Here is a 144,179-nt window from a genome sequence, read left to right as displayed (position 1 = left end):
GCTGCTGCTGCTGCTGCTGAAGGCTGGGGCTAAGCCTGGGCTGCTGCTGCTGCTGGGGGCTGGGGCTAAGCCTGGGCTGCTGCTGCTGAAGGCTGGGGCTAAGCCTGGGCTGCTGCTGCTGCTGCTGCTGGGGGCTGGGGCTAGCCCTGGGCTGCTGATGCTGCTGCTGAAGGCTGGGGCTATACCTGGGCTGCTGCTGAAGGCTGGGGCTATGCCTGGGCTGCTGCTGAAGGCTGGGGCTATGCCTGGGCTGCTGCTGAAGGCTGGGGCTAAGCCTGGGCTGCTGATGCTGCTGCTGCTGGGGGCTGGGGCTAAGCCTGGGCTGCTGATGCTGCTGCTGCTGGGGGCTGGGGCTAAGCCTGGGCTGCTGATGCTGCTGCTGAAGGCTGGGGCTAAGCCTGGGCTGCTGCTGCTGCTGCTGCTGCTGGGGCTGGGGCTAAGCCTGGGCTGCTGATGCTGCTGCTGAAGGCTGGGGCTATACCTGGGCTGCTGCTGAAGGCTGGGGCTATGCCTGGGCTGCTGCTGAAGGCTGGGGCTATGCCTGGGCTGCTGCTGAAGGCTGGGGCTAAGCCTGGGCTGCTGCTGCTGCTGCTGGGGGCTGGGGCTAAGCCTGGGCTGCTGTTGCTGCTGCTGCTGCTGCTGCTGCTGGGGGCTGGGGCTAAGCCTCGGCTGCTGCTCCTGACTGTACTACTGTTGAATTCATAAAATATCATGATTACTAATTCTAAACATGGATTTCAATATCATTTTTATTATTTGTCAAAATGACCTCAACATACCCCGTGAAAAAGTCTCTCAAGGTCCGCTTCATTGTCAAAATTATGTTCATAGGGCGTCTGAATAAATAGACACAATCAGTTTGGGTAATCAAACAACTACAGTATGAGTCTACCAGCAAATATGGTAGTCTCACTGACTCAAATACTTGAATGAATAAATCAAACATGAGCTATGGTATTATAAAGAATTATGCTACACTAGGAAACTGGCAGTGAACATATGTGATGTGTTGCATAACTAGCCAAGCGTCTTAAACCAGTTTACAAAAGCATCCATCCACACTGCTATACACCTTTCATCATTTGTCCTGAAGTAGGCTACCTCACTACCTGTCCATGGGAGTAGTTAACAGAAATCCCAACCCACAGAAACTAATTTCACAACCCAGGTATTTCAATTATTTTTTTTGGTGATCTATGCCTTTACAAATAAATCACATTGAATTTAAGAATCCATTGTTGATTAACAGTTTGAAAGTGAGCCTAGCATAAGATGGTTCCTAATTGTCAAATACGGTAAGTGATGCTCTCCTAACTTTAGAGGTCAGACAGGGCACCCTGACTGAAATGTTTCCCATTCAGTATTCCCATTGACAAATTATTTTAAACTGTCTTATCCCTTTCATTACATTACTCACCACAGCAAAGGATCTCTGCACTGTCCCTGTATCCTGCATCTGTCGCTGACTTACAAATTAGAACCTAGATGTCAGGAGAGGTGGTGGAGTGATAATTATTTAGTGAGCAGTATCTATTCTTTCATGTTTATAATCAGAACAACTTAAACTGAATGTAAATACCAGTATTGAATTGAAGTACAACTGACTGTAAAGTAACAGTCTATGAAACTGGAAATTCACCCAGAGCCAGAGAGTAAAATATCAGTGTTATGATCCAGTTTATAAATGAAATATCCAGAAGAGAAATTGTCTAGGGGAGCACACATCAAACCATGAGACTGGCAGCCAAGAACAGACCTGGTATAAAGTTAATCAAACGAAAACTAACCACCTCCTAATTTTCTCACTATTTGCTGTGTTTCCCATAGGTTTTCAGAAGGCTATGGCTACGGCGGTGGCGGTGGCAGTCTTTCTGTGAGAGACTGCGGCGGAATGACTTGATTAGCTAACGTTAACTTAGCATTAGCTCATTTATGTTTAGCTAATGAGGAGGGCGGTTAATCAAATGAAAACTACTCGCCCTCCTCATCTTTTCACAATTTACTAACGTAGCATTAGCTATGTAGAGACTTCATCACAGAAACAAAAAGGTGAAAAATACAGACATTTAGTTTAAGTAAATTAACAAAGTTAACATTTTGCTGTGACAGTTACTTCTCCCATCTTCTGTGCGTCAGCAGCACCGTGTGTGCGTGCTTGCCTGCCTGCACTTGCGCGGTATGCGAGAAGATGCCGGTAGCAGTGAAAACATGGACTGGAGTTTCATTGGTTCAGGTTTTATCTCAATAAACGAGTGGAACGGATTCAGTAATGAAGCTCTGGCACAGCGCTCTGAAAACAGCGCTGAGTGAACAGGCTGATGTATTGATGGGGATCCAAATGAATGATTTTAAAAAGTCATATAATGGTAGTTACATCCATGATTACAATGAAACACTGAAGCAGAGGGAGCTCAGCTGCTGCTGGCTGTACTGACGAGGTGAGGAGGCGGAGCTGAGCTCCGGAGGGCTCCGGCCCAATTTAATCTCTGGACGTAATGTATAGCCTCTCATCCACCAACAAAATTGTTGTCTCCAACTCAAAGCTAAAATTGAATGTGCATTTTTTAATGTCCATTACAGCAAGCTACCTAGCCAGTCACAAGTGAAGTAAGACAGCTGTTGTAGTGGACACGGGCAGTCTTGTGTACATTAAACAGAGTTTACAGTTTGTGTTAGGATTTCTTAAAAGAACACACGGCCAGAGACAGGACACAGCCATGAGTTTGGGAAATGCTTCCTTAATTAGAGGATGGGATTTTGTGAAACTGAAGACAATTGGACAAGGTGCGTAGACCAATGGTAACAGCCAAGGACAAATGGTTTTGACTGTGCGTCATGAGGAGGGCTTTTGAACAACCCACTATATTCAGAGTTCAAGGTTAAGAGTTTGGACACAACAAGCTTGTTTAAAAAATGATTATTCTTTTTTTTTGCTTTTTATCATTTAATTGTAGGCCATTTTTGTTCTAGCATGACTATGAACTGCCCCAGACACAAACTCATTATCACTTTTTGCCAAAGGAACAAGGCGATGTCACTTTGGTGCAGTGTTAAATCACTTGAATGTCAAGAATATCATGTAATTGCCTTCTCAGGTTGAAAATATTACCTCACAAGGTTTCCTTTCTCTCAGTGCCGAAGGGAAATAATGTGTAGGAGCTAACCTGACACATTAGGTATATATAGCGACATTCATTATACCACCTAACCCAATTTGTCACAAGTGACCACAACCATGTGATGTTCTGCTTCAGACCTTTAGCATGTGTTTCAGCAGAGTGAGCAGTGAGATGGTTAACTACAACAGGGATTCTCATGTCCTACCACTTATGTTCCCAAAGGGACAATTAGAAAAGGTTTTAATGTTTCACACCAGCATGGTGCAAGAATAGAGAAGACATAGAGCATATGTTCATTATAATTGTGTGACATTGGATAGTGGTGGCACTTTCAGTCCTTCATGTTGGTATATACAAACACATATACAAACACATTTTCTGCTCCTGTCAATGAATGAACCAAGTCCAAAGGAACCAAACTGTTGTGGACCTTTCCGTCTTGTGAAACATGTAAGATTATGAAAAAAGTATTTTTTATTGTGCCGCAGAAAACGACTGAGCCCAGCATGCCAAAATCCCATGTTGTTGGGATTCATCAAAGAGAGCAGCGAGCAGCTTTTCCCTGCTGTACAATCATGAGACATGACCTGCGGGACATTTTTGTTTGCTCTGCCAGACCTGAATGCAATGTGACAGGCTGGATCAAAGACAGGCCCAGTTTTAATTCTTGCACAAGCTGCGATGACTTGTATGACTAATAATAACAGAAGTCTGACAAATGGCTGATGGAGAGTTGGTGAAGAAAGTATAATAAGCTAAGTTCATGCAGAAACTTTTAAAACTTTGATTTATTGATAGTGATCACCTGAAACAAACCGACAGGGCCTGGGAATCTATATGCTATCTAAAGGAGACTCAAGCAAAATCTCTGTGGCATAATTAATATTTGGTTCATCTGTTGTCAAAAATAGCTCAAGCAACACACTCTACATTTGTCAGTTAATATATGAAGAGAGTCTCGTGGCACTCTCCGCAGTGTACCCTGCAGGTCGATTCACCCCCATAGTTTGTAGGATTAAACGAAAGCCCGTTAAAGTCTGTTTTAAACGCACACAGCATTTTGTCCTTATATTTATATGCCTCTGTCTCAGAGTAAACAAGTCCTTCAATAAGCCGCCGTAATGAGCTCTTCTCTGTATTCTTTTATTTTCTTTCGAATGTTGCTAGCCGCTACAATTAATTTATCCCGGCACAGCGTTTATGAGAAGAGATGACTACAGACTCCAGCATTTATCATGTGCTTTCCCTCAGTGCCCCCCCAGTTATAGGTCCCTGTTAGATTTATAGATCTGATATCTGTAACATCGCAGTCCCCGAGGTCCTGCTGTTTTCTACGCTAGTGATTAATCGGCAGGTTAGCCATTTTGTGTGTGCGTCGAGGGCGTTGTTGCGTTTGAGGTGTACCTCAAACTTGGGCGCTTTTGTCGAAGGGACAACAATTGTGCACTGCAGCATCTCCTGGATAATTATAACCATTTATAAACAGTCCAGGTTTCCTCTCGGCCATGCAGTTTATGAGATCCCAGGCTACATCTGCAAGACAATTAGCATCTTAAACACAGACGCTCTGAATGTGTGAGGCTGCTTTAGCTCCTGTCAATGTCTTAGCATTGTTATGGGATAAATAATGGAGCAGGGGATTTAATTTTGCAATATCATCCATTTAAATTCAATTTAGTAATCCTGGTAGTGAGCGTCACAATATCAAGCTTGACGAGTCTAACCTGAAATACCCACTTCATACCTGCAATGAAACACTGAATTTTAATAGCATTTGGCAGTTTTTTCTTGTTTGTTTTTTTCTGAAAACCTCTCGGGAAAGAAGTCTGATAATCTGGATTAGAGGAAAATCATTTTTGACTTGTTTGTTCGGTTGTTTCATTTTCTCCACGCGCAACAAAAAAAAAAAAAAAAAAAAAGGAGAGAGAACTTTGAAACTTTCTCTATTACATTTGACTGTGACTGCAAGTAAATCGTACATAATATCCTTGTAATATTAATGCTAGGAGTAATCATTAAATCAAGCCAAACCACAGTGTATTAAAAATTAAGCGTGTCTGACCTTTAATTTCCTATTGTAGCCTATCCTTAATCATCTCTCCAATAGATGAGTGTGTGTCTGCAGCAACCGCCGGGGATTGTTATTACTTAGTAATTAGTTTTGTACCTCAGCGGGACACACATTACTGAGCAGAAGGCAAATGCTCTTATAAGTTGTCCCGCTCCCACTGTCGCATTCGCCCGGCATGCATCCAGTCAAGGAGCGAGCTGATGATAGATGATGAGTTAAACCTCTGCATCATCTACAGGAGGTCATGAATCATGAGTGACGGCTGTATCAAGAACAAAAGAAAAGAAAAGGACATAGAGTGCTTGCTTTTATCCATTTAGAGTGAATGAGTTTACCTTCACATGATAGGATGAACAGTGTAAGTGCTGTACATATTTGAATGCCCTGGCGATGGCAGTGCAGTGGCTGGGGACTCCTCATAATTATGCTCCATTTGGATTTGGATTAAGAGCAACAGACTTTGAGATCCTCAGGGCCCGTGGCGTCTTTTAACCATTCTGACCAGCCGGACCGCCCCAGGGAAGAAGAGAATCGTAATAAAAAGTCATGCTTATCCAGCATGGATGGTTTAAGGATCCTGGCCGATGTCTGCTCGCGGGGAATGGAAATAGGATGAATGGGACTCAGGCTGGCCAAGCAGAGACCCGTCTCCAACCGCAACATCACGGATCAAGACTGTTTTCCAGGCCGACAGTGGGGCGACGACAGGTGGATTCTGTGCTTAAGTCATTTATTTATTTATTTATTTATTTATGTTGTTTATTTCGGGCATGTCAATTCATAAACATCACATTTCATCATTGTTCAAATAATACAATACACATGGCCGAAAGGGAAAAGCGGGAGAAGCCAAAGCTTTTCAAGTCCCGCCCCCATTACCCACAGGATAAAATCTTCATCCTGATCTTTTCTTGTCTTTTGCATTTTACATTTTCTTTTCTTTTTTTTTTTCTTTTTTTTTTTTTTTTCTTTTCTTTTTTTTTTTTTTACCTAACAACTTCTTTTGTTATGACCTTTGATAACCTAAGTTATCTCACATTGTTGATACACATTATAACAACATCCTTATTATCGTTTGGGTACAGAATGGTATTCGTTATGCTCACATGCCGTCTCAACACAGTGTCTGCACAGTGTCTGTTGATTCGTGCCTCTGACCTTTATCAACCCTCCTGTATTGATCTGTACTGATCAACGATTGAATGTACATACTTTTTCTTGAAGCCACTTAGTGTTGCTGATTTTTTGACATCATCTTCTAGCACATTCCATTGTTTAACACCTTTGACCGATAAAGAAAAAGTAATTAACGCTTGGTGCTCAAACACAGTCAAGGAGAATGGACAGTGTTTGCCTACTGTCAAACTTTTCATGTAAAGATGCCAGCCATATCGTCATCATCATTACCCTGCTGTTTACAATTACCCTGATCCCCAAAAACAAACAAAAAACAATAATTTTGAAGCAGGGTGTATTCAGTGTCCACCTTTCTTTCTGGAAGCGTATGCAACATGAGTGCATTGTTAAACAGATAATGCAGCGATTGCACATTTCAATTTTATTTCAGAAAAGTTGCCCTTGCAATGCAGAAACAGAATCTGTAATGATACGACTATATTTATTTTTATTTTTTTTCAAGAAGATGACAGACTTACCTCTGTCAAATGTGCTGCTGATATTTGAACGTTACCCTGATAACACAGGTTATCCTCCTCTTCTTCTGTGCCTGTAAACAAGTGTGAAGCTGCTGCCGGACCACAGTGATGGGAGGCTTATTGGAATCTGGGCAAGAGCTGCTTCAGCTCTGCTTTAATCAACACTTCCCCAAACAGGAAATCTGGATGAATGAAATAGTACGAACCCGCACCACTGTCTGGAGCTCCTTCACTGAATTAACTGTGAAATTGAACTGGAAAAGCAAAGGTCAGCCGAGGCTGCACTTGCTCGGACTGTGCCCACAGCTCTGAATCTTGTTTTGAGGCAGTATGGAAATATACTGATGACAAAGGATTTAAGAGAGAGAGCACAAAATAAATTAGATGTCTTCAAGTCAGCCTTTGAGAATGTGAAGGCGTGGACTTTTGAGGAAAAGAGTTAGATGTGTGTGAGGAAGGAGAAAAAAAACAGCGTAGCATTATTTAAGTATGCACAAGGAATTTTTTAAATTGCATTCAAGCCAGCACAATTTGAACGTTTGTAATGATCGAAGCTGCACATGCTCACTTTTAGCAGTCTGAATCTCCTGCATGCAGTCCTGATCAAGTGGACCACCACAGAAAACGAAGCAGTTTTTGGTTCAGTGTTCTTTAAATACTCTATGCAATCATCGTTATTAAGTCAATCAGGCCTCCTATTGAAATGTCACAGTGGCCCTGTTAGCTGCATGTTAACTTTCATTTCCAATGTACAATTTTCTGTACCAGTCCATAATGATTGCTATTCAGGACACTTAACAGCAATCAGAATCAGAATTACTTCATTGGTCCCCGAAGGGAGAAATGTCCCACTTGCTAAAAAAGAAACATCACAGTATAGAGACCGTATAAGAAAAAAGGACTATGAGTGAAAAAAAGGGAAATGGATATGTACACAAAATGTGAATTTAACTATAACTTTTATATCAGACATCTTTACATACATATACAGAAATAGAAATATGTAAATGTATAATAGTTTGGATGATATTGGGACTGATGGAATAGGTAAAATTAAAATTATTATGGCATGAAATAATTAAAGTATAAATGATACAGTGGGGAGAAAAATGTAAGTGGTCAATAAGAAATATCATTAAAAAAAACAACAATTTATGACCCCTCAGACTCATTCACAATTTTCAGGGCTACGCTGCAGATCTCCACTGACCCTGGAACTGTCCCTGGTCTGTAGGGCCAAATGTGGCCCAGTTCATCCAGACAGCTGCTGGATGTGAGCTTAAACTTTTCCTCTCGCTTGTAAAATCCTCTGCGGTGCGCCATCAGAGTTACAGTGCCGACGTGGAGACAGCCGACAGGGTCAGTCACAGGGGGGATGTGAACTCATACGACTCATATTTTACCCACTGACAGTCTGCAGCCCCAAGTGCCTTCACTTTCTCTCAAATTTGTCTCACCCTGTTACGTTCGTCTTCTTAATTAATGTTTGATGACGCGCTTTCTTATTTTGTATTGTGTATTCCTTATGTAAACTTCAACCGCCTTTGTGCAGAAATGCGCTAAATAGATAAACAAACTCTGCTTGCGTTGCCTTTTGAAGCTGTCCCATGAATCTTTGTGGCATAAACTCATGGTGTGCTCGCTGTGACTCAGGGGTTTTAAAGGCAGGTTTTGTAGACTCATTATCTCATATATTAGGCCAAAAACAGAAGTGTTGCTCCAGCGTTTCCAGATCATAGTGTTATTCCTGGCAGGATGGAGAAGCAGCACGTTGTGGCGTACTGCTGCAAGTGTAAGTAAATAGCATTTGAAAAGAAAAACAGCGCTTAAAAATAATGATACATACTGTTTGCATGTTTGGTCAGGGAGGAGCCTCCATTGTGAGTAGTGAATGCAGTAGTATGTGAGACATTTTGAAATGTAGGCGGGCAGTATGTCAGATCCAGTGTCTTCACATGAGCGGTTTTTAATGTGGTTGAGAGAAAATTGCATAATGTAACACCAACAAATCAGAGCAGAACGGAAAGTTGTACAATAGACTCAACCATCTATTGTTGTAATATGCCCACCGTCTTGGCTTCTGTTTAAAAAATGTAGTTCAAATAACAATACGTTTTGAGGAACACTGTGTTTTTTCCTCCATCTAGCAGTTTTCCACAAAACCATAAATACAATTATGAGACAAGAAAGTGAGGCTGACTCATCATTGTGTGAAATGCATTGTACTTATCAATTTTTCTAAAGAGGTTTGCATCTAGAAAAAATATAATCTTATCCTACGACCAATGTTTAATTAATCAAGCCAGACCAGAAACCCCTTCTTCCTGTTCATAGTGTGTCTGCATGCTGTAACTAGGCTGCTGGTTTTTGAGTGGACCTCCTGACTGACACAGATTAGGCATCGGACCCCCATTTGGTGATGGGTGGAATAAAAGTCAAAATCGATCATTCCCCTTTTTGCAGGGGGCCTCCTGGAATCCCCTCATGGTCCCGCTGCGGGTCCCTGGACCTCACATTTAGAACCACTGGTTTAGAGTACAGGCATTTTTTTTTTTTATTTATTTCAAGCACTGCTGTCAGCCATGTATAACCCACTGTATGCATTTTGGTATTTAGGCAACAATGCATCACAGTTTTGAATAAGTGGATAATAATGATTTTACAGTTGCGTTGAAATTAAAGAGGGAGATTAATTTGCTTTACTTGCTCGTCTCTCACCAAACATATCAACATCATCTGTTGAGATCATGTTTCAAGAAGTGGTCGAAAGACCATAACTGCCAATAATCAGTGATTTTTGCTTATGACTTGATATGTTTAAAAAGACTGACTATCCCCATTGACACAAGAGACATTTCAACAAGTTGTAAGAGTAAGTCCGATTTTTACCGTCATAATCAATATGTAGCTCATAATGCGATGTCTTGCTTCTCTCTTTCTGTTGAGTTTGGCTACAATCCTCCTATTGCATGCTGATCAGCACACTAGGCATAATGAACCTCATTTGTATCGGGATTATTCCTGGATCTGATTACCAGTGCAATTTCGGTTCTTGTTTTTGCATATCCACCTGCTTAGACCAGCACTCACTGCAAGTGCAAGAGCAACAAACAGTTTTCTTGGCTTGTGCGGTGCACACAGCAACGTCTGCTGCATCAAAACAAAAACCCTTTCTGTTGACTTTGACAGACGTTCATCTAGTCCAGATTTTAATGCATTTTAGAGTACATTTTAAATGCGTTTAAGGTCTGTATTGAATTTTAAAAAATGGGTAAAACTTACCAATGATCAGTCTTTCACAACTCAGTCGGATGTTTAAGGTAATTACCTCTTAGTCAGTTAAGTGTCTGCAGTCGTCATACATCAGCGGGAATAATGTGTGTTCCATCTGCAGTCTCTAATTTGAGGGATGTGCTTTGTACACGCAGGTCAAAGAACCAAAGTGCCTCAATTTAATCATTTAATCTTCAAAAACGGCAACAGGATGTAATAGACTTAGGTACACGACCTTCTCTTCTATTCATACTGAAATGGAAAACTCTTCTACACAGACTCAATGTTATATTAATATTAAATTAACATTCAGAGACATCCAAGGCATTCTTTATTCAAGCAGAAGACACAAACTCATGGAACTAACCACGCATTTATCACACAGTCATCGTGAGCAAATGAAAACAAATACGGCGAACCAAATGCAGCCAGTGCAATCATTTGTAATAATCAACTCAAAACAGAAACACATTTGTTGGAGCACATGTTACTTGTTAATTTACTATAATTGTAGGCAAAGAGCTCAGATTGCCACAAGCGCTGTCCAGGGTGCCGATTCTGGAGCTGTCCAGGCTATTATTTGCATTGGCAAACTGGAATCCTGCTGGCGGGGACGGATTGGTTTTGAAGACTGAAGGCAGAACTGATACACAGTGGTGTGTTTTCAGCACCAGGGTCCTATTCAGCAACATTACCGACATCACTGTCTTCTAAAATATCTAAATTCCCGTCAGCGGCTAATGGTTTGCTCAGTGTCAATTAAATAGTAAATCCGGCTTTAAAATGGGCATCACATACCCTTCGGATCATATTTGGGGTGCTGTATATTTGTGCCTTTCAGAATCTGTTCCCTCCTCGGCAGCGGCTTCTTACCCCGGCTCATTAGCAACTGTCTGCTGCTTTTAAAGGGGATGAGAGGAGCCTCTGTGATTGCTCATTAGCGATCGTGGGGAATTGTGCCATGCTGTATATCGCTAAGTCAAACAGTCAGCCCTGCTGAAATCACTTTTTCCAGGGTGGGCAGAGTTTCTTCATGTGAAAATGTATCTTCCAGTTTCTGCACACGCCTCCAGGGTCTCAGCTCAGTCTTTGCATGGGGCTGCCAAATCACTTCGACACTAAGAACACACACTGTGTTGTGACACCATTTCACCTGGATTATGTCAAGAGACGTATGATTTTGAGAGGGCGAAAATGTGCACACTTTACTGCATGTAGGTTGGTTAAATTAGAAACTCTGAGTTGCGTGTAGGCGAGAATGTGAATGCATTAATCAGTGGAGCATACAAGTATTGAAGCCTGAACAATACAACAATTTTGGGACCAATGCAGCTATCAGTATCAGGGAATAAAGATGAGCATATATCATATACAAAGTGTCTGATACATCTGTTATAGGCTGATATTGGCTGATAATTTCTGAAAAACCAATAGCCCTAACTATCATATTGTCTTTTCCTGAACTGAATAAGGGGTTTATCAAAATGGATGGTTAACATTGAAGTGTTTTATTTGTTGCTGCAGACTGTTCAGCGCACACTGCAGAAAGTTAAATTACCTTCATAAATAAGGTTTTTTTTATGTGATGTTAATGAATAGAAGTGGGCTGAACCAATGGGCTCACATCTCTTTGTTAAAGTAAAGTGTTGAATGGTTAGATCATCCCAGGTCACATTAAATTATGAATAGCTGAATTATTTTGTGGAAAACTTCCACAAAGTGCTTAAAATACTTCTTCTTTTTTATCTTGTTGGTTAAAGTGAGAATCTTTGAAGATTTCCATGTAAATAAATATATGTTAAGTCACTATCTATCTATCTGTCTATCTATCTATCTATCTACATTCATACACTGATGGCAGCGGCTGCCATGCAAGGTGCCAACCAGTTGTTTGGTGTTCAGTGTCTTGTCCAAGGACACTTCGACATAAAGACCAGGGGGACCCAAACAGAGACCGTCCGATAACACGACACTGGCTCTAACCCTGAGCCACAGCTGCCCACCAGAGAACACAATGGAGTGGCGTGTCCCCTCAGAGTTGCCGTAGGACAGAGTTGTTGTTGTTGGGAGATGAAATGAAATAAGCATGTTGTTGCTCAGTGCACTCGCATTACGTCTCCATGTCCCGTTTATTATTGTTATTAAACTTATCAAACCAGCTCAGTTAGTAGAACCCAAGACACTCGGTTATGTGTGTGGCATCAGTGTTTATTTTCCCTGTTTCTCTCAGTCAAGCCATTTTTACAGACTTAGCTTGGCTTCCTTGGGTAGTCGGACCAATGTTGTTGTATGCATAAGAGGCTGAACAAAGCTAAGTCACGGACATGTGGTGTGGAGACGTGGCACAGGGATATACAGTGGTGGTAACGGGAGATAGATAGATTTAATATCTGTTGAATGCTATATTTAATTTCTGTTTCATAAGTGAATACTGACACCGTCTCATGAACAGTTATATACAATGATGAATGAAAGCACCTGTAGTGAACAGTAGTAACTTGACACTTTACAAACAAGTCTGCAGATTGATCTACGCGCACACAGCCAGAGGGTCCAATATTGAGAATGCAAAAATGAGACTGTATGAAATTGTGCAAGTCTTCCCGCACCAGCCGAGTTGTTATGATAGCACAGACTCCCGTTCTAATTTGACCTCAGGTCAGCCATTTTCATAGCGATTTATTTTTATGACAGTTTCACTTGCAACAGCACTTTTCTTACTTTAAATGTCATCTACAACTACACGTTTGCACTCTGGCTGATCAGACCTCTGTTCAGTTTCTGGGCAGGCAGGGCCACTCAGGGAACTTCATGGGGTGGTCAGACTAATGATTAAGGTCGGATTTGTAGCACACTAGCAGGGACAACGAAGCTGTGAGGAGAAAAGGGAGGAGGTGTGAATTGCAACCTGTACACGAATGCCTGCCTGACATTGAATCAGCAAAAAGTAAGTGAGATAGCCTGTGTGGATGCACCGTGGGTGATAATGGCCAAATATTCCTCCTAGAATATACATGCTACTAATTTGTTTAGCCAGTCAAGGAGGTTTTATCACAGTGTTGGAGGTGGAGCCCTGTTCATTCCTCTGAAAGATGCTCAGTGCTGTTTTGAAGCCAAAAAAGCTTGACTTCCTGGCTCAAAACAATGTATCCCCCGTTTTACAGAGGTTTCTTGCACAATGGCTCTATTGTTGCTATCTCTTCTTTTACAACTGTTTCCGGCACATTCATGTGTCGTGAAACATGTCACGTCAGTGATGTGCAATGTAGCGCCTCAAATAAAATCTAAGTGGGTCAATATGCATTTTTTAGCCAGTATGCCCACTTTTGAATACATCTATGTAGACCTGTTAATTTGAGTGGAAAAGCGGCATATAATTGTTGCATCACATATATAAGGTCAATTTTAATTCTAACAGTATCTACATAAGAAATTTTGATATTTTAACCCCAACCATGATGTTTTTCTTAACCCAACTAAGTAGTTTTATTGCCAAATTCCAACAAAACTAAAGTCCAGTCCTGTATTTGAATGTATTAGGGTATGTCTATCAGGCCATGATGTTTTGTGAAATTATGCTAAAGTGTACTTAACTGTCATGGTAATTGACAAATATTATATAATGAGATTAATAATAATAATGAAATACTCTATACTGCGATATACCCCCAACAACTGTTTTCAGAATTTGTTTCAAATGTTGTACAATTATAAGTGGTGCACGTAGGTGTTTGCTATTACAATTGTCCAATGGAGCTCTGCACACCAACAGAAAAAACCCCAAAACAAAAGAAAGAAAAAGAATACAAATACAAGTAAGAAATTAGTTCTTCTTTCAATGGATTTTAAACAAGTTTAATCTTCAATACTACAAGTAGAATCTGCATTATAAGAGTGGAACTTGTCAGTGAACCTTTAGCAGATACAGTCAGAATCACTCAGATTTTTGTCAACGTGTAATTACTCTTCAGTACTGTATGAACTTATATCCTAGAGGAAAAGGTTTGAAGGGCTTTAACAATAAAAGCTATAAGCCTGACTGATTGTGATATTAACAAGACATCATCACTGTTAAGACCAGAATATTACCCATGCTTGTTTTACGTGATACTTACCATGATGTTAGTCAAGTGTTACTGTATTACCATTTTGTTAACGAGCCCTCTTGTTAGTAAAGCAACTTGCGTCATTCAGAAGAGTGGTGCATATGAGACATGTTGTTCCCTCACCACATGAGTCATCCCTATATACAAAATGTATAACCAGAACTTATATGAACTTCTGCGTCCAAATATTTTTTTTATTTTTTTTTGCTCTGAAGCAGAACTTTATCATAGTCTAGTGCACAATTGGCAGGACTTTAAATATAGCTTGCTACGTAGGTCTCTGTGGCTGCGACCGGTAAAAGAAAAAGAAAATAAATGCATATCAGCGGCACCACAGCGGCAGATTGCATCTGCAGAGGACCTCGTGATTTAAAAAGAGAGAATCGAGATTGTATTGTTTTTATTTGATAAACCAAATTGAGTTGTTTACCCATGTGTGATAGTCTTTGAAGGGTAAAAACATATTTCTACCATAAATTACAAAGAGTCACATTATGCCTCACCGTGCAATGTGACAAGGTATGCAGCTTAGAAAAATATCATTCAAGCTCGGCATTTAAATAACACACGGTCAATAAAACAGCCACAAACACCCGGAAATAATCACATCTACCTCAGTGGCTTTTGTAATTGCTTTCGAGAGGAGTGAACCTACAGTGCCCATAGGCGGCAGTTCAGTTGCAGTTGTATATCTCTCCGACGCTCAAATGACCTTGGGATACAATTCAATCTGCAATTCAATCTCTTCCTCTGGTTTTTGAACTTCAATTAGACTTAAGGCACACAGGCGCAAACTAAATGTGACTGGCTGGAGAAGAAAAAGAAGAATCCAATCTAAAACGGCCTTCTGTGCCTCATGAACACGTGACATGTTTTCTCTTCCTTTGGCTTTGTGTCTTGTCACCGACACTTGGCTCAACCCGTAATCAATTACATACCGCGACGCATTAACAGGCGCGTTCCCCGGCATGTAAATGATGTGTGAGGACTTGAATTTTCAGGTACAACAACTCTACTGACAATGCAGATTCTCTCGTGATACAATGTTTGCTGTAAAATAACGAGGAGTGATCTGGGGAGTGGTTACTCTAGCCGTACACGATTATTCCTCTGAGCTTCTTGCCAGGTAACTTAATGAGATATTGAGACCACAGTGAAGACCTCGGCATATGCCTGCCACTTCTGTTTAGGGATTCAATCGGTTTCCAATAGGGGAAGGTCTCAACTTCAGCTCCGTACGAGATTTTCAGGAACAGTTAGCCGAACTTAACACGAAAAAAAAATCATACATTTCTGTACATAGAGTAAGAACATCTGTATTAGGTTTTTATATTATATAACATTATATGTGTGTATTGATGTCCAAAGAATAATCTGTCAAATAGGTAATAGCCACATAAAAAGCAACAAAACTTAACATAATTATTATGAAGTCATAATTATTACAACAACAATGTGACAGAGATACAGGTCAATATCTCTCCAAAAAAATGTAGGCTTGTAATGAAAGATACCCCTGTTAGGGTGAAAGCTTTCCAGAACAAGATCTGATGAGCAAAAAGAAAGATCCTGTCTAATTACTGCAAATAAAATCCCTACCTCTCAGACACAGTCCCCAATAAAACATAATACTGTGAAGTCATTCTTGAGAACTTCAACTTGTTAATGAAAAAGGTTCAGAACACTTGGATGTATCACTCCTAAACATTGATTGAAGTTTGAATGAGGAGAATTGGGATACACATTACGAGTGAGACACTCGTATAGTGCACACCATGTAGTGCCAGACCACTTCTGTAGACCACTTCCTAAATAAAGTGTACCAGACACTTATGTTTATGTCAGATTCCTTTTGGATATTGGAATCTAAAAAATAGATGTTTACCTATCCTCAGTCATGTTGTGTGATCCTCAGTCACGTTGTGTGATTCTCAGGTTAAATGTAATACAATCTAAAAGGGGACCGTCTGTCTGTGACAGTCTGAGTACATCATAACGTTTGGCCTTGGTTGCCCTGGAGACAAAAGGGGCATCAGGACAGCGGCCCTAATCAGTCATCCGTAGGAGACAGGGAGGTGAACCAGCTCTGAAAGAGGCAAGCCTTAATGAAAATTGTTTCATGCACCCATATATTATTTTATTCTAAATACATTGTAGGGGAAAATATTTAGCTCAAATCATCAAGATCTGTGATGTTGATAAGAGTTTGATAGCTATAATAGTGCATTCCTCATTATTTATTTGTTAAATCATTTTTCTAAAGTAATCATTTGCAAAAGACTTTCAATTTTTGAGTGGGAATGGAAATATATTTGCTACTAACCTGAATGAAACCTGACCCTGACATACAGCACAGTGTGTTCTGGCTCCGCAAGAAACCCACAAAGATAAACAGGAGGAGTCTTTAAAACCACATTATATAGACTGATAACAGAGACACGATCCCTCAGACAATAAAATGTCCTCCAAACGATTGATGATATATCTTTATAAATGGAAATTCTTTATAGCAATAGTCATCGCTCAGAGAAATCAGCAAATAAAAAATGTAAAAAATAAACAGAAAAAAAAAATATCAGGCAAAGACAGGAGGAACGTCAGCACTGTTTCTCATTCTGTGGAGTAGCTTCTTAATTGAAAAAAAAAAAAAATGAAAAGCACTGTAAAATAAGGAGGGGAAAAAAATGTATTAGCAATAGAAAAGAAAAAATCCAACACTTTTTTTTTGTCTATATCTCGGTTTTCATTTCAGTTCTGTTAAATTGTGTTGCTATAACTCCAATGAGCAAGAAAAAATGCCGGAGGTGTATTCTGGGACATTCTCATAGCTCGTCTCTGGGGCACTGGTGAGAGGACAGCACTGTATGAATGTACTGTGTGCATCTGGGCCCAGTCAGGAGTCCTCTTCACCATCCCCTGCATGATGAAGATTAAGATGAGCGGGAAATGAACCTCATCTCTCAGTGTGATTAATGTCCACCAAGTGTAATTAAAGACTTTTAGTTAATTCCCCTGTCCCAGCTCCTCGCTAACCATTTTTAATCATTTCCTCCCGTTGGCTCTCTGTAATTGAATGTCTTCATTACATGGACTACAGCAGTTGGATTTAATGTATATGTATAGTTATGTAAGAAGTTATATCTTCAGCTGCTCACATTTACTTTTCAGAATTAACAATAATAAAAACACTGTAAGAAATCTAACATTTTTTTCCCCCCAAATGCTACACATACAGCATCTCTGATAAAGTGACCACACATTTGAAGTGGTATTCTGACAAGCTCTCCTGAAATCGAACTTTCGAGCCCTGTCACCAACATTTTGGCATTGCACTTTTCTGCACCGACTGCTCCCTTAGATTTATACAGTATTCTAATATAATATGATCGTATCCTGACATAAGCAATTGAACCATCTGGACAGCATTGTCACAATATATAATGCTAACATGCTAAACTAAGATTGTTGACATGGCAAACATTAAAGCAAAATTCTCGCCAAAATGCAACCTAGGGTTTTTTTTTTTTTTGTGAATGTACCCGAGTCAAACCTTCATGTAAAAGCATAATTACCATGTAATGACCTCAGAGCTTCCACAGCATTTTCCTTCATCGACTGTGAACTGTCTACTCATGTTCACATGGTTGGACAGCTCAGTGACATCGCATGTCAACAGCCATGTGGTGGTAGTGCATTAGAGCTGTTTGGTTGTACGGTAACAACACGTCTGTAGCTGGAATTGAAGCAGGTGCCAACAGTCTTAATCCAGCCTAAAAATACAGACTATGTTCCACATAGGCTACCCAAGTGGTAACAACAGCATGGTCGTGCCCTTTATGTACTCTACGAAACAAAGGACAAAAGATTAGTTTCTTTTTTTTTCTTATTTTGCTACAAGGGCTGTTCAGGTTATCATGAACATACTTAGAGTTATGTCTAATTAAGACCACTGAACTGTCTTAACTGTGTTTTTGAGGACATCTTTTCTGTCGTGGCAAATATCAAATCAACATGAAAAAATCAAAAACACGCTGAACTTTGCCAGTATTGAAAGCCATTCAACTTTTCTAACTGCATGTTTTCAGCGGTTTGAACAACTAACCCTGTATGAATGCATTTCCTCTCAAGGACTGTCATTATTGCCTCTTATTCTTTTTGCTTTTCAAAACCAACATGTTTATGCGGTATATGAGGCATTATCTCATTCGAAAGACAGAAGTTTCCTTATACAGTTGTTGTTGTTGAAACACTTTTCATTGTTGAATATCAGTCAATGACAATGTTTTCACGTCCACCGCAGACAGATTATCATCCATTTTAACTCTGGCTCAGAGGCCTGTCTTATCCTGGACTATACCTGCACAGACTTGTCCTCAACTCCTCCAATTGTTAATACGAATTTAATATTTCATGATCAACACTTCATAGCCCCGCAGCTCTCTCATTAGGAGGACTGCTCCTGAGTACCGGTGAGAAGCAGAACAACCAATCAGCACTGGCTACCTTTTCTCCAACTGGGCAAATTACCACATGAAAAGTATTAGGCCCAAGTTAATTACATTCAGCTCACAGCTGTAAGGCCTCTCTGCGACAGTCACGAAAGTAATGGCCAGGAGGTCTTTTTTTTTTTCTCTTAGACTTCAACTGCATTATTGCACAGGGTGTTGAGATTGACTCTTTGTCTGCTATTGAATCATTTAATTGACATATCAGTCTACTTGGTATGCAGCTCCCTACAGTTTCTGCGTGACAAATCCTTGCTCTTTCTGCAAATCACGTTGTTTTATTTATTTAAATGTCTTTAATTTGTTTTCATTTTCTCTACAAAAATCAAGGTAGAATGCAATTATAGTGTTTTGCTCAGTTCAACCTCTTAGAAATCTGTTGCAGTGACAAACACATTTGCATCAAATCTCACCAGGAACATGTTTATCACCGGTAACAGTGTTTATCACAGGCGCACACCGTCGTATCTCGCAGTCTCTAAGCGTTTTCTCCAGGATGACTAATTCCCCAGTTTATTTCACCTGTCAAACCACTGGCATTACCATTATGTTGGATTAGTTTCACCCAACTTTCTGTTGTCGTCTGACAAAAAAGTAAATCTTGTGTAAGCTGTGCATGCAGGTCTCAGAGACAGTTGACTAATTAAAGTGAAATGGGGCAGATAATGGCTTTTAAAAACATTTCAGCCATTTAATGAGCTTATTATTTACTATGAAAAGGGAACACGTCACCACCACCCCACCTCCACCACCAGCGAGAGCTGCCACCCACTCTAATTCCGTCCTGCTGTGCTGTGACTTGCCATCCATAAATTTCAATGACTAAAGAAATATTATCACAACTAATGAAATAATGCTTAGCCCACTCTAACACCCAGAGGTCCCCTCTGGGCAAATTGTCTTAAGTCATTCTAGGAAGATGGTAATTAAAAGACAAACTACAGCTCGGATAAAATGATCATTTACAGAGCCTCCGCAGAATGCAAATTAAATTTGAAAAAAAAGGAACTTATTCCAGTTTTATGATGGTGTCAGGCCTTTCATATGGCATTGATGTTTTTCTTTTTTTTTTTTTCCATTAGGCTTTGAAATGATGTACCACTGTGGGGTCAGTCATGCATTGGCTTATTGGTTCTAAAGGTCCTCTGTAGCCCGTCTGTGCTGAGGCACTCCTTATTTAAATTCAAGGTGAGGATGTCAGTGATGTTGATTTAATGAATTATGTCTGTGCGCTGCATCAGTACAACAGTAAATTAACCCCTTTATTTTGACCTTCTGGTCAATAATTTGTTTTCATTGCACATTAGGTAATCACATTCCTTTTTCCTTTGCAATCCAGCCTGATCTGTATGTCAGGTGATCACAAAAAGAAAGCATAAGAACTGACAATGAAAAATATTCTGCTGCAGTCGTGATAGCCCAGACCCTTAAATCTTTCTTTTTCAATGTCTTAAATCGAGCAGTTTACAGATAACTGGAGGAGAATACCATATGTCCTCGCTAATGAGAAGGTTCAGGTCATTGTGAATGCAGCTAGCTAAACCTCAGAGATTGGGGCTGCTTGGAGATTTTTTCCAGGTGATTTATGAACTGAAAAGTGCCAATTAGCACAGGACAAACCGGTAACATTATAGACGATGGGAGCAGAGGTTGCAACAGTGAACTTGACTGTTGATGGCTCCATCGATCAAGAAAGGATTTCAGTCTCAGAATGAATTATGCCATCACCGTGTTTGCCACCAGAGCGTGGGAGAACTGGGTCAACTGGATGACTGAGTGTGTGTTGCACTGGGCTGTGTTTTGAAGCTTTTGATAGGTCGAAGCAGATCACTGTCATGGTTGTGTACCATCTTGGTTTTGATCTCTGACTTCAAAATGACAAGAGAAGCAGAGAGTCAGACATAATGCACAATCAATCCGTCCCCCTGTGACAGTAGAAGAAAGTTGCAGTTGAGCAGAAACAAAGGGCTGTACACAGGCTTTATATATAGCTGCTTTATCTGTGTGGTGTTGCCTGAGGGAAGAAAAAAAAAAAAAATCGGAAAATTAGATGTCTTCATGAGTGCCAGCCAACACAACCTGACCTTGTCACTTTGAGAGCAAACCAGCAACCGAGTCTGGAGGTGTCGCCCACTGACAGCCTTACCACAGATTAAACTTTCCCACTTATTGTTTTCTAACACCCACCCTCTGCTGACCACCTTTCAGCTCCCATAACCCCCAAACACCCACTCCTCCTCATTTGAATTTATCATCTGGTACTTATTTCATATTTTCTCCTGTTTTCACTGACACATACAACAAATAATGTCTGCTTTGGAGCAATTAATGCTGCTATGTTGCTCCCCTTCTTTGCTATGCACATTGTGTATGAATACCTAAAGGTCAGCGGAGGCATTTACGGGCCCGTTGCTCCATTACTCATTCCAAGTGTGTAGTTTGACACTTGTGTCCCTCGTGGGGTCCCCTTGGAGTCATTTTTCCCTCCAAAGAGATGCATGGATGCAAACCTGCAGCAGGGCAGGACTTTTACTACAATCCAAGTGCCTCCATTATAGGAAGTCAGCGGTGTTTTCTTGTGCGCCTGTTGATGCAATTTGTCATGAAGAGTTGCATCTTGTGAGGGCAGATGGCAGGTGGTGTTGATCAAGTTGGCAGCGAAGATCTGGGTCTGTGCTTCTCTATTTAGTTCACAGACGGGTGGCCACTGACACTTACATTTTACGACAGATACAAAATGAGCACTTGAATCAAGGATACAAGAGTCACTTCATTAAAGGATAAAGGAAAAGGTTTCTTTTTACTGTCAGCAAATCCAGAGAAAAGACTAAAACCAGCGCAGTGTTACTCTGTCCCTGACCACCTTTCTAGTTTCCCCACCCTTGGCTCCCAACCTCAAAGCGGTTTTGTTACTGCAAGGACATAGAACTGCAATTTTATTTTGGTTAGTTTGGTTTTGGATAGCACGGATTAATAAAGTCATAGTGAAGAGAGGCATTTCATCAGAAAACAGATCATCCGAGAGGAAATGTACAAATTACACATTTTGCTGTGAAATTTGGATTTCTTTAATGGACCCAGTGCAACAGTGTGGGTCATTCTCATGTTTTTAATGTGCTTTTTTTAAACAATGGAGGTCCATGACACAGCGGAATAAGCTCTTTGGCTACACGGACAATAGCTGTTATTTCACCAGATTTACCTTTTAAAATGGGTAACACAGCTGACTTATCTGAACTACATATTGAATTGCCAAACTGTTACTCAACTGAGTCTTGTTTTAATGTGCCCAGTGCCCCCGTAACTCTGAGTCTGGACCCCCCTGTGGCCCCCCTGACAGGGAGTCTGCATCAATAATACAATGACAGATTTCTTGCAATGATTTTGTTTTGAAGGGAAAGGCTGAAATAAGGTGTCTCGGCAGTTTACTACCCAATCAAAATTGATGAAATTGTAAACATTGTTTTGTCTGAATGAGGGATTTATCTTTTTTTCCCGGGTTGTATGTGCCCCCTAACAAAAAAGCCGGCCCCGACCTGGCCCCCCTATTAAAACTGGTCTAGAACCGCCACTGGGTCTGGTTAGGTTTTAGGCAAAAACCTACTTGGTTAGGATTAGTGAAAGATCATATTTTGGTTTAACTGGTTCTGTTGCCACAAACATAGCTGGAAATTGTCCTGATGTCCCATCAGAAATATTGCCATTTGTTGTCACTAACATAGCTGGAAAATGTAAATGAATATCGACAGGATTCATACTTATTCACCATCTCAAAGAGCAATGTCTGACTTGGTTGACAGATTGCCATCTCCTTGTGAGCTCATTTAGTATTTACACTGACATTTAGGGCATTAAGCAAAGTCTTTTATCTGCATTTGTTACAAGGAAGAAACCACAACATATCACTGTTGATAAAGTATAAAAAGAAAAAAAAGAACATTTTTAAGCCCTCATCTAAGCATGGTAGCTTCTATTTATCAAGTTTACATGTATGCATGTCGTGTGAATTTAAATCATACATTCGGTTACCAACTTACATTAAACATTAATGAAGGTATAAGATCCCACAGAGTAGAGAATATGTTGTGTTGCAATGGGCTGCTTGGTATTCGTCAAAAAGTGGGGTTGCTGTGAGCAACATGTTCTTTCCAGTGTTTGGTGTTAGAATGGTGGCATGGTAATTCCTCTTCATTTGCGCTGCATAAATTACATTTTCACTGTGACAGCAGAGCTCGCCCTGCACTGCAGCCCATAGCCAGCCTAACAATTAATTTAATATCTGAGAACGCAACTCATTTGTTTGGTTGTGAGGGAATTGAATTCCTAATGAAACGGCTCCTCTCGAGAAGAACTCTCTGAATTATGCCACTGTATATTTGTGGGTTCCTGCTGTTTTTTTTCCAGATGAAATGGGCCTACCTGCAGGACCAGGTGATAATCATTTGGGCTGAAGTACAGTTTTAATAGCACAACCTAAGAGATGTTTATTTACTGCAATTAGGTGACAACAATGATAAACAACAGACATTCATCCACAGAGCTGTACACATGATGATTAATGTTGCCAGGCGGAACAGCAACTATGCAAATAAGCAATTGTAGAGGGATTACATGAATCCATCATTCTATATGCCATACACTGTCAACACAATAGATAACAAATCCATGAGGAGTCAGTGAAGGACAAGAGGTAGAGATTGCCTTGTTTGTGTCTCTGCACAAGTGGGATCAGGGATGTCATCCACACAGCAAAGCTGCTGGAATCACAGCCCAGAGGTGACAGATGAAAGACAGTCCCATCCAATTCCACCCAAGGCCAACTCCCTCCACCACGGCAAAGAAAGAGTTGGTCTTGAGTTGCTTTGACTGAGAACTACAGTCATTTTTGCTTGAGATGAGGACTCCAATTTAATTAGCCTTGGTTAAAACCACCTAATTTAGACCGAAGAATAAAGTTGTAAAGAGTAAACCACAATTAAAGGCATTTTTGTCAGTATTTCTTTAGCAGAATGGCGCTTGCAAGGCCCTTGGGAGCGCTGAAGCACTTGTGGTAAGGAGTTTTGTTTCTAACAGCACATCACCCTGATCGCTCACTGTTGTATGACACAATATGGCCCCTTTGCTTTTAACTATTTGTTTCCATTTGTCTGGCATTGTTTTGTCACCTTGAGCACCAACCAGGGGATGCTATTCTTCAGATTTTGTATAGATGAACATAATAATGGTGAAGTCCATGCCGAGCAAGGAGAATGAGGCTCCAAGACACAATCCATTGGAGACAAGAATATGGTTAATACCCTCACCTTGTCCACGATTATTAAAGCACTTTCTAAACGAGGTTACAAAGTGCCTCGCAGGAACTGAAAACACAGCAGATGACAAACTGCTGATATAAGTTAAAAAACGTTACATGGCAAGAGAACAAATAGGACCCAGTAACTTGCTTAATGATTCACAAATTGCTTTTTCTGTAAAAGAAGGTTTTAAGAGAGGATTTTGAAAGTATCAGATTACAGGTCAGGATCAAGGAGACAATCAGTTTATGTGTGCTGTACACATACATGACTATTTTCCTAAAAGGGAATGACAGTGATGACACCCAGTGCATTTCTGAAAAGTTGAAAGATCTTCTACTGGAGGCACCTGAGAGGCAGACGTGGGGATAGCACTTGTTTTTTATGTAACTGCATGCATCTGCATATGCTCTCTCCTCATTGGGAGCCCTTAAAAAAAGGCATTGACGCACCGGGAGAAGACAGGGCCCCGAAGCTTCATTGCTACCTTGCTGTGAAACATGCCCTTATAAAAGACAAATGAAGTCAGTAAATTGCCAGTGCCGTCCCACACGACTACACTTGCAGCCTGTTCTGGCTCCCAACATGCCGAATATGGCAGTCTGGCCATTGGCCCCGCACTTCTAAGTTTAAGGTTGCGTCCAGATTCCATACTATGCACTACATACGAAATATGTGCACTATCATTCAACATGCTTTTGAGTTAAATAACCAGTATGCATCTTTTCAGACGCACTGCTTAGCGCGGAAGTTACTCACTTCCTGAGAGCCTCTTGCCGGTTGGATTGGAAACACGTAGCCGTGGTAACCCGTGTCAACCTCACCTCTACCAGCAATCTGCAATAATACTCTTGAAAAACATGTTTTATTTGGCTTTTACTTAAGTATAAGGTTTCACTTATGATGCCACACTGTTGTGGTTGTAATGTTAACTGAGTTAACTAAGGAGCTAACGTTAATTAAACGGCTACTGTTAGAAACTTAAACTGAAGCGTTATAAAGTTAGACGTTACACCAGAGCTGCATACGTCGCTGTACGCCATTGTCTGTTGCGTTGTTGTTGTCGTCACTGCTGCATTGTATTGTGGGACATTTATGCCAGCGTAGTGTCCAGTGCTTGCATGCTTGATATTTACCGGAAATAGAATGCACCTCACGTACTATTGGGTTCATACTAAGGTTTCAGACAAACTACAAAATCTCACATACTGTTTTAGCATACTCAATAGCATGTTAGTATGGAATTTCGGATGCAGCCTGACTCTATAGGCACCCCCCCCCCCCCACTTAGTGCAGTAGTGTAAGGAACAAGAGCAGTCCCAGTTGGGGGGTGGTTCAATGGGACATACACTGGGCTCACTCTCTGAAGACTGGAGTTTACATCCTGTTTGTGACCAAGGGTGATTGGATATTAAATTGTGTTTTTATGAGTAAGGAAATTGCCTTGACGTGGATGCTAACACTTTATGTGGTGCGTATTGATGCACACCTGAAAAATCGTAGCGCTCATCCCAAAGCTGTAAGAGTTAAAAATGCACAAGAGAAAGCTGGAAGACAACAACAAAGAACTGGAGTTCTGATCTGCAGTTTTGATCATGCTGAGTTGAAGCTTTCATGCTGTATATAGGCCAACTCTGTAAACACATGCTTTCGCTGTTGTAGCAAATAAACACTAGATTGAGAGCCTCGGTTTTGTTGCATAAGTGTTTCAGACACTTGACAGGTGTCCTGTGTGTCGCCTTTGGTGTTTAAATATCACTGCATTAACCTTTTTCATTAAGATAAACAGTCAAACAAATGCTAGCAGCCCCTCTGTGGCTCTGTTGTAAACACTCGACTGCTGTGCAAGAGCTGCTGGAGCCATTAGCCTCCCAGTCAGATCTATCTTCAGCCATCAAGGGACCAGCAGACACTCGCTGTCAGAGGCCAGAGCAAAATTGATCCATTGTAATTGCATCCTGTGTGAAGTTAATGACTTTTTAAGGCAAAGTGGCCGCCGTTGTTCCGTTTTCTGACAAATGTATGTAAATGACCTCGACATGCACATATGCTAATTGGTGGGTGAGACAGCTGTCTACATGGACGAGCTCAATATCCATACATGTCTGAAATTAGGCTGTGGCCTGTAAGTGTAGAGGTGAACAGACCATGCTGCATATGCAAAATTCCGTCATGGCATTGTGTTTGGGTGTGGTCCAATGTACTGTGATTACATTTATTTTATTCATGTTTGTGATCTTTGTACTTTCCTTGATTGCGAAAAACAGCAAACGAGACTGCCATCTATGATCATTCAGCTGAAAAACATGGATATCATACATCTGCATTCATGCAGCACAGCAATAAGAACCCTTAACCCCAACCTTTATATGCAGCCCCCCCAAAACAAAGTGTGCTGCATGTCCGCATCAGTTATGTTAGATAAAAACAATCTGTTCTGCCTGGCTGCAGTTCATACCAAGCAATGTGATCAACTTTAGGACTGGGAGTTGAATAATTTCCTGTCTTTAACTGTAGATATATCTTGAATATGTGCTTTAATATAGTCTTTGAAGCATTCTGCCAATTCACCACATTTAACTCAAAGCTGTCAAGGGATATATGCTAAAATGTGATTTTCACAATGGCTGTAGCTGTCAGATGAGTTCATAATAAAGTCTGGATTCATTTAATTTAAGTCTTGTTGTGGAGGGATGCTTCCTGCATTTAACACTATTAATTCTGCCCTAGCTACTACCACAGTAGCTATGCTTTTTTTTTTTTTTTTTTTTTTTTGACTGTCCAGCCTAATGGTTATGTACTGGCTTAAAAATAATGACCAGTAATGTTCACCTATGATCTTAAAAATGCAGTTAGCAAAAATCGAAAGAAAACAAAGCAGGATTTTTCTGTTCATGCATTCTGTATAATCCAGGGTCACTCTTAATAATAACCATCTTTAATGAATACTAAATTAATAAATGTTCACAAAGCATTTAATTGTCTGTTAAATAAATTTGCCATTTATCAATTATTGTTATAATAAAGTGTTACCTACAAAAACAGAGTTGTATTTGTGTCAGCTTCATGGAAACATTCAACACCATCTGTTATATGTTGTGTTATTTCATGTATGTTGATGTGCAAAAGTGTGCAAAATATCACCTTCGCTCATTTCCTGGTCCTCTGTAGTCGGATCCCTGCCAACTCCATTTGACCAAAACAGCAATTATGAATTATGTATTAGTCAGTGTGAAGCTTAATACAATACCTTTGTAACATGCAGCATGCGGACACATGCTAATGTGAAACACCGAGACGAGTGCGTGTGACTTTCTTCATGATAAGGCAAGATTTTAGCATTTAAGTGGCGTTCCAGATTAGCTAGAGGTCGTCTTTGAAGGTGTCTGAGAAAATGTCATCAGTCATTAGGACACAGTCCATGAAACACAATGCTCCATTTCAGCTGGAGTGTTTCCTTCAGGGAATCACAAGGATCGTTCAAGTTGACTGGATCCAGCAGACAACAGTAAATTGTTTGCCCAGAGAAATGAATCGGCAGGAGCGGGATGTTCTTTAGGCCTTTGACTGAGAGAAATGTCACCAAAACGCTGCGTCCTCTGATTTGGAAGGTGGAATTAGACAGCCTCACAGACATGAGACTTCGCTGAAGGCTTTCGAATTCCACAGTTAGTAGGTCGAAGTCATGGACTGTTTGCTAATAAAAAATTATGCAGCACATGGAAGGCCAGATGCAAGCCTCGGAGACATTAATTTTAAAACTGATAGTCTTTGAAGAAGAAATAGCTTGATGTTCAAGTCTTTAAAATAATCTCATTTTCATAGTCACCCTGGCCTTGACTCCCTGCTTGGCACAAATACATTTACTTTAGGAACCCTCTGGACATGAAAAAGTTGTGAAACCACATTTGTGAAGTTCTTTTAGAGGACACGGTCTTTGATTTTCAGAAAAAAAAAGGATTGTATTCTGAATATTACAGTACACTGAGGTCTGTTAGAATTTTGAATTATAACAAATCTCAGACTCCATCAAAACAAAATTGTGTGAATCTACAATATCTATGTTCTTTTTTTTTCTGTTTTCTACACATTTAATGTCTCAGAAAGGGTTGGGTTTTAAATAGCTCCTCATTGCCAAAACAGATTTTAAGGGAATTTGGTGTTCATCCAGTTTGTCCTTCTAGAGATTTGTCTAATTGCACCTGTGCTCTGGTTGTTGGAACACTATTTTTCCTCCTGGTTAAAATGTATGCGTGCCCATGTTAGCAACCTCCAGGGTCCGAGTGTTATATTAGTGCCATCTCAGTTCTTCCAGGTCCAGTCTCTGCCAAGGTCACTTGGCCTGAGCTGCCTGACGGCTCCCAGTCAGCCAGGCCAGATGGTCCCCTCTGCACACATTACCTTTTGCTGATACCACTCTGAAGGTGAGGACATCACAAGTGACATTCAAGTGCCAAGTATTCTGAGTTTTAGCTGTCAGTGGTAGTTGTGGAACACTGAAACAACTGCGACCAATGCTGGTTTTCCATCAGCAAACTGAGCTGCACTTATTTGCTTCTCCATCGTCAGTTTAATTGCGCTGAGCAAGAGCGGACACAGAGCCACGCTGGTGATGGACCTGCTCCAGAGCCGGGTCAAGCTGCGGCCGCCCCTTCAGGCAGGCTGCGGTGACGTCTCACAACTGCAGCCAATCCATGACAAGCATCCTTCTCCTCCTAAAATCGATGCTGAACTTGTGTCTGTCCGGGAAACCTGAGAGAAAGGCCACTTAAAAGTCAGTGTGTTCAGCTCTCGGTACTTTTGTAGCTTCTAACTGGATCCCTTTAGTTTCTCTCGTTCTGTTTGTAAATTCAAACATCTGCTGTGTTTGACTGTTTCATCGTGTTCACTTCCAGCTGTTTCAGGAGTCGTGTTTGGTTATCGCTGCTGAAAACACAATGTTTCCTGTGATGCTGCTTCGTTATAAAAGCTTTTAAATGACAGGGGGCTTTTATTCTGAAGAAGTTGAAAGGAAATGAAACGTGTTTGTAAAGGAATTAGCGGAGCCACTTTGTTAGCGGTGATTCTTTGATAGTACCGCAGGGATTGGGACAAGTTTTAGCTTCAAGACGCACTTTCAAGCAGGCAGCCCAGTGGTGGTGGAAATGCAGAACCCCGGCAGCGGCGAGCAAACAGAGTAGAGCCAGGCCGGCAGATGGAAAAAATGGCACAAAAGCAATGAAAAGGATGGGTGTTTTTACTGGCTACTAAGCCCCTAAAATATCCATTCTTGATGCTTGAAGCTTCACTAAATGAGCATTTTGAGGAACTCTTGACAAAATAATCACATATGTCTGCTGTAAACTGAAGGCTAATTATGACTCAGCAATGCAAGACATCTCTTAGGAGAATTGTGCTACTTTATGTTTTGCTGCTGAACAATCGCTTACTTGGTCTAAAGTGGTCCAGCGAGGCATTTTCAGTCCTATGGTGGAATCATTTTTCAATGATTATAATCTTCTTGTCTAAAAAAGTTCATATCAGGCATTGTGCTGCACTGCTTTATTTGGGATTGTCTTTGTCTAAACCTCACAACTGTTCATGCTTTTAACTTAGACATTTCTCAGTAACCTTGCTTTGAAAATATCAAATTTGCAGTACACTGCATACAACATACACAAGACGGTGCAGTTTTGTAGACGTGTCAGAGCAGCTGGTTGTACAAATGCAACCTCCTACAGCTGGCATCGGAGGTATCACGGATAGTGACATTTGGCTGAGTCACAAGCTCCGACCCATGTGTTCAGCTAAGCCTTTGACAGAGATGCTAACATCCCTGCGTCTGGGCTGCTCATGATGTGTGTGCTACTCCAGCCTCAGATTTACAGCAACTGTGGCTGTGCGCCCAGGCAGGTGAGGACTGAAATCGTTATTCACTCTGAATTACTGAATTAAACAGGCCTATTGTTCATTTGATGTCTCACACTCAGGAAAAAAAAATAAAAAAATATATCGAGATAGAAGATGTAACCAATCATCTAAGAATGGAACAAAAAAAAAGGGAAAATTCAAGTCACATCTGACTAATTACATCGAGGAGCAGACCCAGATTAACATCTAAAAGACGATGACGACAGTTTCAGCTAACTGTGTTGGTCTTGTTAAACTGAAAAAGCTACTCAGAAATACTGCATGCACTACTGAATCACAATGAATGACACAATAATGCCATTAAAGGGGACCCGGCCCTCGATGTCTGGGCACCTCTGCTGTGGAACTTCCTGCCTTGGAGACTCAGCTCGGCAAACTTAGTGTCCCCTTTTTAAATTTCTCTTTTTTTTATCTTTTCATTTGACCAAAACAAGCATGCACTCCAAATTAAGCAAGAACGAGCATTCGTAATCGGCCTCCAGGCACATACCAGTGTTTTGTGATCTGACCTTTACTGGTGGGATGATTTAATGTGGCAGTGCCTTTTAAAACACAACACCATTACTTAAATAAAACTGAACTGGTCAGACACAATTCTAATTAATATTTTGTCTTGATAGATCACATGACAACCTGTATGTGAAAGAATGTGCTCTCAGTACCATCATCGTCCAGCGGTGCAGTTCTCATCGGCTTTAGCGTCTTTCGGCTCACTGTTTTTGGTTGTCGTGCTTGCATCTTTGTCGATCTTGTTTATTCTCTTCACTCTCATCATGTTTGGCCAAAGAAAGTACTGTTTCTAGCAACAACAGCAACAAAAAAAGAAAAGCCCTGATAAAGCCATATTGTACTCGTCCTAACCGGAACAAAGTTGCAGACGAAGCAAGATGAGCTGATAGTGGATAGTGGAAGATTTACCAAACTAAACAACCACATTTTTCTCAGGTGTTGGTAAAGACCAAAACACCATTCATCAAACGGCCAGAAACAGAGCTCCAAATGAATGCTAATGATGCTCTGTAAAAACTGGATGCCAGAATCAGCATCTTTCCTGTTAACTAGCTCAGCACGTCAACTTTAAAGACGATGATGTCTTTGTGATTATGTCCTGCTGTTCCCCAAGTTATTGCAGTTACAGTTATTCCTAAACATCTTAAAGTGAAATTACTATACAATAAATCTGACGCTTTCACCTACATATATCATATCGATATCTTATCTTTATTTTTCTTTCATTGATTTTCAGTTTTTTACTTTTGTCCTTTTTACTTACGTTTTAAAATGCACTTATGACAAATCAACACATCCCCTGTTATGTTTACTACTCCTCATGCTCATGTCACCAAGTATGAGATATTTAAGTGTACAAAGCCAAAATGTGCAAAAAAAAAAAGCAAAAGCTTTATCTGAATCTGTGAAAAACAAGGACATGGTAATGGGGCTTAGGTCGCGGGGTGTCGTCTTAGGTCTCAGCTCATTATGTCTTGATCTCTGAAAGCTATATGCTGTCGTACTCGGAAAACGAAGCCTCCAGTGCGCTGTCTTTAATCGACCATTCTCTATGTCTGCTCTGTCTTTCTCTGCCGCTTTGGTCAAGAAAAGAGATGGGATGTGCTTTTGAAAGTCATATAATTACCACGGAGTAATCAGCCCATTTAACATTCGTCTTTCTTTTGTCCAACATGTACAAAAGGCTTAAGGATGGCTAATTGGGCAAGAGGACTTGGTGAAGACTTAGGAAGAAAAGTGGCTTTCAACATAGGAAGATATGAAGGGGCTTACGTCCTGTACTGAGTAATTTTCTGATAACATTGAGACCACTCTTTTAGTTTTTGGAGAAAGGCTGCAGAAAGGAAAACCTGGCTGAGCGCAGCTTGCAGCCACCGCGCCGCTTTGTGAGGAAAGACTGCCTGCAGCCCCAGATAAAATGACGGGAGGTGACAAATTCATAACGGCTTTGTGTTCATACAATTCAGAGGGATTCTGGGGTTGGCCGGGAATAAGGTGACACGGCTGACAGGGATTTCATCTGGCTGAACCTGCCACACACTGCAGCAAGGAGACAATCCTCGACAAGATGCGTCTTGGAAAGTCAAACAGTGAAGATTCTTTTCTTTTTTTTCCTTTTGTCCACTGACTCAACCGAAGATAATTCACGCAGCATGGTGAATGCTTAAAAGAGTTATTAGAAACAAGAGCCGGATAAAGTACATGACAAGCTCAATATGTCACCAGTGAAACCATCACTGAATGTCACTGAAAATTACAGAGGTACAGCGGTATATCAAACAGCAGACATTTTTCCAAACGATGCACAGTAACAAGCATGTCATTTTAAGCTGTAATTTGCAGGTTACTGGTTACTGTAAATTGATACTGAATAAAATATACAATTTCAGTGACTCTTCAAATTCTGTAAATGGTATAAAAGACAAATACATACTAAAAACATAAACATTTCTATTAAACCTACACCTTTTTCAATTTTTTAGACGATGAGCAGCAGCTGCGTAACATTCTGTGTTAGGATGACTGCACTGCCACAACTCCTGGCTTCAGTTGGGAGCAGGACCTCAGTCCAGAAGCCAGTTTAAACAAGCCAACCACACACATAAAAGGAATCCAACATTTACAAGTCACTGTGCTGAAATGGGGACACTTTTCAAGCAGAGTTTTGCTTGAATCAAAAAGGGCTTATCAAATCAAACACTGATAGAGAAACTATACATATCCAGACTGCAAAGGTTGTCAAAATGTAGTTTGTAGCCAATTCTTCTCCATCTTAAGCCTGAACAAAATAAACCCAAATGAAACTGAGGAAGCTTGCTATTTTTTTTTTACTTTTTTATTTTTGTTATCCAACAATAAATTTATATATATATATATATATATATATATATATATATATATATATATATATATATATATATATATAAATGTATATATATATATATATATATATATTCCACCACTGGAACTATGTTGTAATGGAATTAATTGCAGCTGACCATCTATAGTATTCTTCTTGAACCAACAGAAGTGGAAGTGGCCAATTGTATACTGGAAATGAGCTGCTCTGTGTACAGAGAACTCTCAGGTTAGGTTTTTGTCTTTCTACCCGATACTCATCGGCTGCATAAAATGAATTGACTTTATCCTTTGGTTTGTGGACGGGCCTCAAGGTTTGCATTTGGGTCGTCACTCTTGGTTTGTTGGAGCCAGAAGTGACGATATTTGGATCAGTGTGTTAAGCTTTGGAGGAGCGAGGGGTGGATCTGACCGAGATTTACAACAAGATAGCCACGCCCCAAAGCATTACCTGCTTGGTCGTCTTTTTTACTCTAAATGGGACCACCATTTGAAAAAAAAAAAATTTACATCATGTTGAATTAAAGAAGACTTGGAAATACAAATTAGGACTCTAAACCCATTAGGAAAATGATTACTGAGGTAGTATATCAAGTGAGAAGTAGAGTCATTTTTCTCATAAGCTTCCATAAAATTCACCTTCTTTGTTCCTACTTTTAAACCAGTGGATTTGCCCCCTGTTGGCCTTTAGAAAGACAGCAGATTGATGGTTCTTCTGCACTGACTGAATGAAGATCATGGAATCGTATTTGAATTCAGAAATTTGAGATTTAAACAAACTGCTGTGGATGCTGCCATGTTCACACCCGCATGCTTTCGGTTTATTCCGGGTGAATGTGAGCCTTATTAGTGTGTGTCCTCACTTTCTTTAAAGCTCCTCTTCCATCACTCACTGCACCTGCCAGCATCACTTTTGATGATGCCAACAAAGAAACATTTCCAACTGCCAGCCATTGTGCAGCTTCCTGGAATATATGCTTTGAAGATTTAAAAACAAAAAAGGAAAAAAAAAAAACACATTCTCCTCTCCTCAGCCCCTAACGCCGCCATCTCCAGACTTACAGTGAGCCCTACCATGAGCCGCTCCTACCCACATGCATATTCATTCCATCATACGGGTTTGTGTTTGAGCCAGAATGATTCATCATAGAGGGGATGTGAGGGGTAGGTGGTGATGGTGGGGGAGCAGTGGACATCCATCTTCGGCAGCGAACATGAGAATTTTTGTAAACGCGTCTCATCATCCGTTACTGTTCGTAAGTAAGATTCTGTTACATTCAGCTGCAAGTAAACACATCTATCCACCTGGCATCTGTCCCGTGTGAGGACAGGAGAAACTTTACAATGCACGTTCCCTTTCAGAAGACCTCAACAATGGGTTCACCTGATGTGCCTGTGTTGAATCATCACATAAGAAGGGTTTTAACACTTTGAGTATGCAAAAACCCCTTCTAATGCACAAAACTCTAAGTGGACATAGAAATACAAAACCCATGTTTAAAAAAGTAAGGGAGGAAAAAATATGAATAAGGATTTGTGGAAGTCAAAAGCAAGATACTAAATAAGATTACCTAGAATATTTAAGAATAGACATTTGTTCTTTGAACCGTTCTTAACCGTTCTTAACTGGCTTTCATCATATTTAACTGGTAGACATTTCACTGTTTCCATTGGCAACTTTAAATCTGATACAGTGGATATTCCTTACGGAGTCCCTCATGGGTCAATTCTCGGTCCACTACTGCTTAATTTGTACATGTTCCCGCTTGGTTCCATCATTCAGCAATACAATATTTCATATCATACCTATGCTGACGACACACAGTTATACATATCTGTCCCTGCAAACGACCATAGCCCAGTAAATGAACTCATCCAAGGCAGCACTGATATTAAACAGTGGATCGCTGAACATTTTTTACAGCTAAATGAGAACACAACAGAGCTTTGAGGCACCAAATTCACCCTTTATTAATCCCCCTGCCTGTAAAACCTAGTGAACATGTAAATAACTTAGGTGTGATTCTAGATCCTGATCTTATCTTTCATAAACACATATCTAATATCTCCAAGACTTCCTTTTATCATCTAAGGATTATTTCTAAAGTTAGACCCTTCCTGCCACAATCAGATGCTGAAAAACGGGTTCATGCTTTTATTTCTAATAGACTTGACTACTGTAATGCACTTTTTGCTGGACTGTCAAAACAGGTCTTAAATAAACTCCAGCTAATTCAAAATGCACATCACTCCTATTTTAACTTCTCTTCACTGGCTCCCAGTTAAACAAAGAATTTATTTTAAAATACTTCTAATTGTTTTTAAATCTATGAATGGTCTAGCTCCCCCGTACATTGCTGACATGCTCACTGAATACACACCTGACAGATCCCTTAGGTCATCAAATAAAAGTCTCCTTAATATACCTAGGATCAATTCTTAATCAGCTTATGGTGCCTTCAGTCATTATTGTCCCACTCTCTGGAATTCTCTACCACATGAACTAAGGTCTGCTACTACTGTGTCATCTTTTATAAGCAATCTCAAAACAACACAAGCTTTTTGCTAGTTTTAAAGAATGTATTTATTGTTTGCTATGTTCTTACATTTTTTGTGTTCTTGAATGATCTTTCCAATTGTTATGCTTTTATCTTGAAGCACGTTGAGTCTACGCATGATGTATGAAATGTGCTATATAAATAAAGTTGACTTGACTTGACTTCAAAGATGCAGCTAAGAAACACTCGGACACGGACGTATAGGTAATTTCTGACCTAATGGTTTGCATTGCAAGGGTTGTTAGACAAAAAACAAACAAATTCAAAGGTAAAGAAGGATACATTTCAATAATTTGTTATGATCAAAGTTGACTGAGGAAGACAATACCAAATGATGAAATCAAAACCCACGCAGGTCAGTTTCGTGCTGTCTTTCGTAGCCTTTCCCGTCTGTTTCTTTGCGCTCCCTGTCTGCCTGATTTTCCCTCCACACCTGCACCGCATCTCTTTTGTTTTCCCTGCCGTGTTCCTGCTGTTATTCCAGCCTGTTCACTCCATCCTCTCACCTGTTTCTCTGCTTCTCTTCACCTGCAGATCATCCCCTCGTTAGTTTAGTCCGTATTTAATCAGGTCTTTGGTTCATCTGTTGAGTCTCCCCGATTGTGCCTGTTACGTCTGTTTCCTTGATCCTGAATTAAAAAGTAACACTTTCTTTTATCTTCCTTCCTGCCATCTCCTGCATTTGAGTCCACCTTATTGGCTCCAGTGTGACAGATGTAATGATACTAATCACGACTGTAACATCCATATTACATAAAGTGGCAGATAAAAAAAATATGGAACCCCTGTAATCAAGCAATGCAATATCCTGCGCTAATTAACAAAATACAGTTAATTATTTTGATTAGAATCCATTATGCCAGATGTTGTAAAACTCAAATTTCTGTTAAATACATCCAGTTTAAATAGCTTCTATCTCATATCTAATGTATTTTTAATGGGCTGTGCCATATAACTTCATGTATGATTGCCAAATAATTACAAGATTAAAAATTAAAATCAAGTCTGTTTCTCATATTGTCGAAACAGACCGACATTTAAGCTGCAGCACTTGTAATCCTATAAAACCAAATTAGACTTCAGACTGCATTTGATTTCATTATTTACAAATTACTCAAGAGTAACAGCCTTGTTGTTTTGCGCTCCTTGTCAGCCAATCAAATTTGCTAACTTCGAGCTTGTACACATTCATTGATTCATTGTTTCAGCGGCAGTGGGGTGTCGCGCGCCAAACACAAAGGCCAACTGTGTGACTTTATTAGCTCGCTCTGGAGGACAATCACTTACATCACTCAAGGTTCATCAGATTGCTCGAGCTCAGACTGTTTTGAGCTGGAGCTATTTTTTTTCCTTCTTTTCTTCCCCCTTCCTTTCCCATCATTACATTTGAAGGACAGCTTTTTTTTCCCCTTTTGTCACCGTGAGCTGTCCTTATAAAATCACGGGGCCATGTGGGGGTTCACTGCAGATGGGTCACCTGTCTCCTTGGCCACCTGGAGGGAGGTGAAAGAACACAGCAGGCTGTCAATCAGGCCTGAGAGCAGAGCGGAGGAGGGAAGAATCGCAGAAGAAAAAGAAATGAGTGTTAATGGGGGAGGGGTGCGCCATGACATTTCTGTGGGTGTTGTAAAAAAAAGAAAAGAAAAGAGCACAAAGACCTGTCTTGATGCATCTGTGATCCTTAACCCCATCCTCCCACACATAAACACGCTTACTGCGCATCTGTGATTTACTCGAGCTTTCAGATTACATTCACATCATCATGCTTTTATATTCTATAGAGGTCTTCAGTAGACATAATACTACCTGAGCGAGTAGTATTATCAAGAAAGTCCCCAGCAGACTTAAAAAATGGTAGAAGTTACCGGTGATGGACTCTAAATATACATACTTGTGCTTTGTATTTGAGTACAATTTTAAGTACGTGTACTTTTGAGAATTTTTGTTTTCTGTGACTGCATTATTCTGCATACTACTATTGCACTTTTTACTTTCTTACATTAACGACCTCCAACAAGGAGGTTGTGTTCCCACTGCAACAAGCCTGCTATTTTGACTTCCACACTCACCCAACGTTGTAATATTGCAACAAATATGTAACAAGCTCTAAATGAAACTTGATGAATCTATTCTACAAAAACTACATATGTACATGTTCTAGACATTGTAATAACAACAAAAAAATATATAAAAGACATTTTACTTACTTGAAACTGATGAATTTAGTCCAATGAAACAAAGCAATGTTGTCCGAAGGAAACCATGAGAGGTTGTGTGAGTTCATGGCCATGAGGCCGGACTTAAAAACAAATGTACTATCTAAAAGCATCGTGAGACTAAACAATAGGACCCAATGACTATGTAAATGTGGTAAAAAACAAGATAAAATGTAACAGATTGTTTTTTAGGGTGGCTAAAGGTAACGTTGTAATATTACAACAGTGGGTCTTAGAGGGTTAACCCATGTCCATGGATTGTTGGCTGGTTTGTCACAAGGATCACTCAAAAATTGCTGCATGGATTTCCACAAAATTTAAGTGGATGATAATTGGTCGCCCAGAATAGACCCTATTAAGTTTTGATTTTGAATCAGAAAAAGATTCTACACCAATAGACGGGACAGAAGCATTATTTTTTTCTCCCTTACTTTAACATTGCTAGATAGGGCATGTTTTGGTTTGTTTTTTAATTATTATTATTTTTTTAAAATTTGTGTTAATTTCTCAGAGGATGATATTCCTGATTTTAAAAAAATCTGGTGTATTTAGGTGGTTGCATGGTTACTATGAGTAAGTACAAAAGAAGACCAATGAGCACTGGTTAAGTATGCACAATACTGAGTGATATTATAGACTGGGAAATGTACTTAGTAGTTACTTTTCATTCATGCTGCATCAGTAAAGAAATGCATTTATATATTTTTGTTTTTTTTATATATACGCCTATCAAACATAAGTTCTGATAAATTTAAAAAATGCTGAACATTGGATCCAATCAGTCAACCATAGTATACAGTTTCTACATATATGTATAATTTTCTCTTACTTGTACCTTTGACAATAAGTACATCCAATGTCAGCTAATTTGAGATTTATTAAATTTTTATATAATATTATACTATATCCATATGGTTGACTTATTTTTTTTTTTTTACCACAGTTATATTTTAGCATGATATCTTTTGGGTACTTCTTACAAAACTGGATATAACTTGTTGTTTCACTGCCACAAACAGTAGCTCTGCAAAAAACAAAAACAGCAGTACTCTCAAAAACAGTATCTGATGCCCTTATCTGCCCCTGGAAGGAGCATGATTGCAGAAAGATTGTGGTTACCTTCACTGAGACAATGGTTAAGTAAACTGATATGTAGGATAATAAACTATTTTTGAGGGTTATGGGGCTGGTAAAGTGCGGACACAACATGTAAAGTGCGATTGATGTTTGAAAGGGATAATTGGAAATACAACAACTGTAGGCAGGCAGCCGTATTCATGTGAAAGCAGTTTTATCATCATAACACTGAAGGGGTTGGTTGCACTGGTTTCATACCAATGCATTTTTGATCAGAATAGACCTGGTGAAACTCATCTGAATGAGAGAGGAGCACACTAAAGCTGAGACTCTCTCAAGGCAGTCCACATTCCCAGCCTGGAGAAAACAAAATGTCAGCAGGCAGCTGGGCGCTGGCAAACAAGTAGAGACCTGGACCCTGTTGGAAAGAACAGCAGTGGTACCACTGTCTAATGTGGTTCTCTCTGAAGCCTCGAGACAATCTGCTTTCAGAGATGGAAGCGCTGATTGATGCCAGCCGCTGCCTACTGTTCATCATTTTTTCTCCTAATTCAATCCCATTTACCACTGTGCCACAGGTGGACAGCAGGTGGGCCTCTGCTGTGGGTAGCAATAAGAATCTATCGCTTGCACCTGCTTCCTGACTCAAAAGATATGTAACATGATTAAGGAGATAAGAAAGTCTACCTGTCGACATGTTTAGTCCCATATATGAAAAACATGTTTTGTGATAATTGACAGTTAATGTCGGGTTTATATTAGAATACTTTGAGTCATCAGAGTTCATCAGTCAACCTAAAGTTGACTGACAAGAGGTGGCAGTCTGATTGTATAGTTATATGCCAGTGGCAAGTTTCACAAGCTCTTTTGGCTTTTGAACATAAAGGATGGTGTTTAGTCCCAATCTGGTTTCCAGCTATGTCCATTCTCAGGCAAAGCTGAGTTGCTTGTGATGCAAGCAAAAAGAAAATGCAACATATAAACTGACGATCAGTCTGCCTCTTATGACTGAGGCCACAGTGGAGTAACATAATATGTCATGTGTTTTCCCTAAGTTTGGCATTGTGCACCAGTTTAAAACACATCTGAGGAAGTCGACGAGGACCAGCGTGCTTAACCTACTGTGGGAGAGACATGACTGGAGATCATAAACAGAGCCCAGTTGCTGGGCATGTTATTTAGCATGGATAAATACTATAGAGGGAAGAAAACAGATGTTTCTCTGTGTAGCGTTAAATTTCACTGTCACTTCGGTTCAGACTTGTCCCCCAGTTTAAAACACGTCAACGATCTGCCTCACGGTTACTATTTTAATCCTTCAATGAGGACAAACAATCCCTCATCGGACCAGCATGCCAATAGCATAACAACTTAGCATCTATGCCTTTCGGCAAACAGATCAGCTGGGGTTGAGAACATGTCATACAAATGAAGCGACACTGCCACACAACGTTTCGCCACACCACCGGATTAGGTCTGAATGTACCCTTACCATGGTGATAAACTGCCTCCTATATTTTCAGAGCTACCTTGCCATAGTTAACAAATCCAATAAAGAGATGATGTGGAAGGTGATATTAATACAATTAATACGTGCTTTCATACTGACTGATCTGCAGGAAGTGCAGGACATTTTATTGTTTTGTACAAACATTGTAAGCCCCGAAGCAGAGCTTTAATGAGTCTGTCCTCACCAGACAAACCACTTGAAATGACATGTGCCAACATTGTTTGTTATTTGTTCATACTTAATTGTGGCGTTAATATAGACTGTTCATGTAAATTCAGGTCCAACATAATATCAAGGCATGACTGAACCATCCATGTTATTTGTATCTGACTTACAATATCACACACCCGGTGCTGTAATTATGATAAATACATGCTGTGCATGCACATACAAACAATTTGGTTCTATTTCAGTCAACCCTCTGCAAACTATTGATGTCAGAGACACCACACTACATGTCAACACATTAAGAGATTATTGTGCACTACACTGCTGGGTCTGAGATGCTAGAAGCTTGAGAAATAAACACACAGAAAATGGGGCTTAATCAGACCCTTCTCTGATAAGGGCTCTATATATATCGAGTAAGCGAAGGTCTTCCAATAAATTCCGGGCTGTTCCGAATGAGGTGGCAGGAAACAGACGCACATCTGATATAGTCAATCAAGTGCAATTAATCTCAGTTGTGGGTGAAGGTATGGGTTGGTTGTAAAGTGCCTCACACCCCTGGCATCATTACACACTTGGATGCCTGTCGCCTTTTAAGAGGTGTGCCACGGTGGTCTATTTGTGCATCGGACCGTGCAGTGTACAAGCAAGGCCAGGGACATTACCCTCGCTGTGTGTCGCGACACTGTAGCCTCATCAAGGTAACCTGCAGGGAGGCAATCTGTGAATGGAGTTTATTATCCTCTAATCCAAATGTCACTTCCTTTACAATGCTTTCCTAAGGCAGGGGCTTTTGTCTAACACAACTGAGCATTTTCTAATAGACATAGAAAGCATTTCTTCTATATTTTTCTAAGTAAACCATGTGAATGTGTGTCATGTCCTAAATATTGGATTTTTACTTTGTAAAGCTTCTCCAACCTGGAGTATGCTCCCCACCAACATAGTATTATTTTTCTATTTTATTTCTATAATGTTTGTGATTTGTTTTTCATTCGCCTAATTCCCTTTTAATTATATTTTCCATTTTATCTGGAAAGTTAGTTGGCTTATTGTTTATAATTTTTTTGTAACTAGTTTAATTCAATAAATTATCTTTAATGAATGGTGTTTAAATTAAAAATGCAATCAATTCCTTTTTTTTCATTTATTTATTTTTTATTTTCTGTGGAGCCTAGGATGAATGACAGCCACTTTGTTGAAGCTAAAGGTGCTCTGAATACGGAGAGTTAAAATGCTCATTAGACAGATTTGCCGTTTGACCCTTGTGTGTATATATATCTATATATATATATATATATATACATTTTCTTGTGGAATATTATTACAAGCTAGGCAGCCTTTGAGTATTTAGATATAGTTTAAATAAAAACAAATCTACTGATCTATTAGTCTATCATTATCTCAGAAGATCACTTGTTGTAAAATATGAAAACTACTCTAACTAACTATTGGTAACTATAGTGAGAGAATCTACTGCATGGTGTTAACAGCAACCACTACTGCACAGCTCACTATTTTCTCCTAAAATATCATCTTAAGTAGCATACCATACAATGTCAATATTCAAGTAAATTGAAGTACTACATTATAGCTGCAGTTATTTTTCACTGCTGTGGTCTTTGGTCATGTCTCCAAGATTTCAAAACCTTTTCAACTCTAAGTTAGACTGAGATATGTTCTTTGGCTTAGTGTGTATTCCAGTGTGTTGCAATTCAACCCAGTATCACACCGAACCCTGTAATAGACCTGCGGGTTCACCTTGCATGCAATATCCAGTTACATTACAGGAACTGAGACTACTTTTCTTTTAGAAAACATCATGGTTCATAAATCAGATAGTCTTGATGATTTGCTTCTTACAGGACTCAAACCCGGGTCACTTGGGTGAAGGTCCTACGGATGTGAACCTTACGTTTATCCGGACCTCATCCTGCTGCTTTCTATTTGGCTGTGTTTACTACATTTGTCCAGCATTCTCTTCATTGCCGACCTCTGTTGGTACAACACCTCCTTCATCCATGCGTCTGCCCTCTGGTGGATCTCTTAGATGCTTTGCCGGGTTGTTTCATTTGGGAAATAAGTGTATTTGTTTTGGATTTTTCCCAGTTTCCTATTTTTGGTTGAATTACTGTTTTTTCTTTAATAAACCATGCTTGATTTGAAAATGCTATCTATTCTGATTTTTCCCAGTTTCCTATTTTTGGTTGAATTACTGTTTTTTCTTTAATAAACCATGCTTGATTTGAAAATGCTATCTATTCTGTTCTTTTTCATTTTTATTTTCTATTTTTTGTGCAACCTAGGACGACTGGCGACTATTACTGGCACTCTTAATAAAGACTCATTACACAGAATTGGCCTTTATATATTTTCTTGTGGATTGTTATAACTGATGCAGTAATACTTTATGTAAGCAGCTTTTTAATATTAAGCCAGTTGAGCTGGATCCAATTACATATCTTTTGGTATGTATTTACATGTACCACATTTATTGTGTCACTTTTTTTCCATACTTTCTTCTGAGCATGAGGGACAATAAACTTGTGTTTACGTCATCTCATCTTCTTCTGACATGTAGTTATTTTAATTTTCAACTCGTGGGGTTTTATTCAGTACTTTCTCAGTTTCAGGAAATGCTTTTACACACGTATTTTCTGTATTCAGTTAAATATGTGTATATTCTAATGAGCTGGAATCTTATTTTGTCCAGGAATATGTCAAGCATTCACATGACAGAGCCAAACAATGTGTAGCCTTTCCTCCTAATGAATCCTCCAATGTTATTAGACGGCCCAGTGCATTCAGCTTCGCAAACATCCCAAAAAGTCACCATGGTACATTTATAGTTATTAGACTCTTGCATGGACGAGAGGAAATCCTTCCCTTTTTGTCGTAATGCAATGTATATTAATCTGTTCATCCATAAAATCAGATCAAGGATTATGAGAAACGCTGAATCCAATGCTTTTCATGATACATTAACCTCATATGTACTTATCCCAAATGGTGTTTGCATCATCAGCAGCAGTGAGAGCAAACACAACCACGGGGGAGACAACAATAGGCAGAGATTAGACTTCCCTCTTCTCTTGCATTTTCAAGCGCTCTTCCTTCTCCTCCTCCTCCTCTGTCTTTCAGACTTTATTTTCTATTCACACAGTGATTACACCTAAACATAACAATGGCAGGAGCCAAAATAGGGTATTACTGCTGATACGAAAAGCCACTTTGACTTTCAGGATTCCGCAATTGTCAAATCAGTCACCTGTGATATTTCATTCCTTGTGAGGAAGTGCAATTACTCCTGAGGACATCAGACTTGCACTCCTGTCAAATGAGAAGCAGCAGACAGTGCGACCCCATCAGCAGACAGGTTCAGACCTCGTGGAAACAGTCTGACATCTTTTACAATAGTCTCACCACTCATCACAGACACTTCTGCTCACTGACCGTTTATGTAGAAAGGTAGCTGACCTATGAATACTATCGCATATGGCATGAGACATATTTCCGTGTCTTTTTGAAGACCCAGGATTCCTCCATGAACATCTGCTTGATGCAATTGCACATCCTAAAGCCTCCATTTCCTCTGGTCTGCCCTTCCGTACATCCACGACCAGAAGGACGAGTGATATCAGTTCTCTGAGGGCGGTGAGAAGCAGGGGAATGAGCAAGTGTTTGGGCAGGTGTCAGGGGAATTCGGATCAGAAGCAGAGGTCCTCGCAGGCCCAGGGAGAAGTATGGACAGAGAGAGGTGAGGTGGGAGGGAAGGTGATGGAGGACCGGAGGCTGAGAGCCCAGGGACCTGGAGAAGCGAGTGCAGTGGGCGGGAGGGTCAAAGCTCAGAGAAGGAACGAGAAAGGTGTTACAGCGTGTGTGTGTGGAGCGTTTGCCCTCACACTCCCTTCTGTTGGGGGAGGATGCAGAGATCACTCAAGGTTTGAGAAAAAGACACATGTTTGCCATGTATGTGTCCAGATAATGTAGAACTAAACTTCAAAGATTTTGCTATAATATCTTATTAAAATGTTTTTGATATCTTTGGTTCTGTTATTTGCGACTCTTTTCAACTGAATGTCAAATCAACTCACGAGGGGAGCGTCCAACAGGAACTGGGAGAATTGTGTCAGGGAACAGCCTGCTCTTAAAGCACAAGTTCACCCAAAAATGAAAATTCAGTCATTCTCTAGTCATTCCCATGCCAGTGGAAAATAGATTGAGGTTTTGTAGTCCGCAAAACATTTCCGGAGCTTGACAGCAAAACAGTGTTGCAGAATTCTCCTAAATAACTCAATTAGATGGGGAATGTTTTTTTTTAAAACAAACAGAAAAACACATAAAATGACTCCATACAGCAGTAATCTGGTGTAATCCATATCTCCAGAAGGACCAATGATCCCAAATTGATTTGGTGAGACAGCAGGCTAAAGGTACACTGATTAGAAAAAAAAAAAAGAAAAGAAAAAGAAAAAAAAAATACAATAACATAGGGTAACAAAAAAGAAAAGATAGAAAGAAAATGAGTAACAGTGAAATTGCATCCACATAGAAAAAGACTAACCATCAAGTCAACTACACTGCACATCAAGTAGGCTACCAGAATCCCCGGTGACAGATCAACATTAAGTCTCCCAAAAAACTATAAGACAGTAATTAATCTCATTAATATGCACAAAAAAGGAAAACTAAAAACTGAATTAAAAAAAAAAATGGTAAGATACACTTATAACAGCACTATCACCTTATTCCTAGCCCCCATGACACATTGTGCTAAAAACGGGCGCGACCTCCAGAGCCACCAGTACCTCAACTGGAACCAGCATTTTTCACGGTATCGGAACATTAACCCTCTTTTCTTAGAGCATCTGGCCCAGTGTATCATTCATTCATACATTAAGATCTAGTGACTTCATGGAGTGAACACTACCAAACACTATTATTATTACTCAGCCAACTTAGGCGACGCTTCTAAAGCCTTGAAAGCCACCGGTGCATCTGTTATGACAATTTGTCACTTACGCTAGTTCTGCAGAGTGCCAGAGGTCTCCCCAATGAGCATTTCTCAAGTAACCTCCACAATAAACTCCCCAGGAAACGTGTGGATGTGTACGAATCGTATAAAGGCAACTGATAATCCCCGGACTGGTGTGACAAAACTAACAAATCAACAGTTGCAAAACAGCTGTAATACAAGAGTGTCTATACAGATATGGTCCGCCAGGAGAATTCGGAGATAAAAGATGCCTGTGATTATTTGTTTTGTGCTTCATATCTGACAAAAGACTCTCATATATCTGATATTCACAGCTGTTGAACTGTGGTGGTTGCTGCCAACAACAGAATGTCCATCCAGCATCTGGCGGTTACTGTAGAAAGAAGGATATTCAAAATGTTGTAACTAGATGATAAAAAAAAGTCAGTGAACGCAGGATTGTCTGATATCAATGATTCCTCTTTCTTTCGTCCTTTTTCTTTTTTCAGGTTTGGGCCAAACAAACCACATCAAATTCAGAATAAAATTTAAATGACTGTTTGAAATGAAATATGAGTTTAATAGAAAACGGCTTGATCCAAAATTATTAAAGCTTCGATAGCCTCCAAGTAAATAAGGCTGCTCAGATGTAACAAGCACTTTTTTCACGTCATCTCCTTTTGTTCTGTGACCTGGAACTGTTTCAATTTTTGTGTGTTCCTGTTTTTACCTTCAGTTTTGAACACATGTTGTTAAAAATGATTTTTTTAAAAAGTTCTATTTCCTGAATTTCATTTATTTTTAATAGTGCTTTAATAATTTGGCAAAACAACCGATCAAGTCTGTTCCCCAACTGAGCTCAACTGTTCTTACGATTTTGGAAGAAAAAGAAAAAACTCTATTAGAACTATATTTTGAATAACAGAGCAAAGCATGCTATTTTAATAATGCAAGGAATATGATTCGATCTTCTTCAAATCAATGTCAACAGACCACAATAAAGTAGTTAGATTGAGATCCCTTTACTGAATGTTTTTTTTATTCTTCTTTTATGTTTTTTGTGCTACTTTTGTATTTGTTGAGTTCAATTTGGCCAAAAAAATCTAAATTGTACTCTCAGTTAAAACATTATTTCCTGCAATTACCTTCCAAATCCAAATGTCCATTTATGAATGTTCAATTACGAGCCTAAAAGAAGGCATTTATGTCAACAAGGCTGTTTAACATGAAACTAGAGCAACAGTTTTGAAAATTATATTCATATTTGCTTTTTGTCTGACCTTCACTGGCACCAAGACCACATTTTTCTCCATCACAGAAAGGGAAAAAAAAAAAAAATCTGACATGTTTGCCTGAGGACCATCCCATTTCAAAGGTGGATTTTGTATGTAGACAACAACCTAGTAATTTCCCTCGGCGCGGCAGCTGAGCACACTCATCTGTGCGATGACAAACGGAAAGGGTTATCCGGTCCCCTCAGAATTCCTCACAAACATCGCTCAGATAAACCTAATTTTGCCCAAGGCTCTCTTCACCTGCTTGAAAAGTAGAGCAATAAATTTGCAAATATCTTCAAGAGTTTCCCACTTCTCAAAACCTGCAGTAACGACACCTCCACAGGGGCATATCACGTTCCCTTGAGGACTTTGGGAAATATCGTTGAGGCCTTCAATCTTTTTTTTTATTATTTTTTTCTGTGCGTAACAATTACAAATGTCATGGAAGAAAAATCACAAGCTCCATCGGGGGCCCTGTAGCACTTTTTGGGGGGGTGACATTGCCAAATGTGTTGGCTTTTTATTTATTTAATTTCTCTTATTATTCATGAATATTAATGTTGCCTCATGGTGGGAACTGTTTGCAGTACTCAGTGGGCCGGAAGAGGCTGTGAAACAAAGCTGGGAAAAAATCATACTCGCTAATGTGAAGAGGGAGTTGTGGGCTTTCGGTGCAGTGGATCAGTCACTGAAATAACGGCTAACTAACAAATTTCACATTTTTTATATAGGCCTAAATAGGTCCAGGGGGATAGAGGGAAATACATCGAGCTGGCCTAAAATGCCCGCTCAATAACTGACATAATTTTTCTCTGACTTTCCAAAGAGCTGTCCAAGAAAAGCTTCACACCATTTTCCAAAAATAAGTCATATGGGAGCTGCGGACTGACCTATAGTGGGTCTTTACCCCGATGCTAGAGCTGCTTTTAGAACAGACAGCCAAACTTCAGGTCAGCAGGGATTAATTAGCTTTTTGAAACCCACCCAGCAGATGTCAAGGTAATCTTGGGATGTGGGCTGCAGAGGTCAATGCAATATCTCAGAGCGGAGGGAGTGAGAGCTCATCTCACTAGTGTACAACAGTCGGCCATGCCAGGCGTAAGTCCCAAATAGGCTGAGATCGCCAAGTGCCAACCTCCAGCCCTCATTCAGGCCCCATTAATGGCAAAGTTTATAATTGGGTCACACATTTTATGCCTGCGGGAAACCCCCCCAAACTTTTTACTGCGCATTTCAAACCACCCATGAGCAATTGTATAGAGTATTCATGAAAGTTTACATGGACAAAACTCGAGACTCTCTGATCTCTTTGGATAAATTAAGCTTTCACACATTCGATGAGCAGTTTTTTCCCCTGTCCTTTTTTATCTGGCTGAACAGAGTCGCACATTGCCAGAGCAGCCTCCACTATTCTGGAGCTCTGTGCCAGCACAAGAGGAATCTCTGGCCAAACCCATTATTATTCTGCGAAAAGGTGAGAAAACACCCAGGGTTGAGGGGCATCGAGATCAGAATTGTCAAGGGCCGGCCTAAACTGTGCTGACCTTGCTGGTGCTTTTATAAAAGTATGCCAGGGGCAACAATTACTGTGGAGCATTTAGGGACAGCACCGACACTTCAGCATTTTCAGGTTATAACTGGATGTGTTTGCTTCAGCATAACAATGCTTTAGATTGTTAACCACTCTACAATCATTGAATAACTTTTCAAATGTAATAGGAAAAATACGCAGTGTGACTGAACAATCAGGCCCATCATCACATCATCTGTATAGATTTCATTTCATCATTTGCATTCAGCAATTATCTCGGGCAATTTCTGCTACAAGTAACCATAAGGCAAAACAGCTCGTCCCTGACCTCCTCCCTATACGGATAATTCCCTCTTTATACTACTTCACATTACTTCCTCCCTTCCAACAACACACATTATATTGCCAAAAGTATTCACTCACCCATCTAAATAATTGAAATCAGGTATTCCAATCACTTCCATGGCCACAGGTGAATAAAAGCAAGCACCTAGACATGCAGACTGTTTCTACAAACATTTGTGAAAGAATGGGTCGCTCTCAGCAGCTCAGTGAATTCCAGCGTGGTACTGTGATAGGATGCCACCTGTGAAACAAGTCCAGTTGTGAAATTTCCCTAAATATTCCACAGCCAACTGTCAGTGGTATTATAACAAAGTGGAAGCGATTTGGAATGACTGCAACTCAGCCACGAGGTGGTAGGCTACGTAAAATGATGGATCGGGGTCAGCGGATGCTGAGGCGTATAGTGCGCAGAGGTCACCAACTTTCTGCAGAGTCAATCGCTACAGACCTCCAAACTTCATGTGGCCCTCAGATGAGCTCAAGAACAGTGCGTAGAGAGCTTCATGGAATGGGTTTCCATGGCCGAGCAGCTGCATCCAAGCCATACATCAGCAAGTGCAATGCAAAGCGTCAAAAATCACTTGGGTAGGGTTAGCTAAAGATCATGTTTCGGCTTAAAATACCTGGTGTGTTGTCACGAACATCACTGGAAACTTGTCTTGACAAAAATATCCAGTTTTGTGCCTTTGGAAAATGTTGATGCACAACAAACAATTTGTCAGGGTTAGAAAAAGTTAAAATTTTGCATATCTGATTCTTTTGCCTCAGAAGTAGAAGAAGAAGAATCTTTATTTGTCAGACATGAATACCTGAAATGTGTCCTCTGCATTTAACCCATCCCTAGCTGCACATTCTAAGTATACACATACATATACACACAAGCTAGGAGCAGTGGGCTGCTATGTCAGCGCCCGGGGAGCACACATGGGGGGTTCGGTGCCTTGTTCAAGGGCACCTCGGCAGTAACCTAGGAAGTGGACTGGCACCTCTTCAGCTACCAGTCCACTTCCATATTGTGGTCTGTAGCTGGACTTGAACCTGCCACCCTCCAGTCCCCAAGCCAAGTCTCTACTGACTGAGCTACTGCCGCCAGCTGGGGATGGGCCTGATGACTTGTCAAAAACATCCATTGGTTTCACACGTATGGAACAGTGTGCGCTGGCTTCTTGGACACAGCTTAGCTTTAATGGAAATGCGAACATTATGCTGCTGTTCAGTGGGTGTGATTTATAATGTTTGCACCATTTAAGTATAGCATGTAAAACACGTTATTTGGCACCAAATACAATGTAAAGTTGAGACTGATACCAGTGTCATAATTGCAGGTAGTCAAAAAGCAAATCGTTAGAAAACTAAAAAAAAAAAATCCAGTGGCAAATGCAGAAGTTTATTGAGACATTTCACTCAAAACCACAAAGGTTAACCTTTGTCGGGTCGAAAACATGACTAGAATTCATCTTTGGAGAACCACGGCTGTCTGTTTGTGTGAAATATCTTGCCAGCTCCATTTCATTGTCAAGATCTGTCATTCTGACCCTGCTATTGTGGCTGAAAATCGCCAGACGGAATCCAACCGGGCTCACACTCGCACAGTCCAAGCCTCCATTATTAGCATATAGAGCTTTAGCTTGAGCATATGTCATTATTGTTGCTTAGGACAGGAGAGAGGCCTGGCAGAAACCGGCTCAGTCTGTGATTGGGGAAATCAGTGTTGGCAGGCGGGCATTATCTACACTTAGCCAGTGTTATTGTGCAGCAATTTTGCACATGCATAATTAAACATGTGCCACACTCAGTCCTGTCTGTTTTAAAGGGAAGTTCAATGAATATTTGCAAGATCATTTACTTACTTAATCAAACAGGACTGTGTAGGATCCAAATATTCTCCCATCATTAGAATATTGATCATTTAGATAATTAGTTTCCAAAAAGCGGGATTTAGATTTTCTTAATGTAGTCGAGGGGATTCAGTATGGACAGTGTACTGGTCGTTGCGGTGGTGGTCCTGATGAATTAGGCTGTAACGGATATGCACAACTTTAAAATGGTAAAGGAGGAAAACAAAAAGAAGCACACAGTATTTTCATAGTCGCTGAGAATATCTCTGTTCCCGTTGTTTCTGGTTGACCCCACTGCTGGGAATTGGCGACCTGCTCTGCAGTGGCACAGCGTTAATGACTCAGAAAATGCAGCCAGGCAGCAAAGTTCCATGGGAGCTTCAGTATGGCCACCATACTGCTGGATGTGGACCGTTTTTTTAATAAGCAGGTGCAGCGCTTGAATGTAGGTCTCATCAAATCCAGCAATTAATATGTTGAGAGCAACGCTGATGGTGAGCATTTATTTCACTAACAGCCCAATGGAGAGCGCTGAGTTCAAAGTGGTACATATAAATACCGCTTTCTCTATCTATCTTTATATTTTTGCAGGTGCGCCGGGTTGTAATTCATTCTTTATAACAGAATGCTATTTCCAATGCTCCAGGTATGTCTCTGAAAGCCTACCTATATTTCTTTAGAGTTAGTGCTGAATACGGCAAAGCTTTGTGGGAGAACCTGCAGCCTGAAGGCTCCTGTTCTCCCAGAAGGAACAGCTGAGCTCCAGATACAGACTCCCTTTCTGATTGATGATGCTCACATTTTTTTTTTACTAAAGCTACAAAGAATCAGCTGCTTGAATGAATTTTACACAAAATAGTCTGATCATGATCTGGCCTGGTCGGCTTATGACAAAAGCATGAGGTTGTTGCAGGCGTTGTGTGATGTTAGACAAATAGAGTGCAGTATGGGGACTCAATAAATTCAGGGATCACAAAACTATCAACATAAATTGTCCTGGGAATTAAGTCAGCAATTGACAACTGACTGCAAGTGCACCGGCTGGAGACACACCAGTCTGTTACTTCAGCTCTTACTGCCACAATAACTTGATGCTCTTCATTTGAGGGAACAAATTAATTAATTTGTGTGCACAAATTGCATATTAGAGTGTGTGCATTACTCATGTGTGCTCCCAATTTGGTTACTCAAGCATCCAACTTAATAACTCCTTACACACAAATTAATGGTTAGAGGTTAGCATTCACAAATGATGATAAATGTTGCCCCTGATACTAAAGGAACCATATGAGTGTTTAGCTACTGTGGTGACCCTGTTGGTAGGAGAAAGACACACCAGCAGGACTCACACTTCAGGTTAAGTGTTTTGAAGATGATAGACTGTTGAGATGGAAACCATAAACCACAATCTCACTTTGTATAGCGATCCATCAAGCTTTATAGCAGTATGATAGGATAATCACCGACATATCGCTTTCTTAGTATGTATGTATGGAGGTGTATTGTCTCTATACTGTATAGTGAGTCAGTAAATTCAAGGAATAAAAGGACCGTCCTGTGATATGATGATTTAGAGCTCAAAGGTGGTGCAAACTGCAGGACTTAGGAGAAATTCTCAGAAATGTTGTAATGCTCGCAAAATAGATTTATGTTTGATTCTTTACTTTTGAATTCCCAGCTCCTCCAGAGCATTTAGGCTTTGGCAACCTCAAACTCACGGTTGAAAACTGCTGCAGCATCCAGGCAATCTGTCATGACGTGAAGTAGTTTGGATTCCAAGTTGATTGTTTTCATCCTAGATTTAAAAAATGTGTCTGCAAAAGGCAAATTCCTGCAAAAGTCAGTGAAGTTATCAAGCGGAAATATATTGGCAGAACATATGAATACACAGAAATACACACACTTCCAAGATTCCAACTGATACCATCTCTTTTCATCATCCTAATTTGTTTTTACCACCCACGGCATCTGATTTTTTTTTCTTTTTTTTTTTTTTTACTTTGCATTAATGAGCAATTAATCCTGTATTTCTTCAGAACTGTGTCAGAGTTTCCTCATTAAATCAAAGTACATTAGATATTTAAACAGTGTTTTGCAGGACATTCTGTTTGGGTTGTTGATGTTGTTTCTTACACGGATTAGCAATGTATTTCATCCAAATAAACAGCGTTCTACAGAATCAAACCAAATACATTTTATTTATATAGCCCAGTGGGCTTTACAGTCTGTACAGAGAACACCGTCCTCTGTCTTTAGACCCTGGATTGGAGTGAGGAAAAACTTACCATATACATAATTTATAATCATTGGTATCAGATATTCTGTCAGTGCAACTACTAAACTTGTGTTGTGTTGTTCTGTTCTGTACATGTGACATCTATTGCATTTCTATCAATATATATATATTTATATATATATATACACACACACACACACACACACACACACACACACTCACCCACACACACACACACACACACACACACACACACAAATGATGCAATAATACTTTCCTGTTGATGCAGATTGGCAGTATGCACATGCATTTTAAATGCTTTCTTCACTTTTTTTTTTAACTGAAACCACAAAAGGTTGTTTCTTTGTGCTGAACCTGCTTTCATCAATTAAAGTTCCATGATCTTGTTGACTGGAACTATAGTAAGAAGGAGATTTTCCAGTATGGATGTATGGAGACAGTGCATGAGATGAGAGGGATGGAGTGTTTCTAGCGTGCAGGGAAAATATATATATATATATATATATATATATATATATATATATATATATATATATATATATGTGTACTTTTTTATTTTTTTTTGTCATCCCCTTCCACAAAGCTGCCAGGGCTTGAGGTCATCAGCAGAAAAGTCACTCAGGATATAGAGTACAGAGATTCACTGTCTTGCTTGAGGACACTTCAAGGTCCTGTATAGTTGAAGGAGTTTCTCTGCTCACTGGGAGACTCTGATGCCCCACACTTGTGGTGAACACGGGCAAAGGTCAAAAAGAGCATTGAGCAGTGCCATTAATAAGCCAAGCGCAATGACAATGCATGGTGAGACAGAGTTAATCTAGAACACACATTTAGTCTTTTCTCTCCTATCTGTGATTAAAGAACATAGCACTCATCCAGCTGAGAAGTTTGAGGGGAATCTGTTAAATTCTCAGTGACTACAGTGTATCACTTACTCAGTGGAGATGGATGGAATTTTAATTGGTTAGGTCAAGCTCTCCATCCACTAGACTTTAATCAAACCATCAGAATTTTTCTGAATGGTGATGTGCGCAGAGGATCTTTGACTTCGAAAGAGGAGTTACGAGCAAATATGATATTTAAGACAGATCTAAATGTTCATAATGCTTGTATTATTCATGTTTCTTGTAAAAGCTACTTTACTCAAGCTAAGTTGACACTCTTGTGTTTTCATCAACTCTCCCCAACAACGTTTGTTCTAAGTCTGACATGCGCTTATAATACAGGAATTTTATTGGGATTCATTACACGGGGCCGTAAAAGTTGGAGGGTTGTAGGGGCGGAGGGGGTGGTCTGGTTCTGCGTCCAAAATTAACTTTTTGACCCACTTGCAAGGAGACTGCCAGATGAATTTCATTGGCCAAAATGACTTTAGTATTCAATTATTTAAAACATGCTGCAGTAGAACAACTATTAAAAGTAAGACAGCGCTACTTGGGGACCTGTTGTAGCCTAAAGGAATTGGATAGAAAAATGATTTTCTTTTTAGTATTATAATTTCATTTTAGTCGGCTACAAATCATCTACAAATGAAGAACCTGTTGTGATTTTAGCATCTAGTTACTCAAAATGCTGTATTGAAAGCAGAAGAAAGGAAAACAATAAGATAAGGGTTGGAGGGAAGTAAGCCTACCACAGCTGAGCCCTGAGAGCCGCTATTCAACCTTCACTTGCATTTATCATTAATAATTACTGGTCCTAATTATGTTATTTTCTCAATGGCTTTCAACTCGTGTGTTAATAACGCATGATTTAAAGATGCAATGTGTAAGAAGTTTAGTTGAAAACCTTCACAAACTTAACTAAAAGATAACAATCATGACTTTATGACACCTATTTAATGTATTTCAAAGGTATTTGGTCATGTTAGCATGATAACCAGCTAGCCTTAGCCCATCCAGCTCCAAAGCTCTGGTGTTAGCGGTGTGAACAACAACACTCCCTTGCTCCCTGAGCTCCAAGTCAGGACTGCTAGCTGCACAGCTAACTTAACTAAGATGCTAATAACAGCTACAGTTAGCCGCAGTTAGCGGTTATGCTGCTCCCTATTTCTTTTGAGTATGAATTTGACAGCTGGCCAAATCATACATATTGCATCGTTCAACTGAATTTACTAATGTCTTTTGTTTTACATTTTTTGTGGCTGCATTTTCGGTGGTAGCTCACACTCTGTTGTGCTTCCACCTGGAATGTAATGTGCTCTATGAGAAGTTAAGTTTTGCTTGCTTCCAAATTATGCCACATCATGTAATTGCCATACACGCCTTTTGTTCGTTCCTCTGGTCATTATGGACTATTCTGGTTGTGGACATTTCACTTTGTGCTGGTCTAACACTATGGGAAACAGCGTAGTCAGGCCTGATCCTGCAAGAACAGACCTGACATGAGTGCTGCTCCGTCTACAGAGTGTGTCAGAAAAAAAAAAAAATGTATAATTCAAAGTCTTATTACCTTTCGCTGCAGCATTACAATCCATCAGAAACCTTCTTTGAAAATCAGTGCTGACCTCCTGGATATTAGACTTTCACTTTAAAATATGATTTAACCAGTTAGTTTTGGATCAAAGAATCTATACACCTTTTATATTCTACCTAAAAATCTTCCGTTAGCTTTCCTAATTGCCAGTCTGCCTGACATTAACATCACGTAGAGGGGAAAAAAATAATTTTGAGGGACAAAGTCAGGAATGAGAAGGGAATGATTAAAAAGGAAAAAAAAAAGCTCTCTGAGGAGTATATGAGCAATGTGGCTTTATTATACCTAATTATCTTTTAAAGCCAGCATATGCGTCACTGTAGCCGGGTTTTGTTCCCCATGAGGGACTATTTACCTCCGACTGCATGTCTTTGTTTTTCCTAATTCTCTGCAAGTTGGAGAGCATTTTGTCTTTGTTGTTTATGAATGCTACATCAGAGGGAGGTGTTTAATTTACAAATGGAACAATATTCACCTCCAAGAAATACATATTGTATACATACCAAAATAGCAATAAATTGATGAAACAGAAAAGCAAACCCATAGTGCATTATCCCATCTTCTTAATTTTGAATCCCTTGTCTTTTGTATAAATAGTTGAATTTTTTCACGAGGTCAGGGTCCTGGAATGCACTGATCCCTTTTATTTGCCCGTGCTATCAGCCCTGTAGTTGTTATTACAGATTATGCTGTCCCTTCTCTTTAAGAAAAAAAAAATAGAATAAAGTAAAGTAAAAATGGAGTAGCATCTATTATCTCACACAGTGGGATTTAATTGAGTGGATGTGATTATAAGAGACGTAACACTGGTGAAAATGTTCACATGAATTCAGAGCAGAGAACAGAGGACACAGCCTCTGAATGTTTAACGACCACCAGACTACCCCCAGACTAATCAAATGATCAGCTTTGCACTAGTTTTTTATTCACACAGTGTATGCATAGTGCCATTCCTTATGCAAGCGAGGGGGATCTTCCAGAAATTTGCATGAATCCTCAGAGCAGAGCTGAGATTGTTTCAACAAGACCAGGATGGGAAACAGATCTTTGTATGCGAGAGATTTGCAGGTGAAAACAAGAATAAGAAACACCTTCTGTGACCGACCTGTACCGTGTATTTTTAGGTCATTACCTCTAAACGTTAAGCGATCTGTCTCCTGAACACTGTAATGCTTCCAGGCTCAAGGAGAGATTATGTGGGTTTGCCGCAGTTTATCACCAGTTCCCACTGAGTACCTCTCAAGAATATAGTGATCAAAACATGATGGATAGCTTTCACATTAGCCTTCATCGGCAATCCCTCTTGGCAGCACCCACAGAGGTATTTATTCACAGTCGGCTATGTGGGCGTAAAAGTGAATATACTTAGCCATGCAATCTGTCATGCTTGGTCATAGCACGTTGGGGAGCAATTAACTTTAATCAGGCTTCAACTGGGTCAGTAATTCCAAAAGCAATCACAATACTCCAGTTTGACATTAAATGTAGACTTGGCACTGTGCTCGTTTCCAGTAGAACTGGTACATGTTTGTTTTCTGCAACGCTTTTCACTAAAAGTGAAACACTAGTGATTTAGCAAATGCAAAATTGAACATATTATGCTCATTTCCAAATTTCAGCCGCCAGGCATCAATCATGCAAATGTGTGGCCTGGTGACATAGTGTGACGTCACAGAGTCACAGAATCAAAGGTGAGCCTACTGACGAGGCATTTTGGGAGCAGTGTTTTGTGTGGGAGAGAGGAGCTTCTTCTAAAAACATTGAAGGAAAGAAAATAAGCAAAACACTTTAACGTTATATTCAAATGATAACTGAAGATAGAGAACACATGCAAGGACGATCAGGCGATAAATTGATTCGCTGATCAACACAAATGTAAAAAAAAAACTTCTGACAACTGACTAATCATGTAAGTCATTTAAAAGGAGGGACACTTACAGAATTTTGGGGGACCTGCAAAAGAAAGTTTTTAAATGGAGAAAATCGATGCAATGACATTTCAGCCAAGTAGGATTCTACCCTTAATGTCTAATGCCAGCATCAGATCTAATGTGGCAAGTCTGGTCTTTTTTTATGTGACGAGGAGGAGGAAAGTTTTGTGGAGGTCAACAAAATAAGTTTTTTTCTTTTTTTTTGCCTGTTGGAGTAGATGTAGCGCGCAAGAGACTTGAACGTACAACAAGGAGTTTTTAACTGCTTATGAAACAGACTCAATTTAATACTGATGCCAGTGAGTAGTCTGGCTATTTCTGTATAGTTACTACAGGTATTCTTAGGGCACACCCACACTTGCCCCAGTTGTTTCGTACCCTGCCGAAGCTAGATTGTCCCTCCTCCTCAGCCCCCTGCTGGTCTGCACTCACATTGCTCCGGCCGCAATCGGACCTGAACACAGTTACTTCTTGTGCATACATCATCACGCCATAGTGCAGTCGCACGACAATGGAGAACACCACAGGGAACACGACTGCATCAAACAAACTGGACTTTGAGGGTCAAACGTACTCGGGCACAGCACGGGTCGCCTTATGCAAGTGTACCCTTAATGCCTGTTACCGGGTTGGATTCTGACTTATCTATAAGTTATGAAAATAAAAACTATTTTTTATGGCAGATTGCTGAGAATGAATTGAGAAAAGGAGCCGCCCTGTAGTCCGCTGGTACGGCACCGAAACAAAGATTAGTTTGTTGGTTTCACCATCATGTGACAGTTCTTCTTACAATCTTGCACAGTCACCAACAGACATACCTCATCACCATGCATCCTGCCAACAGCTGGATTAAAAATTAAAAAAATGTTATTAAAAATGTGTAGTGTCTCTTAGTCACCTTCAAAATAAGTGCATGAGCTATAAGATAAAGACCTTCATGTGAGATGGGGGTGCTCATATTGCTTCTGTCCACAGAATCAACACAAGTTCGGAGCTTGTAGTTGTCTTTCACAGATATTGTAGAAAAACAGAATTTTGAAAACACCGTCACTCCACAAAGTCCATGACGTTCCTAAAAAAATTTAATATGTTTTTGTTTTTGTCTGGCAATACGGTTGGGCTTGGACAATCACTGGTAAGGGTCAGTTTCCAAAATACTTGATTCCTGCTTTTCCCATAATGCAGAATGATGGTATCCCTTCATTTGGCTCTCTGTACATGATCGGCTGTACAACAAATGAAATATAAAACAGACCCTCATTGTCCAACACAGTGAAAGCCACTGACTTTTACATCTCACCAAAATTCAATCAGATTCAATCGTGACCTTGTCTGTCTGAGATATTTCAAAGTGGAACAAGAGATGTAACAGGTGCAGAACATAAATTGACTTGTTATGAATAAAAAAGTTTGGTGTTTCATTGTGTTGTCATCAGTTTCCTGTCGTCTTCATTGAAAGGCTACCAACTGCTCTAAAATAAATGCTCAAATCAAATCGGTGGAGTTTTCCCTTCCAGCAAAAATAACATTTTTAGCTTCCGATTCTAAAATTAAAGGTTTGGACTTTCAGTCCAATGGAAAAAGAAAAAAGAAAAATAGAAATAAGGAAATGTTTCCTCTGGCTTTTTGCATATACAACGCTCATTCTCCTTTTTTTTTTTTTTTTTTTTTTTAATTGTTGGCAATTATTTTATAGATGAAAGGAAAATACATCATTAGATTTTCTTGAGAATAATCATAAGTTGCGGTCCAAAAGTAAAACATAATTCTCCATGTATCCATGAACGTCTGCGGGGCTCTTTCTTTGTAGAATCGAGCTGTGTGCGTGTGTGTGTGTGCACATACTGTATGTGTGTGTGTGTGTGAAGTCCTTGTTTACATCTGTTCCAGTGCGCCGGGTTCATTGTGAGTGAGCATTTATTCGATAAAGGCTTAGAGGGATTTGAGATGAATTTTGTTTCTCTGTCGTTGTTTGCCCTCTGTTTGATTTTGGTATGAAAGCTGAAGATGAAGACTAGAAAGAGCCTGTCCGACCTAAAACAGGATGTGTTGGGGCCATCGCTGACCTCTCCCTCCGCTGATTCATTTATGACTCAATCTGACCATGTGACTATTCAGATTCGAGGGTGATATGTCCATAATCGACCTAAAGTAACTTGTCATTCTGTATCAAAATCCTATCAAGTTCTGACCCTGACGCTGTCTAAAACATTTTGACGGTTCTTTATTCCGACATGATCCTATCTGGCCTCCTTCACAAAAAAATGCCACCTTGAGCTGAAAGCCTCGCATCAAGAAAGGTTGAACAAAATCCCGCTTTCATGTCTCCCATTCAAAACAGCCTCGTTCTTCTGAAAGGGTCGGACTCCATTATTTAACGAGCAGAGGGGAAAAAAAAAAAAAAAAAAAAAAAAGTGAATCATCCTGTTAAGATAAAGAAAAGGTCTGGTCTGTGAATGGGTCTTTGAGCTCGCATCTCGACTTGCATCTCTCACAGACCGACACCTGAATGTGAACGCTGCGCCCACACAGGTACCTGAAAATCAATACCGACTGTGAGCGTTGCATTGTGAGGCCTTCTGTAACCTTCCAGGGCTTGGAAGTTGAGTCTCTTCCGAGCAAATAGGACGTAATTTAAGCGGCTTTGTCATGTGAGGATTTGTGGGATCCCTGGCGGAAAGACAAATGCCGCACCTGTTTGTGTCAGATTGATGGTTATGACATAAGTTACATGATATCCTGCTGCCGGGTGTATCTGATGGAACCGCGGGCTGACACATTACCGAGAACACTGCTGTCCTTATCAATATTCACTCGGCGTCCTGAGCCGCTACCAAACAGATGGCTAGGCTGCTCTTTTTACATAAACCCACAAGAAATTGTTACATCTCCTGCATGCAGAGCACAACGTAGGCTCAAATAATGGGGTGTCACTCTGCATAATGTCCACATTTCTGATGGATTTGGGCTCATAATGGATTCTTAATTAATGCTTGTACGTTTTGAAAGGCGTCGGTGCCTGCGCAAATGATAAGGCTCTCTAACCACCGCACACTCGCTTCTTTTTTTTTTTTGATCCGGTGGACGTGAACGTGATGATGGTGATGATGATAACAGCTCTATTTAGATTCCTGCGTGTCTGCGCTGGCACCCCTCTGCCACACATCCATCTGTGGCTTTCTAATATTCCAGTACGTGGGCTGAGAGCGTCATTTGTCTTAAGTGTCAAAGGCTCTTGACATTACCGATCCTCCGGCTCGCATCTCAAAGAGAGGTTGACAGGGATCTGCCAGGCGATTGGGAGCCATCTGAGACAGGGCTGATCCGTCAGAAGTCTCCTCTTCATGCACTTTAAAAGTTAACCACCAAGATGACTTTCGGGAAACTTGAGTCGAGGCCTGAGACTAAACCTCAACTGTACGGAGGAAGGCAGACGCCAGCAGCATGCTGGCATGAGGAGATGGGCGAATTATTCACTGAGCACTGCAGCATGATGGGCTTTGGGCAATTTAGCAATTTATCCAAAGTCGTTGGGCTGAGGATCGGAGGCAGAAAAGCACTTGAATTGTCTCTGTGTGAAACTCTTTCTTACATGTCTTACAGATCTAAAATGACCTAACTGTTAATACTTTCTCCAACACATAATTTCTAGATTTTTATGTGCCAGAATTGATTTTGAGAAAATAGAAATGATGTAAATTGCATTTCAAGTGTGGCTTTTCCCCCCCCCCCCCGCTCACTCCCATCTTGGTCAAAGCATTCTGGGAGAGAAACTTGTGCCGCTGCTATGTCTGATAAATGTCTCAGCAATGATTTATTTCTGCCAGATACCCATAACGTCACCGCGCTGTCAAACTCATTCACTCTGATCAAGGAGCAATTTCAGCACATACACTAGAAAGGCTTTTTTGATTTAGTTTTTGACATTTTTGCCATTTTTGTGTCTGACATGCAATATATGCAAATTGAACTCCTCTAATAAGCATCTTCTTTGGTTCAATTGGTTCGGACCTTTTTTTCTCTCATCTGACAGTCTGCGCGTCTAATTTTGGTCATGAAAATAGCCTTATTATTTTCCTGATAAGGGCATGCCTATTGAGATGTCACTATTCTAGTCTCGTGGAGCAATCACCCCATCCATTCAATTTGGATTCAAAATATTACTTGCACTTCTCAGGGGAGATTGTTACCTCGCCACAGCATGTAGGTGCATGCACAGACGCATGCGTACACACACATCCGAGCACCTCATCATTGTCACCTCAAATAAGATTTGAATGATGGATGGTTCTGCGACGTGTTCAGGGCCTAATAGGAAAGCTGAGTTCTCTCACCCGGCTCCTCCAATTTCTTGCTCTCTGCTCTGAAAAGTTTGCCGTAGGTGTGTGCTGTTGATGTTTTCCTCTACTGAAGATAAAACAACAGGCGGTTTGAGTAAGGGGGTCAGTGGGCTCACATTAACTACCTCTGGAGAAACAAGATCAAAGATATACAGGTATATAACCGCACCTTCTGCCCCTGGGAGGGTCTGATTCCACCCTGCACAGTCCCTGCACTCCCTCTATGGGTGTGTTCTGCCCGAGAGGTTGAATAATGGTCGGCACCAAAGCACATCTGAAGGACCGTTGCCGAGCAGCTGCACTGTGAAATTGATATTAATTGAAATTGATTATTCAATCTGGGAGACATGGGTCATTAATTTCTAATCTCTCCCCTCAATCAATAATATATATCCCTCTCTCTAAAGCGCCTTTTACAGCTTTTAACTCTTGTTTATGAATAAAAATGATCACAATGATAGCATTCCTTAATTAAAGCCGAGCCTTCTCTGCCTCGACATTATTTTACCGAATTTCATGCCTCTACGCGAGAGAGAGAGAGAGAGAGAGAGAGAGAGAGAGAGAGAGAGAGAAAAGCAATTACGCTAAAAGAAAAGACAGATTAGGAGAAGGAGAAACTCTTGGGTTGAACTCACTCCTTTGCATCAAAATGTTAGCACTTAACACCAAAATTATGCTTTACCCGTTGGATGTCGATGACAAATATGTCGTCTAATGCATGGGTCTGTATTTTTCTCATAGGCGTACTGGCTTTTTCATCCATAGAGAGCTGGGAGGGGACAATGCAGTCCATGAGATGATAAATGGAAGGCTGTCAGGTAATTTAAAACAGCCTTTTGGCAGCCATGTGGAGGCTTAGTCTGTAGATCAATTTGACAATATTCAGAAGCGGGTGATCTGATGAGGCTCGCGCCGGCTGAGAACACAAGTTTTTTTTTGTCGAATGACTTCTCAAAAAAATGAAAGGAGTAAACACCTCCACGTCTTCTTTTCAGCTCCACAATGATACCAGATACGATGATGTTTTTTTGTTTTCCCAAGTATTTTCACACAGCAAGTCCATACAAAAGCATCTGTTGACAGCATACTCAAAAATCTTTTTTTTTTTTTTACATCTTTGATTGTACCCTCTTGAAATATAGCATGGAATTTGCTACTTTTTTTTAAATGTTTTGTTTCTTAAGATTTCACAGTTTATCTGGGAGGATGGCGGTTGTGATTGACACTCTGTAAATAATGCTGTCTTGCAAGAGTCAACTTACAGCAAAAGATGTGTCTGACATTTGTATTTACTTCTACTGCTCAACAGTAAAAAAAAACACATTTAGAGCTACAGCCAGACTGCCTTTTGTTTGGTCCGTTTCCTCAGGGTTAAATCTTGTGTCAACACGGTTGTTGTATTGGTACCCTGCAGACGCTTCTTTCAACAAGCAAGTACAACCCTTAAGTTATTTTCCTTTTGATTATCCAGTATAGTTTAATATCAGTCGCCAGCGTTTCCTTCATTTAGTACAGCGGTACTATTTCCCCCTTCAGGAATTCGTTGACATTCACATGAAATATCTGCCCTTGGTTCAGTGGAATGTAACCTGAACCAGTTGTTTAATAAAAGGCTTATGACAAAGTTGCCACTGATGTAGCACGGGTATCAAATGGGCCAAGTATGAAAAGTATGATAACAGGCAGTTATTGTCTCATGCTAATGAGCATGGGGTGGGTGATGTTTTATGTATTATGCTCACAGTCCCTCCCAGTTGATTAGTTAAATGCTTTGTGGGACAATAGTGTTTTTTTGTTTGTTTGTTTTTTTCATGTATTTAATTTCTGTTATTGTTTCCAGTGTGAACACAAATGCTGCTTTGAAATGATATGTATGTAGTTTGGATTTGGGACATTGCTAGTGACATAACCGCGAAACCTCTGAACAGTTCATGTTTGTGAGGTTCCTTCACTGCAAACTAATGATTCGAATGAAACACTTTACATGGATACAGAAAATTAACACAGGCTTCTTCAGGCAGAGTTGTCTGCCACAATACAGCCTGATTGGGCGTTGATTATGTTTGTTGGTTCAACCTTAATTATCCTGGCTGTTTGGAAGGCATCTTCTCCCTCTGATTGCTGACGCATATTACCATGAAGTTGCGCGGTGCAGCATCCTGAGCGAGTCGACAGCGACATTTCAAGTGCCACTGAGGCTACTAATGATCCTTTCCAAGCACTCCAGGCTGCTCGGGATTTGATTTGGAGTGTGTATGTCATTGGACAGGGAGCTCTTTCGACAAACACACAAGTATGTATTGCTTTTTCATGAACTTGCCTATTCTTGAATCATCATCCTTGAGGATGTAAAGACCTGTTTGCCCCTGAAGTGATTGCATAACCTCTTCTCTGTTTTGTTTTTTTTTATTTAGCATAGGAGGTAGTCCTGCTTATTGCTTATTCACAAACACACGCAAACACTTGAAATGGAAATTTGGAATATTGTAACTTGTAATATATGTGAAATGTATAACAATTATGGCATTAGAATAATTTCTCAAAGGTAAACATTTATCACAAGTGTCCTCTTACCTATGTATCAGAACGATGGATAGATAGATGGCGGTGTCCTTTGGAATCGTGTCCGATCACTGCCTAACATAAACATTTGTGATTGCAGATGAGGAAAACCTGATACAATCTGACCATCTGATTGAAATGTGTTATTGATTTTTAGGGTTTTTCAACTTCAAGTGCTGTGAAATTAAGAATTAAGAAACCAGGTGCAAGATAAAAAGCTGCTGTCTTGTAACATCAGAAGGATGCAATCAACATCTGATATCAACCTTGATATGTCCTGAGCGAAACAGTATCTCCATATGAATCATATTACAGACCATTTTCCAGACAAAGTGGATGTCACTGTAGCTTTAAACACGTGGGATCTTTGAAACAATGCATCTTGCTGATGTTTCTTTTATGTATGAAGACACACATGGATGGACACACAGTGATAGTCTTCACATACCAACAGGTGGCAGTAATGCTGCTAGTAAGAAAGCATAGCAAAATAATTGACAAGTTACTACACATTTTTAGGTTTGACATAAAAAGCATACATTCAACTTGTCAAATAAAGTAAATACAAATTATGCTTTATATCACTTTATATCTTTATCACTGTCATGGGCCACCGTTTGCAAGGTCAAGATTGAACTGTAAATCTCAACTTGTACCACAACAGGGACATGAAGTCCCTTTAGCGCCAAGAAAGGTTAACACCCTTGCTGAGAAGGGGGGAACTGTGTGATATGACTGGAAGCTTGAGAACAACTACAAGGAATACAAATTATATCATATTAAATAACCTGAAACAGTCTTTGAAGCTAAAATAGCTGTACCTCAAGCAGTATTTTAATGGCTGCCCTATTCACACGGGACAAGTATTACCATTTATTTTGAAATTACCAGCTCACATTTGTGTTTCCTGTGGCGTATTCGCACGGGATATACTTCTTCTGTATTTTACTCTTACATCTGGTGTAACATCTGTAACTCCTCAGCAGTCAAATTATTGATAGTTTTGAGTTTATTGGCCTGCTTTCTACATATGTTACAAGCATAAATACACATGTATAGCTCATGTAGATCAAGTAGCAGATGCTCTGTGGCTGCGCTTGAATACGACCACCTTTTGTTGCTCCTGACATACTTTTGTCACTTTTGAATTTCAATACAACCGATCTCAAAGCACACAAATTTAATCAGACTATGTGTCTGTGTTTGACAAATAATGGTACAGTGGGCAATTTGCAGTTGAATTGTTACTCTGCAAATTATGGACATGGCAGATTTGCACTGCCGCTCTCCACAATTGACAAATTACTGGAGGTCTTACACTTTCTTATTGCTTGGGTGGTAAACGGTAAATGGACTTTCATTTCTAGATCGCTTTTCGCTTTTTTTTTTCTGCCAACTTATTGAATCTCTTCTGTGCACGCACCATCAAATGCATCAAATAAAAATAAAAATGGGGAAAAGGCTGCAAGACATAAGCAGGAAATATGTAAAGATAATAATAAAGAAAATCTTTCTTCAAACCAGTGACCTTCCCTTTACTGGATGACCCACTCTGCTCCTGAGCTACAGCCACCCACGGGTGTTGAATGTGGGCCCACAGCTCATTTATGCCCTGGAGCCGCCTCTCTGTTTAATCTGGCCTCAGTGTTCCTACTTTTGCTTGAGGAAAGGATATGAATATCTCTCCCACCACTGCCATTGTATGAGAATGACCTCCATCATACAGTGACAGGTGCAGCATCTGTGTTAAGACACAGACATTGTAATAGAAAAATGAAAAGTCATTACATTTTCATATTCGTTTCACAGCTTTACACACAGTGTATGTTGGTATTCCTAACCATTTATATTACCTTCGTGAAATATTACATAATGAGCCCTATTTAAATGACCACATTACCATTATCTGAGGACAAGTGTGATGTTTGATGAGCATTAAGTAGGCGAGTAATACTTAACTCAAGCATCGCAGCACTGTTGGGCCTCAGCTATCCAGAGAAGAATAAGTGCTGAGCTCACAGTTCACTGCCCTAACACACACACACACACACACACACACACACACACACACACACACTCTCTCTCTCACACACACACACACGCACACACAAAGACATTAACTGTGGAGCAGCGTATTTGTAAAAAATGTGACACAAATCCAAATAATTCATAAATGACCTTGTCTAGCGCCAATGCCTCAATCCTCTGATGAGTACATGTCACAGCAAAGGATTGTCTAATAAGTGATGCATTGGAGAGCCTGGCCAGAGGATCCCTAAAGCAATTCTTTTGTAATTGATGTTGCAGCATAAAATGGCTCTCAGCGGGCCCAGCTGATTAGGTTGGTTTTTTTTTGTTGCCGTCTAGCCGCTCGCCTCGCACAGCACTCACTCACCAGGTGGAATGACGGTTTCACATCCAATTATCCCATTAACCACGACCGCATTCGTTTCTGTCCTGTCGCGTGTCTCTCATCTCTAAATGCGTGTTTGCAGACCAGAAGTGTCTGCATATTAATATTGAAGTCTGATTATCGACCACCGTCACATGCATTGATGGACGGGAGTGAAAACAAACAGACACGACGTTGGAATTCATTTAGGATTACTGAATACAATCTATAATTTATGTGGATGAATGTGCTGGAAAAGCTTCTTCGTCTTTTATCCCTGGCTCCCCTTCTCTGTCATCGTCCTTGTTTTATTTTCTGTATTCACTGCCACGTGGACTCTGGGGACTCAATGCAAATGTCCTGGTGCTCCACTTACTCCTCGATCCAACAGGGTTCATCAAATCTAATCAGCTGCGTGCTCCGTTGAGTCTCCGACCTCGTAACAGACACGGGGAAAAGAACAGAAATATGTCTTCGTGTACGCAACCTTGTAATTTCTCAAGACACTTCGGTGCACTCTGAGGCACATGAGCAGTAATCTGTAAGCATCAGATGGCTAAAATTTGTGTACTGTGCAATATTGCACATTATGATAATATGATATATATAATGTATGATATATTATGAATATTGTGTAAGATTAACTTGCCGCTGCCTCACAGTACTGAGCGCGGTGGCCCGAGCATGCAGCGCAATATATATCACATACATCTGACAATTATGATAATGCTCTAAAATGAGCTCGCATTAAGCTTCTGATGCCTTGTGAGCTCACTCAAGCGTTGCACATTTGTGTTCTGTTGTGGTTCTGAACTGTGTCGGCGAGTAGTATTTACTATCAGAGGTACTATGGTGTGGTGTGCGACTTATGAAAGGATATAGAAGCCGTTTTGGAGTCAATCTCTCATCATCCACAGCTATGATGTTGTCCTCGACTGTGTGGCTTTCACTTACAAGTAAATGTTTGTTTTCTTGTGCTTTCTAAAACCATTGTCTGTGTGTATAGAACTGAACAGGTTAAACAATCAAGTTTTAGTTTTTAACTTCTGTAATTGAGACCAAATGCTTGATAAGTGCTTAAATGGTTATAAACATTTTTTTTATCAAATCAGTGTTGCCGTGTTGGTAACCTAAGCCGCTTGCATCAGAGATAGTCCTGTAACAAATATCTTATGACAAAACATTTTGAGATAACCCATTGTCCATTTTAATTTTGATGCTTTACTATATCAACGTTTAAGTAGCAGCCTACAGGAATATTCATAGATTTTGAAATATTGAATATTCACACATTTTCCTCTCCTGTATCCACCATGTTAGCAAACATAAGCATGCAGCCAAATTTGAGAAATAGACAATATAGTAAAATGTAACTTTAGATCATATACATGTAGCAACATAAGTGGCCTATATATACATCAATCCAGGCCTTCCTCACCAGACACAAGCATATGTCGTCTGTGCAAACAGCTAATACTACCTGTATTTACGTGTTTTGCGGTGACCTCTAGTGGCCAAAGTATTGATTATGGCAGCAAAAGAGGAATTCAGATGAGTAATAAAGGGCATGAGGATGATTGGGTCAAAACAATTAAGGATTTTCACGTGGGAAACAACTTTTTGATTTACCATAGAACACTAAAGATCAATGACATTTTAACATAGTAATGTAGTTAACTTACATAACAAAACACAACCTTATTTGCATACTTATACACACGCAATGTGCGTTACTTAAGTTACAGTGGTAATGGTCACATTTTAACCCAAACTAAAATCATGATCTTATCCTACACCCAACCAATATCTAACCTAGGTTGGTAAGGTGTATGGTTCATGGTTTGACTGGCTAAACCTAACCAAACTGCAGCCATATGGAGCTCTGGTACGCCTGATGCTATGCTGAAGTAGTCATGTTGTCACTAGTCAACAGTGATACATGTTGTTGTGGAAGTAACTGGCAATCAAACTGCTCAGTTGTTTCTGTATCTATCTCTTTTTTTTAATTGTCAAAATGAGGATGCTTCTTCTTCTTATTATTATTATTATTATTATCATTATTATTATTATTATTATTATTGTAATTATCTTGTATTATCCTATTCCATTTTCAGTTCACTTGAAAAACCAAAGCGGTTTTCTTTCAAAACATCTTCACACTCCCTCTCTCTCTCTCTCTCTCTCTCTCTCTCTCTTTTATTCTCTGCACATCCACAGTCGATGCAACCTTACTTCCTAATGAATGGCATTCATCTGGCACCCTGAGTAATGTCATTTTACAATGCATCATAGCAGCTAATAAACTCAGGATTGATTTGTGCTTATACAAAAACACATCAGGCGGAAACCATCACATCGGTAATAAATTGATGCTGATCTGGTCGTGGGGACAGAGCAGCCAAATGCCAGGAGAATTTTATTTATTTATATTTTTTTTCTTATTGGAGGCTCCTCGGCGGTGCAATCGATCTCGGTGCAGAGCCTTTTGTTCGCTGAAGTAATAAAGGAGCGTATTGATTTATTGGCGGGCGACAGTTACCTTTTGCCTCCTCCTCCTGTTCTCTGTTTCGTTCCGCTGTCGGGTCCCCAGGGGAGGAAAAGTTTGGTCTGTATGGAAGCTGAAGGCTGCACTTTGCTACAGCACGATGCACATCCATACTGACACTGAGATTTATCCCGGGGAAAACACAATGCCAAAGGTATAGATCTGGACGAGTAGATTTTTCTGGAACGGGTGTTAGTCGGGACTGGGGGCTTTGTCATCGTGTACAAATGTGACTGTTGATTTTCTGAATGATAAAACAGGCCCAGTACTAATATCCACTCAGGGATGAATTATCTCCTCCAGTTGTCATAATAACTGTGAGCATCCATTGTGTAAATGTGAGCAGGAATTAATGGGAGGAAACAAAGTGGCAGATGTGAGAGCAGAAGCTACCTGACTAAGCTAGATAACACGTTCACCAGTGTCGCTATTCCACAGTGCTAATGTCCAATCCTTTGTTTTCATATAAACTGTAATCATAAAGGAAGAGGTCACCCTCAGTACATATAAAACAGCTCCTTCTTCCTGTTCTAAGATAACATTTTAAATAAGCCCCACATTTTACTCGTCTGTATTACCACATTGGTTCATTTTGTCTCGTTTAACCAACTAGAATTGCAATTGCATTGGAAATGCATTTACCAAAATCAATGATTGGATTCATTGGACATGTCCTAAGGTGACTCTGTCTCCACTTTTGGGTTTGGGCAACAAAATCAATTTGGATGAGGAGAAATTGTGGTTTGAAAACATGTAAGGACCACATTTTGTTTAGAAATAAAGTACTCACCAATCATCATTAAAACCACACAAATTATCATTTTATTTTGTGCTGCCTAAACTCATAATGAAAAGCTCCTCTCCTGAAGATGGTATGAGTCATTTTTGCATGCAAGGTCAAAAGTGCACTGCAGTTAGCCAGCCTCATAACCTGATACATTTTCTGATCTAAACTAACTACTAGCTAATGGTTCAGTGAATTTCATTGCTATGGCAGCACCTTCACTTTAATTGGGGTGCCAGAAATAAGAAGAATAGAATATAAGAAGAAGAAGTGGGAGCTGGCTCACCACCTGTGAGCATCATAATGATCTCGATAACAGCAAAGACATTCTTCATGTATTACTGTAGAAGAGAGAGCATGGGCGTGCCTGGATGAGAGTAAATCTGACATGAGTACATCTGATTTGGGGTGGATTCGTGTTTTGGTGAGTATCAAAGAATGTAAACATACGTTTACTTTGTTCATAAGAGAAACTTCAAAAGGCCCTTTGAGCAGCTCATTCTACAATAAGTGGAAGTGTAGAACGAGCTGGTTAAAGGGCCCAGAGGAAGTGGATATTGTAGGAAAACAATAGAAATACGTCATCAGTAAACATTTCAGATTAATTCAGTATCAACACTTTGCAGCTTGGTAGAGCAGTCCATTAACAATGTTTCCTCATTATGTCGATAAAAAAATGCAGTCTGGCTTTCTATTGTAATGCATTTGCTCTTGCTAATGAGTATCGCAGTAAATAAATGGCATTTCCAGGAGGGAGCGATTCCCTAAGGACGAAACTTCCACAAAGTTCTTGCACACCATAAAAGTTTCCTGACAGGTGTGTTGCATCAGATCTGTTGACTGAGATGGAACCAGACATTCACTTCACCGAAGAAAGATATTTTTTGTCTGATGGTGTCTTTTCATGCAAACATCAAATCACTTGTATTGGCTGCGAAAGAATGAAAACTTCAAATTAAGTGTCCATCTTTGCTTTCTGTTGCTGCATGAAAAGTGACATGGGAATCATAAATGTCGCCTGAAATGACATCCTGACAACGTGACAGTCAGCCTATTAACACATCAATATAGGGGAGAACAGAAAGAGAGGTCCAAACAACCTGAGTTGAACTTCAATGAGCTTGTCCTTCTCTCAGTTTCTTCTTTTTTAGTCAGTTGTTAAAAGCATTCTAAAAAGTTTTTCCTCATGGATTTGCCTTGACTGTCTGAGTTTCCAGCTTTGAATGAAGGTTGTCCATTTTGCTGAATTTTGAATATTTAAGCCCTCCAAGGTCACGATCGGTATAAGGATTCTGCTTTTGGCTAGAAATTCTCTATAGAAGAAAAAACGGAGTTAGAGAAATCCTCATAAATCACAAACAGAGAATTTAATCAGGCAGATTTGCAGTGAATCAGAAGGGGCTTTTCTTGCCTCTGATACTTGATCGACAGACTCATAAAGGTCAAAGCGTCTCTAATCAAAGCTCGCCTCTTGCCACCCACTCACGCGGTCATAAGGGAGGCTGCATGGACACACCGGTGGAATAAAAAATTGAGCTATTTACAAGCTCCCGGTAATGTATTATGGCTAACTGCCTCCGCAGGATGGGTTTTTAGATCCGAGTTGGATAATTGCACAATGAGCAGAGTGCCTGGGATCTTTTTATTTTGCTGGAGGAGGAACACGTACTATTGGGAGGGCAGAATTATTTTCCTGTCCTCCATTTCCATTTTTCTTTGAAAAACACCATCCATATCCCTAATTACTCTGACTGTGCAGATGTTTAATGCATTTTTGGTGAGGATGAGTACAATTTGTTAGTGGTTTTCTCCTGTAGTTTCCTGTTTCCTGATACCTTTCCCTCCTGTGCATAAAAAAAAAAAAAAAAAACGGGTTTGACTGCTTCCTGTGAGGGATGGCTAAACAGCTGCGAGAGACCGTTCATTTCAACATTAAGGTCACTGAAGGTCCAAAGTCGCCCTGGACCCCCAAACACAACCGGAGGTGCTGTCACTCATCCTTCCAGACCTGCTCTCTTTACGCCGCGGTGGAGCACTCATTTCCTCCCCGTAATTGACACGGCAGTATCCAGGAAAAGACGTGCTGACATTTAGTAATACATTCCACCACTCACACATCTCATCAAACACTACTCATCCATGTACAGCCGTCAGCCAGCGTAGCTTTTGACACGAGTTGGTGTTGGTAGGAGGAGCAGACAAATTGAGGTGATGGCTGTTAACCTTCACAGGCGCTTGACTTCTCTTTGGTCTGCATGGTCACTAAGACACGCACGTGTTAATAGATTAGAGGTGGAATCTTATACCTGGCATACATAATACAGACGGAATCTTTGACCGACAGTGCAGAGGCACGGCAGCGTTTGATGAGTGACTGAACTTTAACATCTCTTTAACATCAATAAATCATTTTTAATCCGCAGACATCAGTATCATTAACGAAAAGGAAAAAAAAAGGAAAACACATGAGCCCATCCATGACTAATACAGAGCCTACACAGCTAAGTCTGGCTTTACAGTATGCTTCCATCACTTGCCAAATACTAGTGGAGTTCATGTTAAACATTTATTGGCAGTGTTTGTGAGCAATGAACTGCTTGTCAGTAAACTAGTAGTTCTACTTTATTTTTGCAGTAGGATTCAAATATTTCTTTTGACATGTGTGTGTCATTAAGTACTGGTACTTCAAACAATTTTAAGGAATATTTTCAAATGTGTCTGTATCATAGACACCATATTGACACTTGTACAATACGTGCCATATCACGTTGACATTACATGAGCTGAGTAGCATGTCCGTTGTTGGAGGGGCCAAGTCAGTAACTGCATTTTGAAGACGTGTTTCAACATTTGTAAGTGTGACACCTCTGGATATGTGGTGTCAGTGTCTGTGGAGACAGAAGCTTGATATAATTGACAAGACATCAGTAAAAATATTGGCATGGTATTTTAAGCGAAAGCAAGATCTTTTCCTAACCCTGTGGCTTTGTGTGCTTAAACTGAACTAGGTCATAAGCACAGCTCTAGCACAACATTCAACTGAAAATGTTACAGAAAAGTAAAGTTGCAACATAAAGGAATGTGAAGTTTAAACATATCCGTAGTTCGCAGAAACACACTTTGCCAGCAATCGTATTGATGCAGCAGCTTCTATTGTGCTGTTACAATGACATTTTGTTGTACTGAAACACAATCGCAGCCTGCTGTTATGATGTAGGCTGCAACCTGCCGCCATTTTCAGACACGATGACGCAATGAAAAAGTCTCTCACTAAGGAAATGCTAACCGCCAACTTGCTAATTAGTTTGCTCGCTTAAAAAGTCTGGCGATGATGTGTCTGTGTATTGGACTGCGGGTGAAATCAAGCAAAAGATAAACTCAAACTGTCTGCCATGATTGATTGTCCCTTGAAGAATATTCCTTAAATATTATTTATTCCACTTAGGAGGAACGAAAGATAGCAGACCTGGCAAATAACTTGGTGGTTATGGTGGCCTTTAGTCGGCGAAAAAAACAATTCAACAATTCAAACAATTCAATTCATTTAAGGATAGATTATGGTCATGCGTAGATATAAAACAAATAAGAACTGCACAAGATGTTTTCTGAAGTTAAATCTTCACACCGTGCCTCGCCACATTGATACAGCGACATAAAAGCTGTCTTGCAGGCACCGTTTAACAATGGTTGGTTGAGCTGCCACACTCTTGGGTTGGACAGAAAGTGCTGTGTGCTGCCTAAGCTTAATTGGTATTTGGTACCATCACCTTGTCTGAAGCGGCCATGCAGTGGAAGCAGCATGTCAGCAGCACAATAGCAGCAGCTGCCGTCCTCTGTCAGTGTCTACACTGGATCTGTTCAGCCCCAGTACTGTTGTGCACTCAAGACATGTTTGACAAAGCTCGCAGGCCAGATGTACAAGCGTATTTGTTTGCGTAAGGGATAAAAAAAGAAAAGAGCGCTTCCCGTTACAGACGCATGTCGCAAATGAGGCACATGCCACTACACAGCTGGTATAGTCAGCTGCATTAGTAAAAATGCAATGTATTTGTCCAGTCACACAGAGGACTGAAAAGACAACACTGCACGAGCACGTCCAGTGTGTGCAGGATGTTACTTGCAAAATACATCAGAGAGATATACTGAACGATGGAGACCTATTTCTCGCTCACAATAAAACACTCAGTGGTCAAATTCTCAAACCTGGCACAGGAAACCTGAACGCAAGTATTCTGGAGCCTGGTGTCACGTCCTGTATTGTAGCTGACCTCTGAAACGTACTCACTTCCACGCTGCATTTCCTTTTTATGCACCAGTGTTATTAGATTTGGAGAGAGAAAAAAAAAATATTATGGTTTTCCAGCGTCAGTGAGTACAATTTTAATAATACACAGCTTCTTTGTACTATTCAAATTGCATGGTTTCACTTTTACAACAGCTTGTCTCATTGGATTCCAGAGGGTGTTTAGCCTAAGAAAGGGCTTTTGTGGGTTCTTAAAGAGAAGGGAGAACAAATAGGTTCCATTGCAATGTGACTTCAGGAATCATAATTTTTGTTAGGTTATACAATACCAACAGGGTAAAGGCTATTCATTTTAGCCATAATGGTCTATTTCCTACACTACCAAGATGAGTGGCAGTTTCTAGACTGATGTTTGTGTAATCACATGCCGAGCATTTTGCAACATTTCAAGTTTTGGGATGTTTGTGCGCAGGAAAAAAATGTTCTCTGTGAATGTCTGTTAGTGAAGCGAGCAGAAAATGTTGAGACACATGAAAGTGATTCCGGAAAAGAAGGAATCCAAACGACACTATGTGGTTGTTACAGTTCCTTTGATCCAGTGAATTTACCTTGACTCTAATTTATCAAAACCAGAAAAGAACATTCAAAGTATCATGAAAAATGTTCCAACAGCTGGAATCTGTTATAACTTTAATGTTTTAATATCAATTTATCTACAAAATCTTGACTGACACCACTGTATTCTGGTCTTCATGGAAAGTGCACTGTCACTGAAGCAAAAGGAACATATAAAAATTACAAACAAACAGACTGTACCATTTTTACCATAAAATGTCCACTCATTTGGCATTGGTACTTACAGTATAAATGAGCAGTCATATTGAAACAGGATGGATCAACTTGTATATAGCGGTATTTGAATTTCTACTGTAGAATTCTTTCGTTCAGTTGTTCAGTTGTGCATTTTTCTCGCTGATCCACCTCACTCTTTATGATATAGCACTGAGGGTAGTTGCCACAAAACAGAAAACAACCAGATGTACATTCTTTCTGATCTCTCTCCTGATATAGCAGACAGTTTGGTAATCCATACAGACTGTAGGCATCGGCCCCACGATGGGCACAATTTGTCGGTCAAGGAATTTCTCCTTGAATCCATTTACAGTCCAGATCTTCCATCAAGCAGCTGTTAACTGCACAACTTGGTGGTCTCGTAATCCATCGAATTGGGCAGACGTGAGCTGAAGGCCTGTAAAGAGGCGTGAATGCGAACCACCTCGCTGGCAGTCAGTTTGAGCCGGTGCCGCAGAAGACAAGCAAACAGGTCCAACCTCTGTTGACCTGGAGGGGACAAACGGTTCACCCGGTCTCGTATTTCCAAGAGCTGAAGCATGGCCGTGTCTTGGGAACCTTGCGTGTACGGATAGTCCAGCTGCAGAATCAAGTCACGGATAGCCTCCGGGTCAAAGTGCATGCTGTAGCCAAAGACCTGGATGCTGTTGATCTTCATGTAGCCCAGGTTTCGAGCGGGCTCTGTCATTTCTAGAGGCTCATAATACATGCTGTCATTCAGTCCGTCTTGAGTCTTTATCCTGCTCCGAAGGTAGATATGGATGGTTTCAAAGAACGTCTTCCACTTGTTGCCCAGCGTCAGAGTCCAGTTGTAGCACTCGAAGGGGAGGTCCAGCTTGGTGGCCTGCCAGTCTGGAAAACTGTTCTCGTTTACAGGGATGTACCAGCTCTCCGAGTGGCTCCCCCCGAATGGATTGATGTAGAGGGTGAGGACAGGCTCCAGGGTGCTGTTCTTTGTAAGGCAGATCTGGAGGGATATTCCCAGCAGCATGTGGACCATGTTAGACTTGTACTTGTTGCTCTTCAGCGTCAGCAGCATCCTCTTTCTCCACGACGGGTCAAACCAACTGTTCAGTCGCATGTCATTGCTGATGAAGATTGCGTGAACCTATAAAACACAGAAAACACAAAGCACACACAATATTTGATAACCAGTCATCTCATGCTAGCATTCAACTGCTTGCAGCTAACGTTACTGTTTGATTATATCCAGTGTGTTTTACTTCCGGGTTTAGATAAAGTGTCCAAGATGTGTGTTGATATTTTAGACTTAATTGACACCTGACCTTTCACCTTGAATAACACTATCAAACATAATGTTAGCTAGGAAGTTGTTGAATACTAACATTTGGGCTAATTAGGTAGGTAGGTAGTAGGTTGAAATATGACTCTATTTCCCTGTGGATTTTCACTATATTTTGTCTTTTCTGTTGCTGATCAATTAGAGAGTGAAATGATAGCAATTGTCAGATTCCCTACATCATTACTGTCCACCAATAGGAAGTTAGTGGTTTGATCCCTGGCCTCTAAAGTCTACATGCCATGCCTTGGGCAAGACATTGAACCCAACACACTAGAAAACTAATATATATATAAAGTCCGTTTATAGAACTTACCTGGAACCCAGAAGTACAACATGTGCGCTAGTGTGTGGATATTATCTTTTGTTTGAGTTTTAATCAGTGGCTGTGGAATATGTATACAGTTTGTGTGGTGCTTTTTTGGGCGGTTTTGCAGAAGGGAACTGACATGCAGCAATGGTACCCAGCTCAAACAGGCATATTGTGGTCATTTGAAGTATGCATCGTGGGCAACGATGTTATAACAATTGTGACCTGCTCGGGCCCAAAAGCACTTTTTCTCCCACACACTAAGAAGCCGCTCTCCAAATAAATGCTCATGTTCTGTGCCAAAAAAGTGAAAGCCTGAGGAGCTCTTTTGCTGTCCAGAGAGCAACCTTCAATGAAATGACTGAGGCGCAATCTTGCAACATGTTTTCCTGTTTCTTGATATATCCATGGGCCGATTTGGCAGCACAGTTATGTTTTAGAGCCAACATTTACAGTAGGAAAAGGTTCAAAGGAAGGGAAAGGGACATTTTCTCTATGTTGAGGTCACTTTGACGAAAAATAAATCTCAACATAAAGTCTCACTTGTTGTTCCAAAGCTTTCAGCAACATCCCATGGTCATCCCGGAGTCGTTTCGAGCAACTGCATCCACTAAGGAAGGCCACAGGACTGCCGTTTACGAGAATGAACCATCGAGCTGACCTGTTCTTATTTATTAAACTTTTATTGTGGTGGGTCGAAAAATTATGTTTTCACTTCACTTCTCTTCCTTTTCACTTCTCACTGCTGGGCCAGGTTTCGTCAAACACTGCCTGTTTCCTCAGTCAAACAGAACATCTAAAACATGGTATAGTGCAAAAAATACAAGGAAAACATTGGATAACTACAAAATTCCTCGGGAGCCAGAAGGGCAAGACTTTGTAATGCTGAGCAGCTCCCATGTGTCAGTATATCCTCCCTAGGCCACTGCTGAGAAAGACAGCTCAGCTCTCGGTCAGCCTGACTGATTAAACAAAAGCTATAAGAAAAATACCTCGAGCCTGCGGTCAGCTCTCTGCAGCAGGTAGCCCAGCTCCAAATCCTGGAGGTCCGTCTCGAATCCCAGGTAGTTCTCTGTAGAGTCTGCCACCATGGGCCTGCAGGCCCCCTGCATCAGAGCGAAGCCTGGGTTGCAGCTCCCACAGCGGGTGTGGTTGTCTGGTGCACACGCCGCACACAGCGAGCCTTCCCCAACGGAGCAGGGCGGTGGCAGCTGACAGGGGCTGTGCTCGTATCGACAGCTGCAGCTGCGGAGCTCCTCGGAGAACGCGCCGAGCTGGTTGTTCTCCGAGCAATACAGGAGAGACTGGAAATGACTCAGCCAGTAGGACTGAGGCCTGCACAGGAGAAAGGGGAAAAATAGAAGAAAGGGAAGAGGGTGGCAGAGAGGGAATTATTATTGAACAGGACTTATAGGATGAGCTGGTTTAATAGGTTGCGGCTTTATTGGGTCCAGGACACCTGTCCGGGTGTGCAGACAGCTTGCTCGTTAAAATTATAAAGCATAATCAGCATAATGTAAAGTATGCAGACAGGCCCGACAGGATTCAAGCAAGCGTGGTTTAGGTAATTTGCGGGTCAAAAGACCTTTGTGGAAGTTCTTTTTTGGATGCTTCTTTACATGTCTCAGGGATGTTGTCTTGAGCGCTGAGTGTACACACGATCTTTCCCTGTTGTGTTGACCTTATTTTCCTTTGTTCTAGTTCAGTCAACTTGTTTAAAATTTGCTATCGATATGCATTTGACTTAACTTGACATGTCTAGATGACATAACCATTATTTCCATATTGTTTCAATCACTGTATTTCATTTGGACCCGCTACAAAATACTGTTTTTCTGACTATAAAGGAGGGAACCTTTGTCTGTCCGTCACTCTCCTTCACACTCGGTGGGTGTGCGGCTGGAGACCAAAGGACATGCATTGTTTGGTTTGCGAAATGCCAAAGAGATCACTAAAAGCAAACATTTAGCGGATCCATTATCCATTAAGGCAGCCACACAGATAAAGCCACAATGCACTGCAGCCATCAGTAATCGTTTTCTCTCAACAACCATTCATCTGAGCGTCTTCACATTTGGCGGTTGTGTTACTGAGGACTCAGGCAAAGTCTAGTGTTCAGTGGGAAGCTGTTTGAATATGCGACGCGTAAAACACTCTTTGGCAAAACAAACGAACGGCTAGACACTCCACTCGTAGTGCAGCGGGGACTGTTTGAAATAACACACAGTCGCATCCCAGCAGGGCGGGGCTTCAGGGCTCAGACTAGCTGAGGGCGACATCGGCACGTACCCCTCTCAGCTAAACTGCCAGGCAGGGAAGAAAAAAAGCGCACGCGGAACATAAAAACAAATGTCCTTATCACGGTAAAGATAACTTCTGCACCGTGGTTGTAATTCTTCCATTTTAAGAGAAAACTCCATCACTGATGAAGGCCACAGAGTCAGACTATAAGATGCATTTTCCACTTTCGAGCTCGAGTTGCATCTCAACTGGTTTTTTTTCAGCTGGTTTTAGCAGAATAATGATGTCAAGATTGTAAAAATCACTTACACAAAAACCTGTCTGTTACTGAGTCAAGCTGGCGGGAGTTTCCTGTGTAAGATACTCACTTTCACTCACTCACTTGCTTTTGTTGCCCTAAAGTGCCCCATGATCACAGTAGGTTACACATGCAAAGAATATGAGCCCAAACAGCGGTGTTTGAAAAGGAAGCGAAAGCGAGATACAGAGACGAAGAGAAAGTTGTCTTTGATCAGTTTGTGACATGAATATTAGACGCGCGCTGCAGCCGCAGGGTAACTGACTCTCAGACGCACATATAATTCCCCTATGTGGGCCGAGTTTGATTCCCGTCAGTAGCACTTTCTTCACTGTGATCCCTTTATGCCTCTTATCCTCTGTGCGCGCCGAAAAAGAAGAAATGCATAGCACACACCGCTGGCTTTTCCTTTCAGAAAACCAAATAAATAAAAAGCGTTTTCTTTGATGAGGGTGTATTGTGGTAAACATTATGCTAATCTGAAAATGTTTGCTGGATTACATCCGGGGCATCCTTCCTGCGTTTCCCAATGTCATTGTGTGCTTGACAGGGGGAAGTAAGTCTGAGTTCAGAAAATCACAGATTTGAATATCGAGAACCACTAATGGAAAAAAGCAGTGATGGGAAATGAACCGAAGGGGCTCCCTCTTTCCATCACCCGCTACCTGCGGGCAAGGTATTTCACCTCCGACAGCTTCAGCAGAGCAAAGCATTGGCCAAGACAAGACTGCAGGTTTACTGTGAGTTCCCCAGCGTGATTATGTACAGCCGTCCTGCTCTCTGCAACTCTTCCTCCAAAACGCTGCTGTACATCACAATGTCTTCTGATTGTCTTCTAGCAACACCGTGTTTGGAGAATGAGTCCGGCCGAATATAAAGTTGCTGGCTTTTGGGAAAACCCCGCGACACCCAGTGATTAAAAAGACACTGACGCTCTGCTTCTATTCATAATAGCTTCAATAAAGGAAGAACTCAGGGTCTTTGAAAAAGATAAAGGGATTTTCCTGGAGATTTCTGGAATTTTACCCATATTGGATTCCCTGACAAAAAACTAGTATGCACCTCAACCTCTAGAGCTTTGAAGTAACACAAGTAATACTTGGTGAAAAGCATGTGGATGTCCAAACATTGCATTATGCGTCGTTCTCTATCCACTATTTATCCACCACAATAACCTGCACTCTTCTGGTGTCAAGCTTCCTGATTTTGAAAACTGGCTGCATGGATTCTCTCCCACTGAGCTGCTGCTGCTGCTTTAGCGAGGTCCTGCGCTGATGCGAGGTGATCCGGCTCACAGTCGGCATTCCAGTTCATCCCAAAGGCGTTGGAGAGGTCGAGGTCATGGCTCTGTGCAGGCCTGTCAAGTTCTTCCACTCCAAACTGAGAAGAAAAACCCCTTTGTGAACTCGGTTTCCTGCATTCTCTTGTCGACACAGAAAATGCCCTTCTCAAAACAGTCACAGTAAAGATTGTAAGAAAGCATTGTAGGTGACGGTGACTAACTCTAGTATGAAGGAGACACAGAGGAGACATGATTGAGTCTGTCAGGTTGTTCACTGAATATATGATCTCACTGCTGAGCCTATCGTCCACTTTTTGAATAATAGGCGTGAGTACCGAGGGAGCTGACTGAAAATATTCCCATTAAAGAGTTTCTTTAAAAGAGGGGGAACAAAAAATCTCACTCTGTGCTGCAAATGCATGAAACGTGCTTCCAGAAGTCCGCTTATGAAAAGAGATTGTGCAAACTCTGGTCCACAAATGATATTTTGTGTAATGCTGAAGCTGATTTGTAATTATTTATGGGGATATTGTGATTTGAAATCAACATTATGTGGGAATCAGCATTTTACACAACATGGCACCGCCCCACAGTTTCAGAGTGCAAAGCCACTGTTGTAAATGCAAATCCCAGGTCTTAAGCCTGTCAGGCTTCATGCAGGTGCCGACCACAAACGGAACTCGTGACGTCATGACGATGTTGAATTGAAAACTTGCATGTTGAAGCAAACATGTGTGTAACGCTGTGATCCTACCCTCTCACAGATTGCAAAAACAAGTGATGGGGGGGCTGGAGTGGCTGAGACAGAGACACCATTCACCCTATTACAAGACGTCGCACCATCAAAAGGCTTTGGAGGCCGTTATTTTGAGGCAAAAAGTGACATAAAGTTGCTTAGAAAATGTTTAATTGTGGTGCTTTTCCTTTTTTTGGTTGCGCGGTTGTGTCTGAGATCCTGTAAGAGGTAGAGCGGGTCATCCACTAATTCGAGCAGCGTCGGCAAGATGCTGAACCCCCAGACTGCTCCCGGAGGCTGTTCCATCTGTGAGCGACTGAGCACAAAAAAACACCTTGCTTTGGTTAGGATGTGCCGCAAACGCTCCTAATGAGCAGGCGGGCACCTCGCACGGCAGCCCCCGCCATCAGCCGTACGACGGTGTGAATGAATGGGTGAATGCGGCGCGTGTTGTGAAGAGCTTTGAGCGGTTCAGAAACTAGAAAAGCAAGTCCACTTACCTTATTTATAGTGTTTCTATTGTCAGCAGAGGCTCGCCAAAGGAGCAAAATTGTGCTTATTTTCAGAGGCTTTCTTATTAACTCACATTTATCTTCTGTCAGAGGTACTGTTTATGTGCTTTTTAGCGAAAATTGGCAGACCAGCAGATTTCCCCGTGAATCCTCAGGGAAGCTTACAAAGGCAATCAATGTGAAGAACGCAAGGGAAGACGAGACCCAGTGTCACGATATGCAATCTTCACAACTTCTGGGCGTTTTTTTTTTTTCCCCCCCGTAAGATTTAATGTAATTGAAACAGTGTGAAACTGTAAAGATGAAACCGCTCTGATCCACTGGCTGTTTTGAGAAGTTCATTAAAAAGCAATTCGACACTTTAGACTCAAATCGTAATTGCACTCTCTTAGTTGTCAAACAAAGATGAGAGTACTCCTCTAGACAAGAGCCCGGCTGCTCCGGAAGAAAATCAGGCACCTTTTTTTTTTTCTTTTTGGAGGGGGAGAAAGGGCTGTGCATTAGGAAGACGTTTCCCAAGCTGATTAAAGCAGAATTCTTTGAATCATCAACCGAATGACAATGTGCGTCATTACGCCTGATGGCGAAAGTTTGAGCACGAAGTGTATTGTGTAGTCTTATCATTACCCGGCTAATAAAAGGCGAGCTGACTGCTGCTTCGACTGGCTTATTTGCTCATAATTGTCGGCGTGGCGGAAAAGTAGCCCCCAGGAAGCAAAATCAATCACATATCTCTCATCTATCTCGAGTGCCTCAAACAGGATGTTAAAGGCAAGTGTGAGGGGTTTTTCAAGAGCTCCCTTTTCTCTCCCAAGGCAAACTGACAAACATCCCATTTCCAATCTCTCTCCGCTGAGTATGGAGATTTCTGCGAAGACAGAAATGAAAGGGGAAGCTTCGCATTTGACGCCACGGTAATAACATAGATAAACACTGACTGGATGAGGGCGAGGACGCTCCCACACCTTTTTTCCCGGCAAGCGGGGTGGGAAGATCGGCTGCATAGATCCGTGGTTAATGTATGTTTTTGCCAATGTGTTGGAGAAAACAAGACAGGGGTGAACGCGGCAAGAGAGAGAGAAAAGAACGAAAGTCGGAAAGAAAGCGAGAGAGAGAGACAGTGCGCCGTCTAGCATCACCGCCGTTACCGTGGAGGCTCGGTGGGTCTGAACGCTGTTTGGCTGCCAGTGTCGGTTAGATTCTAATGGAACGCTGGCCCAAAACTCAGAGACTGTCCTCAACGGAGAAATGAGAACACCGGACAGACATTTAAAGTGACCTAGGTCTGTGACAAATGACCTCTTGCTGGCATATGAATAATGACTGTCCTCTCTCAGCAGCAAAGGAATGATGTTATAACTTTCAAAAAGAGTCATGGCGGAGGTCAAAGTGTAGGCTGCACAAAACATCCAACTTTGTCACCGGAGACCAAAGGCAGTGATCTCTCCTATTTAACACTTTTAGTTGCCTAAACTGAACCCTGACAATGCACGTCGCAGATAAGAACACAGTGATGCACTTTTGGAGCCGCCTTAAGAGTCACAGTGGACTAAAAAAAAAACAGAGCAAAACAAGCAATCAAACTCAAACAAAATCAACGTTTCAGAGCACACCAGGATAACATTGTCACTATTTTCAGAAGAGGGTATAATGTTTTGGTTGGGGATAATGCACAGTTTGTAAATCAGACTGTTCATGAAGGTCGGTGGGAGAGAAAAGTAATAGAACGCATCAAAAATGTGCAGTGCCCGGAGGCCGTTCGACATCGCCGAGCTGCTTTGCAAATAGACCATTATCTGCTACCATTTATCAATCAGTGCATTCAAAACAATCACTCAATCCGCAGAGAGGCGTTTAGAAAGTGTCCCTTCACTTCCATGTCGTTTCCCTTCCGTCTGTGAATTGCTCCAATGGGGATAATTGGAAGTAGGGCAATATATTTTATTTACAACTGCAAAAAGCAGGCAGGCTGCACCGGAACTCAGTGACATGTTCTGTCTGGCTTTCCGTCTGTTGATGGATCCCCTCTGCTCCGTTTCAACACTGTAGACAGTGCCGCACTAACACATTCAGCCGTATTAATCAAGCCATTTCACAACACAAATGCCTACTTGCTTGTGGGGCTTACAGTAATCATTATGCCAAATGCGTAGATACCAAAAGGCATTAAAACTCCCCATCTCACTTTCTTTGAAATTTAGATTTAAAATGCAATTGACGAGTGACCTCAATAGGAAACAGAAGAATGACAGATTAGATAACATCACATTTTTTTCACAGAATTTCATTTAAATTGTCAGATTCTGAATGGTGACAAAGGAGTCATGTCCAATCAAACAGGCTCCGGTCCTGATCGGAGAGACCCCGGATCCTGTTCCATCAGGATCTGTGACAAATGAAGCCCGGATGCAAAGCCATAGGTGGCGATTCAGAAAATACCAACACACAACTAAGTCATGAGAAAGAGTGGCAATCAGTCTAATTTCAGTATTTGAGACTGGTTCTGAAACAGACGTTAGAAAAAAAAAACAATGGTGACACTTCCGATAAATGTTGACAAAATGGGTGAGAACCGCTGTAACTTAATATGCAAACATTTTATAACGGGGCCGGGAATCGACACAAAATGTCATCTGATTTTGTAAGGTAAACATACATTTCTATAAACCTCTGAGACTGACACAGATATGCCGCTGTAAATGTTGAATTTTCTTCCTTACAGCCATAAAAACCTACGCAAAGAATTTGGTTTCAGAGGGATTTCATCTGGTGAAATGAAATGCGGATTTCATGATTTCATGGCGGATTCACAAGGCCCGTTAAAAATGGAGCGCGGCAGTGACTTGTGAAGTCGAAGTTTACAGTTGGAGCAGCTGAAAACGGCAAAACGAGGCAGGCGAGCTCATTTATGGTGCTCTTCAGAAGGAACGATGTGTGTTTATAAAAAAAAACGGGTTGAAAAAACCGTGCTGCTCTGTAGATGTCAAGCTTGTTTAGATGGCATTTCACTGTGTAGCAGAATGTTCTTGGTGAAAGCTACACAAAAGAGATAAAAAATGAAATCCTTTGCATTTGCCAAAGGTTTGTTGTGAGGGTTTACAAGTGAAATGCCACCACAGTGTGGCAGCTTCCACCTACGTCCCTGGATTAGTCTATGGAGAGCACTGCAGCCTGTGACTCCATGTACAGCAGCTCCGGGCATAAAAATGCAGCAACCTTGCATCTACCACAAGGGCGGATATCAAACAGAAAGCGAAAGAAAAGTACATGAAGAGAAGACTCTGCTCTGATGTCAAAAGGTCGTCGTCACACTTTAATCGACTAAAACCCATTCAATTGTTGTGAAATTGTTAAAAGAGTTCATATTTATCAGATTTACATAGTTAACGAACATGAAAACGTGCGCCAGGCCAGCTGTGCTCACCGTTCTCGTGGTAGGCGGACATGGGGCTGTCGGTGACATCTTTTACTGAGACTGAAGAGCTTGAAAATGACTCTCTGGGCTCGTCTTGAGAGGGCCCGCATGCTGTTCTCCAGCTGCTCATACCGCCACTGGAACAAGTTGTCCATCGACCACAAGTGTTGGATGGTTGACACGTTCAGGAAGTAGTTCTGGGGCAGCCTCGCATAAAAGGCCTTGAATTCATCTGTAACAGAGGAGTGGGTTATCGTAGCATTTTAACATCAGCGCAAACAAGGCTTTGTTTATTTTCCTAAAGGACTGAGAAAACCTCACACCCTCGATAGTCTGTGAAACATGAGGCACGACCGTGACAAATGTTGTTTAACACTGGTGACAACACCGGTGTCACCAATTACACAGGACATTTTACAAGACAGTGCGTATCTGTGCACTGCTATAACAAGAGCTGACTCATATTATGAATTAGTCACAGGAAGTACAATGTGATTTGTCAGTGAGCTTAGCACTGGCCGCTATCGTCCATCAAAAAAAAAATGTGCGTTTTCAACACTGGTTAACAGCTGATCGCTTGAAATATTACAGGGAGTAATGGAACAAGAAGGAGCAGCCACAGTGAGGTGTTACGCCTGGGCCACATTGCCCGCGATGGCAGCTCGTCTGTGGTGTGGAACCTCTTGCTTTTCGTTTCGGCAGCCGATTGCAAAAAGGTTAAAGCAGCCAAAGCCTGTGTGGGTAGTGTCTGGGATCTTGCCTTTTTTTTCATCATACCAGGTGAAAAGCAGATTTTTCTTTTTTGTTGTAATCCCGCCTCTCTCTGTCTTGCTTAACGTGGATAACGGAAAATCATCATTATCGATCACTTTCAAAAGCAAAGCCCGTGTTGAAAGATAGGGCAAGCAGTAGCGGCGCCGCATCCGTCACGCGCTGCTCGCTCACTTGATGTGGCCCGGGCATCACATGAGGGGCTGCAGGCGACAGTCTGCACACCTCCATCTTCTCCGTGAGGTAACCAACCCATTTCTCTCAGTTTGTTTTCCCAATAGCCACGTGATGTGTGTAATTATGCTACTTTGCTGGATAGCTCCTGGGTCTGGTGATACTAGATTACAGTGGAGTTGTGGCGTTTCACTTCAACACATGATGGACAACTGGCATCTCAACACTAATAAATATAGCTATGTGGCCTGTGTTGACAAGATGTCTTGACTGCTAACAAGAAGACATTTATATTTGCGCTTATTAACATCCATCAGTGACTTGTTCATGGGTCCAGATCATATCATATATTTATGGTCAATAATGACCACTTTAAACAAAGTACATCACAAACATGATATGGTCAGGTGATATTTCTTGTCTTTATGACTTGACAAGCATAAGCGCGACGCTCCATTAAACAATCGACCAGCGCGCACTGGATTGTGGGATACTGTAAAACACAGAGGGTGCACCAGTCATGTCCTCCAGTTTGAGGAATTGAGGCCGCCCGAGATGGCTCGGTTGTATTTGAAGGAGCCTTTGAAATTGTTTAGACCTTGGCAGCCTGATTTTATTTCAGCTAGAAATGCAGGCATTGGAATATCTGAATTGGGGCACGGCATTTGGTGCTTTAAAAAGTCACCTCCACATTTTTGACTACATTCAGTGAGGCAAAAAGGGAATGAAAATCATCCAGAATTGCAATAAAGATGGTAAATAAAAAAAATTAAAGAGAAACGGTCTACTTTGAAAGCAGAAGGCAAAATATTTACTCCAAACACTGGCACATCAACACGGATTAAACTATGCCAAGGAATCATAATTATTCCGAACATGACACTGTATATTGATTAAAAAGGCTAAATATAGAATCCCCGATAAAGTATTACAGCTGCAGCAATCTGTACTACTGCTGCTAATCACAGTATCACTATTGTGATCATCATATTTATTCTCTGAAAGGTGAACCTCCTTTATGCGCTAATTTACACCAACCTATTTCATCTGTGTGTGTTTTGTGGATATCTCTACATGAATTCAAAACCTTTTATTTTGAAAAACTATGATAACTTTTGTCACAATGATCATCCTGACTTTATTACTGTCCACCATAATGGCCACTATATTCTGTGTATCAACATACGTAAAACTAGCGGTATCCTGGAGGCAAAAAAAACCGAGGCCAATGCTGAAGTACCAAAAGCTGCAGTACCCGGAGTGGCCTGTTGAGAATGGCTCCAAAAGCGAGTCAGTTCACACAAGACAGCATGTAAAAATGCTTAACTTTACAACAAAGATAATCATATTCAAAGCCTGGTACGAAAATGATTTTTATATTTTATATATATATATATATATATATATATATATATATATATATATATATATATATATATATATATATAGATATATACATACATATATATATATATATATATATATATATATATATATATATATATATATATATATATATATATATATATATATAGTTCTTATTGTCTCTATGCCTTGCAATGAGAGGCTCCACACTCTACAAATATTACAAACTTTTATCTGGATAGATGGGCACAGATAAGGCCTCTGCAGCTAAAAGACGCCTACTGTTATTATTATCATATAATAATAATAATAATAATAATAATAATAAAGAAGAAGAGAAGAGAAAACAAGAAAAAGGGAAGAAAAAAAAGTGTCCTCCAATGGGGGGGAATGGTGGGTAAAAAGAACGCGTACTGTTTAAATTAGTTTTGTGGTGTACTAATAGTTCTAGTTTACGACTGTTGGCTTACAATTTACTTTTTCCCTGTTCATTTGATGTGTGGACAACATAACAAATGGATGGAGGGGATGAATCCGATGAAATAAGTTCAACTCTCTTTCAAAAAACCAGGTATTTCATGGAAATTACATAATCCAATATGGCCGCCACCATATGACGTCATAATATGCAAATTAGATGGGAAAAATTACTCCCTTCATAAACTTTAGGTCATTCTCAATATTTGTCTCATTTACACTTTGTCTCTATCTCAAACTACATTCAAGCCAGAGCCTTCTGAAGTTTAGATGTCAAAATCTAGTATTTTTTAAAATAAAACCCGGCGCCTAAAGGGTTAATAGCTAATGTCTCCATTCACGACCACTGTACATGGGGGATGAATTTTTAATAAAACTCACTCAGTTAAATGACATTAAGGCCAAAAGTTATGCACAATTACGGGCATGGCCGCTTTGAGTGACAGCCAGCCGTGAGCAGTTTGTTAGAACTTTTAAAGCAATCATTGGACAATGATGTGGCTTGTTGTGTGATTAATCGAATGAACAATGGAGGGACAGATGCCGGGAGCGACCCTGTTTGTGTTGGTTGGCAGACAAGCCGCTGGCAGAGCCGAGAGCTTCTGGGGGAATAGATCTCGGAGCTGAGATGGGCATATAGTTGTTGTTTTTTCTGAAGGTGCTCTGACTTTTTAGGGAGAATAAACCACCTGCAAAATGAATGTGAAAAATATGGCATAATTTGCTTGTCTTTATGTGTGAACACAGATAGCTTCTTAGCCTTGATCGCTTTCAGCTCAATAGGTGTGTTTCAAAAGGCAGACTATGAGCTTAATTCTGGCCCTTCAGGAAACCTGCGGGTGAGGTCACAGTGGCTCCATCCACGAGCTGTTTTACAGTCAGTGACATGAAATAAATAAGTAAATTATGTTTATTCTTATATATAGTGGTTCCAGGGAAAAGTATGACCTCCATCTCCATTAGCAGTTTGTCCTGGCCTCTTCCTCTGCTGATAAAACAGCGCAATAGAGATGTGCGTATCCCTTGCTGAAGGACACATTTATGACAATTGTGCGTGTCGGCATTCTGAGCACGCTCCTGCCCTCACTTCACACCCAGCTATTAAAACATAAACTTTGAAAGTAATTGCACTTAGGGATATTTCAGCCAGATCTGAGGAGTGGAAAAAAAAATAAAAAAAGACATCCATTTTGATTTCACCTGAGTAATAATCACCAAGGCAGGGTGACTGAGCACAGCAATAATAACCAAACATTATGCTAGGAGCTTCCACTCAAACTCTGTTTCCCCGGTGATATGAAAAGCCGGACTCGCAATAAATGGGTTTTATAGCTGATTAATCTGCTCCCGACATATTGTAAACTACCTGAGCCGAAAGCTGTTGATTTTTTTTTTTAACCCGGTGCTGTCGCCTTGTTAATTTGCTTTATGCAGATAGTGTGCCACGGCGCAGGATTCACAGCCAGCTATTATAGTTCACCTATAAATCAGAAAAAAGGGAGGAACATACATACAGGATCCTCAGTCAGATTTAACGGTGCAGATTAAACACCGGAATTCACCCTAACTCCCTCTCATGTGAATGATTTATGCGCTTAAAGTTTGATTTCCCCGCATTAAGATGAGGTATGCGATGTGAAAAGGAAGAGAGAATTCATTATTTTCCACGGGGGCTTTCGCTACCTGATTCCTCAAACTCCTTATAGAAGATCTCCCACGTCTCCGTGATCCTCTCCAGGCTCTCCTCCATGGCTTGGATGTCCATATAAGGGCAGTTGCACTCGGGGAACTTGGGGTCACAGTTGCACCAGCAGTCATTGTCCTTGCAGCCAAATTCGCCCTCTCCATTGCAGGCTATGTAGCTGAGAGCAGCCTGCACAAAACTTTCCCTCAAGTAGTCCGGAAGGATCACCTGCAAGCCTGTAAAAAGAAGCTGGGTTTAGTGCCGTCATCAAACTGTAAACTCTGGGAGTGACAGTGAAAAAGCGTAGGCTGGCTGAGCTTGTAACGCACTTAATAAAAACTGTAAAACTGTATATTTGTGTGCCATTTTTTTTTTTTGTATACCTTGGCGTATGCCATATAGAACACTGTTTGATCCTCAAATGAACGTAACATTACAATCATAGTAAAAGTAGTTGAATTCAGACAAACCTTGCAGCTGGACTTTATTTTCAGGGCTCTGTACCAGCACGGAGCTAACGGAGTCAAGGTTGTCATAGTTACTGCATCCAAGAGGACCTGTTCTGGTTTCTGTCACCTGGGCAACAACAAATAAAAAAAAAATAAAAAAAAAAACAACTCATAAATTCTCCGTAGCATCCATTTTAGAACACACACACACACAGGCACACACACACACACACACACACACAAAGAAAAATCTACTTGAAGGGTACTTCTGAATTACAGATATAAAATTAGAGGGAAGCCAATTAAATGTGCCTTGTGTAACATAAAAGCCTGTCTCTGCTCTGTTAAAGCAGTTTCTACATAATCGATTGTACTTGTGAATGTGAAAGAAACAGAAAGAAAGTGGGGTAAGCTCATTTAGAGTCTGTTTTAAATGCTGTCAGAGTACTTTGCTGCACTCATTTTTCTGCTAGAATGCTAAAACCTTTCTTTCTTTCCTTCGGTCCAGTCACTGATTGAAGATGTTTCGATTGACCTTTGCCACAAAGCAGCTCCAGCAAAGCATCCTTTTTCACTTCATTTGCAAGAGGAGCTCTTATTTCAGCACTCTCCTTTCCCTTGCTGTGGCACGGCAGGGAGCATGTAACAGATTCTCATTTTTCTCTCTTTGTGGTTCGGGGACACCACATTTTGTTTGCCGATTTGTCCTGGTCAGGCTTGTCAGAGGACAGTTGGTGTAAAGTGACAGATGGATGAGGCGAGACAATGAGGGTCAGTCGATCAGTAACACAATCATAGAGGGCTGAAGGGCTTGGGAACTCATATTGAGGCCGGTGCTGCAGGGAAGTGAAAACCCAGTGTGGGGCTCTTTAATCAAAAGCCTAATCCAGAAGAAAGGGGTTTGTGAGCGGAAGAATAAATATCCCCTCTGAATGGGAAAAGGAAAATGAAGATAATTTCAGTGCAATTCTTCGACTATAATATTTATATCACATTATAAATCCCTTGTTTCCCTCATGAGGGATTTTAATCCTGATATGAACGTGAGGAAATGAGATACAATGCTGTGTTTCACACCACATGAATATTGAATCCATATAAGGAATTATTTGATATGCCATATGATATGCCATATGGCTACACATTGACTGATGAGCAGAGTATTCAATTTCCGCTTCACATAGCAGCTGCTATTCACTGTAGATGCATTCTGGTATATTAAAAATACTTAATAGGACATTATTGGCCACCTGTATCTTGACACATGGCTATATGAGGGAATGAAGCGAAGGCTGGTGCGCTGTGGGAGGGGGTTTTTTTTGTCTTTCATCGGTATATTTTCATTCTTATTTCATGATGTGAACTTTTGGTTCAGGTATTTCACCGACTCATTCAAACAGCAGCGTGGGAGGAAGAGAAGCACATGACGAGGCTATGATCATAGCCACAGCAAAGTTATTATTATATAGCGGATTTCTGAATAGCAACAAACCTTTAATGCAGCCTGGCACGCAAATGTTTACAATGTACGCTCTTGGTTACTGAAGAAGTCTGCCAGAGGAGCTGAGATGTGCTCCAACTTTAACCTCTTCTAAAGGAAGGCAGAACCTTTTTTTCCCCCCCTAAAAGCTGCTTTGAATGATTGTTGGCCACTAGAGGGCAGTATTATATATATATTTGCAAATACAACTAGATGTTGATTCCCTTCTGCGGGAATAAACACCCAAATTCACATTGGATTGGATTTTTTAACTATTGGGATATACAATATGGATTTGTCTTCACTCCTGTTTAACAACCTGACTGCAGCAGTGGTCCAATGGCTGGTGAGTGCTGAGTTAAGTGAGCGGTTGAACTGAATTCAAACACACAGATCCACACCGCTGCTTGCTAGCTTACGGTCAATGTAGGGAAGACAAATCTGGCTGTTTGCGGCTAATAAATACTCTAACACGAACAAACACGAATTATAACTGTCAAATTTGGGTAGAAATGTTAATGGACAAGGTGTAAATTATAACTCACGTCATGTCGATTCTTGTTTGCCGAGGTTTGATAAGAGCAATAAGCATGATATATATTACGAGCTGGTTATCGCCACGTCACATACTCGCTTGATTCAGTGTTCAATGCAGCTTCGAGCCATTACTCATGGATTTATGAGTGTGTCAGTATGTGGATACTTGATTTACCAACTTTGTGTCTTTCTGTCTAAAACATATTGCTCGGTAGTCTAAGACTACTTTTTCATGTTACCATTCGGCGCCCTGATGCCAGAAAAATGCTGTGAAAATGAAGTTTGTCTTGACTGTGATCGTAGATGATCGAGTTAGCCGTCTATCTGCTCCTCGATAGTCCGGGCAACAATCGATTGAGTCAGGGAACACAAAAAAGTATTTTCTCTGCCATAATGAGAACACTATACGACCGTGAGGCTGTCGACAAGATGAAAATATGAAGCCAGACGTCCCTGCAGTTTCCTCCCCCAAGTCTGTCTGCAGGCATTGATGAACAAGCTGACAGCAATCACAAATATGGCCTGAGTCAGTTGGGGATATCGCCATTAGGTCAGTCTAGGAAAACTCCCCAACGCGACAAGAATGCTCTTGAACAACTCGAGTCATTACTTATTGTAGAAGCAAGCTGATATGATCACAGACTCCACACCAAACCCCCAGCATAGCACAACAGTAACAAGCTTTTCCTCCAAAATGAGCTTCAATTTCCCCTTTGCATGCAGACAGCGGGGGGGGGGCTTTGCCTCGCCAGCCCTTTTTTCCATTCATTCCTCAAGTCACTCGATTACAAATTCATGCAGAGGAGTTGTATCTGTTCCACTGCTGCGTGGGTCAACGCCCTGTGGCAAATGATGCGCATGTGTGGAAGAATGTGTCACTCCTTTGACTCACTTTCTACCAGTGATGGAGGTGAGCCTCTCCTCTTTCCACTTCCTACCTGTCAGTTACGCCCGCTGACTGCCTCTGGAGCGTGAAAGCACACTCTCTTCCTTTTCTGTAGCTACAGAAAAAACCCTAATTCCCAAGAAATGAAACACACAAAAGCATCTGCCTCTGCACCTCTGATGTGCCCACCTTAGCAGCGAAAGAAATACCCAGCCCTCCCTGAACACAATGTAGTGCGAGGACAGAGCTTTGATAGAAGTGCAGGGAGTCTGATTCATGTTCTGCTATAGCCGAGAAAGCCACACTTCACAGGCCGACTACCACTGTGTTCAGAGGAATAAAAAAAGCAGAAAGGAGGGTCATCCGCCTCTCCGCAGCCCTATTAACCCCACGCTACCTGAAGGTGACAACCGGAGGCAGGAACCTGTCACGAGCTGTGTTTCACAAGATTCATTTATCTTCCCCTCGCCATATGTGCACATCACAGAGCTTCCTCCAGCCTCGATGTGCTCGCGGCGGCTCGAGATCGTATCTCACCGCAGGCAGGCTGATAAAAAGCATCGTTTTCCACTTCACCGTCAATCACTGTGTTGTCACAGGAAATCGCACCGACAACTACACGTATGACATTTGAAGACGCGGCTTTTCTAATTTGCGCGCCTCAACTGGAGGCGGCAGGGAAATTTGCACTTGCGATTAAAAATCGGAATCTGTGATTGTTTCTGATGAACAGCGTGTGCACTTTACATAGAGATTAACGGGTACGAAGAGATCAAGTGGGAAATGAGTTTACATCTTTTCAAACGTACTTATCTATTTAGAGACTCGATATTAATTTAGCACAGTATCTCTAATGTGTTTGACTTTCTTTCTTATTATGCGATGAATCTATGCAATAGGCCTATATGTAATGTTCTTATTGTCTCTGAATGTGATCTAAACAATTAATCCAAAACTGAATTATGGTGCAACATTCAAATCTGCTGTGATGTTTTGATAAAGGTAAACTGTGTAACAATGTGCCATTGTAACTGAAGCATTATGGTGCTACAGAGCTGTCTCTGCCTACGAACCATAGTCTCCAGGCCAGCCCACTCCCCAGGATACAATATTAGCAGTAAATGTTTACCCCAGATAGGTCCGGGGTTGACATGTTTAAAAAAACAGGGTTCACATTACTGTATGTGCTAGATAGTTGACTTTCACATCGGGAGGTGGAGGGGGACGGAGGTGGTGTCATTACAGCCGACAAGGCCGCCAAATTGCCGCCCGCTGTCCTCGTCGCAGCAGTGGATGCGTATTTGTAAGGACGTCTGAGGATATTATTTTTTTTTTTGTCTATGGCTATTTTTCACAGGAAGTTTGAGACCATCTCCATCCGTGATCGAGCCAACCAAAACATTATTAAGCCCAATCATGGATGTTTTTCTCACCTTAACCAGAGATTTTTTTTGTGAGAAAACCCTAACCGGAGCACAGAAAAATGATACACGAACAATGAGGGAAAAACAAGGAATACACGGCGTTTCTTCCTTGTGATGAGTGAATGTATCTGCCAGTGGAACAAGGGAAAATTGTCTAAAATTAAGTCCAACGTAGCACACTGAAATTATAATTTCCGGGCGATTGTATCTTATATTAGGTGTGATGAGACAGTTTGTGTGGAAATTAGACAAAGACACCGAGTGAGATTGAGGTTTTGCAGTGTTGTGACAAGAGAGAAACTGAAAATTGAACCTAAACGAAACGTTCAGTTTTAACTTCTCTGTGGTTTTGAAGAAGCGCACTGATTGGGTGAGGGATCGTGCTTATTTGGTACAGACACCAGCGAAACATCAAAAATGACTATTCCCCGTAGACTCACATAAACAGGACCTCTTTTTGCAGAGTGATCAACCCCACTCACTTGCTCAATTGCTTTTTACAAAAACAGTAACAGTCCCTTGAATCTTTCAACGCTGTCATTATGTCCACAAAGGTTCCTTGTGAGGTCTGCCCTTTACCCATCTGAAACAGCCTAAGACATCATGTATTTGAAAGTTTCCCACGGAAACGGGATGAAGTTATTGAAGGAGAGGATATCACATCAATTCCAGTTTCGGTAAACACGCTCTGCTTTCAGTCAAAGAGGGGCTTTTACAAGAAGCTTCTCCGGGCAGCATCCCATTTTATAGCAGCTCCAGATGGCAGTACGAGGTAAACCTTAAATCCTAAAACCCTGAAATCATGTACTGTGATTTTGGAAAAAAAGCTCATGTTTACAATCAAAGCCAGTCTGATGCTTCATAACAAAGGAACAAACAAAACAAAAAAAAAAAAAAAAAAGGAGAGAAGGGAGAGCAAGGTCTAATTTTAGGGATTCAAGTCTTAGCAGAGCTCTCTGCTGCTGAAGAAAACAGCTTGTTTGAGTTTTTTTAGATGATTTTCGCTCGGCTTAGTCTCGGCTACACAACAGTTTAAGACATTTTGTTTTTACAGATACTGTAGGAAAAGCGACAACAAAAAGGCTGCCAAAGAAACAGGGCAGACGGCTCACTGTTACTTAATCTGATACCGACTGAAGAAAGATGACATACTTGACAATCAGTGCGCTTGTCTGACAATGTGCCTCGAGGACACAACAATAGAGATACGAGGGCGTTACCTTGATGGCAGTGGAGGCGATCTGGATGTGGTGCAGCTTGCGCAGGGTGCTCTCCCTGTCAATGAAGTAGGAGGCGGCCAGCTGGTGCAGAGCTTCCAGAGTCACAGTGGAGGAGTTACCCGAGTAATCGCTCACTTCTGCTTTCTTACTCAGTTTCCTCTTGTCCACAAATATCGTTAAGGCCTCTTCTCCTGCACAGAGACATCACAATTATTAACAGAAATAATTAAAGGGGATAGGGTGCGCACAAAATCTATCGCCATTAAGGGCTTCCAAGTGTAATCCCACTTTAAGCTTCTCGAAGGCTGAGGTCCGCTTCTCAGACATAAAATCAAAGAGGTAATATCTTAAGTGTTTAAGTGATTTTGGGGTGTTTGGTGCCTCTATCTTTGGTGCTAAGCACTCACGCTGGGGCGTTTATGCATCGCACTCTCCCACAAATCACTTCATCAAAAGATTGTGCCAGCTAGTGTCTGTTCGTTTCTCTCGGATTCTCCGTTAATGAAGTTTGAGTGCCTGCATTTGCCGCTGTTTTCGTGGCGGATAAAAGCTCTTTTGTTTTACATTAATCCAATTAACCGATCTAGCGTTTTGCCACCTGCCCTGCTCCAGGAGAGACACATTCGCTAAATATTCGGGGGGGGGGTTGAGAGCACGGAAGCAGCCATACGGGGGTCTCTGAAGCACAAAGACACTTGACCACAGTTAGGATTAACCACGTCAGCGCGTATCAGTGGCCGCTGATCATAAGCGATCAGCACTTCACAAGCCTAGGGGCCACGGTGCAGCGCACTCTCTCTGCCGCCTGAGAGTCCCCAAGACACTGCACATCATATTCCTCATCATAATGCAGTGTTAATGCTTCAGGGCCGTTTCTCTGCCCACCGCCTGTCTTCCTCCGCTGCTGAAGGGCACCCTCTTAATATCGCAATCTATTTATTAATTTCACTAAGTCCATATGTTTCTGAACACAGAGGCAATCCATTCAGAACCACAGAGGCATATCTCTGGCAACAATCCAATGCAAACTCCTCATTCTCCTCTCTTCATACCACTAAGTGCTGGCTGAGAGCCAGAGCGAGGGGCTGCATCAGCTCAGGCAGCTGGTAGGGCTGCAGCACATACAGCCACTCACAACAGCGACCTCTCCTAAGCTACGAGTCAGGTCTGAAGTAATTGACAAGTGTTGCTCTGTAAAAGCAAATCTGCTTTGCAAGACCTGCCCGGGCCTCTCTCCGGCATCTGAAGTAAATATTTTTTTTTCTTCTTTTTTTCCTTCACTCAGAGGACCATTAATGCTTGTCCATTCATCACAGCGCAGAAAACCAAAAATGAAGTAATTGTGATTGGGAGTCACAGTACACAGGCTTTTACATGGATACATAAATCTCTGAAGAGTGATCCTGTGCTGCCACCGGAATTATTATTTTGTTGTGATGTGTTATTCAGTTACTTACTGTGACTGAGTTATTGTGTTTTTCCATATGCAATTCCCGTGAGAGCAAATTCTAAAAGCTTTTATCAACACAAATTGCATATTTTACTAAAGCCTCGTTCCTTAAAGCATGTTTTTCCTCCTATTACTGTAAAATAACACTTGGGTGAATTAGCTCTACGCTGGAATACTTTCTTTGACATCACTCACCAGGCGGTGAGCATGCTGACTTTACCTATATAAGAACTTGCATCAGAGTTTCTGTCGATGCAATTTGTAAACTTTGTAAACTCCAACTGAAGGTCTAAGAACAGAGGATGTCATTCACTGTACAGATTGTAAAGTCCAGTGAGGCAATGTGATTGTGATTTTGGACTATTTGAACAAAACTGATTTGATTTGATACCTAATCACTTTTTTTTTACATTACTGCTGAAATGACTCAGCATGATCATCATCGTTGTGGCCCTTGTTGCAGGGTCCTCGTTTTCAATCAGATCAGCTGAAACAATAGAGAATCAACCGAAGAGAGATTTCAACCAACTCCCAGAATTAATCGTAAAATCTGCCAGCGCTGGTAACCGTTTTATCCAACAAAATGGACTGTTGCCTACTGAGAAGGAAAAACACTGCTTTTGTCTGAATCTGTTTGAAATAAAAAAAACCCCACCGTTCCAGAGAATACTCTGATTTTTGAACGTGTCTCCTTTGTTATTGGAAATTGCCCACTTGCTGAGACGGACCGCATAGCTTGAAGTGAAAAACTAAAAGGGTGAGCGGCTTGGCGAACAAACACGGTGGAGTCTCCAGTCCAATTTTTTTCAAAAGGTTCAATTAGTTGGTGTATACGGGTTAATGTGTACCACTATAATATCTTAACAATGTCATCAACCTGCAGTCAAACGTCGTCTTTGTTTGTGTTTACCTCCCAGTGTGGCTGACAACAGGAAGTGAGTCCCATACTTCCTGATCAGATTGTCAGTGATCATCTGGGTGGTGGGTCTGCGGCCCAGGAGTCGGATGTTCCTGATGAACTCAGGAGTCAGAGGTAACGGAGACTCCAAGAAATCTCTCCTTTCCACAGCCAGGTTGTTCACCTTCCATCTCCCAAACTCCCTGCAGGAAATCATAGGGAAAACAAGAGCACAACAATGTAAGTATACACTGTGTTAACAGTGGAGTTCAGCCTAGAATGTGGTACAGGAGAATTAGAAGGATTAGTCAATTAATCTGACTATTAAAATACAGCAACATTATATGGGTGCGTACTTTGCTTAAGGCTGATGATGCAACCGGAATAATGACGAGCAGAGAGACAGAGAGGGGCAGAAGAACAGAGAGGGAGTGAGCAGCAAATTTAATTCATTATGTCCCTCTGTGCTTTTGCTATGTAAGGAATCCCTCGACCATGCCGACACCGTCTAAACCAAAGTGAGAGTGAATTGATGGAGAAGGAGAGAGAGAATGAGAAAAACGAGAGAAAGCGAAAAAAACATCCAGACAAAAACCTTGATTGTCACCTGGGACAGATGCGTGCTCCTTCTACGCGGCTGACAGATGTTTTCCTTAATAGCCCCATCATGACAGAGAGATATACTTTGTAATGAATCAAGCACAAAGTGGTACAAGAAATGGCCATACTGTTCCAATAGAGGATGCGTTCAGTACCGAGGGCGGAAAAAAGTGGGGGTGTGCGAGCAGTGTGATAATAAAGAATATCACCGACCTCGATCATGAGTGCAGCTTTTTAAACTGTGTTTATATGAAAACCTAACACCTCATTGATTAGAATATCTCTGGGCATGTTTGCATTCCGGGCCGCTTTAAGATGATAACACGATGCACAATACACAGCGACGGTGCCGGTCCAGGCGGCAGGAACGGTGCGGAATCTTTAATAAGACTCTGAACGCTGGACTTTCTTCTCTCCTATCTCCCTCTTACAGCCTTTGAGCTCCTGTGACTTTCTTTTTTTCATGTACGAACCAAACACATAATGTACAGGAGGGAAAAAAGAAAAGAAAAAATAAAAAAACAACAGATATGTCAAAGGCAGCATGGCAAGCTGAAGTGAGGCAAAACCCGACGAGCCAAAGGATGTTCAATCAACAAAGAACAACCCGGCACTCTGCAGGCATTCTGAGGTATTGTTGTAGAACATTTGCCCAAAGGCACAGCTCTTTGAACTGATACCGCATTTGGCAGTGCTTTGACTCGCAGCCTATACAAAGTTATTCCACTACCAGAGACTTAAATGTGTTTAGCGGAACACTTCCATGTGAAGCGTCCTTCGCAGATGCTTGTGTCGACTCCTCGACCCGCGGTTCTGCACTCAGCATAACAGAGGGAGCGCTCTATGTATTAAAAAGCAGGCTTACAGCGCGTGTGTTTCATTCGTCTGGCATTTGGCAAAACAGCGCAGACTTTAGGCTGAGAACACTGTGTTTTATAGAACAGAGGTGTGCACGGCATCCTTCATCTAAACAGCTCGGCAAAGTCAAACAAGTCAGACAAGACTGATGAGCTGAATTACTGTTTTAGAATCTCAGAATAATACATTTTATTTGGCTAAAAAAATGAAAAACATCCCCTACCTTCAGTGTGAATTATTCAGAACCAGGTGTGTCATTGACATTAAAATGGACTACTATTTCTTTCAGAAAGAACACAATGTCATCATGTCAACAGAATGTCATGTATGGCAGCTGGAACTGGAACAGAAAACCATCAGGAGCCTCCTAGTACAGGCGGTATGAGTAAGGTTGATTGCAGAAAGTAACTCATTTCATCATTTCGGTTTTGATCTGAGACACTAATGACTGTACAGCTTTGCAGAAGCCTCATGAGTGCGAAGTTAATCACCGACGGAGCAAAACCAAAGATAAAACTAAATCAGCAACTTCCACTTAGAAGCTGAGCTGTGAGCTCTGACATGAAATGTTCAGAGTTGAGATATTACACACCGCTAACTGCGAGGGCCCAGACACATGAAAGCAACATCAAAGAACGAGCGGCGAGGAAACCCGACCGTCGCGTCGTCTCACGACACTTGTGCCTCGCTTAAAAAGCTGCACTCGAACGCACCGCAAAGTCCACAGCTGACGGCCGACCTGCATGTATGTTCTGCACGTGCATACCACCAGGTGAAGGTCGTCCATATTTGTAATTCGAAAAAGGGAAAACCGGAAGACAGCGGATACTGTTGTCATGAAAAAGCAGCATATTTACACCACTTTCCCTAGTAAAGCCATTTTTAATCAAAACTATGTCTGATGAAAATGAGCAAATGGCGAAAAAAAAAAAAAAAAAAATGATACTGCACTTAATGGGGGAAATCGTTGAAGCTACCATGACCGGGTCAAGGTGATTCCTCTTCATTTTCACATTTCTCTTCTCTTGCTCAGCTGAACAGCAATTCAGAGTGCATTCTCTCCCCGGCTGGCTCTGCCACAGATTCAACATGCTCATTTGGCTGGAAACTGTCAATGTGGGCTGACTGCTGCCAGTGTTGCAGGACACACTGCAAAAACTGGGAACAACGACGATCCACGTAGAAAGAGGCCGGCCACCCGAAGTCCTGTCGGGACCCCAAAACAAAACTCTGCTGAGGCCTAAGGGCACCGTGGTCTCAGTGCTTTTCGTTTGTCAACTATGGTAACATCTGAGCATCGTTATGGTATTTTGCTAACATTTGCTATTAGCACTCAACGCAAAATCCTGACGTTGACATGAAGATATTTCGTTTTTCAGGTTTTGGGTCAATAATCAAAGTATTTACTCATTTCAGTTTTCAGATCAGTCATCAAAATTATTACAATTCATCATGAGGGGGACACAAATGTGTGTAGCCGTATTTCAAGGCAATCCACCCAGCAGTCATGGAGACCTTCCACTCAAACTGATGTGAAACTGGTGAATCTGCCCTGGAGGTGGCACTGCAGTAAAATTAAGGGGATGTGAACCATGGAAACTGTTTAACCTTTGAAGTGATATTAATTCACCTTGTGAATGCTCCGTCCATTATTTCCTCACAGATAACCCCAATTGTGTGTCCATGGATACAAACCTGCAAACACACACACACAGGTGCCAGTACCTGCCTGCCCACACACCCAGTAAGCTGCAACGCCAGGTTGTTTAGGTCCGTATCTCCCAAAGAAAAATCTGCTAATTTCGATGAAAGTGCTTTCACTTGCCCCGAGCAGGCGCGGCTACAAGCTGTACTCTGACCACTGCTGACCTGCTGTCATAACAAATTGGATAAAAGAACCAACGGCCAAACTCCATATGACCAAGGCAGCACAAGATCAGAAATGCAAGGTCAAAACAGCTTGCTTTACAGAAAATATGCTCTCAGAACTGAGCATTCAGCCCCAGAACTCCAGGCCTGTACCTTTTGCCTTGGGTATGAAGGCTGTAAAATATGATAACAACAATCAATCGGAATCTGTTTTTTGGGGCATTTGTGTCACCATGAGGTTGGATTGGTTTGTCAGTTACAGTACTACTCATGTTTAACTTTGAAGTCAACATGGATGAGAGCTCCTTAACGTGATCAGAAAATTGGAAATTTTAACTTCTGAGACCATGTGATACAATCAGACAATCAGGGATCGGGTCCCAATGCCATCTTCAGGGGTTTTCTAAAGCAGAGGCCACACGGAGGGCATCCTTTAGTTTTGACTATTAGACATTTAATTGCCTTCTGGAAACTTTTTGTGCATGTTAACAACCACAAAAACCTCTCCAACAGCAAATCAACTCCGGGTGAGCAAGACTTCAGGTGGCAGACATTAATGCTCTCCATCAACATATCATTGATTCTTTTAAAATTCTGTCAATGACGCGCCCCGAGGCAAATAGCGGAACTTTAAGGGCCAATCGAGATTTCAGCTAGTTCCGATTTCCCCCACAGCCTCGGCCGCTGGGTCCACCCATGTTTCCGAGGTAGTAATCGCTGAGGTCATGATGTGTTTTGTTCTCATTTGATTTTGATTGATGCTCATTCAGCACGTGCTTTTCATGTTAAAATGCTGAAGATTTGTAAACAAGTTTACGTGCTTTACAGAGTTAATTAATTCTACATTAAACGTGCTGTGCTGAAAAATAACACTCCTGATATGACAGCAGGAACGGAAGCAGTAGATGAGTGGATCTAATCTGACGAGAATCATAATTTTCAGGTTCATTTTAAAAACATATTTTGGGACTACATCTTTATCATACCTGCTGTTAGAAACCTCAAATGTAAATCACATTGGATAAATCAATATGTAGCTTCCAGTTTTGTACAGTGGGAACATTCTGAGGCATTTTGATTCACTTCTTCCTTTCAGAATTCAGTGTGGCCCACAGGCACAACAGAGGAAAGGCCACGACCTCTGAGGAATGGAGAAGAAGAGAACTCTGCAGATTTCTCTCACATGAAGTACGCCATCTCTCTCGTGTTCTTTTACTTTCTTATAAATCTTTTTGAATCCGCTCCGTACGGTCCAAATGTTTTTGGTTTATTCGAGTTCCCAAAATGAAGTGTTCTTCAATATGTAAAAAACAAAAACAAAATGATTGTTCATTAAATCATTTGTTAGCAAAGGAAGTGTTCCTCCATAGACCTCAAGCAGGTAATCATCAGAGCAGCGGGGCTCATCCGTTGTTTCACAAACAGTCAGATAAAGTAAGAGCAACTAAAATAAAGAGAGGTTAATTATGTGTGGGTTGGTAATAATTTTAAATTAAAATTGTGTCGATGAAAACGAGCCAAACAGAGAAACATACGAAAAAACCCACCTGCAGAGAGTTAACCTATTTCAAAGTCTGTAACTAGGACTAATTAAATATGTACTTGCAAAATCAAGACGCTGTTTGAAGACCATAACTATCTTTGATGTTTGAAAAAAGAAGCGCGACTCTGATTATTAGGCCATGGGCGAGATTGTATTTATTTTTGCGAGCGCTCTCCCACCGTCACAGATCTGCACGGCAATGAATGTATAAAGAGACTGTTATGAAGTCACAGACAGATATCACAGCTGTAATTATAACAGATCGGTCGTGATTACTTTGAAATTTCTCGGGGAGGCTGCAGGAGCGCGGTGCCAATTTTTTTTGCAATCCGCCTGGCTCTGCCCCCAATTTACTCACATAATCGCGCTCATACGAGAAGAAAGTAACGGGAAAAATGTCCCTCAAAGAGCCGTCTGCCTTTTTGACAGAGCACACGTTTTTTTTGTTTTTTTTTGATGGGGTACATCCCGATGCTTTTCAGAGAACAACAAAAGGATCGCTTTGAACACCGAAATCACGAAGCAGCCGTGTAGAAATGCACCTGGGTCATTGTCTTGACTGAGGGATTATTTTCGCAACATTTCATTACGCGGCGGTAAATAAACGCTCCGTGGATTCACGTGAACTGCGCCGCTCTATCACTCAAGTGCTGCACTTTTCTTTCTCCAAAAACACGAGCTTGACTGCTGTAATCAGAACGGGTTGAACAACCTTGGCTGCTCATGATGGATGGAGAGAGTGTGGCCTTTTGAAAGGGTATATATCACATTAAACCAGGAGTAATGAGGAAAGCGCGAACACCCAGATGTTTGAATGATACAAAGTGTAAATTCTCCCCCCGGAATCCAAACTGCCGCTCGCAGGAGTTCGAGCGAGCTGGTGGCAAAGATCCTGCGACACGCATCGATTTCAGTTGCCGTCATATAATCGCGAAACAAGACACTGATTCACACGATATTAAGCAGAAACTGCGGGCCGCGTGTGTGCGCAGTAAACATAATGATGTTAAATGGATATGTGGTACCCGCTGACCTTTTTGCTGACACTGTAGTATTCAGACAAAGGCTGTGACTAATCTCTTGCTCAGATATATCTAGTGTAGCTATTAATCTTCACCTCATTTCATGCCATACAAATAAATGACCTCTTCAAATGGGACACTGTGTCGCCCGAGTTCCACTTTGCAGGCGCGAGAGCACTAGTTCAAAGCCGCAGCACATTCTGAGGAAAAAGAGGAATACACAGTGGAATGGGGGGGGGGGGCAGAGAACAGGTAGAGTATTCGCGAATCCCCGCCGTCGTTCGTTTCTTCAGTTATCGTTGACTGTGATAAGCTAGCCCTGTCTTATCTTAAACCCCCGATAGGCCAAATGGTTCGTCCAGCGGGGAGAGGAGGAAATGAAATGGGTTTCACCACGGAGTTCATTTTTGGGGCCTGCAATCCTCCCTACAACCAGCTAAGTCATTATTATTATCAATTTCAGTGCTCCTTTTTCGCCAAGGTACATCACTTTCATCAGTTTAACTCTGTGGACCCTGTCACGGCCAAGTTGTTTGAGTTGTCGAATTTCCTCCAGATTTAAAGAGGCCCCTCTTTTTCCTGGCCGGTTCCAAATATCTGCAGTGGCAGAAAGGAACTTGAATACTTTTACTCACAGGAACAGTTCACCCAAAAACAAACTGGGTCAGGCTCACCCACTTCAGACCAGCTAATTCAGTTGTTTAAAATAATTTTGTAATGCTGTTTTGCTGTGAACATTTTTCTTTGTGGACTATGACACATCACATGGCTTTCTATGGACATGTGGGTGAGTAGATAATAACTGAATTTTCATTTTGAGGTGGACTGTTCCTTTAAGTTGAGCACTTGAGTATTTCTATTTTATGTCACATGTAATACTGCTACTCCACCGCATATCAGATTAACATATTTTCCTTTTCCGTACTGAATTCATTTCATAGCTAGTTACTAATAAACATATTGTAAGCTTATCAAATAATAGAGTATTACACATCATCACATTTAACTGTTAAGGTCTGCCTGTCCTCACAAGCATAAACAGCTGTATAGGTCTGTGCAGACAGCTTAGTACAACCTGCCTCAGTAAAGTGCCTTAAGTGATCAGTAGACTGGAAAAGTGTTACATAAATGCAAGTCCATTTACCAATTTACCAATCCATTATTACGCTTTTTTGTTTGCTGGGAATCGACCTCTAGTTAAATCAGGTGTGCAACAATGTCTGCAGAGGTGGAGGATGGGACAAACAAGCGCAGGATTTTTACCCAGAAAAACAAAACCAATAGACGTTTGTGACTATTAACTATCTTTTACATTACTATGCATTACATCACATCACATAGATTACTCAGTTTAACGCAAACCGTGATCTCTTTTTGTTTCCTTACCAGGTTTTGTTGCCTGAACCTTACAAACTGCAATCGGTTCACAACAATAATTACATAACAATGACATCTGGACCACTCCAAACATCGCTGGTGCTCTCCAACAGCCATCGGTCAAATGTCAAAGATTTTCGTCTGGTTGTGGGAGCAATCATAAATGTCAGCATGTGAGTCATTTGGGCCATATATATCAATTTGGAAGCCATCTACAATCAACCTATTCAGTCATTTGGGTATGACGTTGATTAAGGTCCAAATAGATACCAATACTACCCAATTTTCACAAGATTGTAAAAAAATATAAATATAAATACAGATGTATTTTTCTTCTTTCAGACACTATTAATCATGTAACAAGCCACCAGACTTTTGGACTATACCTACAATAGTAGGTAAACTGCTAATGCGCAATTTTGCATTGGTAACAATCTAAAGATCACTGCATATCAAATGTAATAGTATGAAAATTAAATGAGTCTTTTCCGCACATAAAGTATGTTGACTTTTGACACTTTAAGTGCACATAGCTGACAACACTTCAATAGGGGTTTGATGCAGAAATTGTAATAATTTATATTAAAGGATTTTTAGATTAGTGTATTGCTACTGTTAACCAAGCAGAGGATATCATTTTTCTGCCTCTGTGCTGTCATATTTCTTGTATCCACATTCATTTGCTGGCAGGCAGCCTAATGTTTAAGCAGTTTAATAACATTTAATGAGTATAGTGAATTTTCCACAGTCAAATAATATTTATAATGAAATCATATCCCATAAAAAATAATCACATGCATTATCCAAATGCAATGTGTTCAGAACGCGGCCAAATACATGTCAACAGTCCTGCCTTCACCCCAGTGGCTATGGCAGCTTTCCCTTGGCAGTGTTTCCTGAGGACAGGTGGCTAAGGCGGAAGGCCCACATTGTGTTTGCAATGGAAGCAATGGGATTGCTCTCCAGTGACTCGCCAAAACACACATTCACACATCCACATAAAGCACAAACCCTCTTTCATTTCCTTTAGTTACATTTTTTTTTCAAATTCAAACAGTAAGAGGCAGGAAATTGAATAGAGGGATGACTTGGAGTGAATCCATTAATCCATCATTGCTGAGGTAGCTCAAACACTAACTTGGAGCACGGAGTATGCTAAATTCTAATAAATACAGGCAAAGACAGATTACCATAGATCCGGACTACACATGAGAAAGACCAGATAGAATAATAATTGCCACTTTCAATCCAATCCTTTCTCGTTTGAAGTCGGCTGCCAGAAATAAAAATTTACAACAAACACAAGCTTAAGATGTATCTGTCAGGTTAGTATTGTTGAATCTGAGCAATGGACAATGACAGTTTGTTAAGTAACACAATGTGTAATATTCAGCACCAAAACTGCTGAGACACTGAAATGTTGGCAGGAGAGACTTTTTTCTCCTTGTACCTTTTCCTGCTGTAAAACTGTAGTTTATAACATAACAATAACAGTATATGGCTCCTTCTTGCAAGACTTTACCGAATGTGTAAATATTGTTAGCAGTCAGACTGAGCAAAAAATAGCAAACCTAGCTCATGAAAAATGTAGGTAACACTTTGTAATAATCATCATTAATAAATGGTAAATTGATAGTTATCAAACTTTAGTTAATAGTAATTCATAACTGTATTCAGGCAGAGCAGTGGTTTTGTTTGAATTCAATGCTAACATTAGCATAGCCTCATCAGAGTACCATTGAGATGTTTAGCAGGTTTGTTCACTATCTTAGTTTAGTGTGTTAGCATGCTAGCATATGCTCGGTAGCACTCAACACAAAGTACATCAGAGTCTGAAATAAGTATTGTGACGCGATGATGTCACTCTACAGACAGTTAAATGCACAAGCTGCACACAAATGCAAAAATATAGTTTTATGATGTTGTGAAGTCGCATGGGCTCATGGGAGTTGCTGTCTGTTATTGGTAAACAACCACCATTTCCAATGAAAATGTTTCTAACTTGACTCAGACAGGAATGTCCACAGATGAGGTAAGGTATTCCACCTTCATTCATGTTACGATTAGTCAAGTTCCCTGACTTCCTTCCTCACTCCCTGACTTATAATCTGATGTTTCCCCAAAATGTATAGCAACAGACGACTAAATGAAGTGCACTGTTTTTTGAGATTTTACTGCAAAAATGTAACATATTCTATCTTTAAGTTATTATCCAACTCATATCTGGTTAGTTTTCCAGACTTATCCTGCAGGGATGTTAGTATCAGGATATAATTTAGAACTCAGTAGGGTTTATCCTCTGGGGACACTGACTGAATACAATTTCATGGCAATCTATCTAATACTTGTAGAGCTATTTCAGTCTGGATCAAAGTAACAGGCTTACACCATCATCCATCCATGCTGCTAGTGTGGCTAAAAACCTAACATGGGGATATAAAGGGAAACTGCAATGACGCTTTACTTCATTTGCAGTGCAATCATCATCTCTTTTTACACTTGTATGATCTTTATGGAATCAAAGTTTAGCGAGGGAGCTCGACCACAGTGACAAATGTCTGACTTCAGTTGCCTGCAGCATTAACACATTGAATTAAAGTGAGAACTAAAGTAAAAAGTGAGCAGTTAATGTGGCTAATTTGGGGTCGACGGTCTAATCTTGTGTCTCCTATGACTTCATTAAATAAGACCAAGACTTTACTGATATTTTAAGAAGCCAGTGAGGAGCAGTGTCTTCAGGGTGGAAAGCTACTATTTATTGCTGTTCTTTACGCAGTCTATTTACCATGAGGAAGAACTTGGGGCTGCCAAAACCTCTCAGGGAATTTCAGGAGAAAAGATGAGACAAACAACATCAGTAAGAATGTAACAGTAGGATGATGAGAAGCAGCGCTGGGGGAGTCTGCACTAAAACACTCACCTCAGCCCTCTTCAGAGCACCTGCAGACTCCCCCGTGGTTTCAGAAAATCTGCTGTTCATTGAGCTTGAAGTGGTTCCTACACCAAACAGTGAGCTTCTGATCAAGTTAAACTCCAAGTGTGGGCGTGTCTTGCGTCCTCCGGTTTGCAGAAAAAAACTAATTGCGGATAATTATCAGTGTCCCATTGTTTTAATTTATTAAGTGTTGATGCGCAGTGATGCTTATTGACACACTGACACGATCTACTGTAATTAACTCCCTTCTGAACCAACTGGGTGTCCTTCACTTCAAGTATAAAGCAATTACTCACTGTTGATGATTTCAACAGCAGCGTCGACAGCAGCTTCAGCAACTTTGCCGCGGAGCTTGTCACAGGAACGATGGCCATAGTCTAGTTCAACACTTTGAATCTCGTTTCGACCTTAAGCGACCTGGAGCGACGCAAATCCTTTTAAAGTCAAATAGAATGTAGGCTTGAAAGGTGACTAGGAGTTAAAAGGTTTTCAACAGAACAGCGGCTATGGTCTGTGAATGAAAGTGGATTCCAATGGTGGTGAAGTTTTCATGGTGGAAAAAAGGTCAAACCATTAAAGGAGCCATCTTATGAAAACCCACTTTATATATATATATATATATATATATATATATATATATATATATATATATATATATATATATATATATACATATATATTTATATTTATATATATATATACATCGGGTAACTGGCCTACAAACCAAACACGAAATGATGAAATATGAAATAAGACATCCCACTCAGTTCTCTGTTGGGCTGCCTGGGTCAGAAAACATGGGATTATGTGAGTCATTTAATTGGGCCTTCTTCTTACGCAAACTGAAGGCTCCTATCACATACCTAGAGTAATACAACTGGAAATCTGAGTATCTCCACCCACGACTTGATAGCTGCTGCTCTGAAAGGCTGCCACAGTATGTATTTGTGCTAGCAAATATGTTGAATAAGAGTTAAGCATGGCTGTTCCTCTGTTGGAGGCAAAGACGGGCAATATTTTAACAGGGGACCACAGCGTTGCAACATTTGTAAGCATGAAACCATAGGATATTTCTAACAAGACGGGGGCCAGTAAGTTAAGCACGGGAGCTGCTCTGTTGTTGGCTGCAAGAATCAAGACGAAAGTTATTGTGTGAGTAAGTATGTGTGTTTGTGTGTGTGTGTATCTTAACCTCACAAGTTCAAGGATGTGTGGATTTTACTACAGCCTGCGTTATCAATGTCGGCCGGTAACTGTACAAGCTCATAAATAGATTAATACCAGATGTTCGTGATCTGACTTCAGACTTGTAAGCTGTAAATTTTACCGTTTTATGTTGTTTTACTGTTTAGTTTGTGGGTCAGGTTGTTGAATTAGGCATTAGCACGTTGCTTGGCTACTCCCAGCTTGTGGCAATGTTGTAATACTGAGAGACAGTCAAGAGAAACTCTGTGAACGTCACGTCTCATCTGAAGCCAGCTAAACATAATGTTGGCAACTGTGTTTTTCATGTTGCTTTGTGTGTTCATCCTGCAGCACTAGTTCAGCTAGCATTAGCTTTGTAGTTATACAAAGGCCTTTTTGCCTCACAGCATGTAAATGTATTCAAATGACATGCCCTGGTGATAATGATATGGGTATATGTGAAAAGGAAACAGTCAATTTAATTTGCCTGTCAAATTTTGCATACCTCTGATTAGCATCCAGCAGTTAGCTTGCTAACACCATAGAATTTTACCCCCAAAACTCAAATAGTGATTGAAGGCAGCTGATAATAACCAAGCTAATTCACATTAATGGACAATTACTCGGGTAATTAAAGGAAGTGGGACAGCTGAGACCAGATTCGTCTGGAGAGCTACAGCAAGGTTCATGTTACATTAATTTCTAGCAAATAATAAATAGATCATCGAGTAAATAAAAAAACTGCCAAGCATCGAAATTCCTGTTTTTATTCATAAAGGAGTTTTCATATGTTAATTCTCAGGTTCTCAGTAATGAATTTGTCTTTATATTCTGCTCTGCTCATGCCGGAGGTAGAGTTGTTTCGGGGCACTTGTAGAGATAAGGTACTGCCTTCCAGACAACCAAGGTCACATTCTGTTTCGCCAAGCACTTTAACCTTCACTGTCTCTCATACCAGAGATGCACTGGCGCCACAATGCACCCAACTCCCCGTATTCTCCCATCAAATGCAACGTGACTGAGGTACGCACAATTCCACAGAGTATTCTGTAGCGGATTGAATAGTCACAGACCGGCGTGTGTCATTCAGAAGTGGCAGCACTGCATTGTGTGTCTACATGTAGTGTTCAGTAATGTTCCCCTCGACCAAGCTTCATTAAATACTCTAATGTAATGCGTCACATCTTCCAGAATGTCCTTTCTCCCCCGGGTCAATCAGATGCACAAAAAAATAATCAACATTATTGTTAGTCTTGTTTATCCATTCTTTAATCAAAGTTCCTCTAACATACAGCTGCTTCAACACTGATGCATTGAGGGGTTTCTGAATAATTTGCCAAACAAAATGTCAAAATTAATCTTTATATCGGTGTTGAAGCTCAGGTATCATGTCGCAATAGTATCAAATCATGTTAAAAAATCAATTTAACTTCTTATGATCGCAATCATTCAAATGTAACAGCCTGAAAGGACACATCAGCCTGTGGCAGAGTCGCTCACCGCTTGCTGCCTGTGTTGAGAGGTGACAGTATTTGCCTTTTACAAGCCAGAAAGGTGAATCGACGCAAAACGTCTTGCTGTTGATACACGCCGGTTGGTGCCTGATTTTAGAAAATTTAAGGACCTATTTTACGCAGCAGGAGCTCAGCTATGAAATGCGGCTCCCTCGAGAGAATATTGCAGAGGGCCCACTTTCTTTAATAACACAACCTTGCTGAATTTTTCATGAGCCAGCTCCAGGTGTGTGCTCCCAAAATTGTCACCACATTTTACTCCACCAACACCGGCACTGAAAGAGAGACCTGTCATTTGCCAAAACAGAAATCCAGAAGCTCAGCCACAGCTGTATCCCTCCTGTCTTGGGTTTCACATTACTCTCTGAAATCGAATGGGACCGAATCCAAGTGAATTTCAATTTGGGAAGATTTACCGGCTATTTACTTTTTAGGTTAGTTTTTCCTTTTAATATCATCACTATTAATCAATGCCGCATTGTGGTAATCTAGAGGGCTTCAAACACAACCTTGCAGCTGACAGAAGCCTCTCAGGGGATTCAGTGATAATGCAGAGTAATAAGTACTAAGAGCTCACTAATCACTTGGCCACATGATAAGACTATTAATCTTGCCGCCCATGCAGCTCCACTCCGACGGATCGCTGCCTTTTGCCAGAGAAGGAAATATTAAAAAGCTCTAATGCAGCAACCGTTTCACCGAAGCCATAAAGTATCCTCGCGCCGATCCATAGATGTCAGGAACCCTGTCTATCTATTTCCAGAAGCCTGGACAACATCCTCCTAAATGACGAAGGATATGATTCATGACACAATCTCCACTAATTCGGTCGCATGCCGATACCTCAGACTGTGTTGCTGTCATGACAAATCATCATTTTTTCCCGCCGCTAATCAACATATTTCAGTTGACCACCTGATCAGGTGACTCCCCCGAGGGTTTGGAAGGCAGCAGAAGGTGATTTACAGCACGCCCGCATGAAATACTTCCCGACTCTGTCTGCGAACATTGGCTGCTCTTATGATGACATGAAGCCTTTTCTGCATGACAACACGGGGGGAAATAATGCCGCCTGCTTGATAACCATAACGATTGTTTTCCTAAAGCATACTGTCCGTTGTGCGCGCTACTATAAGATATGCAGTCGTGTTGCACTTTCTCCCTTACATCATTTTGATGTTACAATAAAACAGTTTGCAGGCAGAAGCAGAATGTGCCGCTCATAAAAACCTTCTGCAGCTGCAGCTGTGGACGGTGCCGTCACACTACAGCTCAGAGTGTTCAGATAACCCTATCACATGCATGCTGAAATGCCCTTGAATGACCTTCTCCTCGACTTTAATCTGCTCCTCAGCCGACGTATTAGAACAGATGTGCAGATTTGTAAGTTGATTCAACAGAGGCCGATGAAAGTTCCCTCTGTTCCTCTCGACTATTTAACTCAGCCTCACCTGATCTGACTGCAGCGCATTTCATTGCAAGCAGTATAATTTTCACTAGAGTGCCTCAGTAGGGGTCAAGGAAGGACTGGTAGGAAAGGACTTCTAAAACACGGCTGACTGTGAACAGGTTTGCAGGAAAAATTCCGCATTAATGAAAACAGGCAGGAGGTCTGTCTTCCAGCATCACAGGGCGATGCTTAATCATCGGATTTATACTTCAAAAGCTCTTATATATAGAATCTTTACCCCCCCAAACCACATATACTGTAGACCTATACATGATGAAAGTAATAATCGTGGAACTGTAGTTGAACCAGAATGGCACCCAGTAGAGTGCATACCTCTGCCCAGGCGCAACAGTCCTAATCCAATATCAAAACCGACGATAAATTAAGCTCCCCAGATCACTCATAGATACCACTCATCCAGCCATGCCTGGTTTTTATCCATCAAGATACATGTGTAATTCTCTGTGTAAATCTGGAAAAGGTCCTATCCCATAATGATAAAGAAAGTGGGGAAAAAAAAATCTTGCATCCGTCCCTTTGTCCGGATCCATACTAAACGTTAATTGGGTCTATTTTGGGCCATGACCAATCCTCCATCTGAGTTTCCTGGAAGTCTGGTCAGTAGTTTGTGTGTAATTCTGCTGACAATCCAACCAACCAGCAAAAACACAGCTGAAAACAACATCCTTGGAAATAATAATCATAGCAATCGATCTTCAGCTTTTGCTTGTCAACTATATTCTGTGTCATGGCTGTGCTGACTGCATTTAAAGGGACATTTTAAAGTGATATTTTAGGAAGTGTGTCATTCTCTAAAATCACAAGGTTTCTGTTTGCCAATGTTCATCTAGGCGGTGGGGTTGTTGCCAGAGGCACCTCCAGAAATGACACAAAGAGGGCTAGCTATATCATGGTTTGAAGCATTGTGCCGCTGACTAAGCTGCTATATTTAATGCGGAGTGATAGCGGGCTGTCTGAGTAGCATGCTAGCTCACATACCTTCACACAGAGTGAAGAAGTTTTTGGTTAGATACTGTGGTAAAGGACAAAATGTGTGACTTGTGATTTATGAGCGCATGCACATAATAGTGTGTGGCCTTTATTTATACAGAGCTAATGTTTCAAGGACAATCTCGGAGACTGACTGGCTGTGGCTGCAGGTGGATTTGTCATGCATGTGATAGCAGTAGTGATATAGAGGTAGTAGATACAGTGTAAAGTGCCTCTTCATCCTGCAGTCATGACTCACCTGTATATTTTGTATCTGGTGGAGAAGCCTTGCCGGTTCTTCTCCACAAAGTCGATGTACTCCGGGGAGTGGTGGAAAGGCCCTTTATCAGACAGGAGCCAGTCCAGGGGGCCCCCGGGCTTGTCATTGGGGAGGCTGGCTGTTGCTGCTGCTATTACCGCAGACCGTAAACACACCCAGCAGTGAAGGCTGAGGCTGATGACGCCCCATAGAGCCATCAGAGATGGAGGGAGCAACGGAGGGGTGAGGGTGATGATGGTGGGCGGGGCGTTCAGCAGCCGAAGCCACTCGTCGTTAGCTGGCTCCTCCACTGGGATGACCGGGGGACCTGCATCACCTCAACGCCCCCGGAGCACCTTAAGGAAAAAACACAGGCATACAGATGAGGACACATACAAACACCGACATCCAGGCAGCGTGATACAAACGCTTGAATTTTTAATCGTTTGAGGGGGGTTTAATTACACAGACGTGCCGAGACTTCAATTAACTCTGCAGTCAATTTGTGTGGAAATGATTCATCGTTTGTGTATTGACAGGCAATTCATTTTCAATGATGTTCAAAATGAAATGACCATTTTAATAATTCAATCAAGGGATTTAAAAAAAGAAGAAAAAAAAAAACTTGCTGCGGCTCTTCAATGTGAGGATTTGATTCTATTTCCAATTAAAAAGAGTCATAACTAGTAAGTGATTTGAGGGGGGACTTGGGGGGGGAGGACGCCATCCTCCTTGTTAGCAAAAAGACCAAAATACGTCCCTCTTTGTTAAACCTGCCATCTCTCTCCTGGAGCATGACGCCATCCTATCCGGACCCGGTCCCGAAACTGGTCTATTTTTTTTTTTTCTAGCATTCAAGCATTTCTATTTTAAGTGGCACGGCTTCATTAGCTTTTACGGCACTAGTGGCCGAGGAAACTCCCGACCGACTGAGTGACTCATGTGACACAATTGGGCCAATTAAATATCTGCGTTTGTCATTAAGCGAGAGAGACAAAAACTAGAGGCAACAACCGGGGAAGGCTGACGGTGAAAACAGAGCTTTTAATTAAGAATGGACTGAGCAAAAGATCAGTATGAGTCACATCTGACACCGTGGACCTCTGCTTAAAATGAACATTCGCCTACTTACGCTTCTGACTATTCATTAACACAGCAACTAAAAATCATTCATTAACTGAATAACTGTGAGTCACCTTACACTACATAAAAATAACCTTGACTAAACTTTTAAACACCGAGGTAGGGACTCACACTTCCTGAAAAAGGTCACCGTCTTTTTGAGTTGTTGCCATGTGAAATATGACGGCGTCGTATTTCCATATTACCATCCCATAAAAGCACCCATCTACTCATCGAGAGCAAATTGGGGTTTAGTATCTTCATCAAAGACGATTCATTATGTGGACAGGAAGAGCCGGGGCTACAGCCACCGGTCCCCAGAGTCTCGTTTGATCTCGTTGATCCGCAGCACTCTGAGCGCTCAAATTGGGGAGAACGTCGCAAATTGGGCGCACAACCATCAGTCAAAATGGAAAAGAGTGGTTGCGTGGAAACAGGAGAAACATTGCAGAACAGGATCCAGAGCTAAATAAAGAATGCAGGAAATCAGAGTCAATGAGTTTGATGCCCCGGTGCATGCTGGGAGAGTCAGAGTGCATGCATCACACACTGTTAATCATTATTATTAGACTGTCTCCAATAACCCGTTTTAATTATCGTCCTTCTCTGTCAGGCTATTCCGATCCAAACAAGAACTAACCCTCTGGTAAAACTTTAAAAATAAATATTTCAAACTCCAAGAGATAGATAAGTAATTTAGATAGTTGGAATTAAAAAGTGTACATGGTGTAAAAATCGAGATGTGCGTGTTTCTTACATTTGGAAATGGTATAATTTATACTTTGTATATTTAATGACGATTTGTAAGAAAATGAAAATAAATATTTAAAGACTGATCGTTGATGAACGTAATTATTAGTGGCGGTTCAACAACTGATTTCCCTACAACAGTGACTTTGAGTGTATTTATAGTATACATGTTAAATTAATTAAATGAATGCAGACCTTGAATACTTGAACCATAGGTTGATCTGCATAAACATAAAGGCTATGTTGAGACTACAAGCCCAAATTCCCTATTTTTTCCATCTCCAGATTGTATCCAGACTGCTTTTTAGGAAGTCTGGACAGCATAAGGACAAAACAAACACATGAGATGCAATTTTTTTTTTTTTTGTATGCATGGACGCTGAAATAAACTGCCGGCTCTGCGACTTGACTAGTGACTGTTTGGTCATTAGCCAAGCGTGAGATTATTGATCGCACTTTTGTGTCGGAAGGCCGCGTCACCAGCACACCAAGTCACTGCCGCCTACGTCGTTACTATAGCAGCCCATGCAGATATGTTGGTTAAGACTGGACACCGAAAATCAGATCTGATCACTTGCCTGAGAGATACGGATTGGCCTGCAGTGTGTACATACAGCCAAAGGGTCAGTGATTCATTATTCAAATATTATACATAAATAAAATTAACACATTTCCAATGTGTTTTCCTATCCTGTATATTTAACATATTCACTGCATATATATCATATTCACAATGACTCCAAATGACAGAAACACTTTGTATTAAATGTGGACCTTTACCTTTAGATTTGTTATGTAACTGAAATAATTTAAGTCACTATTTTAGTCTTTTTTTTGAGTGTGTCAACCAGCTTCCTCTGGGGCTAGTGAGGAAATAAGTCATCATGTAAAGGAAAATCACAGCGCTTAAAAAGTTAAATGCATTTTGACATGCATGAATCATGAATCCATCTGGCCCCGGAGACGGAACAATTTAGCTCAAATTTTTTAGGAAACAGTCGTTTGCATTTGTTGTGAGTCATCGCTCCCTGCGAGCTCAGATCTTCATGTGCGAGACGGAAATTTAATTTGGGTGAAGGAAGTTTTCGCAGGCTTGATAAGTGAAGTGAAGTTACACATTTCAGTCGCAGCATCACTTCACAGAGATATTCTGATATGAAAGGCTCGCCTGGGCTGCTTCTCAACCGCTGCAACCATTTTTTTTTTTTTTTATTGTTGATTCTCAGATTTGTGATTATAATTGTGAATTCATCGCCTTAACTCAGCGAGTAATTACTCCTCTGCTGTTTCCCAAAACTGCAGTCAAACTTCCAGGACTTGCTTCGCGGTTAACGCTGCAACGGATCTATTAAGCGTTGGGAAATGAAGTAAAGAAACACACTCACACACACACGCACACAGACGTACTGTCTTTGCTGAAATAAAAGAGGAGCGGTTGCCGGGTTTTATCAGACTCCATGCTGTTCGGATGTTGTCCAGGGCTCACATTATTCTCCATCACCATCTCGAGCCCCGTCAATCATCTCCCCCGCAGTGACACACTCCTTTACAGGGTGTGTGTGCGTGTGTGTGTGTGTGTGTGGGGGGGGTTGTTTTGAGTCCCATTACAGTATTCCGATGACAATCTGTCAAGTTAACTCAGCCATATGACCGTCTGTGTGGGTGTGTGCACATGTGTGTGGGTTTCAGAAATCATTACTCCCAGACAAAACAGCAGACAGCACGGGAAGGCCGTGCAGCAGCTGGAGGTGGACAGAGAGAGCGGCGACACATTCAAAATGTAACACACTGAATACGATTATACATTCACCCAGACAAAGAGACAGAGATAAAGGCTGATTATTGAAAGTTTAAACATGCGGGGAGGACTTTAAATTAAGAGTTTTAATAAGAGGAGATGAGCTGGCAGTTTGGAAATTGATTTCAAGTCAGACATCGCTGTCATCGCTCCACAGAGTCAGTCCGCCTGACCTCGGAGTGTGTGGGAGAGAGTGTGTGTGTGTGCATTTCTGTGTGTATAAAGGTTTTTACCGTGCCATTAATTAAAAGATATGTCGATGCAAAATCTCTTTTAAAGTTGTATAAATGGCTCCTATAAAGAGGCTCTATGTAACAATTTGTAGCAATTTGCATGTATTAATCACGTTTTTACGGGCCATATGGGAGCGGATTGGAACGTGACTTGGAAAAAAAAACGGAGACCTTCCCCGTGTCTCTCTGTTGCCTGTAGGAGCCCGTGGATGATTTGTTTAAGTTGTTTAATGCTGCTGGTCTGTGGACTTCTTTGTGAAGGACTCGGATCGGATTTTCTGCGACAGTCCAAAGGCTGCGACTTAATCCGCCTCACCTCAGTGTCTGGCTCCACTCGGCTAACGGAGAGAGCAACAGCAGAGTCCACTTACGTAACAAAACTTTACAGTAACTGTTCATTCAACTTCACACAGCCTCCTCTGGAGCCAATTTTTTTTTTTTTTTTTTTTTTTTCGCACACGCACAGCATCCCTCCCCCAGACAGGTGGAGCACATCTTAAGCAAACGTCTTCATCCGAGGTTCTTTTGTCTTTAATAGGGTTTGTCACAATTTTTTTTTCTCAAAGCAATGTGGTGTTCTCACATGAGGGAAACTAAAGACTTCAAAATGTTGGGACGCTGTGTAAGTTGGAATAAAAAAAGAATGCAAACATTTGTAGACGATCCTTCTTTACCAACTACATTTGCGAAGTGTGCCTGAGTCCACGTGGTGATATCCTTCACATAATCACGTGTTTCACAATGTGGTGAGGCTCTCCCACATCCCCTGCATACCCAATCACACTATCCAGGCGATGTTACTTATAAGCCTTGTTTACCTGTGGAATGTTCCAAACAGATGTTTTTGGATCATTCCACTACTGCCCCAGTCTGTAAGCGACATGACACATGTTGCTGGCATTACATTCAGAAGAACATATCTATATAAAAATATAAAATATATATAATATAACAAAATCTGTTTCAAAGTTGATGAGGTCAAACACTGAATGTTTTCTCCTTGTACTGTTCAATTTTTAAAATGTAAATAAAACACTGCCCACACTCTGAGGATGTAATGTTAGCAGTTAACAAATCTGCAAACCACACATACATCCAAGGCTGATATTTGTACCAAACATTGCATTTGCAATAAATGCTAATTGGCTGACTCTCACATCGGCAGATGGAGGGGGGTGGCGGTGGCGTTATTACAAGCTAACAAAGCTGCGAAAGGGGCGACTGCAGCCTGACTGAGGAGATTTGTAGCTACCAAAGTCGTTTTTTTTTTTTTTTTTCCCAACAGCTTTGTGGCAACCACAACAGGTTGGTTATATCCAGCCAAATCACGAGGCTTTGTTGACCCCTAACAAGTGTTTTGTTGTGCTTAAATCTAACCAGAGCATAAGCACAGTGTTGTGACGAGAGGGAAAGAGAAAATTCAAGCTCAGCAAATGTAAAGAAATGTTAAGCTTTAACTTACCAGTGGTTTTAAAGAGACATACTGAGCCAACATTTATTCTTGTGTTTGGGTTAACATTAAAAAAAAAATGATTAGCAAATGATCACAGTCTGTTTAGTCTACATTTTATTGTATGTTCTAACTCTCTTTTGGAATCAGGGTTGTGAGTTTTGTGAAAGTAAACCCCTCGTCAGGGTTCAAACTTTAATTTTTGTGACTTCAGCCTGCGTCCACCGTAAAATGACTGAATCCGCACGAAGACCACGCAGCACACCCCACGCAACATAACAACCTCTTCCACCAACAGACACAGATGTTGTCGAGTTCTTGACAGGCAGAACGGAGCCCAACAGGTAGACGGTGATTAGAGTCAGATACCTCCAACAGTCCCTCGTTACCGTACCGAAACAGAAACGGACGTGCATCAGAAACTGTTTGTGTGCGTTTTTGTGCTGACGGGCCGCAGGAACAAAGCAGAACGCTAGATTTGGATGCGATGGGGGTGCGACGGTGGAGGTTTGTCAACTTTATGAGAGTGAGGTGAAGTCTGCTGGAACGTGGCTCCGTGCTGAAACCTGAAGGACACGAATAAAAAATAAAAATCTGGTTCATAGCACCCCATTGCTTTATGAGCTGGCTTGCTGTTTTGTTTCCTGATCCTGACTCCAGCCGTGAAAATACATTGACATGTTTTGTTAAGCTTTATTTATCCGTTGATTGATCGATGCGTTGATCAAAATCAACATTTTCTGTTTCCAGCTTCTTAAATGTGAGTCTTTGCTGCTTTCCTTTGCCAACCACTGTATGATAGTAAATAAAGAGTCATGTTGTCGGGGACTGTCTGTTGAACAGAAGCAATTCGAAGACATCGCTTTGGCAAACGGTGATGATTTGTTTGACTAAAAGATGAATTGTGAAAATAACCCTCAGTTAAATCAACAATGAAAATAATCATTAGAATAAAACGGCCACAGACTGATCAGAAGGCCAAAGATGATGATGAAAATAAAAAAAAAGAAAAAAGAAATGACGCACAATAATATTTTATATCCCAACTGTCAACACCAACTGGTCCAGACTGTGATGAACTTGGTCCAACAGTCATTACGCCAGATCATCATCACCCAGCCACTATAACCCAACATGCCGTCCTGCTGCCTGGCCCAGGCCATAGTCTCGTTTCAAGATGGCAGTTCTGACATGTACACATTGCACTTCTTCTATACAGCAGGACATGCAGGCATGGCTGTGGCATAATCCTGCACCGCCCTGAGAGGAAAGTTCCCCCAGACTGAAATGGAGCAGATTCTCTCAGATACTCTCACGACTTCTTTTGTTGTTGATGCAGTTTAAACTGTGAGCGAGTCCTTCAGCGAAATCTGCTCTCACTCCAGCAGTGTTGAATAGTTTATTTGCACTGAGACAGAGGACCTCTGTCAGCTCAGCTCCTCTGTTATCTCCCGCCACGCTCTCTGTTCGAACTCGAGCATCACACTGTTCTCTCTCTATTCCTCCAGCAGCGGAGGGCGGCACGGCGAGCGGGGCTAACGCTCTGCGCGTGTTTTCAACGAAATGTGACACCGAAGATTTGACTCACCGTCGCGTACTATCGGGTTCGAGTCTGAGTTGTTGTATGATAATGTCTGATGGCGCGCCTGCTGCAATAAAACAGCTGCAAGTGCATGTTTGCTGGCTAAATCATTCACTTTGTCCAGACATTAGCTGAAAACACCGCACTCGCTGTACGCGGTGCGGTGTTGCGTACGCGGTGACCCGACTCGGAGGGGAGTCTGTGGCGTGTTAATATCAAAACCGGGCGAGGAGGTCACATTAAAACACTCTAATCCTATCATCCAGCAGGCAGCCGTCCAAAAAGCTGATGCAGGGAAACGCTGAGCTCTCTCTGTTCCCCGCTGCCCACTTGCTCTCCTCTGCTTCCTCTCACCCTCCTTTGTCTTTGGCTTCTGTTGTCTCTTCTTCCTCAAACAACCCACTCTGTTCTTCCTCTGCATTCTAAAATACCTCTAAACCCCATTTTTGACTCACATTCTCTGTTTTTTTTCCTTTCCTTTCCTTTTTTTTTTTTTTTGTTGTTTTTTTTTAACACACTTGCTATGACAGTCCTGTCAGTAAACAGTCATTGTTTTCAGACAGGTCTGCGCCAGCCTTATAATCACATTATCGCCCGAACAAAGCCATCCGCTAAGCCTTTGTTATCAGCTGCCTGGGTGATATCAGATACATGCCATTTTCACTTTACCAGGGCATTATGTCACATATTTCCAACCCCTTACGTAAACACCGCTTTTCATCAAACAACGCAAAAAAAATGCTCCTCCTTGAGGCAGGAAGCCCTCACATAATCTAGATACAGCAAATCAAATGTTGGGTGATACAACAAGAAGGAATTTTCAATTCAGGCAGAAAACAAGCACCGGGGCTCCAGTGGATCCACTCAAATATGATTTTGCGCAACGTGGGCCAGCAATAACCGGGGGCTGTTTGGAACCTCCGTGTGAAATGAAAGCTCTGTTTCTTCCTGTGAGGTGCAAATGATGGGGGGGATAGATTTTCTCCTCCATGAATGAAATGAGGACATTCGTTCCCTGTATAGTGAAATGCCGAGAATATTAACTGTATATTAAATGGAAGTCGTGGCGTCGTATAGCAAACACAGTCGTTCACCAATTATCCGTGTGGAGTTTAGCTATCAAGTGACTGTTTTGGTTTTTCTAATCTTTTCATGATCTCCCCCCGGATCTTTATGAAAACGTGAAAACACCGCCAGACATATTCTCAGAGCGCCAAGGTAATCAAAATTAAAAGTTAAATAAAAAATGTTGTGAGCTTTCCGGAGCAGTTCTCCCTGCCTTTGAAAATGTTACGGTGCCCTCTGGGCTGAGGAACAGCTCTCTGGCGTAAACTGACAGTCAGCATGTGCCCCCGTCCACAATCACCTAAGCCTCGCCTGGGATCCTTTGACATGTTTAAAAAAAATGTCTGACACATTTGCAAAGGAACCGCATGATGTTTCTTTGAGGCAAGGAAAAACCAGGGACTGTAATTCATCTTTCAAACGACAAGGTCCTGTAATTCTGCAGAGGAAAACGATCCGTTCGGAAGTCCTTTTTGTTCCGCCAGTTCGACGGTGGAGGGAGGTTGTTAAGCAAATGGCCATTTGAGTGAAGTACAGCCAAAAGTGGATCAAACTCTACAACATTTTTACGCCCACCGCCCGCCATAATGACAGGCTATATCTAGTAAGCACCACCGAATATCGAACACTTGAGCAGCAGAAATACTTAACAAGTCATCTGTGATGACTCTCGTCATGGGCAAAGTTGAATGTTTTGTCATTACTTGACCAAAAGCCTCTGCGGATCAATGGCTGAGTAAAGAGTGCTTTTGTTTTTTGGTTTTTAGTTTTTTTTTTCTCATGCACATTTTTCTTTCAATCACAACAGCTAAGTGCCTCTTTTTCTCTCTCTCCCTTGGTCTGTCCTCCTCCTCCTGTCTTTTCACTCACACTCCTCTCTGCTGGACTCTCTTCTGGCTTTCACCGCCTCGCGAATGTGCTGGATATGGATTATCCAGCCCGTCCTCATCAGAAAAACTTGCATTTAGGTTGATTGTGAGAGCAGTTTATCGTGACCCATATTAATATTTCTTGTTAGGTGGTAAACTCTATTGACTGTGGTCATCATTGCCGGAGCAAAGCAGGAAGTCGGACAAAGTAAGAGCAACAAAGCCCATGGGGAGGAGATCGAGGACAGGTGATTTGGGTCAAATAAGCTGCGTCGCATCCGGTCTGAAAGTGTAAGTCAACAGTGCGTTATTACTAACGCAGCTGAGTAACGGCACGTACATTCCTACACCTAACCAAATAGTTTCTTTGCCTAAACTTAACCACGACGCAAGCAAATGGCAAAGTTCCAGTAGGCCTGTCACCGGTCAACCTGTTCTCATTCCCGACACGTCACATACTGCAGGCTGGTCAGTGGCCCGATGCTTCTAAGTTTGACGTAGGTATGTAGGTACCCCTCCAGTGTCACTTCTTAAATCATCTTTCCATTGCAGTAGTATGAAGAGTCAGAAAAGTCCGAGTTGGGGGCCCTTGGGACGGTTGGATATGTCATACACTGGACTCCCCCTCTGGAGAGCAGGGTTCAGGTCCCTGAATCAAGAGGTAAGTTAACCTGTGTAACTCACGCCAGTTATTTAACATGAGTGTGGCAGTTACGCCAGTTAAGTAAGTGACAATAAGTATGTCATCCTAAACCTAGCCAAGTATTCTGTACCTAAACCAAACCATGACTGTTTGACATTGTTAATTAGTCGAAAAAATCACAGTCATATTATGTGAGTTGCTGGTCAGCAAGCTTTATATTTCAGAGTCTAACCAAACTACCATTTTTGTTGTTTTGGGAATGCTTATATACATGATTTTGAGAGTCACTGGCAATCAGTTCAGGTGTTGAGGTGTGAGGGTGACTTGTGATTTTCATACCCTTAGGGCCCCCTTATGGATCATTGCTCACTTACATTGTAAAATCTTCTAATATCTATACTTTTCATGGCCAAATCTTTATACGTTCTGATATTTTTTTCTTATATTTTTTGTGTGGCCTGTTCTCTTGCAGGTCAGCATGGTGGAGAATGAGATTGCCGTCCTCCTCGATCCACACTCGTGACATATATTTAATAATTGACTTCAGATATAATGAGATATTTTGTCATTGTCAAATTCAGATTTTGTTGGTCACATCCATCCTAGGAGAGGACTTTGTGGGGCTCCAAAAGATTTCATTCCTTTTTCCCTGCTAGAAGGTTTCTCTGAGGGAGTGTATCCTCTAAGGATCTTAGGATGGAGGGTGTCATCCACTGCACACATTTTAAGGCCCACTGAGGCAATATTTTGAGCTACAAAATTAAATGAACTTGACCTATTTAGTGTAACTTATCAAATGCTTTTAAAATGAAGTTTTCCGAGAAGGGTCTTGTCAGCCTTGTATCACCCAATAAAGCGATACGGCTTCACACAATAAGTTCATTCAGGGAATGGAGGCATTTCTTCAAACGCCGGTTGAAACGCAGGAGTCAGTGTTGGAAAACATCCACACCAAGCAGAAGAGAAACATGATCATAACCTAAAACATGTCTGAAAATGTTCTTCCCTCAGGCACGAGGTTAAAAAAGTAAATGAAATGCTGACAGGGCCTAGTCAAAGGCATTTTTTTTTTTTCATTACAAGGACTACTAGTGGTTACATCAGGCACAGTGTGGGCTTGATATGTCCCCCAGCTATTTGGAACCTCTGTGAGAAATTACATATCTCTTTGTTTTTCCACTTTTTATCTGAATGATCAAAAGGATCGTGAAGGAGGCATTCAAAATAAAATAAAAGAAACGTCCGTTATAAAGTTGGTTTCCCGAACTGACGGCGCAGTTAAAATGTGGTAAATGAGCAGCGTTGGAAAACAAAATAAATGTTCAGCGTGTCAGTCGGTCAAAGAGGTAATTTCATTGAAGCCATGATTGCTGGTATTCTTGACATCATGTGGTTTAATATTATGTGATTGATTCACAGACTACTTGAGGTAAATTATCCAAATTGCCAGTGTTGACACACTGACTTAATATCTCAGTCGATTTTGCTAAAGAGAACATATCCAAAACAAGCTCGTTTATTGGCCTCTTCTTCGAATCTGCGCTTGTGATGAATGGATTTATCTGTCTCCGCAAAAAAAGTCTTTCGGGCTGTGCCGCAGCACTTCCTTGTAACTTTCTGCCAAAATGACACATATTCTTCAGAGATATAGGAACGGACTCCAGTGTTGAATCCTGACTCTCCTTTTTTTTGGAGAATATGCTAAGCTTGATGAGATGTGGGAACTCCCAAGCCTGATCTTTCTTGAGAATTTCAGCAGCCGTTTTCATTGGAGACTGGGACAAAGCAGAGCATTCAGCCTCTAAACATCTGCTCGCTCGGTGTAGGATGCCAGAACTGCAACGGTCACCTACCTGAGTGTGTGTGCACGTGTGTGTGTAGGTGCTTGCATGTGTGCGTGTGTTTTTCCTGCGGTGTGTGTGTCCATATCCGTGATTGGACACACTCACCGCAGCAGATCCTCTTTGTTGGCACCGCAAGTGTGGAAACTGAAATGATTCTTGTGTTTTGTGAAATGCTCCTTTTGTGATCTCACGCAAACATCTGAGGAAAACGTTTGTAGGAAAAGAGACGCAGGCGAGGCGCTCACTTTGCGGGGGGTGGGGTTGATTAAAACATTTCATTAGAATTTCTTCAACAGGATCCACTTTGTAACTTGTCTGCGAGCCAACCCCAGAACCATCCTCAAAAGTACGGGAACAGGAACTGATAAACTTTACATCTTCCCCTCTGTGCTGACTAATGAGGTTTTTGGCCCTAATTAACCCAGTTATCTTCCCTCCTACAACTGTCAACAATACCTCTCATACCAGCGCCAGGGGTAAAAACGCAGCCTTTGTGAAATTATAATATATGACTGCCAGTCACACTCATCCGGCTGTCTTACAAACAAATACAAAGGGATGCGCTCCCACGGTGTCTTGGGAAAAAACACATCAAAGACCCAAAAAAGAAAAAAAAAAAAAATGACACGATGTATGCGCTTACACGCACCAGCATGAGCGCACATTCGCAGATCCGTAAACACGCATATATATGAGCAGCGAGTGTGAAGATTCAAAGCGGTGATATATGAACAGCAGTGATAGCTTTCTGCGGGGAAGGTCAAATGAAAGTGTGTGAGTGAGTCTGAGGGTGCGCTTTTTCTGCACAAAACTGTTGTGTAGGTGTCGTGATGGACGGCTCTCGAAAAAGAGAGGAAAAAAAAGAATCCTCAAACCGCCCGAGACGTACTTCTATAAAATCACTGCAGCGCTGTGGTCTTCAAGTCCAACAAATTCAGATTCAGTAAGTCAGTTTTTTTTTGTTTTTTTTTAATGAGTTCTTCTTTTATCGCTGTAAAATCTGACTTAAACTCTGACGATTTGCATTTTGGCTGCAATATTTGTTATCTCCTATGATCCTCTTTGTATGTAAATGAGTTTTAGTGAAATCACACAACAAAGGAACTTATTTACATGTATTATCTGCGTGGACTGCTGCCTCAATAATGTGGACTACTGTACATGAAAATACTGTATATTTTGACCTACAACACAGACTGTAGCTTCCTTAAACCTCGTGTTCTGTTAAAACTCTCAATGTGAGAATAATAAAAATAAGGGTAAAATCAACCGATGTTTAATGTTGTCTGTACTTCTGACCTTATCAAACCCAACACAGCAGTGTATTCAAGTGGGAACCATTCTCTTCACCACAAACTGGGCTCTTAGAGAGATTGCCCTCTAAGAGGAACAATGGCGTGAGTCATTTCAGAAATTGTCCCAAAACGACATATATTTAGGTCAAGTGTGAAAACCCTCCAGCAGCCGCAGTAATTATGACAGGAAGAGAGGGTGGAAGTTATACAAGTGACAGTCAGAAGCCTGCACAAGGAGGTGGTCAACAACAGCTAAGTGCTTATTTTTACCCAAACCATGATCCTGAAACCGATAACTTTCAGCAATGATTTATGAAAGCTTGGAAAGTACAGAGAATAGTCCTGCTAATTTAGGGCAGTCTTTGCAAATCGCGGATACGGTGCATTCAAATGTGTACATGTAATATTTACATTTCTCTGACATTTTACAGGTATATAAAATGACTTTACTGAGGCAGAGCGCATTGTCGTGGAGCTACAACCAGGATAGGGGGCTGCCATGCCAGTGACCACAGTTCAGTACTGCGTTTCAACATGTGTGAAAGCATTGGTGTTTTTAAGGAGACCTCGGATCAATTACCAGCTGTGTTTAGGGCAACAGTGAGATGTCAGGTCAATTACCGGCTGTGTTAAAGGTTACAGATCATAGTTATGTTTGGTTGTTTCTAGAGGGCATCAACATATTAGACCCACTGTGCTTTTGACTGAGTTCATAAAGCAAGTCAAAAAATGACGGTGGTTTATTACTGTTAGATTAGAAATGTACGGTGGGTGACATTTTTTTTATGTTTTGGGTCAACGAGTCCCCAGAGAAGTCTGCAAGATAAACCCCAAACATAGAGCATATGAAAGTTCACATTATAAATCATGCAAATAAGCAATTCTCGTTAAATTAGCAAAAGCCACAAAGTATCAAGCTCATAAAACAATGAGAAGTGTGTTTTATTTTTGACTGTCAAAGATGACATGGCTCTCCAGGACCCCAAAACAGGGCTCAGTGCTGTGAGCGAGGGTGGTACAGGGTTATGTCCTGAATCTGCTGGCTCTGTGTTTGCTCGCTGTTTGTTTGTTTTCTCCATATGAGAACATAATAAACCGGCCACAGCCACCGCCACAAACGCACCGTTGGACTTTACAGTGGTCCAGTGGATTATAGTGTTCGCCCCTAGCATAAACGTCACACCAGAGACCGTGTCTTTGTAAAATCTTTCCAAAATAAGACAGTAGCTTGTCAGGGCAGAGAAACCCTACAGCGGAGATCTTCTCGGCCAGCGTGGAAACAGATCAGGCCAACAAATCCTTCCGCTCACAAAAGCGAGATGAAAATTTGGCTGCAAGAAGCACTAAACTGATAAGAAACACAGCACTGTTCCAAATACAGCGACAATTCATCATGAATGATGGATGGCAACATGCACAGTCACCTCACGCCTCACACAAATTCACATCATTATGCAAAGAGATGACAAAAATTATCCTCCAAAAAAAGTTCCCTCAAACGCCTCCAAATCAATTCTAAACAAACTTCTATTTTCGAGCGCTGACGATCGATATAGCTATGTTAGTGCAGGCAGGAAGTGAGTGTGTGTGTGTTTTTTTTTTTTTCCGGATTGTCAACAGAGTGTGTGGTTTTGTTCTCCATGATGGCTTGTGCAGCAACTGAGGATTAATTATTTAGGCGGATTCAATCAATTACTCACCTCGTGGTCTCTATCAGCATCTATATGTGTGTACATGCGTGGGTTCCAGCAAGTTAAAACGGAGCGTGCGATTTTTAATCTGCGAGGGTGTGTGCAGTAAATCACCATGAGCCACAGTACATAAAAACTGAAGTCGAAAGCAAACACCGGAAAAGTCACCTTAATGATTGCTACCCAGACTGTAAACTTCTCACTCGCACGTTTTTATATGGCTGCATATCACCGAGTGGCCAAGAACATACAGAGAGCGGAGCTTCTATAAATCACAGTAAAACACAAATAGCCCTCTTCTGCTGGTGGCCTTGTGCAAACAGGAACAGAGGCTGCTCTTAAATTAAAGGGACGGGTTCCTGCTTCAGTCTTCTCTCTGGCTTTTTCTTCATCTTGTTTGTGTCTGGTGCTGCCACACTGGCTTCTTGAATACCCACAAGTGAAACAAATTAGTCATTAGTCTCTGCCGGTCTTACTTCTCTTTCTTTCACTGAAGAGAAAGGGCAGGCTAGGAGATGTAAGAGGCATGGCACGCGTCAAACAGTAGTTTAAATGCCATCTTGTTCGAAGCGCAAACCTTTTGCGCTTTCGATAACACATCACTCTTTTACACTAACGGCTAATTGGTTTATCTTTGACTCATGATGCCCTCTAGGTGAATCTGTGTACATCTTGCTCATGAGAAGATGGCGTTCTGTAGCTGATCGGCTAGCGTAGCATTTGCAACTTCGTGAGTGGACATGTTCTGAAGGAGCTACAGATGTTGAAGCCGATGGGTTCTTTGTTCTGTCGCATCTTTGTTTTCCATCCTTTACTTTTTGATTGCATGTCCCCTTAAATGTAGAAAACCAAATTAGCAACCATTTTTCGAAAGGGTTCTTTTTTTATATATTATAAATCACATATTTATACTGTGTAACACTTGGGTCAGGATTAGGGTCAGGGGTTAGGGTTACACTTTACGTTTCAACTTGAAGGTTCTTCTCAAATTTGACTTGTGACAATGCTGTGCTTATGTGCTGGTTAGGTTAAGGTATAAAAACTACTTGGTTAGGTTTAGGAATAAAATCATGTTTTGGCTTAAAATACCTTTTTTGTTCAACACAAAAAGGCTGGTGATGTCTCCAGATCTCATTAAAAATTCAAAATGTTGTCGTCTCAAACGGGATTAGAGATATCTTGACTTCCCGTCAAATATTTCTGGTTCCTGTTGCCACAAAAAAAAACGCTTGCAAATGTTGAAACGCCGAAGAAAATATCCAGCGGATTCACACTTACTAACGCCAATGTTTTGCCTTGAACTGAGGCCACCAACTTGCCTGACGTGTTGCCTCCCCCACCTCATGGTCCTACATGGTCAACATTTCATCCAGGTGACTTGGCTGGACTTTAAAACCACTGGACCTCCAACTTCCAATGTCTAAAACACAAAGTCCCTGGTTCTTCTGAAGGCAGCTTGAAAAGGGATGTGACTTGACATATCTTTTGGTGATATTACACGGTGGGGAGAAACGCCACTTCGTAAATAAGCTAAAAATACAATAAAAATGTTCCTGCTTGCTTGGAATTGCTTCTTTCTAGGTGGATGTGTCTTACTTTAAAGCAGCACTATATACATTTCAGGAGAATTATGGCTGTTGTCGGCTGTTGGTGGTTCAGGTCCTCCGCCAGTCCTAACCATCAGTATTCAATGACCTATGGATGAGACTCAACAATCAGCAATCATTCACCAGAAATGATTGTACATATTGTTCCTTTAAGTGTATTGAGATCATTTCAGTAGAAATTAGACCTTGGTATCCTGCGTTTTCGGTGCATCTGAGTTGGTAGTCAGTGTCGGTGTAAGGTTTTTGGGCGTGGTTACGGTTGGTGAATGAATGGCGCTCGCCAGTTTAAGTGAGAATTCTGCACTTGATTTGTGAAACATAATGAAAATGAGTGCGCTACTTTTTGCGACGGGCTGCAAATCTGCTGTGAGAGCAGTCTTTGTGTCCGTCCGTCAGTATGTGCCTTCACTGAATATGTTCAGACTCAACATTCAATTACCAGCTGCCTCATCGAGCGATTTTAGTTTAATGCCCCAGGCCCACTTAATCTGGGATATTCTGTTTTAACGCCCGAGTCAGCCTGAAATCCTTCAATGAGATGATTTTTCCCCGTTTTTTTTTTTTTTTTTTTTTATGATCTTCTCCTCTTTTGCTTTATTCTCATCTCGTCTTCCCTTCCCTTCTCTCCCTCCTGCCGCTCTTCTCCATCACTTCAGATTGAAGTCAAACGCGACAGTTTGCTCATTATCATAAAATAATGGGCCGTGGACATTGAGCGGATCCTGGCAAAACTTGACCCTGAAATACCACCAAAAGCCTGCGCGCTCCTTCTTTTTGTTCTACTTTTCATCCATTTTTCCTTTCTTCTTTCCTTTCTCTCTATCCCCAATCTTCTTATTTCAGACTTCATTTTTTTTTTTTTGCCTCCTTCCTCCAACTCCAACTTCCCTCCAAACAGCTGTCATGATCAAATACACCGCAGTGGTATTTCTCACAGCGAGGGCACTCATTCATTAAGTCAAACACTTGTTAGCATTCTAGCGCCCATCCCACCCGCCCAATTTACCCAACGCTGAGTGATGGAGAACAATTTTGCATCAAACTGAAACTGCATTTACTCCGAAGAGCCTTTTCATTGCCTTGTGATGTGTTTACTGTGGTGGCGGAGGAGGATGGAAGGGCTCGTGTCGTCTCCTCCCTCCTCAGCCATCACACCCACGAACAGTGTCTCACCCAGTCCAATGAGGCAGCCAACACTAAACTGTAAGAACAAGGCGCTCTCTCAGGCATGTAATTCCTCCTGTTGGCACTAGTTTAGAAGCCTATAGATGGCTCCCTGCTCAGACACAGTCACCATGTAGAAGTGTTTTTCAAGCTCAATTTGCCTCCTCTCGGGTACATATCCGTCCCGGGCAGCTGGTCCAATCACCAACAAAAGCAAATCTGCTCTCGCACGAGCAGAAATGGCAGCAAACGAAACATGTATGCCGGCTGGACAGCCGAACAGAGAGAAAATGCAGAAATGTGTTGAGCTGTTGACTTCTTACTTTGTGCGGGGCAGGTGAGCGGCACAAGGAGAGAAATCTCTCTTTTCATAGGAGGAGACAGTGTGCCTTTCAGGCCTGGACACGGTCGGGTTCACCAGTCTCCGAGGATAGATGAGGACACTGCTGAACAGTGGCCCTGTTGTGGCCCTATAAAAAGTCAGAGGCTGTGGCACTGATGCTGGCAAGTGGCAATGAGAAATACAGCAGTGATTCACTGGTTTTCTACAGCATGAGCCTGACAGAGTGGAGTATTCTCTCTGAGATAATGGTTTAATATAAAGTTGAATTTAAAGACGATTACAAACAGCACCTATGCCAGCCTGCCCTTGAGCCGGCATGATTGCATTCAAAATGTTATTTGTTTGCTTCGAGGGCATTTGGCTCATTAGCCTCCACACGACGATCCCATAAGGCTGCCCTGACTCATGTGCCTCCTTTCAGGGTGATGGCTTGAGGGTGAAATGTATAATTACGAAATCAGTGGGACTTTTTTTTCTTTTTTTCCCCCTAGTTCTTTTCCCCGGCTGGGAGCAGGCTGCCTCGCTGGTGCTTGGCAAACGGTGCGCCGTGTGCGCATCGGTGTTAGAGATCTGATCCTCTACAGGCGAGAATGCCAACACACCCTAAGGGATATAGATTAGAGATGTTTGTTGGAAAAAGGCAGAGAAAGGGTGGCAGTGTGTGTGTGTGTGTGTGTGTGTGTGTGTGTGTGTGTGAGAGAGAGAGAGAGAGAGAGAGATGGGGCAGGTGGGACGGAGGCAGATCAGTGATGGAAAGAGATGAGTCTGATTGTGCTCCGTGAAACTGACAAGGCATGAAAAGCAACGCTGTGTATGCTTGCATGCATGTGCAGGTGTGAAGTCTGAGCGTGTGTGTGCGTGCGTGTGTGTGTGTTTCTGTGCTTGCATTGTTGCCAAGCCCTCAGAGCATTCCCTCCATGTAACAGCACAGCAGATTTCACAGTCAGGGCAAGCACAACGCTGCTCTGTAGTCATGTCCCACAGCAGAATGAGCAGTAAATATCCACAGGTAGGTTAGGTGTGCCTTAAGGCATTCTACTTCAGCTACACACATCCACATTAGACCACAGACATATGCGTAATGACGGGAACTCACCGCGGTTTGGAACAGCAGATAAAGTTTAACTCAGTATTTCCCATTCTCTCGCTGAATCTCGGTGACTCTCAACTGTCGCCACTGTGGAGGAACTCATTTCACAGTTTGTCGGGGTTCGGCAGCAACTCCGCGGAGACAAAACAGCCCTCCGCAAAAAAAAAAAAACACCCGAACACACACACTCAGGGATCCGGAAAAAAAAGAAAAGAAAGAAGAGGTGAAAGTAACCGAAGAGGACGGCTGCTCCGGACCAATCCGTCGCACGGTTCTACACCAGTGAGAAACTTTGACTTTGGCTCTGGAGCAGGGGAGGGGGGGTTGAAAAGTCGCCTTATCCCACTGTAATTCACCGTTCCTAGAAGCAGAAGCTTTGACCTTTCTGGGGATAATGACTTTACAAAACGAAATCATCCAGCAGGAGATGTAGTCAAGAGGAGAGGAGGAGAGAAAAGGAGGAGGAGAAGGAGGAGGAGAGAGACTCGAGGAGCGCAAAGGGGCTGTCGATTAGAAGATTTCAAAAAGACGCGTTTGCGCATTTGTGTCAGCCAGAGAGCGGCGGGGTCCAACGTCGGACAGATGCGACGGAATGCGGCTAGCGGGACGCGGACAGCCGCCCCACGAAGATGGTTAAATATCCCGTTCTGAATTCCACCCTTTTCTTTTTTCGCTTTTTTTTTTTTTTTTTCTACTTGACCCGCCTACTCCGCAGCGCTGTGCGGAGAGAGGACGCAGCGGCGGAGCAGCCAGACGAACTGTAGGTAGGCGCCCTGGCAGCAGACAACAGGGCATGGGCGCCCCAGCTCTCCCCTGTGCCCCTCTCTCACTTAGTCACATGTTTAAGACACAAGTGGCCCTCTGTAATAGCTGCCAGAGGAGGGAAGAGCGTGGCGGGCGACGTGGGGAGAATGATAACACGCTTTTTTTTTTGGTCACAGTCTCCATCTCTGCCTCTCACTTTTAAATGAAGAAGCACTGGTGCGCACTAAGCGAAATGACACTCTCGCCATTAACTTTACGCCCCAATCTAGTTCTTTTAATGCCGCAGTTATTTATAAAGACATGGGCATTGGCAGTAATTGAATATCCCCCATAACTGCTCGGCCGGTCCACTCCAAAAGCGCCTCAAGAGAGGGACGTCAACATTGAAGTCCTTATCTGTCTGAGCTGTCACATAAGTCAGAGGAGAGTGAAGGTGCTGAGCATAATGTCTAATCCTCTCCGGTTTTGTCTTGTGAAGCATGCCCGTGCATGAACTATGAGTCATTAAGTGGCGCTGCAAAAGAGGCAGGCAGCCCTGCTTAAAAAGAATCTCCATGCAGCAGAGAGCGCGCACCGCCACCGAGTGAGCGGATAGATGCTGGCATTTTCATAATGACTGTGACAGCACACATTAAAGTAACAGGGATCAGCGCCGTTAAACTGTACGCCGAGGCACCTGATTTCATCTCGTGTCGCGCTGATCAGAAGCAGCAGCAGCGTGTGGGGGATCTGAGGTGACCGCCACCGAGCAGGGACGATTAATATTCAGAGAGCAGCGGGAGCGTCTTTTGTCTGAGTTACGTCTGAAATACAACTTAAATGATTCAGTTATGTGGACACTCTCCGGAGTGGGTGGACTTTAAGGCCATGGTGGCTTAACAAAAAAAAAAAAAAAAAGAATGCTGAATAGTTAGCGTGAAGATAGAATATGAATTGTTATAATGCTTGTGGCAGTTTGTGTTAAAAAAAAAAAAAAAAAAAAAAAACCCTCTGGTAAACACTGAGGGATGTGGCAAATGTAAAGGTTGCGGTGCTGAATCATGAGCAGTACAGTTTTATGGGAGGCGTCCTTGAGTCCTGTTTCAACACTCCAAGAGGAACTCAGCCTACCCACAAACAGCAGAAATGCAATCTGCCAGAATCAGGGCTTTGAATTCTACAGGCACAGCAGCCTCGGTGTGGCGCTAATTAACCCAGTTCCCCCGTGTGTGTGTTCACTGTCCATTTAGTATGCCGCGCTTCGCCGTAGCTGTCCGTGGCGCTGGAGTTGATTTATGTCGCGTCCCGGCAGAGATCGGTGCCAGATTCGGTGTGACACTGACTCCGCTTCGTATTCCCGACTGTCAATTCCGGTCAGGATGCCGCAACGAAAAGGGAGTGACAACTTGTTAGAAAAATCTCATCAATTTCACCCTTTCCTTAAGTGTATCCATCCATCTGCGCGCTGCATTAGCAAAAAGGATCCCGAGCCGTTCGTCACTCATATTAAAGCCATCCAGCTCTGTGGATGTTGTTGTTGATGATGATATGCTTATGGATGGAGCGCTGTCCGTGGTGCTGAACAACCAGCGGCACACTGTTTGGAGCCTCTGGGATCACTCACCCTTGCGCGCATGGTTTCCACTGCAGTTGACACACATTCAGAAGCCATTTTTAATCGGTTGAGTTGGAGCACCATGTCCACATCAGCAGGTGGCAAATCCCCAAAGCCCAGTTCACAGCTCGCTTTGATTATCGTTGTATATCTGTGTCATTTTAAAGCCACAAAACGCACGTGTCTGAAGAAAGGTACTTCACGATCGAGGCCCAATTCCAGGTCAACAAAAACGCCCGCTGACATTCTGAGCGGGGATACGACTCAACAATCAACCGTCTTTCTCCAGAAAGTTACTTATTCCACTTTTCCACCTAAAGTAGCAGGTCTACACAGGTTTTTAAAAATCGCTATTGACCACATACCCACTTCCGGGCAAGGCAGCCCGTCTGCGGCCTTATCTGAGGTGTTCCGTTGGACATCAGTGACGTCACGTTTCACGCCACAAATGCACCGGAAACAGTTGTGACAGAAGAGAACGCAACAACAGGCCCATTGTGAGAGAAGTGTCTGTAAAAACGCTGGATAATTTATTTGGAGTGTCCCATCCCTCCCCGCAAAATGACTCCTTTCACTGCCATGAATGGAGCCATCTGGTCCAATAACATTTGGAAAGTCTAGAGGAGCTGCACGATTCAATTATTTTATCCCCCTTCAAGTTAGCCGAGTGCTAAACAGGAAGTTAGCCAGCTCAGTCGGCCATCCAGGTATTTTCTCAGCCGGGATGTCAAACCTTTTTGGCTTCAAAACACAACTGAGCAGCTTTCGTAGGAATGAACAGGGCTCCAACTCCAACACTGTGTCCAGTGTAACGTCTTTAATATTCCTTACTTATTTACGCGCCACCACCAGATGTTGATAACATGTTATCAATTTTAGATCGAGGCTGCAGAGTCAATTGACCCGAGTGTGAATGCGGAGTTTACACATTCCTATTGCACACAAAAGCCTGATCTTAGGGTTAAGTGGGACCGCTTACCAGTGGGAAAGGGGGAACAGAGTTGCTTTAAAAATAGCTGAGGGAAGAAGAAATGTACCAAGAACCTCTGGAGAACAGTTAGATTATCGTATTTAATGGGGAAAAAAAGTTGACTAAGGTGTTCCTCTCCTCACTCTGCCCGGCTTTTACCGACATTGTTCTGGTACATCGTATTCTGTTACCACTGCAGTGGATGTTTTGCACCCAACGGTGTATCCTGCCAATTTAAATAAGAACATATGCATGTTTTATTCAAAATATCGACATAATTGCACTTAAATGATTTTATTAAAAATCAATTTTGTATAGTCTTTAGATTGTATCTTAATTAAGGGCCCTTTTTTTATGTAAATAAGCCCAATAGCCAGAATATACCCGCTGGTGCAGATGACATCCAGACCTATATTCAGTAAAAAATAATTTAAACTCCTATCTTTTTTTTTAACCTGTCTGATTATAAATGATTGAAGAGTTGCTCCTGAATCACATATTATATCACTGATGCATCTATTAATTCATGCATACAAAGGGTTAAAGTTTAACTTTCAGATTAAAAAACTACCCAAATGCTTGACTGGATAAGTGATTCAATGTGTTTAAATTAGCAAGTGCTCTCCTTACATAACAGCCAAACTAAACATAACTTCAGACCACTTTATCTGAAAGTGTTCCGTGTGACAAAACACTTAACATTTCACCAGAAATATATATATATATTTTTTTTAACGCCAAAAGGCTCTTTAGTGGAAACACTGTCCCTTTGTTCTCGCCCGTGACCCGCTAAGTACTGTAATTCCATTAATTTCACTATCAACAATTAATGACCTCCATTAGCATATTAATGAGTGATGTTCATGAAATGGATCTCCATCATGTCTGGTGGAACTGGAGCAACCCAGTGGATTTGCGGCTCCAGTGTCTGTGATGAGCGAGGCTGTGTAACTAATTTACACCTTAAGCACAGTCTCATTAGAGGACCTGGGAGTGTCTGGAGAGCATCACATTCATTTTAGCTCTGCGACTGTCTGGACGGGTGCAGAAAATGTCCCTCCAATAGGGAGCTGGGTGGGTGGGGGTGGGGGGGGAAGCTCAAGCTGTCACGTGTCATATTTGGCCTTTTTCGCTGTCATTCTTCATTTTGGAATGCCAGCATTCGGTTCAAAAGAGGAGTTCACGTCCATGTCAGCGATGAGTCACTCCTGAATCAGAGATGAGATGTAACCTTTTTGAGGGGGGCTCCTGGGTTTCACTCGCATGCTCGTTTGATATAACATTTTTGACGACTGCAAACTTTAACACGCAACAGGATTTGCCATTTTTCTCCCGCTCCTGCGCGTCCGTCTCAGTAGATCTTACTGTATAGCCGACTGGCTGACTGTCAGGCTCCGGCGAACTCTTAAGCAATCGCCACCACCCCCACCCCTCCCACCCCCCCGCTATAATTTGACCTTAGCAGTCTCCAATATCCCTGAGGCAGCCATGGAGGACAGTTGATTCAGATAACTCCATTTCACCGGGCCTGTGAAATGAATTTAGGTCTGTTCAACTAAGGGCCCATTCATTTTGGCTCCATTTCACCGTCTATCATTTCCCCAGAATACCATCAGACCAGCAGTTATCTATTCTATATTTAAAACAGCTAGGATTATTTGGTGCATGGGAGGAATATACCTCATACAGATTACCTCAAGCTATCTTGTGGTACCTTCTATCTATTGCTGCACTACAGATTCGGTATTAGAATTTAAGCCGGTGCCAGCAGTATCATACCCTGTTTATTATGGTATGTGCTTATCGCTGCGCATCCAGGACAAAAGGCTCATGAACGGAGGGAACTTTTAAGCTGCTCGTAGGGAATATTTCACTTTTTTTTGTCTCATCACCGAGCCAATTCTGCTGCTTCCCCTCTTGACTTTTTTAAGGAGGCAAGGGGCAATCATCATTACTTAGCCGAGCCGAGCCTTTATTGAAGACCGCACAAGAACAACCCCGTTGACACGTATCCTAACTGGGTGCTGCAAAAGACCTAATGAGACTCTTCAGGGTTAATGTTTTAATCTGCCGGAACTTCTCATAATATCATAACCGGTTCCCCAATGTGCCATACTGTTGTACTTATTATACCATAAACAACACTTTGCGTAATGGCCACTACGAGGCTTAATGATGAACCTGATGAGAAGAGGAATTAAGTTGATACCGGAGGCTGTTATAAAGGAGATAACCTTGTTTTTTTGGCTGGAAGCGACCACGGTAATGCTGTGATAGTAATCAGTGTTTCCATTCAAGATATTTATCATGGATCGCCAGCATCAGTGCTTAACAGTGTGGACGCTAATTCGGTGGGATTGTAGGATTGATAGAGCAACTGTGGAGAGGGGAATGAGGGAGGTAAGCTGCTTTGTGTATCCGTCAGTAAACACAAATTCACATTCACGGTGTCAGACAGAGTTTGCACCGTTCTTCTGAATAAACACGCAACCGTTCACATGACACATAGGAAGTGCAGGCGAAGAGGGTTTCAGTAAACATTTGAGTAAAGTTATCATGTTGAAATATTGCTCTGGTTAAAGTATAAGTCACCCATATGAATAGTACTTGAGTAGAAGTCTTAAAGTACCTGATATAAAAACGGACTTAAGTATTAAAAGTAATTTTCTGGCAATAAATGTACAACGGCTCATTGCATGGGTGAGATATAGTCCTGATAGAAATACATTAAAACGGTCTGAGGCCGACTGTGGAATCTCTTTCTTTACGTCAGCTCGAGAAATGTTCGTCTGATCAACGTCATGCTCTGCAGTTTTGTTGCTGAGGACCCGGGGTCGTCCAGTGTGGAATTCTGTGCAACACGGACACGTGTCACGTTCAACATAAAAACATTTGGAATACATGGCAGCGCTCGGTGCAGCAGTGGGGGCTCTTGGCTTCAGGGCTCTGCAGACTGAAGCTGGGCTCACATGTGACCCATCTCACAATATCCCATTCCCATGGGGAAGCAGACATAAACAACATGGAGATTAGCGTGGTGCAGCAACTTGCTGTAGTAACACACTGAAATTGTAAATATCAAACATGCAGTTCAGGAGGTGTGAGACTGGATCTGGAAACCCCTCACATTACCAGATGATCTGTGTCGAACAGCATGTTTTTCGATTGGGCACTGCACTGGTGCATTTAAAATGACTAACGCGTTGTGAGCAACACAGGTCTTCATCAGGGTCATTGTTAGCAGTAGCTTGTATTTCCCAAATTAGCTGAGGCGGCTCTCTATCACTGTGCCAGCTTATTGGTCCAAAACAAGGAAGTGATATATCACAGAGGGAAGAAAGAAGGAGACAGGGCGATAGAAGGGAAGAGAAGATGGATCCAGGGAAGGAGAAGGGGGGACTGGAGCAAGAGTAAATCTCAGTAATTAAAAGAATATAGATTTAATGCGGATGCTAAGTCGAGGTGGACCTAATCCTCTCTCTGTGCACACATCAAACAGTCTGTTACCTGCTCCACATTCTTCTGTCTTTTTGAAGGTGACATGCTTTTTATATTTGTCCAGTCAAGACTTATTTCACGTCCCCATGAGTACACCTAAAGTCTCCCAAAGAGCACCTGTATATGGTCAACATAAAGACACAGCAGTGCTTCCACTCCACTGTTTTAAATGACACATACATGTACATGTACTGTATGTACTGATTGTGTACTCTGGGGTCAACCCATCACCCACATGATCAATTGATTGATTGGTTCACTATTCAGCATTCTTTTTTCTGATTATTAGAATCAATGTTTGCTGGTTTGTTTGTTTGTTTTTTTCTAAATCTGATTAATTCAAACATTCCTACACTGGCACTGATGCAGCATGAAATCTATAAAGCAACTTCCAACTAAAGTTATCAAATAAATGTATTAGAGTAAAAGAACAATATTTGGACTTCAGAATGTAGTGGAGTGTATACAACAGCAGGAAATTGAGAAACACAAGTCGATGTACCTCAAAATTGTACTTAGGTGCAGTACTACATAACCTGCCCACTCTGACATAACTGGAAGATACAAATGGTGTTTTCCTTCTGCAGTTAGAGAAGTAAACTAAAAATAAAGATTGGCACTTATCCCTGGATGGACTAAAGAAAAAATAAAAAACAAACAGTTGAGCATCAGTTACATTTAGAGTGCCCTTAGGTTAGGCACTGAACTTACAACCACCCCTGTTAAGCTGTTCATTGGTCCACTTGTGACTAAAAACAGAGCTGTGATAAACATTTGACAAAGAATTCCCACTGCAACTACCCCCCTTGTTGTTGCTGTATTGTATTATTTGCGGCATGCCCAGAATAAAGGTTTAAAACATTGAATAATAAAGCAAAATAATTATGGTCTGCAGCACAGCTGGTATCTGTCTTTGTAGAGACCCACTTCAACTGCACAGATAAAATCAGTCAGTTCTCTTCCAGCAAAAAAAAAAAAAAATGGAGAATTGAGAGGCCAGATATGGACAGACCAGTGCCGCTGTACCAAGAGTGTGCCACCGTGGCGGAAGCCTATCATTGAAACCCAATGAACAGATCGCTTGGAGATTTATCAGAAATGATATAGTGCTGTGAATGAGAAGGGTATGGCTTCTCCATTACCCATCCGTCACCAATGATGTATTGCAGATAAACTACCAGGCAGCAACAAGCTCTTGCTGAGAGGCTGACCTCGTTGATGAAAGCGAAAACTCCCCCATGGCCATTCCAGCATACACAGCCCCCTCTTTTCAATACAACAGTCAGAGCTTGTCTCTGTACGAGGTAACTCATATCAACACTATTACTTCTTGGGGGTGGTGTGTGTGCACTGACAGAAAAGAACAAACACACAATTTGTCTACAGACATGGGATGGAAAGGCCCTCTGCTCTGCATCAGTGCTTGAAGGTGAAGTCAAAAGGCTACTCTCACACCGCGCAGCTGATGTGCATCTTCACTAGCCTGCACCTCACCTGTTCAAACGGCACCTGGTTTTATTCCACATTGGCAGTGATAAATAGACTGCAGCTGTGCCTGTCCCAGGCACTGTCAAGTTTTGCACTTTAGTGGCACCGGATTTCAGCACAGCACAGCCCTTATTCTGAGTGCCTTAGTGCCCAGGAATCCCTGTAATCAGTAAACTGCCACATTATCAACCCGAGTCAGTCTATAAACGCTGTTTGCCGGATGACTCATCCTTCAAAAAGCACAAAAACACGACCTTAAGCAATTTCTTTGCATAATAGTATCCTGACAATAACAGTCCCAGCGGATGTCTCAATTTAGTTTTTCAGCCGTCTGATTCGAGTCCTTTAATATGGGGTGTCTGATAGAGGTCAACACAATGTTTACATTTTCTTTCATTTTGCATGATGTCTGCACAAATGTACATAAGATAATTTATTTATGTCGAGTATCATTCTGGATCTGTTGCTGGCAGGGTTGGACAGTAGGGTTGGGCGATGTCTGCTGAATTGGCATATGACGTTTCTACGGTGAAACATCCTGATGGACGATGACATCCTTGTTTATGAATTTGCAGCAGCTTGTCCCCTCAGCGTGATCGTAAGGCAGTAGCTACATATTTGCTCACCACTGTAGCCGCCGCTGTTTCCCACCTTTGCTGTAACATGAATCTCCAACTGTGTCACTATCTCCCCGTTACCACCGACATACATCCCTGTGCCAGGTTGAAAAGCGTCCCTGTCTCCGCACCACATGTCCGTAACCAAGCTTTGTTCAGCCTCATATACATAAAACAACGTTGGTCGACTAGCCAAGGAAGCTAAGCTAAGTGTGTGAAAATGGCACTACTGAGGAAACAGCGGCCCTTGGGGAAAAAAAAAAAAACACTGCTGCCACAAATGTAACCGAGTGTCTTGAATTCTCCTTCCTGAGACAGTTTAATAAGAAAATAATAAACAAGACATGGAGAAGTAATGTTGGGGTCGCAAACAAAAACAACTCTGCCCTACGGCAACTCTGAGGGGACACGCCACTTCATTGTGCTCTCTGGTGGAGAGCCTTTTACATCACCATGATACGATGGTCAGGGAGTTGTAGTCCATGGCTGTTAGCCATTTACTGCTAATCCCTGACCATCCCTTATTTTATAGAGAAAAAAATAGATTAAGTGATGCAACATCAGACAAGTGAGGGACATGGTAAGAATGACAATAATAAATAAATAAATAAATGACAAACATGCCATACAAACTGGTATATTGTGTTGTATTTTCAGGGTGTTGAAAGGCCGTGTGTGAATGTGTGTGAGAACGAGAAAGTGTTCAACAATGAATAAAGCTAAATATGTGTATATGGGAAAAAATAAATGAATACAATAAAACAGAAAGAACCTCCATTCCTCCTAACTGTCCTCTCTTCCTTCCTCGCAGCCTCTCGACACAATATAAAAGTCAGTCCAAGTCACTGTTTTACTGCTGTACTAATAATTTTTTGCCCAAAGTACAACCGATTTGCAACAAAAAGTTTGATTTATAGCAAACATAATGCTGCCCCGATTATGATAGTTGTGTTTTTTGAATAAAGATAATGAGGAAACTTTAAGTCGCAAAGTTTTGATGGTATTATTAATATGTAGTATTAAATGTCCACTGATAGTCTATTTCTTTTGTTTTCTTACAATATGTGCTTGTAGCAACAAGCATTAGCTGTTTATGCCTAGGCACCTGCAGCACATTCTTGCTTTACTGTATTATGATGAAGTAAGCGGTGATTGCACAATGTAATGGCTATAGTATAATGACACTATCCACATTTAGTTTGGTTCCCTGTAAACTTAGGCAACTGGGCAATGTTGTCTGCCACCTGCCCAGAAATCTCCTGGGAAATTGACAGCTGACTGGTCAGGAAGGCTGCCTGGTACCATTAAACACAACGTTATCAGCATGTCTGCAGCAGCGGTGCGAATCACAAAGGGGAGTAGTTGTATGTATTTTAAGGTTAAGGAAATATCCAACTCCTGGCCATTAGCAGAAAAAGGCCAGGATGTTTTTCTCAAACTGATTTTGATGTCTAAAATCCTACCACACACGTTACTTGGGATGCAAACACTGGCCCCTGGTATTAAAGTCTTATATGCCCACCATGTAAATCCAACCCAACAACCTCCCTTCAACCTGCGTGCAGCACCCAATTGCAGCTCTTCCTTTACTTCAACAGGCATTACTCATAGAACACCACTGCATAATTGGTGAAACATATTACAAGAAGCTTCACCAGGCATTAGTGATGCAGAAATCCATAGCACCTCTCCAGATTGAACTGTCCTTTGTGCAATTAAAGGCCCTGTCCAGCCAGTGTTGGAGCAACAAGGACAAGATCCCTCACTGGCTTACCATCATTCTGCTTAATGTCTTTGGTGGAAAGCATGATCAAGCCACAGGTGACAGGGAATAGAGTTGTTCAGTGCAAGCTGGTTATCAAAGCTTTTACTCGCCCATACATCAATACTTTCAGTGTTTGTATTGTTGTCAGTGTCAATTAAATGAGATGATTATACCCCAGTCCCCAGTTCATGTAGTCTACCAGTGCATGTACATTTATCAGTGTCATAGCCAACATACCAGAATGCCATTTCTAAAACATGTCGTATCACTTTAATTTTAATGTTGCTATCCTGACTTTCACATCAGGAGGTGGAAGAGATGGTGGTGTAGTGTACCGGCAAGCCAGTGACCACAGCCCGAGACAGCGCTTTAACATTTCCAAGAGCGAAACCGCTGGGTATATTTGACAGAGACTACAATATTTCAACATTTGTGACACCAGTGGATATTTTAAAGGAGACCTTGGTACAATTTGGATTTTCGATTGCAAAGTCATGACTTCTCCAGCCTGGTTTGTGTCGGGAACGAAAGCAGGAATTTTAAGCCACAACCTGATGTCTTCCAAAACCCAACCACGTAGGTTTTGTTCCCAACCCTAACCCAACTGTAAGCAAGAAATCGTCATAGTATAATGTTGAAAATTGAACCAATAGAAATGTGACATGCAGTGAGGAACTCTTTCATCATATCCGTGGTTTGCAGAAACATTTATTCCACCAACTGTGTTAATGATTAGCAGTGTGTCCAATAAGAAGCCCCCGACAAACCATAGAAATTGCAGAAGAGTATGATCTCTCTTTCTGTAGTGTCAGTAAACCATTACATTTTTCCAACCCTCCATTTCCATGGAGGGTTGGAAAAATGTAATGGTTTTCTTGTCTTTTTCACTCTCTGTGTATCCTCCTTATCCAACCCTTTGCTTCTGCTGGAAGAGGGTAAACAAATGACACAAAGCCGAGTGGAAGTCGTGGAGATAAATTCTCAACCTGTGGTTTGCAGAGGATCGAGCGTTTGGACAAGTTAAGGCATGTGAAGTGACCCGGTCCACATTACCCCTGTCACTATCTGTATTTCCCAGCTTGGCCTGATAGATCCATGGGCCCTCTGCTGACAGAGATAATACAAGGTGGAAAGAAAGACTGTTTTGTGACAGCACTGGGAAAAAAAGCAGAGAGCAGCGGGGGGAAAGCAGAGAAGAAGGGGCAAGTGCATGACTCAGCGAAAGGTGTTGCACCATTAAAATCAAATTTACAGCTGGTTTCAGACAAATCTGTAAGCTCTGTGGCTGTAGGCAGAGATGGTTGGGCATTTGGAGGACATTACAAATTGACACCCTACTTCTCAGGACTCCTGAATCATTTATTACACCTACCACTACTTAAGCTGTCGAAGCAGTGATGGGTTTGGCACTGTGTTGTCCACAGTTAATTTATCAGGGATGAGCTGGCTGCTGCACTGTCTGCCCAGTCTGCTGTCGAATCTCCCTCTGTCATTAAAGGTGTCAAAATCTCCAGCTTTTACCTCATCAGCCTCGCTAAACATCCAATGAGCATGCTCGCTAAAGCATGTTACAGAAGACATTTATATGCGTGCTCTTTTGAATAATCAATATCCTAATGTACCGCTGCTGCTTAGATATTTATTGTGTCCGTGTGAAGTCGTAACAACGTCAACAGTTACGGTTGAGGGCAGGTTTTAATTTCTCGAGCAGTGTGGCAGGTACCACATCATTCCCCGTGCAACTGATT

The 144,179-nt window shown here is 41.5% G+C and overlaps 2 protein-coding genes across 2 annotated transcripts in view; both read right to left on the bottom strand.

The window, feature by feature from the left end:
* LOC115591588 (putative protein TPRXL) overlaps positions 1 to 34,001 on the bottom strand; it is a 34,576-nt gene extending 575 nt beyond the window's left edge. Inside the window, exons 1-2 of the mRNA XM_030433719.1 lie at positions 33,918 to 34,001; positions 1 to 687 (exon numbers count right to left, since the gene is read on the bottom strand). The exon at positions 1 to 687 is cut by the window's left edge and continues 99 nt beyond it. Of these exons, the coding sequence (XP_030289579.1) occupies positions 1 to 687; positions 33,918 to 34,001 (771 nt within the window). The remainder of the gene's footprint in view (positions 688 to 33,917) is intronic.
* A 37,972-nt stretch (positions 34,002 to 71,973) lies between these two features.
* LOC115591724 (BMP/retinoic acid-inducible neural-specific protein 3-like) lies at positions 71,974 to 132,570 on the bottom strand. Its single transcript, XM_030433961.1, has 9 exons — positions 131,741 to 132,570; positions 113,189 to 113,544; positions 97,599 to 97,789; positions 95,239 to 95,429; positions 89,713 to 89,818; positions 89,242 to 89,478; positions 84,781 to 85,003; positions 77,280 to 77,622; positions 71,974 to 75,785 (listed from the first exon to the last, which is right to left on the bottom strand). Exons 2-9 carry the CDS (start codon positions 113,404 to 113,406, stop codon positions 75,015 to 75,017), a joined length of 2,280 nt encoding a protein of 759 aa, XP_030289821.1. The 5' UTR covers positions 113,407 to 113,544; positions 131,741 to 132,570; the 3' UTR covers positions 71,974 to 75,014.
* Between the last annotated feature and the right edge of the window lie 11,609 nt (positions 132,571 to 144,179).

This window comes from Sparus aurata, chromosome 11 (assembly GCF_900880675.1).
Source record: "Sparus aurata chromosome 11, fSpaAur1.1, whole genome shotgun sequence".
In the NCBI taxonomy this organism is placed as follows: Eukaryota; Metazoa; Chordata; class Actinopteri; order Spariformes; family Sparidae; genus Sparus; species Sparus aurata.
Note: the sequence above shows the minus strand (reverse complement) of the source record. Positions and strands in the feature narration are given on the sequence as shown.

Excerpts from the sequence above, each read along its gene's own strand:
- LOC115591724 (XM_030433961.1), bottom strand. The coding sequence starts at position 113,406 with ATGGCTCTATGGGGCGTCATCAGCCTCAGCCTTCACTGCTGGGTGTGT. Across the intron at positions 89,819-95,238 it reads TCGCCTCCACTGCCATCAAG|GTGACAGAAACCAGAACAGG; the intron begins GTAACGCCCTCG and ends GTTGTTGCCCAG. Across the intron at positions 77,623-84,780 it reads GTCCGCCTACCACGAGAACG|GCCTCAGTCCTACTGGCTGA; the intron begins GTGAGCACAGCT and ends TCTCCTGTGCAG.